We start from the raw sequence: 144179 nt of genomic DNA on the forward strand, positions 1-144179 counted from the left end.
TCAGCCTCCTTCAGTTCCACAACTTTTCCTTTTCTTCTCAACCTTTTTTGACAATCCTTTACAAGCTCTTAAATGTTTTCATTTAAAAAATGCCCAGAATTGCAGTTTACTCTTTGCACTGTGTTCATTTGGCAGCAGTCAAAAAAACCTCAACGTCGGTAGCAGTACAACAGCTTCATGTACTTCTAAAGAAACTGCAGTGATGTGTGAGGAAGTAATTAGGCCAGACCTCCCAGGAAAGTCATGGAAAAAAAAGAAGACTCTGTCCTGGAAGCAGAGCGGTGGTTCATGTTCATTCTTCCCATCTGCTCTCTGTTACAGTGGTTTTTTAACAATGCGCTGCCTGGCTCTATTTGTGGACACCATGGCTTGTTCTGAGAACCAAACACTGATGAAGATTTCATTATATACCCCAGTCTTGGGATTTTAGGGTTAAAGCTGAGGTGCCATGACACCATAGATCAACGGTTCTCAAACTGTGTAACAAAAAAGGGGGCGCGAATGTTGCCATATTTGGCGTAATTTCGCTATTCATAGGAAAATTTTAAACTTGTAGCGGTGTATCGGCAGCAAAAAATATAGTGTACCAGATACGCCCTTTGTCCACCTCTCGGACCCTCAGGTACCACTCCAGACACGTTGTAAAAGCACAAGACTTCTTTATTTTCTTGTACAGTGCACAAAGCACCCTCCACTCCACACTATTCATATAACAAATAAACTCTTTCACAAACCAATCCTCCTCGCCCAGACACTTCACCCTCCTACCTCCCAGCTCAGCTCAGTGTACTGGGCTTCCCAGTCCTTTTATACACCCTGACCCGGAGGTGTTCCTGCCCAATCAGTCCACAGTTCCTTATTCCTTCCGGGTCAGGGTAAACAGTCCTTTTCTTCAAACCGGGAGCACGTCGTATCTTCCTGTCACGTGACCATGACGTACTCCCGGGTTATAGGGCACATAAGAGCCTCCGAGTCCTCCTACAGCGACTCCTGGTGGTCCCCAAGGTATCCAGCAGGGCTGCGTATAAAAACTACATAGTCCATGAGTCCCTGCTGGAACTCGGGACACGTCCACGCTGTCCGGAGAGCTCCTCCTGGCGGCCTGGGGGTGATGACAGGTGTAAGAAGCCGGCAATCCACCACAATAGGAATAAATTTTATTAGGGTTTCAAAAACATGTTAGGGGGGGCGCGATTAAAACTGTTATGAAAACTCGGGTCGCAAATACTTAAAGGTTGAGAAACACTGCCACAGATGAACAGATCATTCCATCCACAGTCCTAGTAGCCCATTTCCAGCTCAGAGGTGTTAGACAAAACAAGATGAAGAAATGAGAATTATCAAAGTCAAACAATGTACTAATATCTAAACCAAAAATCTGAAATGAATTACCAAATACTAATATTAAAATTTAAAAAAACTTATAAAGTTCAGACTTCCTACTAAGTATTTTGAATGGCTATCTTCACAAAAGGATCTCCTAGAATTGAACCCAGTGTGCTGTGACACAGAGCAGAGACCCTGCAATTCTTTGGAAAGTTGGTACACAGTCATATAAACCGCGGGTGTCCAACTCCGGTCCTGGAGGGCCGCAGTGGCTGCAGGTTTTCATTCTAACCATCTTCTTAATTAATGACCAGTTTTGTCTGCTAATTAACTTCTTTTGCCTTAGTTTTAATTAAACTTGACTCAGGTCCCTTAGTTGTTTCCTTTTCCTTAATTAGCAGCCATACAATAATAAGACACAAAACGAGCCGCCACATTGATCAGCTCACCTGTGCCCATCACACAATATTTGGAAATAAAGAAGGGTAAGGTTGTAAAGAAGGGTAATCAGTAAGGCTGATCTCTGAGGTCACCAAAGCGTTTCGACGGTGTTCTTAGAAATAACAGAAAATCAACCCTTTTGGAGATGTCTACTGTAGCAGAATGAGGGCAGCAACAAGCTTGGAATTTTATAATGGGTTTAATTAACAGCAAGAATTGGCTTCTCATTAAGAACCTGGTTGGAGTTTGAAGCCCCAATTTACCTGGACATCTGTCAGCTCATTTCATGTCTCATTTCTGTTTCATTACCATATAATGATGAAAAGAATCAATTCAGAGGACTGAATTCTTAAAAACATGGTTATTAAACTGATGGAAAAAGAAGTTAATTAGCTGTGAAATCTGGTCACTGATTAGGAAAAGGGTTAGAATGAAAACCTGCAGCCACTGCGGCCCACCAGGCCTGGCGTTTGACACCTGTGATCTAAACCGTTACATGACTTCTAGTCAGAGGGGATGTCAAACTTGACGACTGAAATTACTGTTCTCATCAGCTGAACGTGTCATATTACACAACTAGCAAGTACAGATTATGTAAAATTAGGTGACTGCGTAATTACTTTCCAGCACAGTTTCATATTTCCAAAGTACTGTGAGCTCATCCATTTTTTTGAGAGCCTGTTATTCTGACTGTCGGTTATGGGAGCTCACAATGACTGCCCCCAACTCTTTACGATTATGTCTGAAACTGGGCAAGCAAGTGCAATGTGACAAGGCCTTAATTTGTTATTCCCGGCGATTCCTAGTCATATAATCTGACTACTCACATGCAAAGAGATCAGCAACTGCCATTGTCAAGTTTGACATCACCTTCAACTATTACCTGAAATGGCCATTGTAAGCTGCTAATCTAGGAAATACTTTACTTGTCATCACAAACTTCCAAGACAAACAAATGTATACCCTTAGAATTTACTTCAAAATTACTAAACCTTTTCTTTCTTAAGTAACATCTAAATTCCACACAATTTAAGCTAAACTAAATATAAGACCTACAGTGCATCTGGAAAGTATTCACAGCGCATCACTGTTTCCACATTTTGTTATGTTACAGCCTTATTCCAAAATGGATTAAATTCATTTTTTTCCTCAGAATTCTACACACAACACCCCATAATGACAATGTGAAAAAAGTTTACTTGAGGTTTTTGCAAATTTATTAAAAATAAAAAAATTGAGAAAGCACATGTACATAAGTATTCACAGCCTTTGCCGTGAAGCTCAAAATTGAGCTCCGGTGCATCCTGTTTCCCCTGATCATCCTTGAGATGTTTCTGCAGCTTCATTGGAGTCCACCTGTGGTAAATTCAGTTGACTGGACATGATTTGGAAAGGCACACACCTGTCTATATAAGGTCCCACAGTTGGCAGTTCATGTCAGAGCACAAACCAAGCATGAAGTCAAAGGAATTGTCTGTAGACCTGAGACAGGATTGTCTCGAGGCACATATCTGGGGAAGGTTACAGAAAAATTTCTGCTGCTTTGAAGGTCTCAATGAGCACAGCGGACTCCATCATCTGTAAGTGGAAGAAGTTCGAAACCACCAGGACTCTTCCTAGAGCTGGCCAGCCATCTAAACTGAGTGATTGGGGCAGAAGGGCCTTAGTCAGGGATGTGACCAAGAACCCGATGGTCACTCTGTCAGAGCTCCAGAGGTCCTCTGTGGAGAGGGGAGAACCTTCCAGAAGGACAACCATCTCTGCAGCAATCCACCAATCAGGCCTGTATGGTAGAGTGGCCAGACAGAAGCCACTCCATAGTAAAAAGGAACATGGCAGCCCGTCTGGAGTTTGCCAAAAGGCACCTGAAGGACTCTTAGACCATGAGAAAGAAAATTCTCTGGTCTGATGAGACAAAGATTGAACTCTTTGGTGTGAATGCCAGGCATCACGTTTGGAGGAAACCAGGCACCATCCCTACAGTGAAGCATGGTGGTGGCAGCATCATGCTGTGGGGATGTTTTTCAGCGGCAGGAACTGGGAGACTAGTCAGGATAAAGGGAAAGATGACTGCAGCAATGTACAGAGATATCCTGGATGAAAACCTGCTCCAGAGCGCTCTTGACCTCAGACTGGGGCGACGGTTCATCTTTCAGCAGGACAACGACCCTAAGCACACAGCCAAGATATCAAAGGAGTGGCTTCAGGACAACTTTGTGAATGTCCTTGAGTGGCCCAGCCAGAGCACAGACTTGAATCCGATTGAACATCTCTGGAGAGATCTTAAAATGGCTGTGCACCGACGCTTCCCATCCAACCTGATGGAGCTTGAGAGGTGCTGCAAAGAGGAATGGGCGAAACTGGCCAAGGATAGGTGTGCCAAGCTTGTGGCATCATATTCAAAAAGACTTGAGGCTGTAATTGCTGCCAAAGGTGCATCGACAAAGTATTGAGCAAAGGCTGTGAATACTTATGGACATGGGATTTCTCAGTTTTTTTATTTTTAATAAATTTGCAAAAACCTCAAGTAAACTTTTTTCATGTTGTCATTATGGGGTGTTGTGTGTAGAATTCTGAGGAAAAAAATGAATTTAATCCATTTTGGAATAAGGCTGCAACTTAACAAAATGTGGAAAAAGTGATGCGCTGTGAATACTTTCTGGATGCACTGTATGAGTGCAGCATTTAGAATTGTCTTGATTTTTGCAGAATGTCATGTTTTTTAGAATTTAAGCACAAAAAAGTCCATTCATCCATCCATTGTCTAAACCCACTTTATCCTGAAAATGGTTTCAGGAAGCACAAATAAAGTTAATTCATAAACTGTTTTATTATACAACTAGCTGTCCCCTGTGGCTGTCCCCATGTAGTAGTGAAATAGGACAAACTTTAAAAATCAATAAAAAAAAATCTAATAATTTATATTGAGAAGAATTTAAATTGATAGCTTTCGTATCCGAGGGTCTCTTGATATACAATATTTTTGGTTTTGCTATCAAGGGTGAGAATGTAAGCTGTGATCTCTTTGCCAAAAATGTAAAAATTTGGCAAAGTATCTCTATGGCCAAGGGAAGGTAGGTACGCTCCAATGTCAGACGTTACCACTGTATCTGATCGTGTTCAGCTGTGATGGGAGAGCGTCCCCCACACAGGGAGAAGAGCACGTGGACATGATATCTCTGCCAATAAGCAGCTACCCTCTAAAACACACGTAGGCCTGCAGCCTGTCTCTCGGATTCATGCGAATAAATCTGTGCTGCAACCTGACTATAATACTGCGGTGAGAGAAGTTGCAAAATCAAAAAGAATGTTCAAGCAAATTATAGAAAAAAACCTGATGTAAATCTGTTAAGTAGTTCTCTCATGAAAAGCAGACAGGCATACATACAGACAGACAGACATTGAATTTGATATATATATAGTATAGTGCCTTTCCATTATGTTCACCATCAAAAAGCCTTGTACAGAATTATAACAATGTTTTGGTCTTTGGATAGTGTAAAGCCCAATGCATTTTGCTCAGATTTGGTGACTGAGCCAGAGAAGTTGTATGTTATATAGTACCTGTTTATTATGAACACCATCACAGGACACTTTGCATGATCATTTTAGGAATTTCCATGTTAAATAAACAAACAGCACCAGCGTGTGAATTAACTTGTTCGAAACCAGCAGGCAGTGAGAAGAGAGAGACACTGGCAGCACAATGAAATGGTTGTGATTTTCATATTCACAGTTCCTATAAAAAGTATTCAGCCCCTTGGACGTTTTCAGATTTTATTGTTATTCTTATTAATCCTCTTTGTAAAAATCTTGAGTGTGTGTCCATACATGGGCACTGGTTGTCCGTTTTTGTTTCTTGGTATACAATGAAGTACATAGCCTTACAATTCTCCATTGACAAACATTGGCAGCACAATAGATCATACTGAGGAGCTCTGTGACTTTAAACATGGCACTGTCATAGAATACCATCCATCCATCCATTGTCCAACCCGCTGAATCCGAACACAGGGTTACGGGGGTCTGCTGGAGCCAATCCCAGCCAACACAGGGCACAAGGCAGGAACCAATCCCGGGCAGGGTGCCAACCCACCGCAGGACACACACAAACACACCCACACACCAAGCACACACTAGGGCCAATTTAGAATCGCCAATCCACCTAACCTGCATGTCTTTGGACTGTGGGAGGAAACCGGGGCACCCGGAGGAAACCCATGCAGACACGGAGAGAACATGCAAACTCCACGCAGGGAGGACCCGGGAAGAGAACCCAGGTCCCCTAACTGCGAGGCAGCAGCGCTACCACTGCGCCACCGTGCCGCCCTTTTGCTATATTCCTTAAGTGAAAAATCTGCTTAATTTATGATTTAAAATTCAGGTCAGAGTTCATAATTACCCCTAAATTCTTTACCTCCATCATCACTTATAATGGATCAAGTTTATTTCTAATACCCTCATTATATCCATTTTTTACCTGTAACTAAGATTCTGTTTTCTCCTTATTTAGTTTGAGAAAATTACTCCTCATCCATTCAGAAACGCAAGTAAGACATTGGGGTCAGTGAACCAAGAGAGTCGGGGTCATCAGGCGCTATTGATAAATACAGTTGTATGTCATGCATAGTACATAAATACTATTGGAGTGGTGGATCTGCATGGGCAGAGTGGTGGCCCAGATGCTTTAAGGATCTGCGCTGCTATCTGGAAGGTTGGTGGTTCAAATCCCATTATTGCCAGAAGGGATTTTACTCCACTGGGCCCTTGACCAAGGCATTTAACCTGCAAGTGCTCCAGGGGTGTTGTACAATAGCTGAACCTCTGCTCTCACCCCAACGTGTATTTGATGGCTGCATTTTGTTGGATCTGTACAATGACAATGAAGATGAATCCTTATTATCATTGTCCTTTTGTTGCTTCCTCACAAAATTTCGACATGTTAGTAAAACACGACCTCCTTTGTCTGAACCCATGCTGACTGCTCAGTAACATTCTAGTTCTTGCATTATGTTGCTCAATCTTTTCCTTAATAATTCCTTTTACTAATGCATTGTACCTGTGATACATGTTAAGTTCACTTTGTTCCTTTGTTCCTTGGATCTGCCCGATCACCCTTTTATACAATGGGATAGTAATATGCTAATTTCCATTCCTTAGGAATTGTCCCTAGTAGAGAGTGAATTTTGAAAGAATATGCGTCAACTGTTCATATCTACATTCACTAAACTCTTCAAGCACTCGATGATAAATGTTATCTGATCCTGATAATTTGTTAGATAAATTTCACTTTAGCAAATGTGTTATGTGTCCTGGTTAGTCAGTTTACTTATTTATTGTTTCAATGTCTAAATGCCTCCCCTTTACTAACAAAGAAACTTTCCCTTTCTGGTTTTACCCACAACTTTTGCAACCCAAAGAGACGAGTTCTACCAGACTGCTAGACTGATGGAGGGGCTGAGCAGGCGTCATGTATGTCTCCGTGTGGGCGTTGCGTTAAAATTTTTCTGTTGGCACATACTTGAGGATAATAAACTTACCCCAGCCGCTCAGTTTCTGCACTTTGGCAAGCAGGCAGCTGACATGTTTCAGCGTTTTAATTGGAACCACTCCATCGTGTAAAGACGCCTTTCAGTTGCACCATTTCTGCTGTTTTTATTTTCCTGCCACAAACCTGTTTTTCATTCTTTGTAGGCTTCCTGCCAAAAAAACAATAAAACCAGGCAAACAAAAGCCCCCCCCCCCCCCCCCCCCCATACTCCTTCACCCCCACTTGCTCCCAGGGGATGGTCACCTAAACAGGAACTGAGATTTATTCCATAGCTGCTAAAATGGAACAGGAGGAGACAGAATGCAGGAAATGAGGCTCAGTAACTTATTCAGAAAATGACTGAGTATGCCAGGTGGTCTGCACAGCACCCCCTCAGCAAGAAAGTAAAGCACAGGCTCTACACTGGGAGACGTCTCTGGGTCTGGCTGCCATCTTATTGATTACTTTAGGAGTGAAGTGCTTACTGCTTCATTCTAACAGCTCGCAAAACCTGCGTTCGAATCTATGCGGGTTAACTGGAGTCCTCCCAGTTCTGTCAGCTGGCCCATCGTGAATGAACATGGGAGTTTATGATGGACAGCTGACCCATCCAGAGCTAGTTACCCATGGCTGGTGTCCTACCTGATTCCCTAAGGTTCTGGAACAGATCCCAGCTCACCTTAACCTGGTGATGGTCAAGTGATTGGACTGATGGATTAATACGTATGTGCCCCACCTATAAGCTCAAGAAGCAACATAACCACACAACAAATAGTTACTACAAGAAAATGAACTGCCTGAGTCTAAGAAAGCTGGAACCTGAACTCTCTGGAGGGATTCATTCCATGATGTAAGTGAGGGGCTCACTTCCAAAATCTGCTAACTCCATCATTTTAATTTGGACAGAACCTGGCAGCAGCGGGTAGGGGGATCATTCCTGTTCATGCTGTATTGCTTTACTTTGTGTCCCACATCCAGACTCCACATTGAGAGTTCTGCACATAATTTATCAAACAAACACTGAAACTCTTTCCTCCAAATCCTGTATTTCAATGGAGTCAGCAGCTTTTGGAATGGAGCCCCTTGGTCTTCTGCTGCACTTGAAGTCACCCTTTCAGGCTGCATTGGGCAATCCTCTGCACATCCTGCTGCGGAAATGAATGATAACAATGCTTTTCCCTCTCATCCTGTAACCAGATTCCTGTTTTATTCTTGTTATCGTTTGTCAGCTCCCCGTGCGTTCACCAGAATGTTCAAAGTTAAAGATCATAATGGGGGATGAGCCAAACATGCCCTTGTGCTGCACCTGTGCACCTACGTTACTGTAAGTGACCAGTAATTACCAAATATTTAGCCAACTTGTTTTATTCAAGGCACTTTATAAGATAACCTGTTACAACTATTCATAAATATTTTTAGGACTACAACAGAGAGAGACTGATTGATCACACTGTTTACATTTCATTTCCTGGTTTGGCTGACACCTTTATCCAAGGAGACATACAACATTTAAGAGACACAATTGGTTACCTTTCTTTTGTTTTTCCAATTGGATAAGAGGCAGGTGAAGTGACTTACTCATGGTCACACAGTAGGATTTGAACCCACAACCTCAGGTTCTGAAGTCCAAAGCTTTCTCCTCTATGCCACACTGCCTGTCAGATGATCTCTACCTCCTACCAGCTGAACGTTTCCCAGACTCTCCTTCCAAATTTATACTCAGTACACCTTCTGATTGCTCCAGTTACACCAGATGTTGTTCTATAGGGTCAGGGCCAGATAATATTTATCCTCAAGTGCTTATGGAGGAGTACATATAAGAACCCTTGAAGCATATGTTAGGAAGTCACTGCGCACTGGGATAATTGCAAAGGATTGGAAAATGGCGAATATCATCCGATTATATAAAAAGAGTGATCAGGCCGATCCAAACAACTGTAGGCCAGTAAGCTTAGAGTGCATCATATGTAAATCTTTGGAAGGAATTATTAAGGAGAAGATTAAGCAACAAATGGCAAGAACAGGAGTTCTACTGAACAATCAGCATGGGTTCAGACAAGGGAGGTTGTGGTTTACTTACATACTGGACTTCTATGAGGAAGTAACAAAAGAATATGATCATAGTGGAGTACATGATATTATTTATCTTGACATTCATAAAGAATTTGATGAGGTGCCACATGAGAGGAAACTAAAAGGGATGGGAGTTCAGCACATAGTGTGTAGATGGATGCCGAACTGACTGAGACTCAGGAAGTAGAGGGTGATGGCGTTAGGAACCTTATCAGAATTGGCTGATGTTAAGAGTGGTGTACAGCAGGGGTCAGTGCTAGGGCTGCTCCTGTTTTTAATATGTATAAATGATTCAAATAGGAATATTAAAACAATCTGGTTAAGTTTACAGATGACACCAAGCTAGGTGGATTGGCAGATAACCTTGAATTCATTCAATCCGTGCAGAGGGACAGCATGCAGGTTTGAGCAGATGTGTGGCAGATGAAATTTAGTGTAAGTAAATTAAAAATATTACATGCAGGAAATAAAAATGTTAGGTTGAAATACACAATGGGAGGTGTGAAAATTGACAATATATCTTATGAGAAGGATTTAGGAGTCATAGTGGAGTCGGCACTATTGACTGCCTGACAGTGTTCAGAAGCCATTAAGAAGACTAACAGAAAGTGAGGTTAGATAGTGCCTGATGTGTGGAGTCAAAAGATGTTCTGCTCAAGCTTTATAACACTCTAGTGAGGCCACACCTGGAGTACTGTGTGCAGTTTTGGTCTTCAGGTTGCCAAAAGGACATAGTAGCACTGGAAAAAGTCCAGAGAAGAGTGACTAGGCTGATTCCAGGACTACAGGGGATGAGTTATGAGCAGAGATTACAAGAGCTGAGCATTTTCAGTTTAAGCAAAAGGAAACTGAAGTGTTTAAAATTATTTAGGGAACTAGTACAGTATATTGAGACTGTTACTTTAAAATAAATAAAGCAAGAATGCGGGGACACAATTTTTTATGGATAAGGAACGTTTTCCTCACATAGAGAACCATAGACACATGAAATACCAAGTTGCCAAGTAGTACGATAGACAGTATATAGTGCCTTTCATATCTATCTATCTATCTATCTATCTATCTATCTATCTATCTATCTATCTATCTATCTATCTATCTATCTATCTATCTATCTATCTATCTATCTATCTATCTATCTATCTATCTATCTATCTATCTATCTATCTATCTATCTATCTAAAAGAAACAAGTCCCAAAATGTAAATGTAATATTTTAGTCAGGGTTCTTCATCTGGGTATATATTTAAATTAGTTTCTCTGTCTTTTTTGTTTAATTGTAAGTATTGTTTTCTTTGGTTGTTTTTATTAAAATTGCTCTGTCCATTTATTACTTAGTAGATATGTTTAATGAATTAATATTTTGTTTTTTGTCAATTATTTCTCATTTTTTATTTTGTTTTTATGAGTGTGATTGTTTTCTATGGGAAAATCCCCAAGAGGCAAGAACATGATTACCTAATTGCTTAGTGACCACCCTTAATATTTAAAAAAGAAAGATTGGGAAAATTAGTTCCTTGTGGTTCATATTTCTTTGTTTTTTTTGCTGGGTTTCTGATTTTTTGTTTCTGTTTGTTGAATTATTCTTCTGGATTTCATTTTGGAATTTATTTGGTTCTTTCTTGATCCTTTTACTGTTTCTTTTTGTTGTCAATAACAATTTTCATTTACAAAGATTCCTCGTGGGACTTCTCTCTCCATGTTGGTTCTTCCTCTTGTGAGGCATATTTGTTGGTTTTACTGATACATTTTGGGACATTACTAATCTTTTCTTGCCAGTTCTCATTGATTGGGGCCTTGTAGGCCGAAGCCTCCCAGTTTCCTAGACTAAGACTCTCTTGGCGAGTTAACTATTTTTGCCAGGCCAGTTATGATCATGGTGTGTTTTTTTATGTACATAAACTTGATTGGCCTCACCAGTTTTGCAGTCTTGTAGTACTAGAATTACAGCAACTCCAGGTTAGAGCTTGATTTAATAAATCCTAATATCTCTCTACCACCGAGCCTTTATTTGTTCTTAATGGGTCAAGTCTCCAAAACAGCTATGCAGCTGCCTATTCAGTCAAAGGGACAGCTCCTACCCCTAAATGCTCTATTTAAATCGTGAGCCCTCCATTAGCCTGAAGATACTACCACTTCTGGTATTTCCTTCTTGGCTTTATTCATTTTCCAAGGAAATGTTCAGCTGCCCATAGCATATGCTGGGATATTTACATCTTGGCAGCCTTGGGGAGAATTTCATGTATCTCTCCAGACTTCAACTTTCTCTTACTGGTATCCATTTGTATTGCTCTTCCTGGACATAAGGTACACAGACAAGGATTACTACCAACTAGATGTCCCTAAATTATCATATAGGTATAAGCTTAATTTTTCAGGAGGTTATCTCCAAAGGTTTCTTCCACCTTGTGACATCCAGGTGATGCTCTCATTCCTGCGAGGCCTATTGCCAAGTATGCATACCCTCCTCATGATTACAAATGTAATGTGTTGCAGTGTTGTAAGCTGGTATTCAGTTGCCAAACTATACATCAACTGATGTTGAACTGAACAAAATGTGAACTATCATGTATTTAATATTTTGATTCATCTTGTGCTCATCACAATAGACTTTGGCATAACCTCTACTGTCCACATCCTACTCTTTTTCTGTATTAGTTAGTCTCCATGTCCCCTTAAAGCTGTCACTCCATGTGCTGCCCTTGAAGCTTGTCTGCTAGGTGGCAATTAGCAGCATTTACATCTTATCATGGGATGGCCTTTTGCACATTCTGACCCACCAACCTGCAAATCCTGATTTCGGGCATACTGCCCAGGCAGCTTGTCTGATTAGCTGGTAATGAAGATCTGAATGGCTAGTTGATAATAATATGGAGTGACAGCTTGTGTGTATGCTTTAACCCACAACAAAGTGTCACCTAAAATCAACTTCACCAGCAGGTGTGTGGCTCCCAATGGTGAAAACAAAAAAACCAGACTAACTGAGCGGCACTTTGATTAAATCTTTGGGTTTGTTCAGGCTTAGAGTATTAGGAATGGTGACATCTGTATGAAGGCGCCTATCACTGTCTGCAGTCTATTTTGATTTTTAAGTTCTACCCATTCATTTATTGTTTGAATTTTCTTTGTTTGTTACACCTTTGTAGTATTGCACACAGCTGCTTCACCCACAAGGCAGAAGTCAACCCTTCACACACACGCAAAGTGTACAGCCACCTTTTTTACGCAGCATGGTAAGAAGAAGGAAGTCAGACTTGGATATCTGGAAATGTGTAAACTTTACACAGACAGAGACAGGGCTGGGAACCAAGCTTAGATCTCTTCTGCTCTAACACCACTTAAATGTAGTAGTAGTAGTACACAACTTCTGTCCTAATGGATGATACATCTGTACCCCAGTGGACTGGTTTTAGCAGTGTCTGTTGTGACTGTGGAGTCCAATATGAGAGTGGCTGTGCTTGTTGCACCGTGTTCAGAAGAAGGCTGAAGGAGCTCTGACATCTTGGGTACTAAAATTTCTATGGACTCTCTTATGTTCAGTTCTTTGTATTGCTTTGGTCTCATACCTCCAGGGAGCGTTCATCACCTCCTACTTCCATGCACTCTTTTCTGAGGCGACTGACTGCCAAGTGGTGGTGTCTTGAAGTCATGCTTGTAGAAATTCTTGTAGCTCATCTAGGGTCTTCCTGTTGACCTCTTGCCAGATACCAGCTCTTCAAATAGGAGATCCTTGGGTATCCAACCATGAACCATACATGAAACATGACCCAGCCAAGTGCACAAGTCTCTGCTTGAATAAGTTGAAGATGGAGGTGATGCCAACGGAGGTGCTGCTCTCCAGGTGATGCCAAGTATACACTTGAGGCAGATTACGTGAAAGTAATTGCATTCCTATTCTTATTTTATGTTCACTGTCTAAGTCTTCCTGGTATACAGCAATGTGCTCAGCATGCCAGTGAAATATACCTGGACTTTAATGTCCTTCATGAGCTTGCTGTTGATCCATATATGCTTTATCTGTCTTGAAACTGTTGTAGCTGCCTTTCTGAAGCTCTTGTTGACCTTTGCACGCTATTGACAAGTTGTCTGAGATCGTTGAGTCTAGGTATGTGATCTCATGCACAACCTCCAGCAGGTAGTCAATGATACTGATGGAATGGTCATATTGGCCCATCAATTGCATCTCCTTCAGGATAATGGTGAGGCCAAACACCTTGTGGGATTCTACAAAGTGGGTCATGAGTGCTTGTAGCTCCCGTTGAGTGTGAGTGGCGACTATGTAGTCAGCAAATATTACATTTCTGACATGTTGCATCAACGCATTGGTCTTTGCTCAAAGCCCTTGACAGTGTGTAGAGGTTTCTGTCTGGTCTTATACAGAGATGTCCCCTATGATTTCTCCGAATAAGTACTTGGCAATACAGAAAATAAGGCTCCAAACAGTGCCAGAGTGAAAACACATCTCTGCTTCACGCCACTGAGTAGGTCTCTGATGTTGAGCCATCAAAGGTTTAAAGGAACAATTTAGAAAAATAAAACCTAATAGATGGTGTGGTAGATAGGACTGTTTGCTCTATCACAAGAACCAGCTGGTGCTGTATATGTTATTTGAGTCTTTGTGGCTGTGATGGTGGTAGACACACCTGTCTTCTCCTGGTCATGCACTGGGATTTGCCTCACCATTTTAACAATGCTGTGAACTGCATGTGAGGATGCTATCTAAAGGGTTAATGTTCTTGTTTGAACCCCCCATAAGCATCCTGGCAGCTTCTGCTATTTGAAGCTGTTCCCATCCCTTTGATGATATTATTGAGCCTGCTTGGGATTAATGCTTCAGAAATAGGTCATCTCCAATTTAGTGTGGAATGAAATGAAAATGAGATTGGGAGGAGAGAGGATATTTATATTCACATGATCTGATTTCACTTTTCAGCGTCAGGCTCTGCCAATACATGTCTACTTTGGGAAAAGGAAGTGGCTGGTAATTTGATATTTTGCAAATATTCAAAGAGGCACTTGGTTCGAAAAGCCACATTTTGTTTGCATGTGTCTACAGAGCAAAATCAGAGATATAAGGATAGAGAATGTACTGGACCACACAAGTGCTGTTACAGCTCTTATGAATGACGCTTCGTTTCACCTTTCACTTTATCCCCTTATATTGTGACACTGGTTTTAAGTTCAGAGCTTGACATACGGATGTAAATTTTGGAACTGACAAAATCTGGAACTAAATTATATTACATTTCTTGTTTGCTATTCTGTGATGGAGGTGCACCAATAGTAGGGATTGCATAGACTTTGTTGAATTGTCTGAAATACTGAACTGACATTACTGGAATTGCTTAACTTTGTTAACTTACTAGCATTGTTTAACTCTATAACATGCAAAATAATGGAAACCACAATAGGAAATAACTAGAAAAAGTACTTGTATGGAAACAACATCTGTCTACTCTACTATAGAACAAACCAAACTAAGGTCTGTGTGTTCAGTCCCTCAGAGCAATCTGATTGCTCAATTTGGCTTTGATATGATTGAACAATTTTTCACTTTATGGAAGCTTATTTTGTTATTTTGCAATGATAGTGACTTACAACATTTGATAGATGATTTGGTTTCATTTCTTTTGATTTTCCTGTTGGAGCACAGACAGGTTAAAAGGCTTGCTCATTGACACTTGGTGTCAGTAGTGGGATATGAAACCACAACTTCAGGGTTTTGAAGTCTAAATCCTTAACCGCTAGAGCACACTGCATGCCTGCTTTTTTATTAATGATTTACTGAGTGTTTCTAAGGTCTTATTTAAGAATAATAATAAGAAGGATACTTGCTCAGTGCTCACAGGATTGGGCATGGTTAATAGACAGGAGATATAAACCAGACAATAACCTAGAAAGGGGAGTCTTCTTTACCATCTGAGTATGACAAAGCTGCTGTGACTCTTTCTCTGGAGAGGCTTTGTAACTAAGAAATGTGCTGCCTGGACAGTGAATGAAGACCATCTTAAAACCACTGCAGGCACATGAGTCCAGTTTGTATATTTTATTTCTGCTTAAGCTTCTGCTTGTGGTATTACGCTGTTATGATTTTGAACAGAAGAACAGTTAGCCTTCATTAATATTTTGCCTGTGGTTTCTTGCTTGGGAATTAAGAAGTTGTCATTAATTACAGGTCCATAGAGGTGAGAAGAGATGTCCTCAGTAGAACACGGCGTGTGGTTCGTTTATTTGACAGCATGTAGACTGACGCTGACGTCCGAGGTTCGATTCCCGAGAGGGAGTGCAGTGGAGTGTGTACACCTGATGAGCCCAGAATGAGGGCGAAACACGTGTCGTGTACTCTTTGCATTTATTTGACAGTAAACTATTTCAACCATTCTATGATCTGCTCCTCACAAACTGAGGGCACCGTGGCGGATGTTAGCAGATTGCTGGCCAACCACAAGCGTTACCTGGTAGGTAACCACCCATACAATCAGATTGTGACACAGACTACGAATACCGTGAATGTATATATATATATATATATATATATATATATATATATATATATATATATATATATATATATATATATACACAGTATATATATATATATATATATATATATATATATATATATATATATATATATATATATATATATATATATATATATATATATATATATATATATATATATATATATATATATATATGCCTTGTGGACATGTTATGGTTGACAGTTCTTGAGTCTGGTAAGCAGAAATGCAAGCACACAGGTTTAATAGACAGTCTGTACATATGGATGATATAATAAATGCTCATGCCTTTATAGATTCATACAAATAAAATTTATTGCAAACAACAGATAAACAGATACAATATGACTTGTCAAGGCTTTCGTTAAAATGTGAATACAAATTAGCTATGCAATGAGCAATAAAACCCCACAAACATCCCAAGAACTAATGAAAAAATAATAAAACAAGAAAAAACAAAATCTATAAACACACTGCACAATAATAACACATGGCAAATCAATCTAGCAATATCGTGAAAAGAGTCAAGAAAAACATGACAAGCGCCATTGTCTCTACAAAACAAAACTTACAATTAGTTAAAATGCCTTGACCATTAAAAATGCATACATATGTACAAAATTAATTAAAATCCCCATAAAAAGAATAAAATCACTTAAATAATTTAAACCTACCATGTTGAAGTTCACATTTGATGCACACACATTTTACTTCCTCACTGCATCACCCTGTTGATTTCTGCACACACCTGGCTTCAGACCTTTACTAGGCCAATTTATATAGGTGGGTGAATTAGTCTCTTAAAGAGACAACTCCCACCTCGTTCACAAACCGTGTGTGGCCATCCATCCATCCATATTTATCAGTCTACACATGGATTAGTCTTGGGTGGCTCAGCACTATAGATAAGGATGCACCTTAGTGGTGAAGCCCCAACTACCTAGTGGGCACACTATGGGTGACTCTCCTCTCCAGGTGAAAGTACAACATATAGCTACAGTTTTTTTTAGTATATGCTCCCACATAGCAAAGAGCCTAAATTAGGGGCAGTGTGAAGAGCAAATTATTTTCCATAATATTACAGAGCTGAGGAGGCATGAGATAAACTTGAAATGTCTCTGACGATTCCTGTTCCAGCCTCTCACATCTAGATGTGACGCTCACCATTTGTGTTATACATTGCTGTTCAGACTGGGAAGGGAGCACAGCCTTCATGGCTGTTAAAAATGGGGATTGGGCTAGTGGTGGCCATTTTGTAATTACTCACCAATAAACTTGCTATTAAGGAGTTAGGTACATAGATAGATAGATAGATAGATAGATAGATAGATAGATAGATAGATAGATAGATAGATAGATAGATAGATAGATAGATAGATAGATAGATAGATACTTTATTAATCCCAATGGGAAATTCACATTCTCCAGCAGCAGCATACTGATACAATAAATAATATTAAATTAAAGAATGATAATAATGCAGGTGAAAAACAGACAATAACTTTGTATAATGTTAAATGTTAACGTTTACCCCCCCGGGTGGAATTGAAGAGTCGCATAGTTTGGGGGAGGAACGATCTCCTCAGTCTGTCAGTGGAGCAGGACGGTGACAGCAGTCTGTCGCTGAAGCTGCTCTTATGTCTGGAGATGATACTATTTAGTGGATGCAGTGGATTCTCCATAATTGATAGGAGTCTGCTCAGTGCCCGTCGCTCTGCCACAGATGTTAAACTGTCCCGCTCCATGCCAACAATAGAGCTTGCCTTCCTCACCAGTTTGTCCAGACGTGAGGCGTCTTTCCTCTTAATGCTGCCTCCCCAGCACACCACCGCGTAGAAGAGGGCGCTCGCCACAACTGTCTGATAGAACATCTGCAACATCTTATTGCAGTACATGTCTGTCTCATTTCTTTTGCTTAATAACTTCAATATTTAAGTGCCTCCACTTGGATCTACTTTGTAAAGAGGGTAACTGACTGATCATGGACCTGTATCTACAACATAAAAAGTGGTATACATAACAAACAGTGGCTGTTTAAGCATGGAACTGGATAAACGATGTGAAATTCACAGTAAACAATGAAGAATGACATTAGGCTGCCTACAGGTATTCTCACGTGACAAGCATATCCAGGCTCAGGTAAAGATGTGTTAGCACCCCTAAAGTGCTACTGATATCCTCTGCTGACATTTCAAAAGATCTCACCTACAAATGATCAGAAGGGACCGTCTTATTAAAAACTAAAGACCAGCACGTCAAAAGCTGAAACCAATGTTTTCATAAGTATAAATTGCCACAGTAACCCAAACAGTTTAAATTCAGAAGACTCACTAGCACACCAGCCTAGAAATATCTTCTGCTACAGACCTGTATTCCAGCACGAGGCCTGCTAGCATTCAATATCTCGAGAACACGGCCGGCTGTCTCTAGAGCTAAGTAGTCTGTTCTCCCAGAATTCCCCCTGATCAGTCTGGCAAACATTAATTTATTCTGACTTGTGAACTTGTGATAACGCAAGTCTGTCTCGTTCAGATGTGTAATCGCATGTCCTCTAAAGTGCGGGTGCTGGTCAGGCTTCCACAGTACAGCAGAACTGAAGAAGAAACGGAGCAGCGTGACACAGGAATGTGAAAGGCTAAGTGACAGTGCCAGTTACAGCCACATTCACATTTTTATTACATTTAAAGTGTATATACTGTATGTTTATTTTGGAGAAATTATTGGTATAGCCGCATTCAATTGACCTAAAATGCAATTTAGCTATCATCCATGTTCTTCTAATAGATACTTACAATCTGTTTAGATAATACATTAAAATGGCATTTTCATTCCTTTATTCGCTACATCACATCTAATAATCAAATTTTTTGTTGGAAAACATATGCGAGCTGCCTGACAATCTGTTTGTTAAATATTTTAAATGAGTAAGACATCCCCAATCAAAAAGATGATAAACAGGAACAAGCCCAGGGGCCTGTCGCTACAAAACAAAAAACACAGGCTTCCTTCCAGATATGCTTTCTGCCTTCCGCTACCCTTAAATAAAGAAACATGTTTGTAATATGGAGGAATGCGTGTATTTTTGTGCATATACAGTATATGGTTTATATATAAAGCACCTATAAAAAGTATTTTATTTTTATACAACATTGAATCAGAATGGATTTCATTTGGCTGAACTCTGTGCTGCTCTCCTAGTAGTTAATTTATGCACACTTACACCTATTACTATTGCTGTTGTTATTATTTATTTACTAGACAAAGAGCCCGTTTCGACAATGTAAGATGAAACGGGCACGAGTTTGTGTCAGCAGTGTATGAAGAACAAATGATAAGTAACGAAGAAGTTGTTTTGTAATGATTGTAGTCCGCTTTACTCATTACTGTACAGGCTTGTACTGTTAGTTGATGAATTTTCCAGGCCTATAGTATAATATTGAATGATGAATGTTCCAGTACAATATGGAATAGTAATAAGTATAGGCACCACAAACCTGATATAGGTGTATTGAATGAATGCATAATTGAATCAGAATGCGTAATTAGGCCTCAAGCTGTAGTCGAAATCGCCTTTCAGGCCTGTAGAGCTTTAATCGAAGTCACCTTTCTCTTTGAATTTTTGCGGCCGTAAATCCGCCGCCTGACGTGATGTTGGGGTTGGATGTCGGTCTCGTAAGGTTTTTCGGAGAAGGTGACTGTGCATTCGGCATCGCGAGGCAGGCGAATTATGTATTAAGATTACTGTCTATATAAAATGATTACTACCTATTCATTTATCTATTATTTATTATCGATCTATTTATAGTATAGTATGTTTCTTTACCTGTCTTATTCTTGTCTTGTGTTTATGTATACATTGCACCGCGGTCCTGTTATTTTGCGCCACTGTATGCTGCAATACGCTGTATGGATGATATAACAATAATGCCACTTGACTTGATTTGGCTTTTTGATACTGATAAACAGAAAAAGACTCTGTAATGTTAAAGTGAGCGTAAATCTCTGTAGTGTGTTCTAATGTGAAATATAAAACAAAAAATAATTGATTGCATAAGTGTTGACTTCCCTCCCGTCAAGTCAGTATTTAGTAGACGCACCTTTGGTGGCCATGACAGCCTGGAGTCTGTGTGCTCAGGTCTCCCCATTTCTTCTGTACTGTGCCATTTTTCTCATTCTTCTTTGCAAAATTTTTCCAGCTCACTTAGGGTGCATGTTGATCAGCCTTTGTCAAGTCCAGTTGGACCAAGATGTGCAGTTTGACTTTGCCACTCCAGAACATTGATGCTGTTGTTTTTAAGCTATTAACTGTGTAGTTTTGGCTTTATGCTTGGGGCTGTTGTCTTGCTGGAAAACAAATCTCTGGAGGCGTAGGTTTCTTGCAGGCTGCATTAGGTTTTCCTCCAGGATATCCGTGCATTTTGCTACATCCCCAGTGCATGATCGTGCCACCACCTTGTTTCATAGTGAAGATGGAATGATTCTGATACTGTGCAGAGAAACACTGTGTGTAGTCTGATAGCTACAATGGTCAAGTTTGTTCTCATAAGACCATGGAACCTTCTTCCAGCTGACGTCAGGATCTCCCATGTTTATTCTGGCAGACTCTAGCCGAGCTGTAACCTTTTTTTTTTTAAACAGTGGCTGTTTCGTTGCCACTCTTCTATAAAGTTGAAACTGGTGAAGCACCACAGCAAGATGTTGTCTGCCCATTGTCTCCAGTCAGAGCGACTGTAGCTTGTAACTCTTTTAGAGTTGTCATAGGTCTCTTGGTGGCCTCTCACACTCGTCTTCTTGTACGATCACTCAGTTTTTGTGGATGGCTTGCTCTAGGCAGATTTACAGCTGCGCTAAACTCTTTCATTCAGATCACAATCAGAGATGGTCAGAAAGAGACAGCAGTCACATTTAAGTCAAGTGCAAATGAAAATGGATTTGCTATTCACATACAACAACTACTGTATGTAATTGGTAGCTGATTTGAAGTGTGCACAAGGAGGGTGAAATCAGATCTCTATTTGGAGACAATGCTGAGACTGGAGATGCGTTGTAATGCCAGTTTGTAAAGAGGTCCCGTGATTATTATTTATGTAATATATTCATCCATTCATTCGCTTGACCCTTCCATCTACTTCATTCTTGAGGGGTGTGGAGCAATAAGCTGGTAAGGAGCCATCGATCCTCATAAAGGCAGATTAATATACAGTGGTGTGAAAAACTATTTGCCCCCTTCCTGATTTCTTATTCTTTTGCATGTTTGTCACACAAAATGTTTCTGATCATCAAACACATTTAACCATTAGTCAAATATAACACAAGTAAACACAAAATGCAGTTTGTAAATGGTGGTTTTTATTATTTAGGGAGAAAAAAAAATCCAAACCTACATGGCCCTGTGTGAAAAAGTAATTGCCCCCTGAACCTAATAACTGGTTGGGCCACCCTTAGCAGCAATAACTGCAATCAAGCGTTTGCGATAACTTGCAATGAGTCTTTTACAGCGCTCTGGAGGAATTTTGGCCCACTCATCTTTGCAAAATTGTTGTAATTCAGCTTTATTTGAGGGTTTTGTTGCATGAACCGCCTTTTTAAGGTCATGCCATAGCATCTCAATTGGATTCAGGTCAGGACTTTGACTAGGCCACTCCAAAGTCTTCATTTTGTTTTTCTTCAGCCATTCAGAGGTGGATTTGCTGGTGTGTTTTGGGTCATTGTCCTGTTGCAGCACCCAAGATTGCTTCAGCTTGAGTTGACGAACAGATGGCCGGACATTCTCCTTCAGGATTTTTTGGTAGACAGTAGAATTCATGGTTCCATCTATCACAGCAAGCCTTCCAGGTCCTGAAGCAGCAAAACAACCCCAGACCATCACACTACCACCACCATATTTTACTGTTGGTATGATGTTCTTTTTCTGAAATGCTGTGTTCCTTTTACGCCAGATGTAACGGGACATTTGCCTTCCAAAAAGTTCAACTTTTGTCTCATCAGTCCACAAGGTATTTTCCCAAAAGTCTTGGCAATCATTGAGATGTTTCTTAGCAAAATTGAGACGAGCCCTAATGTTCTTTTTGCTTAACAGTGGTTTGCGTCTTGGACATCTGCCATGCAGGCCGTTTTTGCCCAGTCTCTTTCTTATGGTGGAGTCATGAACACTGACCTTAATTGAGGCAAGTGAGGCCTGCAGTTCTTTAGACGTTGTCCTGGGGTCTTTTGTGACCTCTCGGATGAGTCGTCTCTGCGCTCTTGGGGTAATTTTGGTCGGCCGGCCACTCCTGGGAAGGTTCACCACTGTTCCGTGTTTTTGCCATTTGTGGATAATGGCTCTCACTGTGGTTCGCTGGAGTCCCAAAGCTTTAGAAATGGCTTTATAACCTTTACCAGACTGATAGATCTCAATTACTTCTGTTCTCATTTGTTCCTGAATTTCTTTGGATCTTGGCATGATGTCTAGCTTTTGAGGTGCTTTTGGTCTACTTCTCTGTGTCAGGCAGCTCCTATTTAAGTGATTTCTTGATTGAAACAGGTGTGGCAGTAATCAGGCCTGGGGGTGGCTACGGAAATTGAACTCAGGTGTGATACACCACAGTTAGGTTATTTTTTAACAGGGGGGCAATTACTTTTTCACACAGGGCCATGTAGGTTTGGATTTTTTTTCTCCCTAAATAATAAAAACCATCATTTAAAAACTGCATTTTGTGTTTACTTGTGTTATATTTGAGTAATGGTTAAATGTGTTTGATGATCAGAAACATTTTGTGTGACAAACATGCAAAAGAATAAGAAATCAGGAAGGGGGCAAATAGTTTTTCACACCACTGTACATATAACCACATGGAGCCAATTTAGAGTTGTCAATTAGCCCTTTCACAAAATTCAAATGTGACACTTCAATGGGTAAATCTACAGTACTTCCCATTAGTCAGCCAGCCATGAATCGCTTTTATTCCACTTTCCTACCTTCACTTCCAACAATTGATTTTTGCAATGAATGAAATGTTGTTCAAAAGTATTATATAATAAAGCATAAAAATTGCACAGACACCTTACAATTTTTATGGAGAAAATTCCTTATAATTACCAAGGTAAACTTTCTTATGCCAGTATGTTAATAGTTTCTGCCCCCCCCTTTTTTTTTTTTTTTTTTTTTAAATATATCTAATGCTAGCATGGTCCAGATTGACAGACGTCACTATATTGTAAAGTAGAATAAATAAACTAAATTTGCATAAATCTTGTAAAATAACCATTTTTGATCCACGTTTACCTAGAACCCTTTTTCTTTGCTTTTATTTTCAGGAGATATTTTTATGTTTGTGATATGTGAGTTTTTAATTTTCCCAGCATTAAACATGCAAATATAGAACATTTAAACTTATGATATTTTATTGTTAATCACAAAAAAATTGCTTTAGTCCCATTGCAGTTATGCTAAGTTGTATATAATGACCAGTAGCAGGTGCCCTCACATAGTCGTGTTCCATTGGCATGGCACCCGTTGTACTGCTTTCCATCATCACAGATCATCACACGTTTACTCTGAGAAAAGAATCTGACCTTTGAAAAGGTAATTTCCACATATCAGTGCCTCATCAAAGTTGTTCCACCTAAAACAGTTTCAGCACAGCATTAATCTTAAGGCAACGAGTAAACTTTATGTATTCATCTGATTTAAAGTGATGGCTAGAAACACGAGGGCTGCCATGGTGTATTTAGAAAGTTGGTCCTTTATCTCTTTTGCTTGCTTGGATCCATCTGTTTTCATTGGTGAGAAAGTTGTTGAGATTCAGGCAAGGATGCTTTTGTTTAGAATTTGAATTTTGGGGGACATTAGAGGAACTCTTCTTTTGTGATTCTGCCATGATTTAGTAAAACCAGAAGTGAGTTTACCCATCAATGATGCCTCCTGGAAGAAAAAATATGGAAGTGCAAAGGGCTAATTAACCTCAACTTCCTATCTTCGGGATTTGTTAGGAAAATCAAAGTAATCAGAGGACATCGTATGTGGTGACGAAGAGAATATTCAAACTTCTCACACATATTGACCAAGTTAAGATCTGTGTTAAGCAGCAGGGCTCACCGTAACACTATGCCATTCACACAATGCCACCCAAACTCACAGTTATACACTCGCTTAGCAAATTATTAGGAACACCTGCAAATCTGCTTATCCGTGCAATTGTCTAATCAGTTAATCATGTAGCAGCAGTGCAATGAATAAAATCCTGCAGATACACGTCAGGAGCTCCAGTTAATACTCGCATCAAACACCAGAATTGAGAAAAAGTGTGATTTCAGTCATTTCAACCATGGCATGATTGTTGGTGCCAGAGAAGCTGGTTTGAGTATTTCCGTAACTGCTGATCTCCTGAGATTTTTACATACAGCAGTCTATGGTGCAAAAAACCAGAAGCATCCACGGAGTGTCTGTTCTGCAGACAAAAACATCTTGTTGATGAGAGGTCAGAGGAAAATGGCCAGAACACATCAAACCTTGAGGTGAAAGAGATACAACAGAAAAAGACCATGTCAGGTTCCACCCCTGACAGCCAAGAAGTGAAAGCTGAGGCTGCACTGGGTATTGGCTCACCAAAACTGGACAATTTAACACTGGAAAAATGTTGCCTGGTCAAAGAATCTCAATTTTTGCTGGGGTGCACAGATGGCAGGGTCAGAATTTGGTGCCAACAGCATCAATCCTTGCACCTTGTGTCAACAGTGTAGGCAGATGGTGGTGGTGATGTAATGTTGTGGGAAATGTTTTCTAGGCACATTTTGGGCCCATTATTACCAATAAATGCCATGGCCTGTCTGAGTATTGTTGCTAACCAGGTGCATAGCCACAAATGGCCCATCTTCTAAAGGTTACTACTTCCAGCATGATAATGCACCATTGTCACAAAGGAAATTTGGATTCATGAATATGACAATGAGGTCAATGTTCTTCAGCGGCCTTCCAGGACACCAGATCTGAACCCAAAAGAACACCTCTGGGATGTGGTAGGACCAGGACAGGGTTAACCAATAAGAAAAATCAGCATTTGCTTAGGGCATCAAGGGAAGGGGGGCACCACAGAAATTTTCCATTACTGGATTTACCATGGACCATATGGTGCAAAACTGCAAATAGTGCAGCTGAACACAATTCAACAAAAAGGGCCTTCCATATTAAATGAAAAAATTACATACATATATTAACAATAAAAATAGTAACAATAGAGGTTAATGATAAATATTAATTTGGGGAATACAACAAAATTAGAATCTGGTAACTGTCCACTGAGGCTGAAGTGATTGTTCTTGTCTTGGTCACGTCAGCTGTCCTGTTCAGTCGTCCACAGAGAGTTAATGTAGCTCATACAGTATATATATATATATATATATATATATATATATATATATATATATATATATATATATGGGGGCACCAAAATCTTTTAAGTGCTTAGGACCTCTAAAGGTCTTAATCCAGCCCTGGGTAGGACGGGATATTCGCAGAATGAATGTGCAGCTGGCAAATCTGCAGAGATCATGTCAATACAGACCAGAGCCTCAAAGGAATGTTTCCAGCATCGTGTGGAATCCATGCCACAAATAACTGAGGGCAAAAGGAGGCACTACCCAGTTTGGGTATGGTGGTCCTAAGAATGTGCTCAGAAATACTGGTATTGCAGTGTGCTGTTAAAGGCAAGCAAAATGATTCAAAAAATGATGCAACTAGAACACAATTTCAGAAGAACCTTTTATTTGAAATGTCCGTGTTCAAAGAGAAAATAAAACAGCAATATAAATATTAGCATATAAAATATGGATGTGACACAAAGAAGCACTGACCTATGCATTTATAAGAAATATTTAGCCAAATACAGAATTCATCAGCAGACGCGTATATATATATTGTATTTATAGGAGAGCATTCCAGCAGCACAAAGAAGTATAAACCCCACAAACACATAAAAAGGTACAGACAGAAAAACACAAAAAAGCTGCTTTTTTTTTTGTTTTTGTTTGTTTTTCTTTTTTTTCCCTAATTTTTTTATTGTTTTTTTTTAAGCAGTGGCGGATTAAATTAGAAAAATAAACAAAAAACAAAAAAACGCTACTCTTTGCACGTCACTTTTCACAAATTAATTCCTAGTCTATGGAAAGGAGTGGTGATTTGTAAAAAATAGTTTTGATTAGTACTTTTAAATGCTACATGACTTACATTGGTTAGGATGAGATTTACATATAAAAAGAAACAAAAAAATTATATATTTATATATATATATATATATATTTATATGCAAAACATTCCAGTAGTAGCAGTAGCCGCATCAGGGGGGGCTTTTTTTTTTCTTTTTCTAGAGGTCTCTACAGACAGCTGGTCCTTGAACAGGTTTGGTCTTACATAAATAGTAAGGGACACAGATTGGGAATGTTTATCAGGAGCAGCAATAAGAATTGAAAATATAAATTACCAACAGGCTAAAAAAAGAAACAAAAGAGATAAAAAAGAACTTGTGAAGGTATTTTCCCTTAAAAACTTTAAACACAGGCTGCCTTTCTATTTCCCTGGCTTTTTTCCATAAGCCTGTGCATTCAGATTGAAAGAATTTGTGAATCACAATGATGGAATATTTGAAGAGCTCATTTTCAAGACTCACTCTGGACTCAGTTTGGAAATAATCTGAGTCATTTTGCGGAACCATTGTTAGTAATGGTCGTCACTACAGTGATAATATGATAATATACAAATTGACTTTGAGACCTTTAGTCTTGTTAATAGAATTGAAATCTACAGTAGATTTGCCCTTCGTTATTCTCCAACCACCCTCTCACTTTCAGCCCACTGTTGACCAGACACGTAGAGGCCTTAGCAGCCAAGTAATGAGCGTCTGTAGTGTGGGAGGTGAGCATTACTGCTAGGTGTGTGGGTGTTGTTATCATTACACAAAAACATGGCCTCAATTTGTACACATTAATATTTTTCTTTCTGTAAATCTCCTGTCCTTAGTGAGGGGTGTTTAAGCTGTGGCACCACTAAAATTCAGAGTTTTGCATTAACTTTAAGGACTCCTTCACCCAGGAGGAAACCTGTGAGAGGAGCTAAAGAAGACATTTTGTAGCCTCAGTGATACTTTCAGGCATTGTTTTCTTCCTGCAATTTTAGAAACAATGTATGTAAAGTATCTTCACATAAATAACTCCATTATAGTAGTGAGTCTTGTAAATCTGCACTTCATTGATCTCATGAGACGTATACTATCCACCAGTTGCTTGTGACTTCAGTGGTTTTGGAAACATGTGGTAAATCAGTGTGCTGTGTACTTCAACAGCATAGAAAATACAAAAAATAAATAAAATAGTAACCCCCCACACACACACATCTTCCCCACAATATTTAAGTTGAGCGTCTGGGCTCTGAAACCTGCACGCATTTAGACATCATTTCATTATGCATATACAGCTTGGCTGGCCCTGAGTCTGAGTGAATACAAAAATTCAGAGAGACCTGCAGCTAACGTGAGATTTGGAATTCAGGAACTGCCTCGACTGTAAGTGTGTGTGCTTCGTTTTAAGCGACATCATCATTACCAATACCCTCAAGCATTGCTGCAATCGAACGTCCCAAAATCCTGCTGTAACAACAGCCTCCAAGCGGACAATCACAGCAAAATTGCCAATATTAAATTCACACTTAGGGTGTATGTATGGAAACACTCTTTCCATATGTATATATACAATACACATTTCTATTTTTCGTTAACAATGGAAAAATGTATTTAACACTTGCAATTTTGCTGTACTGTAATGGTTTTAGGAATCATTGTCTACATGTTAGTAACTAGAAGAAGAAAATTATACCACTTAGGTCTTGCTCACGAGTGGAGGAAGAAGGGACAAAGAGACCGAAAGGTGGAATGGAGTGACGTCCGCAATTACACAGATGTTCTACTGGTCAGTTGTGGTGAAGAAAGAGCTGAGATGAACGGCAAAGCTCTCATTTATGTGCTTGGTCTTCATCCCTATCTTCACCTATGGCCTCAAGCTTTGGGTAGTGACTGAAAGAACTAACAGTGGAAATGAGCTTCCTTTCACATTGCGTCTTGGCTCAGCCTTAAACACAAGGTGAGGAGTGCAGACATTCGAGAGGAGCTCAATGTGCAGAGGTGTTTCGGCCCTCTGATTAAGATGCCTCCTTGAAACCTCCCTGTGGAGGTGTTTTGGGCATGGCCAACCAGTAGGAAACCTCAGGACATACCCAGGTCATGTTGGAGAGATTAAATCACACAGCTCGCCGGCAGGAAAAAAGGGGCCGCTTAGACTGCCCGTCCCCCCCACCCCACGACCTGGACCCTGGATAGATGGATGGATGGAAACCACCTTGCTATACATTCATTTTCAAAATCTGCTTAATCCAGTCCAATTCTGGCAGCATCTCAGCCCCACATCATCATGAGGACACACTCACACTTACTTGCATGGGGCCATTTTAGAGTTACTAATTAACCTAACATGCATGTCTTTGGGATGTTAGAAGAAACCCTCGTTCCTGATAAAAACCCACCTGTTTCTATGTTTTACAGATATCAAACATAATACACAGCTTTGAGTTTACCCCAAACAGGCTGCCATTGGTTGTGGTTAGGTCTGGGTGAGGGTTAACCAGTCAAATTATAACCCTTCATTTTGTATTACAGAAGCATGGTCTCATCACCCTTCACTAGTATACTGTATATTCTGTGAATGCAATCAAGGCACTGATTCCGAAAACAAACACCACATAGTTCAAGACTGCAAAATGATTGTATGAAATGCCACAGACACGTGTGAGATAAAAAAACGAAAAAACAAAAAAACAACAAAGCTCGTCTGCCTTGTAAACTTGGCATCATGCACCAAGCCTCTCCATTAAAGATAGACAGCACTTCCAAACACCCTCATAATCCTTCACATAATCTATCGGCAGTCCCAATTTCACATTTCAAACCTTCAATAAAATGAGCCGTTCAGTATTTAAAAATCTCAACGATGTCTACTTTCTCGATGTTACCAGGGCACAAGTTTTTACAGCAATTTGTTTTTTGTTTGTTTTTGGGTGTGCCGTTCCTACACTAAGAAGGTTTTAGTTTGAAATGTCAAGTAACTGATGTGTAATGACCAAAAAAAAAAATTGCCTGCCTCAATGGATTCGTTTGCTTTAAAAACCCTCCTGTCACCGAACACCACCTACCGAAAAACCAGCCTAAGGCTTTCAGAATAAATATGTAAGTTTCCGCCTCATGCTAGATAGTGCTAACATGCATCGTGTAGCTAAGTGAAGCGAAACAGTTTAACAGCGCATCTGAACAATATGTGCGAGACATGCATATGACGGAGGAATGGGGAAATGCAGCACTCTTCATTCCTTGATGACACTTTCTCTGCACCAAGTGAATGGGTCTTGGACTGCAATGGCAGACGTATGCGTGGTGTAGCAGTGGTGTGTAACACAATCAGGTATGAGAGCACCAAGGAATGCAAAAGCTCTGATTAGATGGCACACAGACGTTAAAATCAAAACAGAAGTGAACTCCGCTTTCCTTCTAGTCTGTTCCTATTTCTGAAATTAGATTTGGTTTGATTATACTTACTTCTGCTTAATACAATTTTTCTTTTTTTGCCTATCAGTATCATTGTCCATTACTTATCCATTTTAACACTGTACAGTTTAATTAATGCATAGTTTATTCATTAAGCATTTTTTTCTTTTTTTTTTTTTTTTTTCAAGGTAACAAAATTTCATGCAAATATAATTTTAAATATAACTAAGCTGGGAGCAAGATATCCCTATCCAAATATCTCCCAAGAAAGCATGTTAGAATTACAAAGTTTTCTTTCGTGGGAAAGAAAAGAAAAAGCGGCCACGTTAAAAAGCTAACGTATGTGTCTTATGCTCCAGTAACCCTCCAAAATAAAATCCACATATGGTGTTAATAAATGATTAATATTTAGGCTAATGCTATATATCAGGGCAAAGCCCTTAAATTCCCATTTGTATTTTACAATTAACCTTCAAAACCCAGTAGGATTTATCGAATGAAAGAATCATTAAAAAAAGACATTCTTAACTTGTTAATTCATGTTAAGGAATAATACCTCTACTAAGAACTTCATGTTATATTTCAATAACAATTTACTTACACGATGGAAAGTCCGACAAATAAAAACAGGGATGAACACATCTACGGTTTACTCAAAGTCACTATAAGTCATTACAATCAGGTTAAAAAAACAAACGAAAAAAAGGAATAAATGCTGAACTGGAAGAGATTTTCTCTAACTGAGGGATCCATTACTTCTTCTCTTTCTTCCCTGGTTTCTTCTTGTTGGCGGTGGGTGCCGCGGCGGCGGCGGCGGCGACCATGATCTTGGCTTCTGGCTGAGCGTTGTTGCCCGCCAGTGTAGTGGTGCTCCCGGGGATGTAGACGTTCTGCCGGTAATCCGGGACGTGCTGCAAGGTGAACTGCGGGCTGTATCTGGTGCTCAGACCCATAGTGCCAGCTCCGAGAGTTCCAGTCGCTTCACTCACCTCTGTGGGAAGAAGAAAGAGGAAGATGATGTATGCAGTCATAAAATGAGTGGACATGTGTGTATTCACGAGGATTTAAACTCTTTGAAAGTGGTACAAGGGCATCCTCTTGTCCGTTAAAATCTATAAAACACGTCCCAACAGCTGGGTTCTGAAATAGGACATGTCTGATAACAGCCAGTGCTCAATAATTTAATTTCACTGTGGCTTTAGCTGCTCATGTTATGATTCAAGTGGAGCAGAGTTCTGCCGTTCTTTGTGGAAACAGAAGGAAAACTGTGGTGATATAATTATAGTTGCTTTGGTTTACCAGCAGTAGAAAGCTGGCATGACAAGTGCAATGCTGCCACAGGAAGACATGGGAGCATGCGTGCTGTCATTTTCATTGAGCTGTACAAAACATGACATTTAACATTCAATTAAGATCATCAAAGTAACTAATGAGCAATCAAGCCAAACATAAAGTGAATTGAACCTTTTTTTAGTATGTAAGGACATGGCGACTGAAATGGGATGACAGTAAAACCCTTGAAAACAGTCCAGACATCCATCCATATTGGAACCAGCTCAGTCAATTCAGGACTATTTAGGCCTCCCCTGGTTACATTGGGGCACAAGGACAAAACCAGTGATGGAGTTACCCTTAAAATAAAGGTACCAAAGAAGGTATTCAGAGTAATGCCATGGGGGGGAACCATTTTTGGTTCCCAAAAAAGCCATCCACATGAACATTTCAGAAAAAAAATGTTTTAGTTAGATCCATAACTGGTTCCATAACAAGCCATACATAGAGTATAAAAGATCTGCGAAATATCAATGGGTACTTAACATCCTGCTAGGAAGCCTTCTATGCATTAAGGATTTCTGTTATGTCTATATATTAAGAACCTTTTCAAAGGCGAAATAATCAATCTCATATTGAAAGAAGCCTTCCCAGTATAAAATGGTTCTTTGTGAAGTAATGGATCAATGAGGAACCACAGGACCCAGTAAAGTGACATTAAGGAACCAGTATGTTAAAGGCTATGGGGCTAGCATTTGCCAAAAAAAAACTGTAAAACACAGCATGGGCGAGTGAGTATGAAAATCCTCCTTCAGCACTTCTTGTCTGAAAAATGTATATAAATATTGCTGATATATGATGAAAATGTGAAAGACTGATGGTAAGACAATTCCCATGACCATTCCTGGCCTTCTGACATACCTATGTGTGGTCCCCATCTTTTTTCATCGTTTTCTTTCCCTCTGTGTGGTGTGCTGTGGGGTCTACCACTAACTACAGGGATCAAAAGTAGCGTAATACCAGGAAAAGGCCCAAGTCATCCCTTTAACTTTTTCATTTTGAAAAGGGACAAGTCACTGAGCGTGGTCATATTAGTGTTACAGCACAATAATCAGATTTTCTACAAATTAATGTATATGTAGGAAAGCCTGGGATTTTTATTTACTTTAAACATATTATTAATTAACATATTATTCACCTTGCTAAGATTGTGTAAATGACATCTTCAACTGAAAATCACAGGAAAAGTGTAATGTGACGTAGTCTCCAAGTATTTTACAGCTGATAGACCACCAGCACTAAGAACGGACTACTTGATCCCAACCTGTCTGGATTCCCTTTACTGAGACAGCCTTACTGACTGTGGTCAACCAGATACAGTTAGCTAGAGCCACCAATATGTCATTAGTCCTGATCTTTCTAGATCTCTCCTCTGCCTTTTGACACAGTCAACAATGAGATCCTTCTTGCCACTCTTTCTGACCTTGACATCACCAGGACTGGCCTCAGGGGGTCTAAGTCCTATATCTTGGGCAGATCCTGGTGAGTAGAGATGTCAAGTGTGCATCAGACATGCACAGCGGTGCAGTGAGGATCAAGGCTGCACTCTATACTCTTCTTTCTCTACGCCATCATCTAATCCCTTGGTTTCTCAAATAAGTGCTAAGCTGATGATATACAGCTGTACATGTTGTCTCTCAGTGAGGACAACACAGTATCAGATAGATTCTATGCATGTCTTATTGATATTTCAATCTGGAAGAAGGACTACCATCTACAACTCAACCTGGCAAAGACAGAGCTTCTTGTTATCTGGGCCAGCCAGTCTGCTCAAATCCCCATCTCTGTACAGCTTGGCTGCCAAGTTAGTAGGTAACCTTGGGGTGGAGATTGATGAGCACCTATTTTTCTTTGACCACATTTCAATTGTCTTTCATTCATGTTGATTCTCTCTATATAAAATCTTAAATATCAGACATTATTAACTGACTATGCAGCACAACGTCTGGTCCAAGATTTGGTTTAGTCATGCCTGGATTAATGCAACTCAGTACTAGCAAGAGGTCTCACATGTACAATCGAAGCACTGCAGATAATGCAAAATGCATTGTATTCAACCAGCCAAGAGGGGTCCATGTCACTCCTCTTCTCAGGTAGCTGCACTAGCTTCCTTTGGCAAAACGCATTAAGTTCAAACCATTGGTGCTTGCCTACAGAGTAGTCAATGGGTCAGCACTTTGGACACACTGGTGAGGTGTTAGGCTTCATTATAGCAATTCAGGTCTGCCAACATATGTTTATGCCATCTCTGTAGGGTATCAAATCTGAATCCTGACTCCTTTCATACCGTATGTAGCTCCTAATTGGTGGAACAAGCTGCTCCCTTCTGTCCAAACTACCAATTCCCTCAATGTATATAAGTAGTGATTGAAAACCCTACTGTTCTGTAATTATCTATTAATTGATTTTTGCTCCGTGGCTATCTGTCATACATATTAATTGATCACTTTTTTTTTTTTGCTATGCTTGCTTTATAGCTCTTCCCATGTGATTATCAACTTTTGTAACCTATCCCACTCTACACAGTCCCTAGACTGATGTTACTCAATTATGTTGACCTCCTTTGTAAGTCAATTTGGATAAAAGTGTCTGCTAAGCAAATAAATGTAAATGTAAAAGGATGATACTAACATCCACATTGCTCATTCAAAGTAAACAAAAGTAAATGGAAACATCATTCTGTGTAATTTACATAAACACAGTGAATGATTATTTATTTGCTTATTCAATGATAAGGTCCACTGCTTCCCCCTGCCAGTGCTAGAGAATCCTCAAATAGGAAAGCAAATTAGGGAAAAGGCTCAGTGTTGGATTGGATCCTGAGTTGTGCGTGAAAGGTATGGGGATACACGTTCAGACCCCACCATGAGAGAGCCGTATACTTCAAAGGTACTCAGACTCTATGAATTACTGAGAGCGACTGTAATGTACGCTCATCTTTTCATGAAATAGCAGTAGTAAAAAGTCTGTCACCCAGACCTTTACTAACCAATTTTGAATATAAATAGGAGGTCTGAAAATCGAAAGGATACAACATGAGAAGGATTTAAGGAGTCATAGTGGACTTGACCCTATCAACTGCCAGACAGTGTTCAGAAGCCATCAAGGAGGCTAACAGAATGTCAGGTTATATAGCGCCCTGATGTGTGGAGTACAAGTCCAATGAGGTTATACTCAGGCTTTATAACACACTGGTGAGGCCTCATCTGGTGTACTGGGTGCAGTTTGTGTCTCCAGGCTACAAGAAGGACACTGCAACACTAGAGAAGGTCCAGAGAAGAGTGACTCGGCTGATTCCAGGGCTACAAGGATTAAGTTATGAGGAAAGATTAAAAGAGTTGAGCCTTTTAGGTTTAAGCAAAAACAGATTTAGAGGAGACATGACTGAAGTGTTTAAAATTGTGAAGGGAATTAGTCCAGTGGATCAAGACTGTTATTTTAAAATGAGTTCATCAGGAACACAGGGACACCGTTGGAAACTTGTTAAGGGTACATTTTGCACAAAAATTAGGAAGTTTTTCTTTACACAAAGAACCATAGACACTTGGAATAAGAGACCCAGTAACACGGTAAACAGGAAGTCTTTAGGGTCTTTTAAACCTAGATTGATGTTATTTTGGAGGAATTAAGCAGATAGGTCTAGTGAGCATTGATGGTCTGAATGGCTTGTTCTTGTCTAGATTGTTCTAAGGTTCTAATTAATTGTGTAGATACTGTAGGTACAGAGGGGTAGATGGCCTTGGTTTTCTTCCACACCTCCAATTTCTTAATTCAACCATTTTATCCATTACACAGTTTTAGGGCTCTGGAATATACTGAGACAGCACTGGGCACTTGGTAAGAACCAGCCTTATCTCAGGACACTCTTAAACACACTCGCATTGGGCCAGTTTGGTGCCACCGATCAGCCTTACACTAGGAATTCAAAGAGGACATGAAAACTAAATACAGACCAGGCAAGAAATGAATCCCATGTTCCCAAGGCTGTGAGGCAGATGTGGGAAATACTGTGTGCCATTGGGCTTTCTTTATGTTTCCAACTCTTTTATTTTGTTCCAGTTAAACTTTTTCTTTGGATGTCCTGGAGCTTCTTGGAAATTTTATTCTGGCCTTGATTAACCTTTGACAAAATTTAAAGCAGTTGAGGTTGGACATTGAACAACATGGGCATCTCTCCATCTATCCATTCATCTGTTTTCTGATTTAGCTTTTACTGGTTCAGGGCTGTGAGGAGACAGAAGCTATCCATGCTGCCATGGGCACACTCTGCCAGATTATTATTGCCAGGCATCCTGGCGACACATTTATGGGCTGTATGGGACTTTGGAGCCCCTGGAGGAACTGCAAATGGGCACAGGAAGGAAACTCCAAACTGCCAATTGAAACGGAGTCCAAGCGCTGTGAGACAGCAGTGCTAAATGTTATGCCAGCATGCCACCTTTATACAGGAATTTGAATGAACTTGTAAATGGAATTTTTAACTGTTGAGCAGATATAAGATTTTGTTTTCCGTGGTATGTGATATTTCGTGTGCTGTCTTCCATTACCACACATCTGTAACTTTCCAGAACTTCCTTTTTTACTGATGCACAAAAATAATTGATGCATTCAGAATCTGTTTCTGTAATCAAACTTATTTTGGTGCACTGTAAAGCACCTTTTGATAGAGTATGCTGCTAAGGAGACCTTAACAAAATGAACGTGATTTGTTTTTCCTTAAGCACTGTGGTGCTTCACAGGTCCAAGACCATGTATTGGAGTACCAGCCCTGTCATCATCTCTGTGGACCTCACACAATCTGCTGATGCCTGTGGTGTTCACCTCACACCTTCAGGAGAAGCTCCTTTTAATTTATTGGTACATAATAAATTGGCCAAATAGGGGTGAGTGTGTGACAGAGCCTTGCAATGAACTCTAATTTCCTGCTGAAATCGGATCAGGCTCTTTGCAGTCCCCCAATTGAATAAGCAAGTTCAGAAAATGAATGAGCGGAGGGTTTTATTTCCCGTTCTTCAGCACTGAGGAGCAGAAAAAATGTGAAAATGAAATGTGCTGCCTCTGCAGCTCCCACAAGATAAATTAACTTCAGGCAGGAGAAGCAGCAGTGGGAAATAAATGAAGCTGAGATGCTGACTAAACACTGAAGTCAACGGTGAACAGAAGAATTTCACCAAAGGCTTCATGGAATCAAAGCACTGCAGCAGAGCTCTCTGTGTTAAACTAATGTAGTCTCACAGACACGGCTCTCATTTCGTTCATTTCACACTGTGAAAAGCCGAGGGCTGCATGCAACACGCTGTCATGTCGGAGAGGTGTGATGTCTCTGGCTTACCATTAGCGGCGGCCATCAGGGCTTGGAGCTGCTCCGCTTCAGTGGGAGGATTGGGCCATGGACCGGCTTCTTCAGGGCGCTGAGTGCTACAAGGGAAGAAGGAGGGTTATACACAATGCAAGTAGTCAAATCACACTGCAATTTCAGACCATCATACAACAAAGAGTACTAAATGACTGTTACCTCTCTCCAAAAGATAAATAGCCAATAACAGTCCATCAAGCGCGTTTGTTTAGCTAATCGCTAAGCTGTCCAAATATCTCATCCAGATACTTCTAAAAGTGTGTCAAGGTTTCTGCTTCAACGACATGTCTCAGCAGTTTGTTTCAGATTCCCACAACTCTGAGTATAGAAGGAGCTCCTGGCTGCAGTCTTAAATCCACTTTCTCTTAAATTCCATTGATGACCTTGTGTATGTGATTTGCCAGAATTATTCAGGATCTACTTTATCAATGCCTCTGATAAATCCTGGGATGCATTTGGTTGCTCTCCTCTGCACAGCTTCAAGTGCTGTTATGTCTTTTTTGTAGTGTGATGACCAGAACTGCACACAATACTCCAGGTGTAGTTTCACTGGTACATTACTGTATATAGTCTAAGCATAATGATCCTCGATTTAAATGTAACAGTGGGCTGTAGCCTGTCCTAGCAACATTGTTTGCAAGGCAGAAACCAACACTGGACAGGGCACTAGTCCATCGTAGAGGCCCCTGACACACACATCCATGTTGGCACTCAAGCAAGACAAATTTGGAACCGCCAATTAGTCTACTCTGTACATACTGGCAAGTAAGATTGACCACCTGAAGCAAAACCCATGTAGTCATGGAAAGACCGTTCACATTTCACATGGAAAACAGAAGGATGGGGATTCAAGCCAAGAATGCTGGATCTGTGAAGAGGTAACAATAACCACTGTGCTAACATGCCATTCTATATTATATTATGTTATATTAACTGTCCATTTATTCTATTTCTTATGACGCCTATTCAGGGCAGGGATGTGGGGCAACTGAAGCCTATCCCAGCAATCATCAGGCACAAGGCAGGAATAAGACATGGGCAGGACACCGCATCACAGAGTAAACATACAAACATATACACACACACACACTGATCAATTTAACATTGCCAATCCAACTAACAGCCATGTCCTTCAACTGTCCGAAAAAAATTGAACAACCAGAGGAAACTGATGCAGACAAAGGGAGAACATACAAAAATTTGCAGCACTCACTGTCCATTATTTCAGATACTACTGATACCTGACCATAGGTGTCTGCTGCTGCAATGGTGCCAAGAACACTGCTAATGGCAGAATGACTGGCAAGCATTGTATGGACTTGAGGCACCCACAGCGAGAAGCTTCTGGAGACATGCATTTTGCAGCATCATATGGCCCCAACACCAGCTGTAATTAAGTGGGGTGCCATTGGGTTCCATGCCCGCCCCCATCTCACATGTATTTCTGGTATCTTGACCAGCCAGCAAAACAACAGAGATGTGTTGGAGGATAAGGTGGTAGCCTATCTGTAAAGGTTCCCTGGTGCCATATTCCAAAGCATAAAAATGTCCTACAATTCCTGGATGGCAACCTGAATTAAGAATATTGGAGACATGGCGCCATCATGGCGCCGCAGATGGCAGCCTCGGTGCCTCGTTCCTTGGTGCTTTCTCTGTTTTTGTTTGTTTGTTCCGTGATAAGCTGTCCACCTCTGATCACATACAGCAGAGAGGAACTCTTACACATCGGTCAATTCGCTGGTGAAATTTTTTCACCGTCTTTCACTCAGACGGAATACTTTACAGAACTTTTAGTCGGAGGAGCAGCTGCCCTTTACGGAATTAGAAGGAGACGCCGACGAGGGAAGCGAGCCGGAGCGCTTGTTAAACTGCGCCACCGGGGATTTCGAACTGCGCTCCCTTCAATTCACCTGGCGAACGTCCGCTCTTTGGCCAACAAGATGGACGAACTGCTTCTGTTAAACAGAATAAACACGGACTTTTCCAGATCTGCTGTCCTGTGCTTCACTGAAACCTGGCTTGGTGAGCACATCCCCGATAGCGCATTATACCTGCCGAGCTTCCAACTTCTCCGTGCGGACCGCGTCATGGAGCTCTCGGGGAAAACGAAAGGAGGCGGAATCTGTTTCTACATAAACGAAGGTTGGTGTACAGATGTCACAGTACTAATCAAAACATGCAGCCCTCACTTAGAGTCTTTTTTCATTGACTGTAAACCGTTCTATTCACCGCGGGAGTTTTCCTCGTTTATTCTGGTTGGTGTTTACATCCCACCTCAGGCCTGTGTTAGTGAAGCATTACAACACCTGGCTGACCAGATAACTAACATGGAGCACAAACACCCGGACTCCCTGCTCATTGTTCTTGGTGATTTTAACAGAGCAAACCTCAGGCAAGAACTGCCAAAATTCAGTCAGCATATTAAGTGTCCTACCAGGGACAAAAACACACTGGACCACTGCTACACTACATTAAAGGATGCTTATCGCTCTGTCCCTCGTGCTGCCCTGGGACTCTCTGACCACTGTTTGGTTCATCTTCTCCCGACTTACAGGCAGAACTTAAGATCTGCAAAGCCTGTGGTGAAAACGGTGAAGAGATGGACCAACGAGGCAAAGCTGGAACTACAAGCCTGCTTTGACTGTACTGATTGGAGTGTTTTTGAGTCTGCAGCGACAGACCTGGATGAGCTTACTGACACTGTGACATCCTACGTCAGTTTTTGTGAGGATATGTGTGTGCCCATGAAAACTTTTCGCACATACAACAACAACAAACCCTGGTTTACTACAAAACTCAGGCAGCTTCGTAAGGCTAAGGAGAAGGCCTACAGAAGTGGGGACAGAATCCTGTATAATCAAGCCAGAAACACATTGACAAAGGAGATCAGAGTAGCAAAGAGGTGCTACACTGAAAAGCTGGAAAATAGGTTTACAGCCAACGACCCTGCATCAGTGTGGAGAGGTTTGAAAGACATCACCAACTACAGGAAACCATCCCCCCATACTGAAGAGAACCATCAACTAGCCAACGAGCTGAATTTGTTCTACTGCAGGTTTGATAATCCCTCTTTCACACCTCTCACCCACGCCAATCTAAATACAGTCCCAGCACTCACTACCAAGCCCCTGCCCCTCCCCACTGACACCATACCTGCACTCAGGATCTGTGAAGGGGACGTGAGTCAGCTCTTCAGGAGACAGAAGATCAGGAAGGCACCAGGTCCAGATGGTGTGTCACCCTCCTGTCTTAAAGTCTGTGCTGATCAGCTGGCCCCCATATTTACACAGATCTTCAACAGATCCCTGGAGCTATGTGAAGTTCCCTCCTGCCTTAAACGTTCCACAATTATCCCGGTTCCAAAGAAAACCTCCATTGCAGGGTTAAATGACTACAGGCCAGTCGCCCTGACGTCTGTGGTCATGAAATCCTTTGAAAGACTGGTGTTGACCTACCTGAAGGACATTACAGACCCCCTGCTTGACCCCCTACAGTTTGCTTACCGAGCAAACAGGTCAGTGGATGATGCAATCAACATGGGACTGCACTACATCCTGCAACATCTCGACTCTCCAGGGACATATGCTAGGATCCTGTTTGTGGACTTCAGCTCGGCGTTCAACACTATCATTCCAGAAGTCCTCCACACCAAACTCACTTGGCTCACTGTACCAGCTCCCATCTCCCAGTGGATCAAAAACTTCCTGACAGATAGGAAGCAGCAAGTGAGACTGGGAAAAATCACATCCAGCACACGAACAGTCAGCACTGGCGCCCCCCAGGGATGTGTCCTCTCTCCTCTGCTCTTCTCCCTCTACACAAATGACTGCACCTCAAGAGACCCGTCTGTTAAAATCCTGAAGTTCGCAGATGATATGACAGTCATTGGCCTCATCAAGGACAGTGATGAGTCTGTATACAGACGAGAGGTCGAACAGCTGGCCCTCTGGTGCGGTCAAAACAACCTGGAGCTGAACAAGCTTAAAACTGTGGAGATGACAGTGGACTTCAGGAGGAGCCCCCCAGTGCTGCCCCCTCTCACACTACTCAACAGCATTGTGTCCGCTGTGGAAAACTTTAGGTTTCTGGGATCCACAATTTCCCAGGACCTAAAGTGGGAACTAAACATAAACACAATTGTTAAAAAGGCCCAGCAGAGGTTGTACTTCCTGCGCCAGCTCAGAAAGTTCAACCTGCCTCAGGAGCTGCTCATCCAATTTTACTCTGCAGTAATCCAGTCTGTTCTCTGTTCATCTATCACAGTCTGGTTTGGCTCAGCCACAAAACAGGACAGGAACAGACTTCAACGGACAGTCAGGATTGCAGAAAAAATCATTGGTGTTGATCTGCCCTCCATTCAAGACTTATACAGATCTCGAGTCAGGAAACGGGCAGAAAACATCATTGCAGACCCATCACACCCTGGTTACAACCTTTTTCAACTTCTTCCCTCTGGTAGGCGCTACAGAGCACTGTACGCCAAAACTACCAGACATGTGAACAGTTTCTTTCCTCAGGCCATCACTCTCATGAACACTTAAGTCAATCTCACAGCATCAGGGACAATACTAGGTAAAACCGGAGTCCAATTCCTTGTATGTGTACATATACTTGGCCAATAAAGCTGATTCTGATTCTGATTCTGATTCTGACATCATGAGACGATGACTGGCATGCCAGAGACCACCAGTGCCACAAATAACATCCCTTACTGTCTAAGTCAGACCACGTACAAGTGCTTATTTTCACCCGTAATGGATACACCAAATACAGAATATTGTGCATTCTGTAGTGTGACCCAAGTGACCCAGCTGAACTTTCAAAGTAGTTCTGCCATGTAGATATTACTTTGATATGTCCTGACTTACTTGGTGTTGCAATTGCCAGCTATTCAGTGATTGGCACTGCCTCACTGACCCAGCTACCAGGAGTTCAAGTCCTATACCCGGTTGTCATTTTTTTGAAGTCTACATGTTCTCACTGTGCCTCTTTTGGGTTTTTCTCCACATACTCAGGTTTCCCACCCTTTGTATTGTAGGTTAACTGCCATTTTTAAATTGTTCCACGGTGTGTTCTCACCTCATGTCTAATGCTGCCAGGCTAGATTAAGGCCCTCACAACCCTAAAGTGAATTTAGAAGGTTTGAAAACATTATGCTATATTAGAGCATAACATTCTCAAAGCAGTTTAATCCAATATTGAGCTCAATAACAACTAAACCTGGGTAAGACGCAGCATTGGAGGAAACACTTAAACAATTTAGTTAAGTAAAAGTACAAATAAACAAGCAAACATGCACTCTAGTGAAAACTGAAATACCCCAGTGACCTTTCTGCTTAAGTAAACCTAAATATGTACTGTACTTGCTTGTAAACATACTTAAAGACTTAATGTAGTTGTTGAATGTATTTCCTAATGCAACAGTATAATATGGTGTTAGGTATGCCTACTAAATGTAAATTGTGTTAAAAACAAAAATAGAAGAGGTTGTGCCATTTCAATTAAGAATGACGCAGGTTATGCTAATGTATTAGTTTAATATTATGTTTTTATATTGTTTAAAACAATTCCGATAATGAATTATACAAAACAAACAATGAATACATTCCAATATAAATGCATTGTTACTGAATTTTATTTGTATGATAAATGAGAGAACGATCAATGACACCATTCTCATTCAACGATGATGACTGAGCTTGAACTAAAGAGAATCATAAGTGAAGTGAACGAGAATCATGGATCAGACTGTGGTACTTACACATGAACTTTAAAGAAAAGTAAATGAAAGAGGCGCTTCACATACACTTTAGCACTCCTACTGAGCTCTACTGAATCGATCTGCTCACGTTCATGAAATAATTCCCAGTCATTCAAGACGAATTGCCTATCACTATCTATGTCGTCATCTGATTTAAAAAAGAAAATGCAATAATGCATTGTGAGTGCAAAATGTAACACAATGCCATGTTGAAATGAAGTGGAGCTGAAAGTCGAGATACTTGCTGTAAGATGCACTATGGTAAAAGTCAAAAGTACCCACAGGTAAATCTACTTCATTAAAGTACAGAAATTTGAAAATTTTTCTTAAGTACAGTAACAAAGTAATTGTATTTTGTTACCTCCACTACTGATAAGACATCAGCCAATCACACAACATACTCCAATATGTAACGATCAGGGTTCAATTTTGAGATCTTTTAGCTTTTTCTTATAATGGAAGCCATTTTGCGTACTGTTGTCAGGGTCGTGACCTGTGTTTCTAGAGGTATGGTCTCCGGGGTCATGACCTCGAATTAATCAGCAGACAGGATAAATAGGTAAGCGTTTGCACTGAGCTTTATCTGATCTGCGGATAAATCCTTCTAAACCTTTTTTTGAATTCCCTTTGTAATTATTTTGATATCTTGCCAGGTTTTCGACTTCTTGCTTGAATATTGACTGTGATTTTTGCCTCTCATCTGGGTTTCGATTGGTTCGTTTTATTTTGATTTGTTTTGCCATTTACATGCATCTGCTGATTTAACTCAAGAAATTAGTTATTTGTTTTCCTGCTGAGCCAGGACACACTACACACATGCACACTTACATTGTAAGGGTGTCTTAAGGCCATATTAACCCTTTGCGGTCATTAGGCCAGAAAACTGGCCTTAGTAAAAAGTGCGCTATAGGTCGTCAGGCCACCGCTGGTGGCCCTGCAAGTTTCTGACTGATTTGCACAGTTGCCTGGTCGAGAAAAGTGGCCTGTGTTATTCCTACGTGCTTGAAAAAAATAACTGCTGTAATTATTGGCGTTTTTTCAATAATTAATTACGACTAATGTAGCGTGACGTTGAAAATTAAATACGACTGCAAAGGGTTAAATCTGATCACTTTTGCAGTGATTTTCAGTTGTAGCTTTCGTTTGCATGTTGTTAGCGAGTTGGAGGAGGCAGTTGGCGACACCCTCCTTGTGACATGCCTAGTGACTCACTCCAACTAGTCCACGACTCGTCTTGACCTAAATCAAACAGGTTTGAGTTTGTCTTTAGTCAAACAGGTTGGCTCTGTGCACACAAGTGATGATAACTAATGAATGCTCATCCAGAAGTACAACGCATATAATTCAGTGACAAGGAATAAGAAATCTGGGTGTACTGGACCTCACATACAGAACAGAGGCTTGTTTGTCTGATGTTTTACATTTTATACACCACAACAGAATTGAAAAAAAGAAAGGACTGTGACTGCGACTAAATTCATCAAACTTGCACTGGTACAGCACTGGCTCTGTCAAGCACCATGTTATTTATTGGCTGTCACAAACACGGAAGAGCATGATGCTATTGGAAAGTTGTCACTCAGTCACTAAATTTGACATGCCCAGTCACTTCCAGTTATTTAAACTGATATGCTCCAACGACGAGATCAGCTACTGTAGTCAGAACGTCCGACATACTCGAGGACTTGAAATTGTGTAATGTAATATGTGATGATACCAAGGTTTCTAAAGAAAAGCAAAAGAAAGCAGAATTCCATGCAGGCAGTGCCTGGCCTGAAATATGATCTCTGGACTCTCAAGCTGTAAGGGTGTATTGCTAACCACTGCAACACTCTGCCTCCTCGCCACGTTTAGACAAAAAGCTGCTCTTTTATGTATTATTTGTCTAAAATGAACCGTCTTTATACCACATTACTGTCGCTATGGATTTCAAAAAGACCTTAAGCAGTTGTGGTGCTTCAGAAACTTAGCCAAAAAAAGTAAAGAGGTCTACTGTGTGTTTTTGTCAAGAGAGGCTCCCTGGGGTGTTACGTGATGCCTGCAACACATTTCTTTCCTTGCAGAAACAGCAGCTATTCCAGGCTTAACCATGTCCTGCCCAAATCACGGTCGCCTCTGCTAAAGAGACAAGAAACCAAGTCAGGGGCCTAAATGGAAGCAGCCTGGTGCAAATTCGGGCCTCTCAGGTCTGCTTCCTTCCTTCCTCACATGAACTGCTATAAACCTGCTTCCTTTAGATCTGCAGCTCATTAATGAGGACTTCAAACGCTAGTCGAAATTACAAGGGGAGCTTTAATGGGAAAAGAGTGAGCCTATTAAATACACCAACCCTGTCTGTCTGTTCACATGTTGACAGCCTGGCTTAGCTGTAATTAACTGAATTGGGGTGGCAGAGCTTGTCAATCCATTTCCCGCACAGACTCTGACCTCTGGTTCAACGTTATGGGGATGTGGTCCTCATGCTGTTGTACACCAGCATTTGGAGTTAGTTTACAGGCTTGAGATCATTTTGAGAGCTGACTCTAAATTACCTTGTGTGTGTGTGTGTGTGTGGGTGTGTGGGTTTTGTAATGCAGTGGTGCCCCCTACTGGACGATTCCTTGCCAGGTTAGGGTGTGGTTCACCCAAAACCTGAATTGGGAGAAAAGGTTTCAGGAAATATGAAGGCTGAAAATACACCAAGTCAGACTAAATACTGCATAGCATGAACCAGCAATCTAGGAATGTGAAGAGTTTGGTAATCATCCACAGTTGTTGCTTCTTACAAAAGGAATGTTTTAATGCATTCATTAAAATTCTGCCAGTTACTGTACCACAACAGCTGGAGTCCAAACCCTATGGCTATTTCTCATGGCTCAAAAGGAGAAAGAAAAGCACAATTTCTAGCCATTATTGTTATACATTTGCTCGTTGAACATTCTGGAAAATTAAGGCTTTTAGTCTTTTGAGGGAACATATAGTATCACTTCAGCTCACTTCTTTTTTTTATTTTGTAATGTATGTTCTGATTGTGCTTTCAATGGAAAGCAATATAGAGAATAAAAATGAACTGAGTCAATCCACTTCTCAAATACTGGGGCCGTTCAAGAGAGGCACACCTAGTGCTCGATGAAAGCAGACAGTAAAGATTTCATTGTTTGCCTAGTTTATTCCTTGTTTTGTGCCTGGAGGATCAACATATGCACTAAGAGTCACCTTTCAATTTAATTTGGAGAAACACCGCCCTAAATCGCTCTGTGGGAAAATGTGCAGATTGTGATGGATGCCAAGGCTAAGGCAGGATAAGATCACAGGCACTTCATCTCCACCAAAGAGGCTGCCTCTCCTCGTTTGAAGCTACAAACACAAATGTAATTTAATTGATGGTAGTGGAATCCAGACAATGATAATCATCTGAATTAAAAACAATTCCAAAATTCATCATATAAAAAACAAAAGTTCGGCCTAGGCAGTGTTACATAACATTCTAAAACATAGCAATCCTAATAAAACTCAGGATCTAAAATGGCAGAACTGGGTGCAAGGCAGGAATAAAACCTCAAATACACACCAATATGACTCAGCACATAGTCTCTGGTTAACCTAATATGAAGGAATTTGGGAATTTAAGAGGGAAAACTGGAGTACGAAAACAGAATCCCACAAAGACAAAGGCTATGTCCAACCTACACTGCTACCATTTTCATTTTAAAACACAAATATTAGTCTCTGTTTTTGCCTTGTATCCACTCTACTGCATTGTTTTCAACCCCTGAACATGAAGGCATTTGAAAGCGCTTTCCTTAGCTGTATATTTCTAAAAACACCAGCTCAGCACAGCAATGCAGATGAGTGAAAATGGAGAGCTTTGCAAACACAGCGTCTCTCTTACTCTGATTGGCTCATACTTATCACATGGCCCTTTCCTTATTGGATCCTGCTCATTACCTTCTCTCCACCCCTTTGCTTGCCTTATACTCACATCATCTTCATTTTTTCTTTGCTTTGTTTTGTTTGCCATTGCTGTCCTGTTTCTCTAAATGCAAGTTGCACATGAATGTATAGTGTGGAGGATGTTTCCTCTTCCACCTTTTTCCACCAATGTGAGTATGTAAAGTCTGGGGAAAACGCTACGTCATATGAGCTTTCGGTCAGAAATAGTTTTGTAAACAGTGTAAAAATGCCAGTGTGGACAGAAATCATTTTCAGTCAAAAATGCCAATATTAAATGAAAATATACAGAAATTTGGTTGTAGCCATAGGGAGAAGATACAGTCTCCATAAAAGATCTGGCTGGCCACAAGGATTGAATTCAGAATGCTGGATCTGTAAGTCAGTAGAGTTAAACACTATAACACTATGCACTCAACTATTTACCGTACAAATAAACAGAAAAGCCGAGCAAAATGACACCTTTTATTGGCTAACTAAAAAGATTACACTATGCAGGTTTTTGAGGCAACTCAGGCCCCTTCTTGAGGCAAGATGTACAAAAGCTTGCATATTGTAATCTTTTTAGTAAGCCAATAAAAGGTGTCATTTTGCTTGGCTTTTCTCTACATTCATAATGGCTAACACGGACCAACACCCTGATACTCCGTACAAATAAACAAATGTGTAAAGTTACAACTGGATTTTAGCTCATAAGAGCGTTTTGAGTAGTGAGAAAAGCGCTATATAAATGCAAAGAATTATTATTATTATTAAGTTAGGCTTTGGGTTAGTGCAGTGGTTAACACTGCTGTCTCAAAGCTCAAAGGATCAATATTCAAACCACGTCCCAGTCAACATTTCTCTGCCTGTGTAGTTTTACTGTGGGAACTTCTGTTTTCACTCCCATTACAAAATCAAACAAGTTTTACATTTGGTGATTTTAAAATGTGCCTGGCATGAGTAACAGTGAATGTTAGTGACTTTTTTATCTAATATTAGTTCTTTCTTTGTTTCGGTAACTGTTGAAATGGGGTCACTATTTAACCCATGACACACATTTCTGGCAAAAAGGAGAAGGAAAGGAGAGTCCTTGGAAAAAAGTGCCACAGAAAATGAAGGGCCTGAGTTGGAGTGACGGCCCACCCAGTAACCATTTATTTATAGCAGCTAATTATGATACTGGAATAGGGTCAAAAATTAAATTTACTAGGGGGCTCCGCCCCCTGCTCGCTTCGCTCACCCACCCACGGGTTTGGTTTACTGGATATACAATTTAAATAGATTGTTATTTTCATGGGAATTGTTACATATGCATTATTTTCACTTTTACTTTAAAACTTTTGTAAAAACAATACTTGTCCTTTGTTTCCGGCCCCGGGCATAGTTAAATCTCTTTCTCGCAGGACGTATAACGTTGCTCGCGTTGCGAAGGGGTGGCGGCTGAATGCACGCTAAGGAGAAGCAGTTGGATCAACTGCTGGCTTGTTGCTGCTGCTGCTGGCGCGCTGCGTGTTCTGCTTGTCGCACTGCGCATTGATCATTTCAAAGCCCGTACAGCAGCTGTCCTTTTGCCCCTTTGCGTGTCTGCTGCTCACTTTGTGAATTGGGCCGAACGCAAGCTAAAGAGAAGCGGTCAGATCATCTGCTGGCTTCTTGCTGCTGGAGAGCTGCATGTTCTTCTTGTCGCTTGTCGTTGTTTTAAGAGCTGGGAGCACATGAAGTGTGTCTGCCAAAAGCATTCCAACAGCTGCTAGGTTATACGTCTGTGTTTTAAATGTTGTCTCACGTGACGTTAAAGTGTCTCTCACGGGACGTCAAATTGTCTTCCGAGAAGATCACGTCTCATCTCCCTAGTCTCCCTCCCAATATTTTTTTATAATAGAGAGATTATGCAAATTTTTGAAAAAAAGGGGGGAAACAGAGTCCTTAGAGAAAATGAAGGGACTAGATATCAGTGAGTCTGGGAGTATTAGGCTAGTACCCCATCTAATGGTAATTCATTCTTTTTTCCTGATGATGATGCTTCAAGACTTAAGTCACCATTTCATATAACACAAGGAGTGTCAAACTCAGTTTTACTGGTGGCCAAAAACAACACCACGTAAAACCTAACACGGGCTGGAATATATCAACAAACAACTAACGGCACATCATCTTTCTAAACAAGACTCTCACCTATACGTCTCAGATCATCAGAATTGTACATTCTGCATTGCGTCTGTCTTGAAACCATTTTCCCTTTCTATGAGTTTTTTTATTTTCATGAACATGACAAACAGGTTAGGAAAAGTATCAGAGGCAATGAGACCAGAAAAAGCGTTGAGTGAAAAAGTGACGTTGGTGTATAAAGTGAAGTGGGCACATGCAAGAACATTCAGCTAAAGCAAAGTATATCTGTTAATGCCAGCAACATCCAATAGCACTTAACCGCATTGAAAATCAGGTGTAAACACACTAGGATGGATCATACAGACCATATACCTGTACAACAATCACGTCAATGGAAAAAAGATGAGAATTGTGTACAGTAATGGCAGCAGACAGAAAAGGGTTCTAATGGTTCCAAGGATAGTTCACCTTCTATGTTACAGCGTGCTACAGTGGACAGCAAAAAAGGCTCTCAACAGAAAACCAAATGACCACAGGCTTGTGTTTAACATATTCAGAATGTCTCTTTTTAAGAAAGGTTTGAGGAAGACTACCTCATTTAGACTGGTATGTATACCATCAGTCCTGGATTAAGGACTGGTAGAATTCAGCCAGCTGTCTCTATATGCACAATGTTAGTCTCGGAGGCCAGCTCCTCATAAGACCTTCTGGCCTTTTCATGCTAACCTCTGACTTTAGTGGTGACCCCCTGGAAGGGATATAAGTAATTGTCTCCAGATGGTGATCATGGAGCTTGATGAGGGAGAACAATAGCATAATAATGTGGAGGAATGGCGACAAATGGGGTAGGGGGATTACTGGCTATCAGTCTGAGTGCCAGGAATTGAAGCTCATGCTAAATGACCGTCTCAGTCTTATGGAATTTTACTGAGCTAAATGTGAACAGCTTTATGATTGCCACAGTGAAACCCTCATGACATCTGGTCCCACTACTCGATTGCACAAAAGATAGAGTATATTGTTTGATTTATCTGGAATCCAATATTGCTACTTGATTGACAAACTTTCCAAAGGTCATCAGTATGAAAGGTGCTATATAAAATAAAAAAAGGATGAATGATGGAAGATGGCACTGCAATGCAGAAATTAGCACTGCTGCTTTAGTGACCCAGAGTTCTGGTTTTAAAATTCTGCACCCAGTGCTTTTGGTGTAGAGTGTGAATGATGTCAGGAAGCACTTCTTCATGCAAAGAGTTGTGGGAATCTGGAGTGAATTGTTGTGATATGCAGCTGAAGGATAAACCTTGATAACCTTTAAAAAGTATCTGGAAGAGATATTGGGTCAGTTTAATTATTAGCTAAACAAATGACCTTGATAAACTGAATGGTCACCTTTCGTTTCTCAAATTTCTTATGTTCTAATATTCTCCAGTTGTCTCTGTCTTGAACATGGAATTCTTCAGCACAATAAATCCCAAAAATGACTCAAAATGCCAAGTAGAGGGAGAATGGTCAAACACTGGCAACAACAAAACAGCAAACCAAAGTTCTTTATAAATAAAATATTAATTTTCCACAAAAATGCTATGTAATAACCAAAGTTCCAAATGCATTCAAAAAGGGCCAGAAGTTGTTGCCTGAAAATACAATCCAATAGAAAGTAAGTTCCAAAAAAACACAAACTGAAAGAAAGGTCAAAAAACACAGCAAGAGGTCAAAGTCCAGTAAATCCACAATAAGTAATCAATAATCCTAATTTCACAAATTCACAAACACCACAAGCACATTCAATGAACCACAAAGGTCTGCTTTTTTCCTCAGCCTATTTAGGGTCCGGGGCAGTCCCTTGACACAGATGGACAGGTGGTCCCGGCCCTGGAGTAACCACCCACAAAATACAAGAACCATATGAGAATAAGCATATTCACACATGGACATTAAATAATACACAAAACTAACAAGAAACACAGAATAATGCAAAAGATTAGCACAAGTCACACTGTTAACATACACATAAGAATGAAAAATGGATAAAGAGACATGCAAAATAAAGTTAGATACCAGCCAGGGGACCAACCCTGGCTAATATACTGTATAAGAGTTTCTTTGTGTTTTCCTCCTACATTCCCAAAGATATAAACATAAGTTAATTGGTGGTTTCAAACTGACCTGTGGGTGAGTGTGTAAGTGAGCCCTGTGGTGGACTGGTGTCAGTTCAGGGGCAGGTCCCTGTCTAGTGGCTAGTGCTGTTGGGATGGACTTCAGCCACTCCAACCCTGAACTGGATTAATTAATGTTAAAAAAGTCAGCAATTAGCGTAAAGTAAGAAACAGTACAAAGGCGAGGAGGACAAGAATCAATTTAGTGGATATGCCACCTTATTACTGCTAGACTGGATCAGGTAGACTTCAGCTCTTGCCCTGGCATGTATGACTTTTTCTAAGTCATATGGCTGTAATCTTAAAATATGGAATCATGAAGAAAGATGCAATATCATCTCATAATCCCACTCCCTCCACAAACCAATGAGCACTAGATTTTCCAAGTAGCTGCAGTCATTTGCTATGAAACATGCCATGCGAGTATCTTACTGTGAAGAGGAAGTAAGCTTCGGAGGAGGAGGAGGAGGAATGGGAAGAGGAGATGTGATGGCGGGTGTTCCGTGTCCCTCCTTGACCTGGAAGGTCACACTTCCTGTGCACATGCCTGACACTGCCTTTGTAATCCCGCAGGGCCTATCATGCAGTAAAGCTTTGTGATATGCGTCTGGCACATGAAAGAAACTTTTTGTGAGCGGCGCTAGACGAACTTGAAAATGCAGCGCGAGCCATAATTCATCATGTCTCCTAAAGGCGTCACATCGCTTCACTGACTCACTATCTCGTGCTGCTTTGTGTCGAGTGAAAGAATCTTTATTTATAGAACAATTCCAAAGTTTGGCCTATGATAAGGCATTTTAAAGAACAAAGTAAAACGAAATGCATATATTCACACTGTAGCAACAAACCATCTGTCCATTCATCCGTTATCCAAACTCACTTATCCCCCGCAGTTTAGTTGTTGACCTTTCTGTATATTAAAAATATGTGTACAGATTCTTTAGAGGATTGTAAAGACATCTTATGGTAGTGCTTATTATGGAAAGGTGTGACATATAATGAAGAAAAATAAATTCATTTGGGTTAGTCTGAGTTGTCTCTTACTCTAAACCTTTCTAAATGTCACCATGATGGCTCTTTCTGTAGGTGATGAAACCTAACATGGTATTCCCCTAACAATGAAAGGTGCTATCTATCTATCTATCTATCTATCTATCTATCTATCTATCTATCTATCTATCTATCTATCTATCTATCTATCTATCTATCTATCTATCTATCTATCTATCTATCTATCTATCTATCTATCTATCTATCTATCTATCTATCTATCTATCTATCTATCTATCTATCTATCTATCTATCTATCTATCTATCATACAAAATTTTGTGAACAATTGAGCCTTGAACCTTGATTTTGATCTCAATCAACAGCTTATGGCATGATATGCGTAACACAACTCATCAGTTGGTCATGCGGGCTACCTTGGCCAGGAAATTGGACATTGGTCTCTTTTCATACCATGGAGCAATGTTGCCGCATGACATGGCTGACAAGAAAATATCGGGGAAAGAACCACAACAACATCTGCTGACAGTGTAGCACATTGTACATGCTGACTGAATGTTTTCAGAGTCGAACACTGCGATCCCAACTGAAAAATCAAACACAGCCAAAGAACAGGAGGTGTGGGCTTCCTGTGCTGTGTTACTGTCCTTCGGGTCTTTCACATGGCAAGCAGGGGTGTTACCACCCGACACGGTTGGATAGAAAAGCATGGCCATACATGTATGCATCATCTGTCATATAAAAGTTCATGAACCACTGGGCCTTGAACATTGATTTTGGTCTCATAACGCATAATGCAAACCATCAGTTAGTTGTGTGGACTACCTTGGCATGTTTGTCAGGACTGGAAAAGAGCTATGGCAATACTGGATGGCAGTGAAGGGCATTGCAGCAATCTCACTGGAGTGACCTGGGGTGCTATATTTCATGAAAAGTTCATAAACTTCCTTTGTTTGAGGACCAGAGGTCCAAATGCTACTAATATTAAATAAAGACTGATTAGTTTCATCAGGAGCTGCCCGAGTCTGCATTAAAGTTGATTTTTTGTAATGGTGCTCACTATAAAAGGCACTGTATTAAGTAAAAGTAATCGAGTTTATCATCTCCTACTGTAATAGCAGCTTTGTGAAACTATTTGACTTTTGTGGCACTAAAGAGCCTCTACGCTCGGTCATTATTCAGCGGGAGGATCTGGAGGTGGTGCATTGCCACAAGTACTTGGGGGGGGGTCTCTATATCAATGACAAGCTGGACTGGTCTCATAACTCATCACGAAATGGCAGAGCAGAATCTTTCTTCTTAGTCGACTGCTATCCATTAATGTGGGTAGCAACATCCTTCACATCTTCTACAATGACCAGTGTGATTTTTCTATACTGTGGTGTGCTGGGCTGGCAATATGACTTCGAGAGAGGCCCACCAAATCAACAAGCTAATTAAAAGGGCAAGCTCAGTTACGGGACACACATTAGAGGTCATAGCAAAGAAGAAAATTAAAACAAAACTGAGTGCCATTATGAACAGGGCTGCACATGCTCTCTCTCTCTCTCTCTGAGACACTAACACTGAGGTCAGCTAATGAATCAATCATTCAGCAGAAGTGTGTCAAGAAACGCTTAGGGGGCTCTTTTACACCAACAGCTGTATGCGTGTATAGTGCCTCACTGGGGCTGTGACTGCTCTTTTTATCTTTATCCAGGGCAGAGGTTTTCTTTCTTTTTAGTCATTCTGGTGTTTACTTGTTGTTTGTCATAATACTGTATATTATTATTCATTTATTTATTTGTTGAGCTTCTTTAAAAAGCCAAATTTCCCCCAGGGACAAATAAAGTGCTACCCATTGATCTATTGATCTATTTATCTATCTATGAGAGGTGCTAATTAAAATAACCCCTGATTATCTGATTCCCACAATCCTATTATGGAGCAAGCAGGCTTGGAAAATGAATGAATTATTGACTGACTCATTAGGGTCACCTATGACATCCACCACTGCGACAATAGTCGCTTCTTACAGATCATTGTGATAAGGCTGGCTCTGAATGATGCCATATGAATTAAAGATCAAGTGACTACATCACCTTTGCTGAGGTGGCACAGTAGTTAGTTTCTCACAATCTGGGCTCAAATCTCAGCTCTGTGTGAAGTGTGCGCATTCACTCCTTTGTCTGATTTGGCTTTTTCAGGTACTCTGCTTTCCTCCCGCATAACTAAAAATTCACGTTAGGTTGACTGGTCACAGTTTAAGCCGGCCAGATATGAATTTGTGTGCATTTTTGTGCGAATATGCCCTGCAATGAAATGGCACCCTTTATCCCTGTCTTCTGCTCAAAACTGCCAAGCAGGCACCAGCTCGGATACAGCAGCTCCAGAAAAATGAAAGACTCTTACCCAATTTTAGTCATCACTTACTGTAATGTTAAAATAAATACTTTATTGTCATAACAACAACAGCTGCATGGAAATTTGATGTGGTGACGCACATGGAAATGAAGCATCAATACAATCCTACTGCATTGGCAGAGCACTAACTCTTACTGCTAAGCAGCTCTTCGAAAAACAGTTTAATCACAAACATAACTAGATGTGGCCATGAAATTGATCAAATCATATTAATTATTAATTCAATCAACCGATGACTGATTAATTGATGAATGATGATTGATTGGTTATTAGCTGTGTGACCTGCCTTGTGTTTTTTCAGTAGACGCTGACAAGCATACATTAGAATTCATTCAGGGTTACTTTTCAGATTAAATTAAGTAACTAATAGTCATTCATAAATAAATAATTTTTCAGTAATGCTCATGCATTATAACTCATTTTAAAGCATGCAAAACTCAAATTTACACAAGGAAGCACAGTTTAGAAGAGAAAAATGAAGAAGCAGAATAGCAAGACAATCGAAACTGTGTGTGCTGTTGGAAGTATTAATGTCACAGTCAAGGTCAGCGAGCTGTGAGCTGCTGGCCAAATGACAAAGGTGTGACAAAATGTTGCATTCTCCAAGCCTCTTAATTCAATTTTGGTGCCCTGAAGACATCAGGCTATGCCAGTAGCACTGGGCACGAGGGAAGAACAGGGCATGGACAGGAGACCAGCTCATTGCAGGGTACATTCATAAAGGGCCATTTTGGAATCTGCCAGTTGACCCGACAAGAAAGCCTTTGAGATCTGAGGAAGGAAAATCCACCATATACACATGAAGACAAACACAGATACTGTAATGGCCAGGTGATACATTAAGTGCCAAGGCAAGAGATCTGTGAGGCGGCAGTCCTAACTACTGTGCCTGCTGATTGAAAAAGGTGCTATATTGGTACTGTAACGTTTAAAAGTTTGTAATCATCAAGACATTTTAAAGTGTTGGTAAGAAATTGACATTTTGTTTTATCAAGGTAACAGTAGTACTAGGGTGTTGTACCGTGTTAGCCATTATGAATGTAGAGAAAAGCCAAGCAAAATGACACCTTTTATTGGCTAACTAAAAAGATTACAATATGCAAGCCTTCGAGGCAACTCAGGCTCCTTCTTCAGGCAATACATCTTGCATATTGTAATCTTTTTAGTTAGCCAATAAAAGGTGTCATTTTGCTTGGCTTTTCTCTACATCAAGGTACCAGTACATTGATTTAGATAGATAGATAGATAGATAGATAGATAGATAGATAGATAGATAGATAGATAGATAGATAGATAGATAGATAGATAGATAGATAGATAGATAGATAGATAGATAGATAGATAGATAGATACTTTATTAATCCCAATGGGAAATTCACAAAAAAATATTTAAATATTTAAATTTAAAAATACAGCCAAGACATTACTAGAGCAGCTACTGGCTACTGAAATAGCTAGTTTTTAATCTATCATTCACATACAACTGCAAAGTCCCATTTTCAGCAGCCATTATTCCAGTAACCTAGTAGTCCACTCCGTTAGCTCGTCCTTAATCAATCATGTTTAAATGCCAATTGGATATTAGAGAAACCTTTGTAACCGCGTTAGCAAAACTGAAACCTATTACTCTGTTCAAAAAGGCAAGTAAGTCGCAAGGTGTTGGCATTCCTAAAATTCAATTCTGGGTTCCAAAATAGCCAAAACACGACAGCTTTCTCAAGAAACACGTCAGTCTGTTGTTTTTAACAGGAAGGTTATTCCATCTGACAGACTGTCAACTGAAGAATTCACTCAAAAGTTCCTTTATTGTCTTGAGAGAAAGGGGGCAAACTGGATCTAACAGAATAGAAGAAGAAGGGGGAAGACCCGACGGCACAGATGGCTGTATTTTTAAATCAATTTAATGGAATCTTGATTAAAAAAAATGCCAATTTCTATCTAAAACATGAACATTTCCAGGTAATTCCAAACTTTTGAACAACTGTGTAAATGCACTTGATTTGATTTTGAGGTTTTCCACTGTGCTTTCTCATGATCAAACATTTTTAATATATATAGAAAGGGTACAGTCGTGCTTACCCGCTCGTTCCCGGTCTCTGTCCCTGTGTAAAACGCCATTCAGCATTTGCAGGTTTTTGCTAAAAAGGAAACAAAAACAAAAAGAACACACATTTTGAAGTTTACAGAAGAAGAGCAGGCAGTAATAAAATTTCACAATAAATAAACTTTGAGGTCATTTTTACACTCTTCTGTGACTTGGCCTTGGCTGACAGCTCTTCACTTACCAAAATACAGGGAAATGAAAGCCAGCAGGGAGTTGAAGAATTCAGAGAGCTTGGGGAATTTGAAACATTTGTTACAGGATATTGTTTGGAAAATACAATTATTCAACTATTGCTTATATAATTCAGGAAGAAAAATAGATGTTAGTAGTGGAGCTGCAAAAAAATAACTAAAATTAGAAGAGTCTCAGAGCTTTGCTTTCCAATACAGACACACGTTGTGCGGAACAGCACTGCAGAGCTGAATATGGCATTACGTTTTCATATTCTTGTAAAAACAAATAATTTATTATTCACTCATAAGCACCCTGTAAGGATGCAGCAGATAAAACCTCACATTCTCAGTCTTTATCTGCATATGCTGCTTACATTTTTCCATCCATCCATTATCCAACCCGCTGAATCCGAACACAGGGTCACGGGGGTCTGCTGGAGCCAATCCCAGCCAACACGGGGCACAAGGCAGGAACCAATCCCGGGCAGGGTGCCAACCCACTGCAGGACGCTTACATTTTTATTTTTTTTAATTGCTATGTCCAGATTTTTGTGTTCATCTCAATGCTTAGGTTGGGTTATCTCAAGAATACTCCAGGGTAAATAAGGGATGCTGACAACCTCAAAATATCTCCCTAAACTCAGACCCTGGTCCTTCATCCAGGAAAGCAATCATGGAGGTCACTGTGAAGCAAATCTCTAAAGGCCCTTCTGAAGGTCCAACTACTCCCAGACTCCTGAGAAGGAAATGGCCAGCAGTGCGGGTGGGTCTAAATTGGGTGAGTCTAAGTGTGATTGTGTATGTGTTTGGGTATGGGATGGACTGGCATCCTGTCCAGAGCTGGTACTGTATTGTGTGTGTCCAGTGCTGCCACAGTAGACTGCCACCTTCTATCATCTGAAATGGATTAAAAGATCTTGAGAATGTAGTAAGAGATCATGTGCTTGCAGAAGCTTTGCAATTTTTAAACATGAGTGGCAGGAGTGTAGAAATAAGAGCATACATAACATGACATGACATTATCAAACCCACTTAATCCATACCAGAGTTATTGCAAGAAACAGCTCTGGATTTGGTGCCAGTTTGTTACTTAAATACATCCAATTAACCAAATAACTAAAGAATTCTGAGACTAGAATGCTGGTGACTTCAACCAGGGGAACTTTGGAAGAAACAAACTTCTAACGGCAAGTTCCATTTGTGGAGAAAGCAAGCTGTACCTGCTCTGTCCAAACGTTAATGCTTTGAAATGTAAACCTGTGGGCAAATCTGACTAAATCTTACTCACAAATACAACCCTGGAATCAGACGACAGAAACTCTCATATCAACCAAGCCAGAAGATCTTGAGTGTGTTTGTGGGGATGGAGGGCGTATGGGGGGTTGTGGCATTTTATATATTTTTCTTTTTTTTTTGGTTATATTTTTCTTGAGCTTCTGTAAAGTTTTAATTTACCCTTGGGAACAATCAAAGAAGTATATATGTATGTATTGTGGCAGACAACCAGGGATCTTACCCCACCAGGATGCCTGGAAGAAGGACGGACCGGGAGAGGGACACTATCTTTTCCTGGGCGCAAGAGAGCGGCCCCCCTGGGTGGTATTGGGGCCACAATTGTGGAACACCAGAGCTCATGCCTTTTGGGCTCCGTGGCCACTGACAGGGGGAGCCGAACGACTTAACGAGCCCGTATGGGCTGTGATACAGCCGCACCCGGAAGTGCAGCCTAAGTAGGCTAATTACCACCTGAAGCACTTCTGGGTGGGCTATAAGAGGAGCCTGCAGCCAACACTCGAGGAGCTGGAGTCGGGTGGAAGAGGACGGAGCTTATGAGAGAGGAGTGGAGGCGGCCTGAAGAAAGAGAAAGGACTGAGTAGAGTGTGGTATTCTTGTGCAGTGTGTTGGTGTAGTGTGGTCTGTAAATAAATGGTATGTGTTTTATACATGTGGAGTCCGTGGCTGTCTGTGCCGAGGCTGATCTTTCACAGTATCTATCTATCTATCTATCTATCTATCTATCTATCTATCTATCTATCTATCTATCTATCTATCTATCTATCTATCTATCTATCTATCTATCTATCTATCTATCTATCTATCTATCTATCTATCTATCATATAGTGCCTTTCATATCTATATCTATCTATCTCTCATATAGTGCCTAATCTATCTGTCTTCTATCTGTCTATCATATAGTGCCTTTCATATCTATCTATCTAGATAGATAGATAGATAGATAGATAGATAGATATGAAAGGCACTATAAGATAGATAGATAGATAGATATGAAAGGCACTATATGATAGACAGATAGATTAGGCACTATATGAGAGATAGATAGATAGATAGATAGATAGATAGATAGATAGATAGATAGATAGATAGATAGATAGATAGATAGATATGAAAGGCACTATATGATAGATAGATAGATAGATAGATAGATAGATAGATAGATAGATAGATAGATAGATAGATAGATAGATAGATAGATAGATAGATATGAAAGGCACTATAAGATAGACAGATAGATTAGGCACCATTTGAGAGATAGATAGATAGATAGATAGATAGATAGATAGATAGATAGATAGATAGATAGATAGATAGATATGAAAGGCACTATATGATAGATAGATAGATAGATAGATATGAAAGGCACTATAAGATAGATAGATAGATAGATAGATAGATAGATATAGATATGAAAGGCACTATATGATAGATACATAGATAGATAGATAGATAAAGGCACTCTATCTATCTATCTATCTATCTATCTATCTATCTATCTATCTATCTATCTATCTATCTAATAGTGCCTTTCATATCTATCTATCTTATAGTGCCTTTCATATCTATCTATCTATCTATCTATCTATCTATCTATCTATCTATCTATCTATCTATCTATCTATCTATCTATCTATCTATCTATCTATCTATCTATCTATCTATCTATCTATCACACATATCTGGGATGTGAAAAGAAAAATAAGTTAAGTGAGGAGGCAGGCCCTCTTTTAAATAAAACCCGGAAATTGCTTCCAGTGTCATGCTCAGAGTGTCCAGAGTATTCCTCCCCTGGCAGCACCCTCTGGGGTGCTACAGGGTTGCATTTCCGGACTCCAACTCCCATTCCACCCTGTGGGTATCTTTAATCGGGTTCAGCCCCGAGGAATACCGCCACCTGTTGTTTGGGAGAATGGACTGCTCCCGGTATGCCCGTTTACCCAGTTCGTCTATCATGTCCTCCTGGCTAGGCAAGAATACTTGCTTGCTTCCTTCATGGCGCCTAAACCAGGTAGCATTAGACAAAAGGCAGGAGCTAACCCTAGATGGGATGACACTTTATCACAGTTCACAGGCTCACTCTTACTAGGCTAATTTAAGGTCACCAGAACAGCCATAGTCAACAAATTGAACTGCATTATGTACTAGACATCATTCTAAAATGACATAACAAATATTCTAAAAAATTATTTTCTTTATTCTACAATTGTAGTAGGTGATGTGACATGCTGAAGTCAAATAGGCAATCAGGTGGCGAGAAATGAGCAAGCAACTCTACATTTTTCTGGTCTGCAGCGTAACCATTAGGCTACAAATGCCCAGCACTGCTTGCCCTGAAGGACACATTCCAAAAAGAAACCCACCACCCAGATTTGACATTACTACTGAGAGGCGCAGGGATCATTTTGCACATTTGTTCCATCTGTTACAACATTCGGACTTCCAGGGTGATTTAGGGCCAAATAAAATTGGAGCGATGAAAATAGACCCCTGTTTTATAATACCAAAAGAGAGCTAATCAATCGTAAATGCTAAAAGCCAGTACCACACATCTGCTTTGCATTTTAAACATATGTGAGTGACTATTTTAAAAACTGCTTTTCATCTTTTCCCTCAGTTAACCCACTGGGTTCTGCATTTAAACGATGAGCAGAAGTGATTGTGTTGTGCTCAGCCTTCTAAGCTTGATGGTAAGCAGCTCAGCGTTCCAGAGCTTCCCTCAAGGCTCTGTTGGGGGCTTAGTGAAAATCATTAATCTGCTTCCAAAGGAACAATCTGATAGGAGGCAGTTGCACATTTTATGCTTGTGCTCCAGATTTTCAGCACAAAGGACGAGATACAGATATGCAAATGATCCAAACGTTAACCATGGAGAAGGCAAGGTATGACACGCATTGGTCTGCAGGAGAATGATTCACCAAGCAAGCTGTGATGTTAAAACAGGATTTGCTATGTGAAGTTAACAGATCTGTACATTCTTATCAAGCAGGCCATCGATTTCCTAAGTTTGCCTGCTTCATTATGGGGTCATGAAAAGCAAAGCACTAACTACCAAGGGAGGTAAGTTTAGTTCAGGATGTTACTGGCATGCAGCTCCCTTCTACTCCGACCATATTTAACTAACAGAGCCTTAGAAAAGCCAACAGTTTTAACTAAAGATCTCAGCCATCCTACACACTTACTCTTCCTCCCTTCTCCATTCAGGACTATTGGCATTCATACCATTGGATTCTGAGTTCGTTTTTATCTACATGTTATCAGGTTACTGAGTATTTTTTATTTCTCTCTATATATATGTTCCATTAAACATTTGAAATTATATTTATTTTAGCAGAATTAAGCAAGCACTCTTAAAAATAAAGGTTCAAAATGGCACAATATGGAGTTGTACGGTTCCTTGTTAAACCCTTGGTTGACAAAGAACCATTTGATACCTTGAAGGGTTCTTTGCATACTCCCACTTTGTGTTTTGAAAAGGTTCCTAATACGTGGAAAAATAAGAAATCTTTAATGTATAATGGGCTACCTACCAGGGTACTGACAGATCAAGAACATTTGAACTTAGCATACATTATAATATACAGGAAGGGTCCTTCTAAACTCAGGAACCTACTAAACATAAGAACAAAAGAAATCTGACAAGCGAGAAGAGACCATTCAGTCCATCAGATCTATTAGTTCAGTTAACAGCTAAGATGTCCCAATATCTCATCCAGATATTCTTTTACAGGTGGTCAAGGTTTCTGCTTCAACTTTCCGCTTCACTGGCATTTCATAATTCTGTTACCACGTATTCCTAGTTATTTACGGAGCCTGTCAATCAGTCAGTCATTTTCCAACCCGCTATATCCTAACACAGGGTCATGGAGGTCTGCTGGAGTCAATCCCAGCCAACACAGGGCGCAAGGCAGGAACAAATCCCGGGCAGGGTGCCAACCCACCACAGGGCACACACACCAAGCACACACACTAGGGACAATTTAGAATCGCCAATGCACCTAACCTGCATGTCTTTGGACTGTGAGAGGAAACCCACGCAGATATGGGGAGAACATGCAAACTCCACGCAGGGAGGACCCGGGAAGCGAACCCACTGCGCCACTGTGCCGCCCTTTATGGAGCCTGTTACTGCTCTAAATAAATACAGGATCTTTCCACAACCTTCATATATATGTTTTTTTTACAGGAGCTCCCCTATAGGGCAGAGTGGTGTCTCTGAGGCTAGGGATTTGCACTGGCAATCAGAAGGTTGCCAGTTTGAATCCCGTAAATGCCAAAAGGGACTCTGCTCTGCCCTTAACCAGCCATTACTCCATCCTGGGTATGACGCTAATCTGCATCCATCCCTGCATGTAGGCTCTCCAACCTGCAGGGAAAAACTTGGGGGTTGGTGGCAGAATTGGCACTCCTGCCACCATAAAAAACCTCACACTGTTCAACTGCATCTGAACTAGTGTGGTGCTGAGGTGTCACCCGTTGTATGGCTGCACTCGGGTCCTAATCTGGATGCTGAGTTGGTTTGTCGTGTGGTGGGTGCGGCAATGCACTGTATCAGCGTGGGCTCCTAACCTCTCTCTCTCCTCCTATAGCATCACTCTGAAGAACCACTCTGGCACCTTAATTTTTAAGAGGGCGGATGGGGTGACAGTTTATTGGAGGATACGCACACGGACACAAATACATTCTTTCATTTATTAGCCGTTAACTTTAAAATTAGCATCGATAAATCAGTCAATCAAAGTCTATTTCATATTGTGCCAATCACAATGGGCACCACCACAAATGCTGCAGTGGTACATGACCCTACACAGACAGGGCCAGGCTGGCAATCAAACACACACACATCCCCAAAGCGGTGAGGCCATGGCTCTAAACAATGTGCCACAGAGGAGCTCTTGTTGGAAACAACTGGCCACTCCACAGAGATAACATCATGTTCTGTACTTGGTTTAGAAGAAACCATTTATCATTCTGTACTCTCCTCCAGGTTTCGTATCTTAATGATCGTTCAAAGAAGTCCCTATGATGGATTTGCCTTGTGAAACTTCTTTCTTTATATGGGCATATCAAGCAATTACTTCTAAAATTACAACATTAGTAAATCCTAAAAAAATCAAACTAAAAGCTGGGACAGGACAGCAGAGTAGTGCTATGGTGAGTGCCACTGCTTCAATGATTCAGTGATCTGCCTTCAAATCCCATATCTGGAAAATATTTTTGTAGCGTTTATATGTTCTCCCTGTGTCTGTGTGAGTTTCCCTCCCAAATCCACAAAGTTTGCAACAGCAACACACTTTTTAGTGATGTCAACTTTGCCCGTGTGTGTATGGACCCTGTAAAGGACCAGCACCCTATTTGAGGCTCTTTATAAATATATAAAATATCTGGGAGTTTATATTTATAGCCTATAAATACCTGGGAGTGCAGCTGGATGACAAATTAGACTGGACTGCCAATACTGATGCTCTGTGTAAGAAAGGACAGAGCCGGTTATACTTCCTTAGAAGGCTGGCGTCCTTCAACATCTGCAATAAGATGCTGCAGATGTTCTATCAGACAGTTGTGGCGAGCGCCCTCTTCTATGCGGTGGTGTGCTGGGGAGGCAGCATTAAGAAGAAAGACACCTCACGCCTGGACAAACTGGTGAGGAAGGCAGGCTCTATTGTTGGCATGGAGATGGACAGTTTAACATCTGTGGCAGAGCGAAGGGCGCTCAGCAGGCTCCTATCAATTATGGAGAATCCACTGCATCCACTAAATAGTATCATCTCCAGACAGAAGAGCAGCTTCAGCAACAGACTGCTGTCACTGTCCTGCTCCACTGACAGATTGAGGAGATCGTTCCTCCCCCAAACTATGCGACTCTTCAACGTGTAAACGTTAACATTTAACATTATACAAAGTTATTGTCTGTTTTTCACCTGCATTATTATCATTCTTTAATTTAATTTAATATTATTTATTGTATCATTATGCTGCTGCTGGAGAATGTGAATTTCCCCTTGGGATTAATAAAGTATCTATCTATCTATCTATCTATCTTCTACTGTCATGATAGGCTCCAACCCCTGGAATCGTGAAGTGGTGTCAGATACATGGGCATAGGGAGTGTCTGATGGGGTTGTGCAGGACAAATACTAGATAGGAATTGCATGTGACACCAACCCTCATTTCCTTCTGTTTGTTTTGATTTATAGCGGCTAACACCAAAAATATCCATACATCCAATATCTAACCAACTTAATATGGCCAGCTACTCAAATTATGCACTTTTTCAAAGTGGGTTGGTTAATGCATTCCATCCATTCATCCATTTTATATCATGCTTATTCAGGGCACATTCTTAAAAATAAAGATGCCAGAGTGGCTCTTCACAGCAATGCCATAGGGGGTGCCACTTGTGGTTTCAAAAAGAACCTTTCATATAAAAGTCCCAGAAAGATCCTTTATTTACTTAAAATCTTTTGACAGGTTCCATAAATAGTTAGGAATAGATGATCAGAGATGTGTGAAATACCAGGGGCTTCCTGATTTATAAAGGACTCTCACTACAAACAATAACAGGCTAACTTCAAACAAGGCCAGATTAAGACCCCCACAGGCCCCAGGGTGACCCAATAAAATGAGTACCACCATTTAATCCGTTCATTTCATTGAATGGGAGGGCAATTCCCCTTGGAGTTTTGAGCATGCAGTCACTCATACCTAATGGCATGCTTGCCCAGAAATTTGAATACACGCTCGAACCTTAAGATATAACGTATGGTATTAAAAAAATCCATTGCTAACCAGGAACCCATGATGGCAGAGTTTTCTTGATCTGTCAGCCTTCTATACATTACAGATTTATGCTTTGTCCTCAAATTGAGCCCATGTCACATTAGAAGACTTTTACAGCAAATTTCAGTCATAGCGTTCATTTACAAAATCTTTGCAAGTCAGAGGCAGGTGGTGGCACTCCACCATGAAGCCAACTAACTAATGTGGCATACCTAATGACTGAGGCCAACTAATTTACGACTGGCAACGATAAACTCAAATGGGGTTTAATGTTTTTCTTTAGTTGTAGAGGCGGGCTGTGTGTGCATGAGAGTTCACAATTGAATACTCATCCAGAAATAAAATACACAGAATACAGTGATGAAGAATTAGGAATATGTGTGTTTTGAACCTTGTAAACAGAAGAGCCGCTCGTCTTTCTGATGTCTCACATTTAATGTTTTTAAACAGAAAACAGGAAAAAAGGGCAGAGCGTGCAGCTCAACTAGCTGAGAACCCTTCACACAATGCTGGTACAGTCCTGGTTCTACCAGCCAGCATGCTGCTGACTATCATGAAAAGGGGAAAGCACAGCCAGTGATGGATCTACAATTTTGGGGCCCTGAAAGTTGAACTGTTATGGGGGACCCTTCACAACCAGCAACAAGGTCTGAGTAACCACTTTTATTTTCTTCATTGGGGTTGATCCATGATAGATCACCACCAATTTTTTAAAAATTTACACCTTCAGCACTATCCAACCTCTGATCCTTAGGGACAAACTGACAGAGATGAGAGTAGATTCATACCTGGTGGCATGGATCGTGGACTATCTTACAGACAGACCTCAGTATGTGTGTCTCGGGAACTGCAGGCCTGACATTGTGGTCAGCAACACAGGAGCGCCGCAGGGGACTGTACTTTCTCCGGTCCTGTTCAGCCTGTATACATCGGACTTCCAATATAACTTGGAGTCCTGCCACGTGCAAAGGTTCGCTGATGACACTGCTATCGTGGGCTGTATCAGGAGTGGGCAGGAGGAGGAGTATAGGGACCTCATCAAAGACTTTGTTAAATGGTGCGACTCAAACCACTTATACCTGAACACCAGCAAAACCAAGGAGCTGGTGGTGGATTTTAGGAGGACCAGGCCCCTCCTGGACCCCGTGATCATCAGAGGTGACTGTGTGCAGAGGGTACAGACCTATAAATACCTGGGAGTGCAGCTGGATAATAAATTGGACTGGACTGCCAATACTGATGCTCTGTGTAAGAAAGGACAGAGCCGACTATACTTCCTTAGAAGGCTGGTGTCCTTCCACATCTGCAATAAGATGCTGCAGATGTTCTATCAGACGGTTGTGGCGAGCGCCCTCTTCTACGCGGTGGTGTGCTGGGGAGGCAGCATTAAGAAGAAAGACGCCTCACACCTGGACAAACTGGTGAGGAAGGCAGGTTCTATTGTAGGCACGGAACTGAACAGTTTGACATCTGTGGCAGAGCGACATGCGCTGAGCAGACTCCTGTCAATAATGGAGAATCCAATGCATCCACTAAACAGGATCATCTCCAGACAGAGGAGCAGCTTCAGCGACAGACTGCTGTCAATGTCCTGCTCCACTGACAGACTGAGGAGATCGTTCCACCCTCACACTATGCGACTCTTCAATTCCACCCGGGGGGGTAAACATTAACATTATAAAAAGTTATTTTCTGTTATACCTGCATTGTTATCACTCTTTAATTTAATATTGTCTTTATCAGTATGCTGCTGCTGGAGTATGTGAATTTCCCCTTGGGGATTAATAAAGTATCTATCTATCTATTATATAGTGCCTTTCATATCTATCTATCTATCTATCTATTATATGGTGCCTTTCATATCTATCTATCTATCAATTAGATAGATAGATATGAAAGGCACTATATAATAGATAGATAGATAGATATGAAAGGCACTGTATAATAGATAGATAGATAGATAGATAGATAGATAGATATGAAAGGCACTATATATCTATCTATTAATTATATAGTGCCTTTCATATCTATCTATCTATCTATCTATCTATCTATCTATCTATCTATTATATGGTGCCTTTCATATCTATCTATCTATCTTATCACTCTTTAATTTAATAGTTTTTTTTATCAGTATGCTGCTGCTGGAGTATGTGAATTTCCCCTTGGGGATTAATAAAGTATCTATCTATCTATTATATAGTGCCTTTCATATCTATCTATCTATCTATCTATCTATTATATGGTGCCTTTCATATCTATCTATCTATCTATCTATCAATTAGATAGATAGATATGAAAGGCACTATATAATAGATAGATAGATATGAAAGGCACTGTATAATAGATAGATAGATAGATATGAAAGGCACTATATATCTATCTATTAATTATATAGTGCCTTTCATATCTATCTATCTATCTATCTATTATATGGTGCCTTTCATATCTATCTATCTATCTTATCACTCTTTAATTTAATAGTTTTTTTTATCAGTATGCTGCTGCTGGAGTATGTGAATTTCCCCTTGGGATTAATAAAGTATCTATCTATCTATCTATCTATCTATCTATCTATCTATCTATCTATCTATCTACATCTCAGATCTTGAATCAAATTCCATCCATCCATTTTCCAACCCGCTGAATCTGAACACAGGGTCACGGGGGTCTGCTGAGCCAATCCCAACCAACACAGGGCACAAGGCAGGAACCAATCCTGGGCAGGGTTCCAACCCACTGCAGCTTTACTGAATTACAATACATTATTAAAATTATTATAAAAAAAGCCTTGTACAGTAGATAGTCCAAATTTTAAAGCAATGTGGACTATGGTCGCTTCTGTGGCCCTGAGGTTTAAACTTCATTAATTTCATAGTAAATCTACCCTAGAGCGCAGCTGTGCACCCACATGGTAGACATGCCCAGCAATTTTCAATCATGTAATTTCACACGGGGCAGTGAATGCAGCCAACAAATCTGATATGTCCCACGAAAAAAAGAACCATCATTTTCAAGAGTGCAGGGTCGCAGGGGCAGCTGGAATCTGTCCGAGCAATCATCATGCTAAGGCAGGAACAATCCCTGGACGGGATGCCAGCACATCACAGTGCTTGCTTAATAGTTATTTACAAATGGCCTTTACCTTTATTTCTGATAACATTCAAACACACAGTCCAGGGCTGAACCTTGTCTCATGCCCAGTGCTTCAAGGATGTGCCAAACTCTTAAAAATTTTGTTTCTATAAAAGCATTTTATTGGGTTGTTTTGCTCTTTATACAGCCATTGCTTCCCAAAGAGTTATTTCATTATGGAAAGGGCTCTTTGCATGTGACATCGGTTCTTAGGGCTTTGAAAAGGTTACTAATATTTGGATAAAACAGAACTCTTTACAGTATAGCAGGTTACCTAGCTGAATCCCAACAGATTAAGAAAACCTAAACTAAGCCTGTGTGATTGTACGCAGCAAAAGTCTGTAAAATCATGAACCATTGGTATTTCACAAATCTAGGATCATCTGTCCTCTTATTTTGGAACCCGATACTGATCTAAACACATAAAGGCTCTTTCTGGAACCTTCAGATGGATGATCCTTTAGGAGACCAAAAACAGTTCCTCTATAGGATCGCTCTGAAGAACCACCTTTATTTTTAAGAGTACATGGTGCCCCACGGCTCTGAACTGAACAGGCAAGACTTGCTAAACATAACGGCTTAATGACACAATTCATAACAAAGTCTAGAGCCATGAAGAAAGAAAACAAAATCAAAAGCAGCACCTTTAAAAGTCCCTAAATGCCAAGCCTACGCAATTCTAACAACGCATGCACCAAATATTTCGACATCCCAAGTAATGAAAAGTTCAAAGCCCGGCTGTCAGCCTGTGACTCCTCCCCCTGGAGGCTCCCCTCCCCCGAGCACATTTCATGGACGATGCGGTTACAGACACACAAACACATCAGCATGCGAGCTCACACACATCCAGACATGTTTCTCACCTCGTTGGCAGTGTTAATTAAATTATTGCTAGACACGGATATGTCAATGGGGTTCGTATTGCCCATGGGTGTAGAAGGGCTACAAGTCTGAAAGAACATAAAGTCACTTCTGTCTGATACTGGTGAAAAGCAGGGCCTGTAATACTGGGAGTCCATTGTCCCGGACACTACTTCCACGTATTTGATGGGTCCATCTGGATTGAGCTGCAGATGCAGGTTTTTCTGGGATCTCTGAAAAGCCTCCCTTGATCGCAGTGTTTTCCTGCTGCTACAACACGAGTCAAAGCAGGATCCGTGCGATCCACTGTGCCTGAGGCATTTCACCAGCAGAATCACAAATGTCAAAAAGGATACAAGTGAAACAGAAGCTAAAGCGATAATCAAGTAAAGAGTAAGGTTAGAGATGTTCTTTTGCTTTGCAGTGTTATCCTTAAATTCATAGGACCTTTCTGGGCCGTTCTCCTCCACAGTTATACAAACTGTCACCGAAGTAGAAAGTGAAGGTTGACCATTGTCCCGAATGACAATCACAACATTGTGAACATTTGTATCCACCTCTTGTAGGGGGCGACTCGTCCTGATTTCCCCAGTGTAGGCCGCCACCTGAAACGGGCCACCATCTTTGCCCTTGGGGATGCTATAGGAGAGCCACGCATTATGACCGCTGTCTGCATCCACTGCCACGATTTTTGTGACTAGGTATCCGGAATCAGCAGAGCGGGGTACAGTCTGCTGTAGGGGTGTCTCGTCGGAGTGATGGGGATACACCACCTCTGGGGCGTTATCATTCTGGTCCAAAATGAAGACATTGACAGTGGCATTGGAGCTCAGTGCTGGGCTGCCAGCATCTTTGACCTGAACATGAATCTGAAAAAGACTAATCTGTTCATAGTCAAAAGAGCGCATCGCATAAATGTTTCCATTTTCTGAGTTTATGTACACAAAAGAGGAAACAGATGTTTCATGAGTGGTGCTGTCCAAGATTGAAAAAGAAAGCTGTGCGTTTTTGTCCAAATCAGCGTCACTGGCTGCAACTGTGCAAATCAGAGATCCTGGTAAATTGTTCTCTTTTAAATGGATGGTATAGGCAGGCTGAGAAAACACTGGGGCATTGTCGTTAACATCAGAGAGGTTGACGGGAAGTATAATTTTTGTGGAAAGAGGAGGGGACCCAGAGTCAGTCGCTGTCACAGTGATGTTATATTCATTTTGCTCTTCACGATCCAGAGGCCCATCTGTCACTAAGGAATAGTGGTTTTCAAAGGATGACCTTAATTTAAATGGCACACCTGGTGGTATCCTTAGATGCACCTCCCCGTTTGGGCCTGAATCCGGGTCTCTGACACTGATAAGAGCTATTACAGTGCCGGGTACCGCGTTTTCTGAGACTGGGCTGGACAGAGACGTTAAGATCACCTCTGGTTCGTTATCATTCACGTCTATGATTTCCACTTTGACGTTACAATGTCCCTCCAACGCTGGAGTGCCTTTGTCTCTAGCTTGGACGTTAATGTCATAGGCTACCCCGGCCTCAAAATCGATCACATCTTTCACTCTTATCTCCCCAGTCTTCGGGTCAACCTCAAAAAGCTGTCGCACTGATTCTGTAGTGTGCTTACTTAAGGCATAAGACACTTGACCGTTGTCGCCGGCGTCCATATCTGACGCGTTGAGCCTCAGCACCAGGGTGCCAGCGGGCGAGTTCTCGGCCAGCCGTACTCTTTTGAGCTTCTGCTCACACACGGGGGTATTGTCATTGACATCGAGAATACTAATGCTCACCGTGGCCGTGCCCGACTTCTCTGGTTTCCCCCCGTCCAGAGCGGTCAGCAGAAGGCTGAAAGCAGCGTGCTTCTCTCTGTCCAGAGCCTTCTGAATCACCAGCTCGGGAATTTTGCTCCCATCGTCACCGATTTCAACATTCAAAGCAAAATGCTCATTAGCACTCAGGCTGTAGCTTCGAAGACCATTCGAGCCCACGTCCAGATCCTGCGCGATTTCAAGTCGAAACTTGGATCCCGTCGGGGCAGCTTCCGAAATCTCCAAAGGGAGACTCTTAGAGAGGAACTGAGGCGCATTGTCGTTCACGTCCGTAATTTCCACCAACACGCGAAATAGCTCTAAGGGGTTTTGGAGGAGCAGCTGGAGATGCAGGGAGCACGTTAAGCTGAAACCACAGATGAGCTCTCTGTCTATTCGATCTTTGACGAGCAGAGCACCGTTCGTTGTGTCTACCTGGAAATACTGCTTACCCGAATCAGTCACCACGCGCAGTTGGCGATCCGAAATCTTCACCGCACCCAGTCCCAAATCCTTAACGATATTTCCAACAAAGGCGCCAGGGCTGAGCTCTTCGGGAATGGAATATTTCAGCTGCCCGTTAACAAAAATCCAAAGGCAAGAAAAGCAGCAGCACAATAGCTGCCACTGCAGCGCACACGTCCCCCTCTTGCAGTCCATTGTGAGAGGAGCTTCCCGTTATTTAATCCACGGGGCTTTGTGTCGGTCGAGTATCGGTACATCACACAGTGGACAATGGATGTAAAACAAAGCGAAACAAAAATCCCCGAATAAAATAAAAAAGGAAAAAATCCATTTCGCCTCACATGCGAAGAGCTGAAGGGTTACGCTGATTTTAGCGAGGGGCGGGGGAACTGATCGCCGCGCGCAATCCAGCACCTCATTGGTGGACAGCGCCGCACGCTCTGCTCCAATGACAGCTGCAGTGGAAATCTTAAAGGCATAAAGTGCTTTAAGGAAAGTGGCATTTTGAGACGCAGCTTCCCAAGCTTTGGAAAGCCACGGCGAATGTTGAGTGAGTTTATTAAATTATTTTAGGAAGTCGTGGCACAATGGACTTTGGAATACTTCTTACTAAATCACAAAGAAATGCATCTACTTAAGATAAAGTCCCTCGCATCATCAATGCGACAACAGCACATCTTAGATTAAAACACGGTCACTAAATGTGTATGCTCCTTTAAGGCTGTGACGGAATTTCCAGAAAATTTAAGAAGACAATACCTTCTATGTCTTAGAATCAAAACGTATTGTACGGTTGAAAGCGTTTTGTACATATTGCACGCAAACAAATACGGGGCAGCAGATCTCACACTTAAAGCAATAGGATGACAGTCTGCTAAAGTCATCAATGAAGCTATTGTGGCTACTGCACATTTTTTTAGCCGTTTTCCTGCTTGTACGTGGTAAATTTCTGCTTAGTTTGAAAGAAAGAAAGAAAGAAAGAAAGAAAGAAAGAAAGAAAGAAAGTCTGCAGTGTAATGTGATTAAGACAAATGTTTTAAAAATGTTTATCATAAAGTCAAGTCACATTTATTTGTTAATTGATTTTTTTAAACTTGAGATCAGACTTTACAACTCAAAAAATATTTAATTCTACATAATTCCTACTTGTAATCTGATTTCAAATTTCAATAAACAAACTTTCACTGCTTTACCTTTATTGACCTAATGCAAAAATTCTTAGTAAGTCGTTTTTTTCCACTTTAAATGAATTTAACAATATTTACTGAATTTCCTTGTTAAAAAATTGTATTTTCTTCTGAGAAATCTTTATCATTTTAGCCGTTACTTTTTAATGATCGATTAAATGGAATGACACCAAAGTTTCCACTATTGTTCACACCTGTGTTTGCTGTTTCGCAATTGTCAATATTTGAAGCCATATTTCAAAATAGTGGTACTTTTATGACACAGTGTGGTTTCTGTAGAATCATTGTTTGACAAAGAACCATGGCATTCTGCGAAAGGTATAATCAAACTGTACAGTGGGAAGCAACTACAATATTAATTGAAATAGAAGTCCAAATAAAAGCAGGAACCAACTGGAAAGAAAATCTGCAACCACAGTGGCCCTCTAGGATCAGGATCAAGGATAGCAATTTGAGAGTGTCAACCTGTTATGCCAGGCTTTAAATACCCGCCCCAAAGCCCCTCACACCCCTGTCTGTGTCAGTGTGTGTACCACTCACACACGGAGAGAACATGCAAACCAGCTGCAGATAGTGAACAAGTTGGAATTAAAACACAGCCCGTTAGAACATCATTAACAAACAGGCACGTGTACTGCCTCACTTTCTTATTCATTTTGAGTATTTCTTCTTGTAAATAATATCCCTTAAAATTAATGAGCAACAGCTGGTGGAGCAAATTATAAACTAGGTAAAATATACAATTTTTACTTGTATATACAATAGGTTTCCACAATAAAAAAACTTATTGTATGAAGTAGAATAGAATGTATTATTAATGAAACTACTCACAACTTGCTAGCACCACAGGGATTTCAGGGGTGTTCTGTCCATTTTTAGTCATAATTTGCTCTCCTAATTTGAAATATGCTAATCATCTCACTATAAATATACACACATATATATACTAAGATACAAATGGAGTTTTGAAAAATGAGTAACTGTCCTGTATCAGTGCCCTGTGGTGAGCTGGCGCCCTGCCCAGGGTTTGTTTCTGCCTTGCGCCCTGTTATCTGGGATTGGCTCCAGCAGACCCCTGTGACCCTGTAGTTAGGATATAGCGGGTTGGATAATGGATGGATGGATGGATGTGCTGTATCAACACATTCACACTTATTTTTTAAATTGCTTCATATTCACTGATCATACACGTTGGGCATAAAGTTCTAAATTGATTCTGGAAGTAAACTAAATGAAAAATTTAAAAACTTTAACAAATATCAGATAGCAGAAACTTTCTTTAATTAAGCAACGGGATACCAGCAGCCTTGTTGAGACTTTGGGATAAACCAGGTCTGGGATAAAAGCAGCCTTACCAGGTGTGCAACAAATTCTACCACCAGGGGTCGCAGTGATAACTGGCTCAATTAGGCAGACTACATATACTTAAAAATAATCCATCAGAATTATGAGATTTTTCCTGATTATTAATTACTAATCAAAAACATAAAATAATCAAACTTTATGTGTTAGACAATATCTATGTTATGGGATTATGTCATTATTTTAATTAATTTGTGCTCACATAACTTTTATCAGTCTCAAATATATTATTCCAATTACTTTTAATATGTTTAAGATAAATTAATGTTTAATAACCTAAGGATATTTTAATTACAGGTTGAGAGAACCTAGAAACAAGAACTCTTTATTTCTTGCCCTTTAAGTAAAATTAAACTTAATGAACAAAAATCTTTATTAGCCACATTTTGCTTGAGTTCTAATTATACCACTTGTGAAAAATGTAGGCGTTTAATGAATGAAGGATCTTTCTGTATATTCATTTTCTAAACCTGGTTACTTGGTTTCGGGGATAAATGAATCAATCAATTTCCATTTTACCTCTTACATGCCCTAGTATAGAAAGATTTTTAAAATGCAGTTGAGCACAGTAGCATAGATAAAGCAGACAATATAAGCAATTGTCAGACATGGAAAAGAGGAAATACAGCATAGCACAATAAATGAAGACATCTATCTATCTATCTATCTATCTATCTATCTATCTATCTATCTATCTATCTATCTATCTATCTATCTATCTATCTATCTATCTATCTATCTATCTATCTATCTATCTATCTATCTATCTATCTATCTATCTATCTATCAATATAGTTTTTATATGAGACATTTTGTTATAGTCTTATTTAATACATTTAGTCAGCATTTAGCATTATCTCCTGGTTTCACTTCTGGTCCAGTGTCTGTTTTTTTTTTGGGTTTTCAGTCTCTCCCTATGTCCACGAGTGTTTTTCTTCCAAATATCAGAAACAGACATTTTAGGGAAGCTACCAACATTACATTGGCCCAGGGTGAGGAAGTTTGAAGGTGCCTGTGAGAACTGCCTTTAATGGACTGTTGCCCTACGCAGGGTTGGCTTGTGCCTTACACCTCACACCATCTATTGCTGTGGTTCAGATTCTGCAACAAGGTTAAATGGGTTCAGCTAATAGCAAATAAATGTGAAAAAAGAAACAGCATTTTAAAAATGGAGGATAAGGAAATAGGCAAATAAATGTCTAATGTGTCGCTGAAACTGAAACTATGTGAAGTGTGAAGATGTCAATTTTATCAGTTTCCCACTGCACTCTCATTATCCCTGATTAGCTTGGATGAATATTTTCAGTTTGGTGACACTTCCAGCAATACATTTTCTGTAGTGTTTATTAAACACTTTAGGCTATATTTAATAAACTGTGTTTATATATGACAAAAATGATGAAAACTAAAACTAAACTTGTGAAAAAAAATCACTGTGAAGCTGTTAAGGGGCAAATCATTAATTTTATGCCATACTTCAAAGAAGCTGTGTCAACAGTATATTTTATATACATTTAATTTCCTAATTTATGCATATTACTACTATACATAATGGTGGTTGTATAATATTGTGTAATGATGAACAATGTCAAATTTTCATATTAGTGTAATGCCTCAGAAATCAGTACTATGTAAATTATAATGCTTCAGAAACATTCTGCTTTGATATATATGGTTAGTTCTACTGCCACACAACTCCAGGGACCAGGGTTCATTAACGTAGTTGGAATTTACAAGTTGCATCCCAAAGAATGCCTTTTGCATAACTGGCCACTGTGGATTGATGAGGTTTGAGTGAATGTGCCCTGCAAAGGACTGGCACTCTAATCAAAGTGCCAGATAGGACCACGATAGGTTCCAGCTTCCTGCATCCATGAACTAGTAAAAAGGAGGTTCAGAAAATGGATGGGTAATCATTTCTAACTTTAACTGAATTAAATCTATTTTTTAAATCACACTTTCTTTAAACCAAATTGCTAAAGAAAAAAAAACGAATCATACAAAATTGTCAGGAATTTTCCTAATAAGGTTTATAGTTCCCATTGGGGTTGTTTAACATTCAGCTCTGAAGCTTTCCAGTGCTCTCCAAAGACCACAGCGTGAGGAGGCCAAGAACGACAACATTCTCTGCAAATGGAAGAGATGACATAATCTTCTTTAAGTCCCATGCCCAGTTCAAATGAAGACAACATAATTCCAAATATGTGAGCAGAATCAGTTGCATACTAAAGGCAGGAAGTGAATAACATACATTAGGAGATATTGCACCTCCCATAACATGCTGTGGAGTACCTATCTGAGGTTTAAAACATGTGTATATCCACCTGGAAAAACTCACACGACCCCTGCAGTATCAGTGCACAGACAAAAACTTGAGTCCAGAATATACTTCAAATGTGTCTATAGAGGTTTAATTATTGACCAGAGTGTAGGTTGTGGCAAACCAAAGTGGAATTGCTTTGGGAGTCTGAGCTATGTGATCAGTTCATAACTTGAAAAATGATGCTGTTCTCCCTTTTGAACATAAACACCACCACCAGAGTCTACCAAATGACTTCTTCAGCCATTCGTACAACAATGAAGAGGCACATTAAATATTATGGGGATTTTAAACAGATCTACTGTAAGTATACTAAGAGGTCGTACACGTTGGTTTCAGAAGTTCCTAAAATTGTTTTTCTTGCCATTTAATAATGTGTTCAGTTAAGGTCAATTTTTAATTGCCCTTGTTGAGAACCTTTTGTGATGTCCTAACTCTTTCTTATAATTTATCAAGCTATCCAGAAATTACTCTCTGTAGCCTCGCTAAACTCTCACATGTGGCTCTTCACCTAGACTAACATCATATTTTCTCCCTTTTATGGCCTGTTAGTGCGATGATTATGGGATTTAAATGAAACATACCTCACTTTAAAGTCTGGAGGCCTTTACATTAATTGATAGATTTTTCCATACCACAGGGGTCAACCAAGAGCTTAGTGTAGCCTTATGAAATACCCCTCATGGCAACTGTCTGTTACTGTTGAGAGTCCATGCAGACTCCATGTTCCATCATATGGTAGATACTCTTCCATATATTAGATTTGTGTTTTGTGAAAAGATAGACATCAACATCTCAGCACCTCTTTTTCTGAAAGTGTAAAGAACATTTGACATTCAAAACAAATAACATGACTATACAGAATGTCATCTCAGAAAAAAAACACAATTCCACATTCTGGTCATGCTGTTTTCTCTAATAGTTCCCTCAAGGTGCCTCTGTCATTTACCATTTAAGTATTGGATTCAGACTGCTTAGTCAATAAGTGGCAAACTCATTTTAAAGTGATACCACCTTTGCTTGTAAAAGGCTGAATACTCTGGATAAGTGTTAGGTACATTCACATTATAATTTTTCTCTTGAAAAGATATGGCGACTTTGAGGTGATATTATCGGCCAAGGACCTAAAGTAGGAGAGTGAATTCTCCCCATAGAACCATCTGATTAGGGAGTGAAAGCTGAGTGTAGATGTGAACCTTTCAATATTTAATTAAAAATGTTCATTACCTAATTATGCTCTGTCAGTGAAGTGATGTCAGACATTCTGAAATCCAATTCTGTTGCCTGGGTGTAATCCTTCTGGATCACCTGTATATTACTGCACCTTCTGCACTTGCCCTGAGTCCTCAAAAGGGCTCCACTGCAGCTTCTTCCTGCTGGCAATAACTAGACAGTATAAGTCACTAGCATATTCCATCTTTAAGCCTAGACTGAGGAGTGCCATCCAATAATAATATTCTCCATGAGGCTGTCTTGGTTTTTATGTAAAGCATCTTGAGCTATTCTGAATTGCTGCCTGTAGCATTCTTGTTCTTAAGCTAACGTGCCATGGGCAGTTTTAGAAGGAGCAGGAACGTCCTGGCGATGTTACTTTCAGATTTCTACAGCACATGAACCTCTTTATTATACCACATCAGACATTTCACAGACCATCAGGAGAAGAACCTTCTTAATCCAAGCAGTCATGATGAGAGTGTGAATCCACAAAATAATAAACAAATGGTTGTTGTGATTCACAAACACATGCTGGTTGGTGAAATACAAATCTATTCTTCTCACATCTCGACAGCTATAATAATCTTTACTGGTAGGAGTACCTGCATGTGCTACCAGGCTGCTGTAGATCAGTGCTTCCCAAACTCGGTCCTGGGGACCCACTGTGGCAACAGGTTTTTGTTCCAACCAGATTCACAATCGGTGATAGTAATCGATAACAACTGATCTCATTTAATTAGCTGGACTTTTTTTTTTACTTGTCTCTTATTCTGCATTCAGAAAAACACAACAGTATGTTTTTTACATTTATAAGGCATTTAAAAATATTTTTATTTTTTCTAAAGCTATAAATGCTTAACGCACTTTTCTTGTTTTTCTATTATTTTCCCCCTTTTCCTGTGTAGTTTGCCCCCTTCATTTAACCTTAATAGTGACAATTAAAAACCAGCAGAGCAGACACCCGGGATGACGAAAGCAGCAACGACGTCAGTGTCAGACCCGCTAATTAGTAAATAATCAATTAAATAACCAGAACACCTGGAAAAGCAGAATGAAAATTAGGTTGAAAATACTGCTCTGCAATTAATGACTTAAAAAATCTACCCATTCTCCATATAACTGCTTATTACATTGCAATAAAAATCTACCAAACTTAGTTTGTAATTTCTACATTGACTCCAAGACACAGAAACTGGGAAATAATGACTCACTTAATTAGGCTAAGAGTCCAATGAAAAATGGAAGTTGGTTGCAACAAAAACCTGCAGCTACACTGGGTCCCCAGGACCGAGTTTGGGACTCCCTGCTGTAGATGATTCTACAGCGGTGGTACGTCTTTTGTGTGACCAGCCAAGATGTGTACATGTCACACCACTTTTCAGGTCATTCCACTATCTTCCTGTTGCTGCATGCATTAAGTTTAAATCCTATTGGTCAATGGGTCAGCACACTTGTGTATGAAGACACTACTGAGGTGCTGTGCTCTTTCTCACCCACTCATGTCTGCTAGTGAACAGGGTGGCATCAAATCTCAGTCCAGACACTTCTAATGTGTAGCTCTTATAGAAATAAGCTGCTCACCCCCAACCAAGCCACTGACTCACTCACTCTGTTTAAGAAGCATTTGAAGGTTCTCTTATTTGGTGACTATCTAACTAATTGATACCAGCTTTGATATGTTCCTGTAGCTGAAGAAAGATGAACTCATCTTGTGTTGTTCTGTTTGGTGTTAAGCTCTCCACTTGAGATGATCAATATTGTAACCTTGTTCTGTAACACTTGTCCCTTCACAGTTCCCAAGTTGATTATGTCTGACCTCTTTTGTAAGTTTTGGATAAAAGCATCTGCTGACTGAGTAAGGGGTGGCCATAAACAGTTTGATTTTTTGAACGTCAATTTATATTTATTCTATGAAACAAACACAACATCAACAAAGCCACCACACACAAAATAATTAGATTTCTACTTTCATTCACAGTTTCACCCACAAACAGAACTGAAGAGCACCAGTGTGTGACTTGGCTATTCTGTTAAACATCTCACTGGGTAAGTCTGGACTGTGTCACAGAAAGACAGTTTCCTTATTAAAATATTTCACAACTTCACTGTGGTTGACTTTCATGGAGGTTCTTCTTGATTGTACATTATAACTAACACACATTAAATAAAGTTATTTTCTGAATCGAGGTATAGGGCCTTTACATTTCTAATTCATTCAAGACTTTATAACCCTGGCAAAATGTTCTACATTCAACGGTTTTATACACCATCATAAATGATATCTGTTTCTTTTGATGATCCTTTTTTGTCTTCTTCTTTACATCTGTTTTCCTTTAATGCTCTACCTTTCATTTCTTGATTCTTTCTGCACTGCTACCTTGCACCATTCCTTGTAGACACATACTGTATAAGTGCCTGATTTATTAGGTTCCTTTTAATAGCTCTTTTTCTTTCCCCTCACACTGTTGTATAGCTTTATACTGTAATGGTGATTGATTTATATATTTCCTTATGATAAATGGCTCCTTTGATGATATTGGTCAGATTTACTGTAAAGCTATTCTGTTATCTTGCTGTGTTGGTTTCTTTAAACATTTGCTTTAATTTATTCACTCACATAAATTACACATGTCATACACTCTTTTGTAACATCTTTTTATGGGGTATGCACATAATAGTGCAATATAAAGTGAATAAATTTGAAAACATTTCTAGTAAGGCATGGCATAGATTATATATTTAATAATAATTCTTTGCATTTATATAGCGCTTTTCTCACTACTCAAAGTGCTCAGCAATTGCAGGTTAAGGGCCTTGATCAAGGGCCCAACAGAGCAGAGTCCCTATAGACATTTACGGGATTCGAACCAGCAACCTTCCGATTGCCAGTGCAGATCCCTAGCCCCAGAGCCACCACTCTGCCATTTACATCTCAAATATTGTTGATTGTTATTGTCAGGTTTCTAGAACAAGAACTGAATAAGGGAGAAGGTCTGACTGTCAGTCAGTTAGTCAGTCATTATCCAACCAGCTATATCCCAACACAAGGTAATGGGGGTCTGCTGGAGCCAATCCCAGCCAACACAGGGTGCAAGGCAGGGACAAACCCTGGGCAGGGCGCCAGCACACCGCAGAGGTCTGACTGTGCATCTCTCATTCCCTGGCACATTGGAAAACTGAAGCATTAAAAATAGTGGGCCTTTAATAGCACTTTATTGTGTTGTGTGGTTCCTTGTAAAACCATTGCTTGACAAAGACCAATTTTATTCTGTGAAGTGTCCTTTGTATAAGAAACATGTTCTTTGCACTTTGAAAAGGTTTCAGTAGTGTGGAAAAAGCTCAAACTTTTATTATATAGTAGGCTATGTAGACACTCTTAAATAAACTGGTTCTATAGTGGCATTTATGGTTTTTGCTGGATTGTGTGGTTCCTTGTAGAACTAAATTACTTGACAAATGGTTGGTTCTTTGTGCTTTAAAAAACTTCCAAATATGTAGGAAAAAAGAAAGAAATCATTCATGTATAGAAGGTTACCTAGAAAGAGACTAAGATTAAGAAAACCTGGACTTAGCTTGTGGTTTTGAATTCAGTAAGAGTCCTTTTGAAATCGGGGTCCATTATCTGTTACATTCTAATCATGGTTATTTACAGTATGGAGCCTGCTATGGATCTAAATGAATAAAGGTTATTTCTGCAACCTTCATGTGGATGGGTCTTTTGGGCCCTAACCTTAACTGCATTGCTCTGAAGAACTGCTATGTCACCTTTAAAATTAAGAGTATAAGTTAATGACAGACCAAGAAAACCTGAACTTAGCCTGTTATAGTATCTTAAGCAAGCAATGTCCTTTTAAAATCAGGACCCCAGTTTAATCTATCTATCTATCTATCTATTATATAGTGCCTTTCACATCTATCTATCTATCTATCTATCTATCTATCTATCTATTATATAGTGCCTTTCACATCTATCTATCTATCTATCTATTATATAGTGCCTTTCACATCTATCTATCTATCTATCTATTATATAGTGCCTTTCACATCTATCTATCTATCTATCTATTATATAGTGCCTTTCACATCTATCTATCTATCTATCTATTATATAGTGCCTTTCACATCTATCTATCTATCTATCTATTATATAGTGCCTTTCACATCTATCTATCTATCTATCTATCTATCTATCTATCTATCTATCTATCTATCTATTATATAGTGCCTTTCACATCTATCTATCTATCTATCTATTATATAGTGCCTTTCACATCTATCTATCTATCTATCTATTATATAGTGCCTTTCACATCTATCTATCTATCTATTATATAGTGCCTTTCACATCTATCTATCTATCTATCTATTATATAGTGCCTTTCACATCTATCTATCTATCTATCTATCTATCTATCTATCTATCTATCTATCTATTATATAGTGCCTTTCACATCTATCTATCTATTATATAGTGCCTTTCACATCTATCTATCTATCTATTATATAGTGCCTTTCACATCTATCTATCTATCTATCTATCTATCTATCTATCTATCTATCTATCTATCCATTATATAGTGCCTTTCACATCTATCTATCTATCTATCTATCTATCTATCTATCTATCTATCTATCTATCTATCTATCTATCTATCTATCTATCTATCTATCTATCTATCTTCCAAAACAAAAGACCTACTGAAATTTTCATGTAGATGATTTTTTTGACAACCAAAAACGTTTCCGCTGTGACATTACTCTGAAGAACCACTGACACCTTTATTTTTAAGAGTGTTCTTGGCCAATTCAGACTGACTGCACAAACACCCCTTATGGTCAAAAAATTGTCACAGACTGTACGGGTAACAGAGTTTTGCTCAGAGGGTTTGTCAGTTTAATAGATACAAGCGTGAAAATGAATTGACCATTTTAACACCCATGGGACAATGAAGGAGAGGATCACTGACAATGAAGAAAAAAAGAAAAACGCTTTTCTTACTTGTAAAAAATGGTGAATGTGCAGAAGTTTTCCCTGCTAGTATAAAAACATGCGTTTTCATCATTGTTATTGAACACATACAAAATCAGCCTTTAAATACTATTAACAGACTTCTGGACGCCTAATGCTTTCAGTCAAAAAGTAAGAAATTCCATGGCGCACTTTGTTTGCAGTAAGACCATTAGGGGGCGAAACTCAGCGGCAAGGAATTCACGCCTTTTTAAGAACGTGTCAGGTCTTAATTAAGTTACATTGGAATATAAGAAATAAGCCAAATGAAAAGGTGACAGTACAGTCCATCAAGCTCTTTTGATTAGCTAATAGCTAAAACACCCCATAATTTAATTCAGATGCTTCTTAGGCGTTGTCAAGGTTTCGGTTTGAAGTTGTATTTTCTTCCCGATTTAATCTCTCCCAAAAATACTTTATGTATGCATGCTGAGTAAAAAAAATGATAAAAACTATAGATTTCTAAAGTGTATATAAATATGATTAATAATACACAACAATGTATTTAAGAATTGAAATGCACTAATTACCAACTGAATAATCAGCCTGTCGTTGCTCACCTGGTACTCTCCGTTCACAAAGTCCTGTCCTGGTGTAGATGTGTTAACGGGACTCGCAATCTCCATCAAATCTGAAGCAGTCATAGACTTTGAGATGGTGAAATTGCTGGCGTCTGTCATTTGCGAAAAGCAGGACCTGTAAGACTGGCTCTGTGACAACATGTCACCCCTCCACCACTTCCACGTACTTTATTGGTCCGTCAGAATTCAGCTGAATATGAAGGTTTCTCTGTGAGTTTTTCTCCCAGTCTGATCTGCTCCTTCCGTTGGAAAATAAATTTGCTCTACTATTTCTGGCACACTTCACTACTAGAAATATAAATGTCAGGAAAGAAAGGACAGAGACTGCGGCGAGTGATATAATCAAGTAAAGGGTGATGTCCTTATTGGCGTAACCTACTTTGTGTGCCTTGTCTCGGACGTCTAGCATGGGTTCAATTGAGCCGTCTTCAAGCACGATCTCCACTGACACCGTGCTTGAGAGCGCAGGCTCTCCGTTGTCCTTAATCTCTATAGTCAGCCCCTGGACTGCCCCATCTTGATCAAGTACACCACGTCTCGTTCGAATCTCCCCCGTGTATTGTGATATGGTGTATAAAGGGTTATCTGGCATTTGGATTAAGCGATAAGAAATCCAAGCGTTGTGACCAGCATCAGCATCCACCGCGGTCACCTTAGTGACAAGATGTCCTGCTTTTACAGATCGTGGGATTCTTTGAAGTGGAGGAGTCCCCATCTCTGTCAGAGGATAAAGAACAGCTGGCGCATTGTCATTTTCATCTAAAATAAAAACACGCACAGTGGTATTGCTGCGAAGTGGAGGAGAGCCATTGTCCGTCACCTGCACTTGGATCTGAACATTTTTCACTTGCTCATAGTCGAACGAATTCAGAGTATAAAGAGTGCCGTTTTCTGAATTAATATACACGAATGACGACAGAGAGGTGCCCTGAGCGGTGGTGTCCACAATGGAGTAGGACAGCTGGGAGTTGGTCCCCAAGTCGGGATCAGATGCGGTGACGGCACACAGCACGCTTCCCGGCGCGTTGTTTTCTTTTGTGTAGACAGAATAGGACGGCTGTGAGAAACTGGGAGGATTATCATTGACATCTAACACGGTGACTGTCAATGTCTTCTTAGTGCTGAGTACTGGACTACCTGAATCCTTTGCTATGATGTCCACCTTGTACTCGGGGTAGGCTTCTCGGTCCAGTGAGCCGTCGGTTACTAATGCGTAATGATTTGCAAATGAAGGCTGCAGCTTAAAGGGCCGATCGGGACGCAGCTCTAAAATGACTTTACCGTTGTTCCCAGAGTCTAGATCTCTGGCTCGTATTAACGCAATTACTGTTCCAGTAGGGGCGTTTTCTAAAAGCGGAGACGGTTCGGACGTTAAAATAATTTCTGGAGCATTATCGTTGACGTCAACTATTTCTATCTGAATGCTGCAGAATCCTTCCATTTCGGGGTTTCCTTTATCTCTAGCCCGTATTTCAAATTTGTAAGAACTGGCCTCTTCGTAATCCAGCTTCTCTTGCGTTATGATCTCTCCTTCCATTTCAGTTACATTGAACAATTTGCGGACTGCTTCAGGTGTGTGGACACCAAAGGAGTACACCACCTCTCCGTTAAGACCTTCATCTAAATCAGTAGCTTTCACCTTCCCAGCTACAGTCCCTTTTGGTAAATTTTCTTTTAGAAATATTTTATAAAGAGACTTTTCAAACTGTGGAGGGTTGTCGTTGTTATCTACTACCACAACGGTTATTTTTATAGTACCTGATTTGGGTGGTGTTCCCCCGTCCACCGCTGTGAGTACGAGTGTATGAACTGGCACAGTTTCTCTGTCAAGCGCCTTTTCCAGAATTAATTCCGGGACTTTGATGCCATCATCACGCGTCTTAGTGTTTAAAACAAAAAAATCATTAGGATTAATAAAATAGGACTGCAGTGTGTTAGAGCCAACATCAGGATCACGAGCACTATCCAGGGGAAATCGTGCACCCTGCGCAATGGACTCTGAGATTTTCAGAATACGTTCAGCGGAAAGAAAATTCGGAGAATTATCATTAACATCTTGTATTTCCACATCAACTCGGTAGAGCCGTAAAGGATTTTCAATAATGATTTCCAACGGAATTGCACAATTTGAGCTCTGTGCGCATACAATTTCTCGGTCAATTCTTTCACCGATTACCAAATTGCCTTTCTTCATATCAACACTAAAATGCTGCTTACCAAATTCAGATGCAATCCGTAAATTACGACGAGAAATTTCTGCTAATTGAAGTCCCAGGTCCTTCGCTATATCCCCAACAAAAGAGCCTTTGCTTTGTTCTTCGGGAATTGTGTAGCGAATTTGCCCATATATGACATTCCACGAAAGAACAAAATGTATCCACAGCGTCTGCCATTGTTGTCGGCCACCACTTTTCATTTCACAACGCAATTAAAATTCATTTAATGGATTTATATTACAGAAATCATTCCAGGGTAGGATATCTGCAGGTTAAAGTTGTAAAATCCCGCCAGATCATAGCCGAATGAATAAGGAGATGACTCCTAGGTGTCGGTAATTTCGCAAACCGTTGTCCTTTCCATGGGTGTGCAAGAAGCGTTCTGTCTGCTGCCTCCTATGATGTGGAGCAGAGGCAGGGGGAGGGAGTCGATCTCACCGAGCAGCGCGGCTTCTTATTGGCGGAGAGCACAGCAGAGGGTTAGCCAATGGCGCCTGAAATCAACTCTAAGATTGCGCGTGCACAGTGTTTAAATACACCACAGACACACAGCAAGGCTATATTGATGATTTATTACTTGTCTTTTGAAAAATAAGGGATTTAAATTTGGCTCCCTATGTAAAGTAATTTTTGAAATGGCTTTATCCTAATAATAATGTGTATGAATGGTGCTATTAAATGTAAGCTTTACAATGCTTGTTTCAACCTAATCTCTCTCTCTCTCTCCAATTTACAATGACATCATTTAATAATAATAATAATAATAATAATAATAATAATAATAATAATAATAATAAATAATACATTTTATTCATATAGCGCCTTTCCCATGCTCAAGGCACTTCACACAAAGTTTAAGAGAGAACAGCAGGGTATACAGTATATAGTATTGTACTAAACCAGATAAATAAATAAAGAAGAGTAAGATAGTAAATTCAGAGAAAAGGCCTAACAGAAAAACAATTGATGGTCTAGCACACACACGCACAGGTTACATGAGCATCTTGACATATGGTAAACTGAAAGAAGGGTAATAAAGTCAGGCAGAGCTAAAAGCCTCCCTGAACAGATGAGTTTTGAGTTGTTTTTTTACTTCATTTTAAGCCATTAATGTTGTATAGGAGTAAGGCATTATTAAGGTATTCTGAAAGAATGATTTTTCTGGTTAAATCAAATAATCCTTTTTTTTTGCCATCATGTTGCTTGAAAAACGTGTTAGAATGTGACTTACAGAATATTAACAACACTCAGATCTGGGAGACTGCTGAGCTTGAGTTTGCAGTTTTAAGCGTAAGGTGTGACTTGTGGGCAAAAGGAACATCAGTTATAAATACCAGATGGGAGACACTGCCCTAAAGGAAGCAGTATCTGAAAAGAATTTAGAGTTTTATGTTGGCACAACATTTTTATAATCTAAGTAGTTATTAAGAAGTTATTAAAAAGGCAAATACAATCTTAGGTTATATGGTAAAGACTGCTGAATATCAGAATATAACAACATAAGAAATCTGACAAACAAGAGGAAACCATTCAGTCTATCAAGCTTGTTTGTTTAGCGAATAGCTGAGCTGTCCAAATATCTTATCCAGAGCCGTCTCAAAGGTTGTCAAGTTTTCTGCTTCAATTCCATGTCTTGGTAGCTTGTTTCTGATTTCCACAATTCTTTCCTTAAAGAAGTGCTTCCTGGCTTAGGTCCTAAATGCACTACATTGTGTCCTCAAATATGTGATTTACCCTAAAGCTGATATAATTCTGTTTTATCAATGCCTTTCAAAATCTGTCTGTTTAGCCCCATATAGATGTTTGTGAGTGAATGGGTGCTGTTAGGTACTGGTGCCATAGCCAGAGCCATTCTCTGCCTGGAGCCTAACACTGCAGGAACAGATACTAGCCTCCTGTGACCTCGAATTGGACTAAGTGGGTTTGTGAATGTTATGTTATATTATTTAGTTTTTAACCTTGGCATTCACAGAAGAGTACAATTTCAAATTACAGAATCGGAGTCACATTAAAGACACTGATGTGGCATGAGAAGACAGTGATACATTAAACATGCTGGTGGCGTGGTGATGCAGTAGAGAGCAAAGGTGCTTCACAGTCCCAGAGGGCTACCTTTAATCACTATCTAGGTGGAGATTTCATGCTCTCCACATGTGGAGTTTTCTGTAGGTATGCACATGTGTGTGCCCTGTGGCATGGTCTCTGCTCCAGGGCTGGTTTCTACGCTGCTCCCAATACTGGTGAGACAGGCCTTAAACACCAGTGACTCATAACTGATGTACACTCTTAAAAAGAATGGTTATTTAATGGAACTTCATGGTCCATTACTAGGTTGTGTGGTTTCTTTTTCAACCTTTGCTTGACAATGCATCATTTAATTTTGGGAAGAGTTCTTTTCATATGAAGTTGGTTCTTTGTGCTTTGAAAAATTTCCATATATGAGATTAAAAAAAAACAACAAAATCTTTACTGTATGGTAGGCTACCTAGCAGGATGCTAACAGATTAAGAAAACCTGAACTTAGCATGTGCTATTGTCTATAGCAGGTGTCTCCAACACATCACTCGCAAGCCTCTCCAAGTAGCTCTCCAAAGGGTTAATGAATCCTACATAAATTTGAAAGCTTGATTAGTGAAATTAGGGGTGGGTGATCTTTCCAAAAATTCATATCACGATCCTTATAACACAAAATCACAATCTGAATTACAATCTATCTTTTCAATGTGGCATACACTTACAAGAATATCCGGACTCAAACTCATCAAGACCTAAGTAACATCCATCCATCCATTTTCCAACCCGCTGAATCCTAACTCTGCGGTGGGTTGGCACCCTGCCCGGGATTGGTTCCTGCCTTGTGCCCTGTGTTGGCTGGGATTGGCTCCAGCAGACCCCCGTGACCCTGTGTTCGGATTCAACGGGTTGGAAAATGGATGGATGGATGGATGAATCTTAACTACAGGGTCATGGGGGTCTGCTGGAGCCAATCCCAGCCAACACAGGGCACAAGGCAGGAACCAATCCTGGGCAGGGTGCCAACCCACCGCAGGACCTAAGTAACACTTTATTTTAAATATCAAACAAAATTGAATTAAATTGTTCTCTCATTCACTAGCTAAGTGGAGTTAAGGACCGCGCCCTTAAGCTGGCGAGTGAGTGAGGGAGGCCCCTCTCCTCGGCCCACTGCGTGTTTTTTGGATTCGCGCAAATAAATCAGTACTGTAAGCGAACTTTGATACATAGCAAAATGAGAGAAGTCGCAAAATCAACCGGAATGTTCAAACAAATTATAGAAAAAAAAAAAATAGATCTAAATCCGTTAAGTAGTTCTCTCGTGAAAAGCAGACAGACGTATAGATAGACAGACATTGGATTTTATGTATTATATATTAGTAAACCTTCAAAATCAGAATCAGAATCAGCTTTATTGGCCAAGTGTATGTACGCATACAAGGAATTGGACTCCGGTTTTACCTAGTATTGTCCCTGATGCTGTGAGATTGACTTAAGTGTTCATGAGAGTGATGGCCTGAGGAAAGAAACTGTTCACATGTCTGGTAGTTTTGGCGTACAGTGCTCTCTAGCGCCTACCGGAGGGAAGAAGTTGAAAAAGTTTGTAACCAGGGTGTGATGGGTCTGCAACGATGTTTTCTGCCCGTTTCCTGACTCGAGATCTGTATAAGTCTTGAATGGAGGGCAGATCAACACCAGTGATTTTTTCTGCAATCCTGACTGTCCGTTGAAGTCTGTTCCTGTCCTGTTTTGTGGCTGAGCCAAACCAGACTGTGATAGATGAACAGAGAACAACAGACTGGATTACTGCAGAGTAAAATTGGATGAGCAGCTCCTGAGGCAGGTTGAACTTCCTGAGCTGGCGCAGGAAGTACAACCTCTGCTGGGCCTTTTTAACAATTGTGTTTATGTTTAGTTCCCACTTTAGATCCTGGGAAATTGTGGATCCCAGAAACCTAAAGTTTTCCACAGCAGACACAATGCTGTTGAGTAGTGTGAGAGGGGGCAGCACTGGGGGGCTCCTCCTGAAGTCCACTGTCATCTCCACAGTTTTAAGCTTGTTCAGCTCCAGGTTGTTTTGACCACACCAGAGGGCCAGCTGTTCGACCTCTCATCTGTATACAGACTCGTCACTGTCCTTGATGAGGCCAATGTTCTTGGTGATTTTAACAGAAAATAACATGCAGTTAAAGTCTCAACAGTATTCTCAGCATTTCTGGAGCTTAGTAGAGCCAGATAACTATGAGAATCTTCGCCAAGCAGCTATGAAAATGTCTGCTTTGTTTGGGTCTCCATACCTCTGTGAGTCTGACATGAATGTCATGAAGTCAAAGTTCAGAACAAAACTGACAGACGAACATTTAGATGACTCCATCAGAGTGAACCTCGGTGGCTCCACTCCACCGTCCACCTCAGTGCCAGTCATCTGACTCACTAGAAAACACATCACACATGCAACTGGACCTGTGAATACTCTTGTGAAGTGAAACAGTGACATGTAACAAAATAACAAATGAATAAGTAATATCTGTGGATTTGTAATTGCATTGTTTTGACAGCATTCAAAACATTTTGTTTTATTATGACAGCATTCATGTTTTAATTCAATAGTGTGAGATACACTAGAAAATGCATACAGATATACAAAATGCACTTGCAGGGGAACTAAATATTTTTTTGTGATGTTTTAATACAACATGTAAGTTGTGGACACCAACATTTTGTAAATGTTCAGGCAAAACAAGCATATTCAGTTTGTTTGGGTTGAAATAAGCTATGAGAATAAATGTTAGAACACAGGAGTAGCTCTCGGCCATTTTCATTTTGTAAAAGTAGCTCTCAGGGGAAAAAAGGTTGGAAACCCTGGTCTATAGTAACAGTCCTTTAAAAATCCTGATTCACTGGCAATCTGTCCCACCTGGCCATTGGACCTTACCCTTTTTCTAAGTTAACTAATGTTGTCTTGTTTTAATTTCTTATTTTGTCTTTTATTTTTCTTTTCTTCATTATGTAAAGCATTTTGAGCTACTTTTTTGTATGAAAATGTGCTATATAAATAAATGTTGTTGTTGTTGTATTACACAAATCTATTGCCATTTAATCATGGGTATTTACTGTTGGGAGTCTGTTATGGATCTAAATAAATGATTTTTAAAACATATTTCTATTGATTTAATTAGAAACAGATAAATCTGACTTGACTGTATGGAATGTTAACAAATCAAAGCAAAATTGGACCCCTACCCAAGACAGAGAGGAGCCAGCAACCAAAGCTACGCTATAAAAGGAGCAAGAAAAGAAGGGTATCCTTTCGCTGAAATGGAAGCTTATTCTAAAATGTTACTGATTAGATCCTGTCAAATTAAAAAAAAGTTTTGAACAGATCCTGTAAGTGAGAATATGATTTTTTCCAATTTCAAAAGAACATCGATTACCCAGTGACTTAAGAGTGGTGGGTGGGATTCTTCCAGTTGGGCAAGAGAAGTCAACGTGCCAGTAGTGTAGAACAGGCAATTACAGTTTGTTTGTCCTTCTCCACTTTAAAGCTGTCTGGGACTCCACCACACACAGATGTTAATAGGTTAGGGTGTTTTTTTTTCTAGAACATTCAGATGGGTATGTTGAGGACCAAAAATGGTTCCCCCTATGGCATCACTGTGAAGAACCACACTTGCACTTTAATTTTTAAGAATGCAACTAGGTCTGAAAATAGATGGATGGGTACTTTGAATTCTGTTCTGGAAAGAAAGACATTAATTTATATACAGCTATGAGCTTTGAGACAAGGGAAAAGAAAATTAATCAAATATGGTTTTAAGCAACTTGCATCATAAGTTACACATGCAGTGTGCTTGTTATGAGCCAGCGATTCCAAAAAGTAAGTAACTGTCAAAAGAGATGGGCTGTCACACAAATCAAATTACAATGTGACATACTGCAATTCATTTATAGATAACTGCCAGCAAGGTTTCCATTGGAATGAAAGATGTGAGGAGATCTTTAAGGACAAGTTTTTTAAGTCTACTGTAGCAAGTTAGAAATGACGGGTGAGCAGGTAGCACATACAACGGAAATGCACTCTTGAAAATAATGGTCCTTTAATGCACTTTACTGGGTTGTGTGGTTCCTCATAAAACTGTTTCTTGAGAAAGAACTATTTTCATTCTTTGCATGTGGTATTTGGGATTTGAAAAAGCTCTTAATGTGTGGAGACAACAGAAAAATTTAATGTATAGTTGGCTACCTAGCAGGATAGTAACAAACCAGGAAACATAAATGTTGGCCTGCCTGTGTTATTATATTATATATTTAAAATCAATAATCCATTGGTACAGTATTTCAGCAATCTGTTATCCTCTATTTATTTTTAGAATATTTTACTGATCTAAATAATCAATAGACGAAAAATAGTTCTCCTATGGCATCACTCGGAAGAATCATTTTCAGTCAGTCAGTCATTATTCAGCCCGCTATATCCTAACGCAGGGTCACGAGGGTCTGCTGGAGCCAATCCCAGCCAACACAGGGCATAAGGCAGGAAACAAATCCCAGGCAGGGCGCCTTATAACACAAAATCACAATCTGAATTACAATCTATCTTTTCAATGTGGCATACACTTAAGAGAATATCGGGACTCAGACTCATCAAGACCTAAGTAACACTTTATTTTAAATATCACACAAAAGTGAATTCAATTGTTCTCTCATTCGCTAGCTAAGTGGAGTTAAGGAATATGCCCCGAAGATGGCGAGTGAGTGAGGAAGGCCCCTCCCCTCGGCCCGCTGCGTTTTTTTTGGATTCGCGCAAACAAATCTGTACCATAAGCGAAGAATCATTTTCAGTCAGTCAGTCATTATCCAGACTGCTATATCCTAATGCAGGGTCACGAGGATCTGCTGGAGCCAATCCCAGCCAACACAGGGCATAAGGCAGGGAACAAATCCCAGGCAGGGCATCAGCCCACCGCAGGGCGCACACACATACACACAACATACCAAGCACACACAATTTAGGATCACCAATGCAGCTAACCTGCATGTCTTTGGACTGTGGGAGGAAACCCATGCAGACAACATGCAAACTCCATGCAGGGAGGACCCGGGAAGTAAACCCGGGTATCCTAACTGCGAGGCAGCAACGCTACCACTGTGCCACCGTGCCGCCCTAAGAATCATTTTGCTACCCTTTATTTTAAGAGTGTGCAGCCAATTTTTAAAAAATGAATTCAAAATATATAGTATACTTTATTTGATATCCTGTTTTATCAACAATGCCAATGACCCAAAAGCATATGCACATGGAAAGGTTGGAATAAACAAGCCTGTATTATCAAACCTCATACAGCAAATTATAAAACTCTTTATTAAACAATTTGGAGATAATTATACATCTTAAAGTTTTTGACAAATGAAACCATTCCTACCACTACTGGCTGGTAAAACTAATGGACAACTTTAATCTTCAGAGTGCATAGTACAGTGCCTTGCAATTCTTCAGAAAGAACATACAAAGAAACAACTAAGTAATGATGACATCTAAAGAAAATGAGTGCCTATACTTTTTAAAAGAGTATGTTTCTTCACCAAAATGAAATTACTACTTAATGAAATTAACAACTTCAAAACAAGAAATGTACCTTTTTAAGGACACATGAGGCCTAATATTTACTGTTTTGTTTTTAATAGTAATTTTAATATTTATAAATAGAATTCATGAACTTTTGAATGTAATTGAACAAAAACATTGAATTAGAAAGTGTACTGAATTGTCCAATTATTTATATAAACGTTACTGAACATTTACATTTTAGGTAAACTTTAAGCATGAACATGGCAGAAAGCTACAATCCTTATAAATTTATTGTAAATCCATATGCACCTTAAGTGCTCCAGTGTCTAGAACCCACTCATCCTGCTTGTAGATAGACAGACATTAGACATTTGTTTGCCTGCTTCCTTATCCTCCATTTTAAAAATGTTGTTTCTTTTTTCACGTTTATTTTCTACTATCTGAACCCATTTAACCTTATTGCAGAATCTGAACCACAACGAGGGTAAGGCACAAGCCAACCTGGCAGAAACAGTCCATTAAAGGCAATTCTCACAAGCACCTTCAAATTCCCTCACCCTGGGCCAATGTAACGTTGGTAGGTTCCGTAAATTGTCTGTTTCTGGTATTTGGGAGAAAAACACACATGGACATAGGGAGAGACTGAAAACCCAAAAAAACAGACACTGGACCAGAAGTGAAGTCAGGAGATAATGCTAAATGCTGACTAAACGTATTAAATAAGACTATAACAAAATGTCTCATATGAAAACTATATTGATAGATAGATAGATAGATAGATAGATAGATAGATAGATAGATAGATAGATAGATAGATAGATAGATAGATAGATAGATAGATAGATAGATAGATAGATAGATCGGTTTAAACTATAGAGTACTGTTAGTGGCACTAAAAAATAAATAAAGACTTATTTGCTCATGGTCAAAGGGAAATCAAACTTAAAACAAAGAACATCAAATTCACTGCCATACACTGCTTAGCAAAGTTAATTTAAAACTAAGTTCTTCATATTTTTTGTACATTATTTTATGACATCATTCTGAAAGCTATGATGCACATTGTGGGCAGGTTCTGGGACGGTCCATAACTTTTCAGGTTTTATGAGCCAGTGATTAATTCCATTACAATCACATTATTATAGTAATAAATAAGCTGGGTCATGTCAGACTTGTAATGCACAACGCTGTCAGGGCATATAATTTCTTTAAAACTATTTTTCATAGCATTTTCCAAGAATCAAAGAACCAAAGGGTTTATGATTATAAACTCAGTGGCCTGGAAAAGATAAGCATTCACTATAGGTGTCATATCAATTATGTGCCAGATGGCACAATATAGGCATAAATCAAAGATGTTTATGTGGATAAAGAAAACTGGAAAGCATGAATAGCATTGTTTAATACGTCTGGAAGTTATTAGTCAAATTAGAAGTAGTCCTAGCAGTACAGTAATACTAATACTAATACTAATATATTTCTTAACCCTCTTAGATAGTCCAGCATTGCAGTAAGCCAGTGTCTTTTCCTATCAGGACCATGTGCAAGGTAAGAACAAATAATAATAATAATCCATCCATCCATTTTTCAACCCACTGAATCCGAACACAGGGTCATGGGGGTCTGCTGGAGCCAATCCCAGGGCACAAGGCAGGAACCAATCCCAGGCAGGGTGCCAACCCACCGCAGGACACACACAAACACACCCACACACCAAGCACACACTAGGGCCAATTTAGAATCGCCAATCCACCTAACCTGCATGTCTTTGGACTGTGGGAGGAAACCTGTGCAGACACGGGGAGAACATGCAAACTCCATGCAGGGAGGACCCGGGATGCGAACCAGGGTCTCCTAACTGCAAGGCAGCAGCGCTACTACTGCGCCACCATGCTGCCCATAATAATAATAATAATAATAATAATAATAATAATAATAATAATAATAATAATACACCTCCCAAACTAACTTTACCCTGAGTGGGGTCACTGGGATGCAAGAACCTATCCTAGTAAGCACAGGGTTCAAGGAAGAACAATTCCTAGACAGGGCACCAGTCCATCACAAGGTAAACACACACACTAGGGCAAATTTAGCATCGTCAATACACCTGACCTGAATGTCTTTGGGCTGTGGGAGAAAACCAGACCACCTACTGGAAACCCATATGAACACAAAAAGTACCTGCAAACTCCACACAGGGTGAGACTGAATCCTACCAGCAGCTAGACATAAGTTATAAAGCCATTTTAAGCAGAAATGTGATACTTAAATCATGTTTAAAATTGAAATTGAAATATTACATCATATAAAATACTGAGGACTGAATACAATATTGGTGTGTGGGAGGAAACCAGAGGAACCAACGTAATCCCTTATAGACATGAGGAGAAAATGCAAAGTTCATGCAGGGAGGACCAGAAATGTGAACCCCGGCAAAAAAAAAAAATCATTTAGGGATATAAACATCAAAGCACTGAACAACAAAACTAACCACACATTGTTCTACTGGGACTAATAAGGTCATTTTTATTTCTAGAAAGGGTGATTGTATCAACTAAAATATAAAGTAATGCACTTCCACTAATCTCCTGTTCAATTTTACACTTTGCAGATTTCACTTGGCTAGAAAGTTGTTCACCCAACTCTACTGAATACAGAAGAAACATCTATCTATCTATCTATCTATCTATCTATCTATCTATCTATCTATCTATCTATCTATCTATCTATCTATCTATCTATCTATCTATCTATCTATCTATCTATCTATCTATCTATCTATCTATCTTACAGTACCTTATCATCATTTGATACAACACATTTCTCTCAGTAATGCACAGACTCTCCTCTTTTTGTTTGTGTACTGGCCGTATCTTTAGGTTTACACAAACAAACTGACAAATTACTACTTTAAATTGTTACCGTCCCTTTTGTTAAAGCTTAATATCCTTATTTAGGTTCGCCTTTCTCGGCTTGGAAGAAAATTACAGGTTTTCTGTAAAACTAAAAACTTGGTCTCTGTAACATCTGCAGCATGAAAGTCAGACGTTGTTTTAATCACAGCACAATGTGCTCTTGCAGAATATCGCCACCTAACCTTTACCAGGAGCAAAGGCAATTTCATTATTTTTACCAGAGTCATACTGAAATATTTAAAAATATTCTTGATAGTGGTTTCAAATAATAATATGACAAAACTTATAAATGTAATGTAACCACTGTGAAAACACCAAAGCAGTAAAACAACATATAAAATACAGAATGTAATATTAAAAACATATATTGTTGAGTATTGCACAATCAAAAACAGCTTAGCTTGTAAAGAACTTCCATCGTTTTCTCATTTGTTTTATGTGTCATATGTCACTCACAAATGGATTATCTAGTGGGAATTACCAGTTCATATGCACTTATAAAATGTTTGCTATGTTATGTTAAAAGGTATTGTATTCAATAGGTATAGATACACGGAGAGGACATTGTATTGTATGATAATATAATTCACATACATATCATTCTCCTAGTAAATTTATTTCTTTAAGAACCTGGAAAAGCTTTTAAACTATATATTTTACGTCCAAGTATTTGATGTACTTTTATCAGATTGGCGAAACAACCTTTGATGTCAGTGCTCACCTGGTACTCTCCTTTCTCAAAGTCCTGTCCTGGAATTGACGTGTTAACGGGACTCGCAATCTCCATAAAATCCGAAGCGGTCATAGACTTGGAGATGGTGAAATTGCTCGCATCTGTCATCTGCGAGAAGCAGGACCTGTACGACTGGCTCTGTGACAACATGTCACCCCCCACCACTTCCACGTACTTAATCGGTCCGTCAGAATTCAGCTGAATATGAAGGTTTCTCTGTGAGTTTTTCTTCCAGTCTGATCTGCTCCTTCCGTTGCAGAAGAAATTGTCTCTGCTATTTCGAGCGCACTTCACTACCAGAATAATAAAAGTCAGAAATGAAATGGCAGAAACTGCAGCGAGTGATATGATCAGGTAAAGAGTGATGTCCTTCTTGCCATAACCCACCTTATGAGATTTATCTCGTACATCTAACATGGGTTCAAGCGACCCTTCTTCCAGGGCAATTTCCACTGGTACTGTGGTGGAGAGTGGTGGCTGTCCATTGTCCTTAATTTCTACCGTCAAACCCTGGATGCCCCCATCTTGCTCACTCACCTCACGCCTCGTTCGGATCTCCCCCGTGTATTGTGATATGGTGTATAAAGGGTTATCCGGCATTTTGAGTAACCTATAAGAAATCCAAGCGTTGTGACCAGCATCTGCATCCACCGCTGTCAGCTTAGTAACGAGGTGCCCTGCTTTTACAGATCGCGACATTTTTTGAAGTGGAAGAGATCCTGATTCTGCCGGAGGATAAAGAACAGATGGTGCATTGTCGTTTTCATCTAAAATAAAAACATGCACAGTGGCGTTGCTCCGAAGTTGAGGAGAGCCATTGTCCGTTACCTGCACTTGGATCTGAACATTTTTTACTTGCTCATAGTCGAACGAATTCAAGGTGTAAAGAGTGCCATTTTCCGAATTGATGTACACAAATGATGATAGAGACGTGCCCTGAGCGGTGGTGTCCACAATCGAGTAAGACATCTGGGAGTTGGTCCCCAAATCGGGATCAGATGCGGTGACGGCACACAGCACGCTGCCCGGCGCGTTGTTTTCTTTTGTGTAGACAGAATAGGAGGGCTGTGAGAAACTGGGGGGATTATCATTGACATCTAACACGGTGACTGTCAAAGTCTTCTTGGTGCTAAGCGGAGGAGAGCCCGAGTCCTTAGCAATGATCTCCACCTTATACTCTGGGTAGACTTCGCGGTCTAAGGAGTCCTTTGTGACTAATGCGTAGTGATTTGCAAATGAAGGCTGCAGCTTGAAAGGGCGATCAGGATTCAGCTGCAAAATCACTTTGCCGTTGTCCCCTGAGTCTAAATCTTTAGCTCGTATTAACGCGATCACCGTACCTGTAGGGGCGTTTTCTAAAAGCGGGGAAGGCAGAGAAGTGAAAATTATCTCCGGGGCATTGTCGTTAATATCAACTAATTCAACATGCACGCTGCAGAATCCTTCCATTTCAGGATTCCCTTTGTCTCTGGCACGGATATCAAATTTGTAAAAACTGGCTTCTTCGTGATCCATTTGCCCCTGCGTTAGGATTTCACCCTGTAGTTCACCTATGCTGAACAATCTGCGGATTGCTTCAGGGGTGCGGACACCAAGAGAATATTCTATTTCTCCATTGAGCCCTTCGTCTAAGTCGGTAGCAAACACCTTCCCAACTAATGCCCCTTCTGGCGAATTTTCTTTTAGAAAAAATTTGTAAACAGGTTTATCAAATTGAGGCACATTGTCATTATTGTCCAGAACGACTACGTTTATTTTTATAGTGCCTGATTTTGGTGGTGTTCCTCCGTCCACCGCAGTAAGAACAAGACTGTGAACTGGCACAGTCTCCCTATCAAGAGGTTTCTCCAGAATTAATTCGGGGACTTTAGAGCCATCCTCATGGGTTTTCGTGCTCAATACGAAATATTCATTAGAATTAATAAAATAAGAACTTAAAGCATTAGAGCCAACATCGGGATCACTTGCACTATCCAAGAGAAATCTCGCACCACGCGTTATGGACTCTGCAATTTTCAATGTATGTTCAGTGGAAAGAAAATGTGGAGCATTATCATTAATATCTTGTATCTGTACATCTACACGGTAGAGTTGTAAAGGGTTTTCAATGATAATTTCTAGAGGTATTATACAATTTGAGCTTTGTGCGCATAAAATCTCTCTGTCGATTTTCTCGTCAATTACTAAACTGCCTTTCCTCTTATCTATAGTAAAATGCTGCTTACCAAATTCTGAAGCAATCCGCAGATTTCGATGGGCAATTTCTGCAAGATGCAGTCCTAAGTCTTTCGCTATATCCCCAACAAAAGAGCCTTTGCTTTGCTCTTCGGGAATTGTGTAATGAATTTGCCCGTTTATGACATTCCACGAAAGCACAATGTACATCCACAGCGTCTGCCATTGTTGTCGGTCACCACTTTTCATTTCCCAATGCGATTAAAATTCATTTACAGAGTCAATATATTAAAAATCATTCCACGATAACAGATACGTAAATTAAGATTGTAAAATTCCGCCAGATCATAGCTGAATAAATAAGGAAATGACTCCTAGGTGTCGGTAATTTCGCAAACCGTTGTCCTTTCCATGGGTGAGCATGAAGCGTTCTCTCTGCTGCCTCCTATGATGTGGAGCAGAGGCAGGGGGAGGGAGTCGATCTCACCGAGCAGCGCGGCTTCTTATTGGCGGAGAGCACAGCAGAGGGTTAGCCAATGACGATTCAAATCTACTGCAGGATTGCGTCTGCATATATAAAGTCCAGCTTTTGCAAGTTGAAGGTCTCCGTGTTTAAAAGACAAGGAACAGGACTGTGTCGGGAATCAATCATTCGCACTAATTGCATGATTCCATGAACAATTAAGTAAGTTACATTAACATGGCATTGTTTCTATAAAGAAAAAACATTTTTTTATTTATGTTTCAGAGTGGAAAAGGCTCGAGTGAAGGCAATTAAAACGTTTACTCAAGATCTCAAGCTTTATCTAAATTTAATATTTTTTCATAGTGTAATGGAAAAGAAGCATGCTTGGACAGCTATAGGTTTATTTGTTGGACGTTATTGATATACAATTTTATGTAAATGAGGCATTGCAGGAAATTACAGTATCTGGCACAAACCAGTAACCAGTCCTGAATGGCATGTCAAGTAGCTAGGGATATGACTTAATTAAGAATAACAAAAGACATTACTGTTACCGCTTGCTAATTCCTTTATTTTATTTTATTTTTTCTTTTCTTTAAATAGAGAGTGCTGAATTGAATAATTGCAATGCTGACTTCAATACTGAATTATGGTTTTCAGCATTGAGTACCTGCCGGTGTTTCTGTTTGTGTCAAGCATAGTAAACTGCATAAAGCGAGTCATTACTGTAAGGATCACAAAAAATAAATGGCTAAATAAATTGGATAAATTCCACACTTTTTTTAAAATAATAGTTCTTTAAAGGCATTATATAAGTTATTTACTGGGTTGTGCAGTTCTTTGTAGAATTTTAACTTAACAAAGCACCATTTAATTCTAAGAAAGGTTCTTTACATATGAAGTTGTGTTTTTTTGTGCTCTGCAAAACTTCTAATTTGAAGGATAAACAATCTTTAACATATTATAGAGCACCTGGTAGGACACCAACAGATTAGATAATCTGTGATTGTGTTATTGTATGCAGCAAGAGTCCTTTTAAAATCATGGCCTATGGTATTTAATGTTACCATCTATTCATGGTTATTTACTGTATGGAGCATATTTTGGATCTACTGTAGATAAATAAAACGTTCTTGGAACCTTCATGTGGATGGGCCTTTTAGGGATCAAAAATGTTTCCCCTGTGGTATCACCCTGAAGAACTCTAGAAGCTTTATTTTGATGTAGATGCAATTTTCTGGTTTCAGTTTGGATACCTGTAAGTCTTACTTTGGTCAGATTGCCTTTTTTTGACAGCTGACCAAATACACCTTAAACACTCAAAACTGCTGCACAGAATTATTCACTTTTTGACATATAGTTTTTAAGGATTAAAAAAAGCTACATTGGGACACTCAGTTTCCAAACAAAGTCCTGTCTATTACCCTAAACCTTTGCTTAAGACGCAGAACCTTCCCTTCACACAATGAACGGGTTGAATTGAGAGATCAAATATCCTGTCTTTGGCAGCAATGGGCCATGGGCAAGATGTCAAGAAGTAGGCTTTGAAGTGTACAAGTACTTTGTAAGATTATTAAAAGGTTTACAATTGATCTCCCAGTATAAAAATGACAGAGCAGCATTAGGAGGAGGAGCTGACACAGACTGCCATGTCCTTTATGCTGACCACACTCTGACTATTCACTACTCCATCAAAAACTCAGCAAGAAACTCAATCAGACGGATTGACCCTCTTTGTGGTGTACAATATACATGGATGTCCTGAATGGGCCTTTGTAAAAATTTTACCATGAGTCTCAAAGTGAACCAAATCCCTGAAATTTCAGGTTTTAGATAAAACACAACCAAGACCGAAGCCTTATATGACTGGAGAACTGATTTTCAATTTTTCTGTTTCTATATCTTTTAGTTGTGTATTTAGAACTGGTGACAGGTCTTGGCCTACATTAGTCTGTTGAGTTATTAGGTTAATTCTGTCACATATATAAAGTCCAGTGAAATTCTCACTTGCTGCTTACTTGCAGGGTTTTAATATATTTTTGTTTTTTTATTAAAGACATTTATAAGTTGTTGTGTTATTCTCTAGTTAGTCACTCTTCGTGTAAAGCAGGTTAAATGCTACTTCAAATTATTGCTGTCTAAATGGTTCAGTGTGTACTATGTGTACAGCAAGTACAATGAAGTTTAGATTGTGTTTGTTAATAACCAAATGCCAATGTCTGAATAATTCATTCAATGTGTCCATTGGTTGGCTCTGGGAAGGCATCAGGGGTTGGGGGGCCCAAAGTCTTTTCAGGCCCAGAGGCCCATGGACTTTTGATCCATCCCTGTGTACGATGTATGTGGACTTGATCTAGCTGTAGACCATTTAAACTAAAAGTTAAGAAAACATATTTTCACTCAACCCTAGGGACATACTTCTTATTGTATCCCTCTTCATTGCTTTTGAAGCCCCCTCATTTTATGGAAATTAGCCATTTATAAATTAAGGCAGCACAGCTGAGCAGAATATCCCAGGTCATCCCTGACCTGCCACTCACATTATCGTGTGCCAAAGCATATGATTTAATAATTGCAAGTACCTTCTCAATTTAACAAGTTTGTCTGTCACCAGATTTCACATTTCAGCAATGCTTAAGATTTTTCTGTTCTGCATATAAAGTCATTTTATTTGGAAATATCTACAATAGCACCAGGCTTGTCACATTTGGTTATAGCATTTAAGCTAAAATGCATTCCTACCTGCTCTTAGACATAAATTAAAAGAAAATTAAAGAATAAATGAGCTATTGAAATATGGACCACAATGTTGTTTTTCCTAGGAAACCTGGTTAAGCATCAGCCATTCATGTAAGGGAATTTCTTGGCAAATAATAAAATTTAAGAGTGAGGCTCCAACCAGCATGGCAATAATTTCTATAGCAGATGGTCCCTGGAGCACAATGGTGCAGACTGACATGAGCAGTGCCTAATACACCTTAAATGTGTGAATTGTGAATTTCCCCTTGGGATTAATAAAGTATCTATCTATCTATCTATCTATCTATCTATCTATCTATCTATCTATCTATCTATCTATCTATCTATCTATCTATCTATCTATCTATCTATCTATCTATCTATCTATCTATCTATCTATCTATCTATCTATCTAAATGCAAAATAGACTAAGTGGTATTCTTGTTTTAATTTTACTATTCAGAAGTTATATATACTTGGTCACAACAATAGACAGAAGTGCATAAAAGCCACAGTCATAAATGACATGTTTAACACAGCTTCTCAAGGAATGGAGAAAAAAAAATCTCTCTAAAAATATTTTCTTATAACAATATGTTCATGTTTGTTTAAAAGAAAGTCCTTCATTATGAATGCAAAATCAAAAACATACAATGCAAATTACAAACCAACATCCTATGATTAGAACGCAGAGGAGTGCAGACAGGCAGCAAAACGTCAGATAAGCATCCACCCAAACACTTTCCAAAGCTGCTAATGACCTGAGCAGAGTCGTAGGGAAGCTGGAGCCCATCACAGCAAAAATAGGGCACAAGGCAGGAATAATCCTGGTAGAGGGCTGTAATACATTGCAAGGTAAACACACACACACACACTTACCAAGGGATACTTAAGCAGTGGCGATTCATCTAACCTGTAAGACTTTAGACTGTAGGAGGAAACCCAGGTGGAAAATGGGGAGAACATGCAAACTCCAGACCCCGGTGCAAACCCAGACTCCATGTTACAAAGCAAGAGCACTACCACTGCTCCATCATGCCACATATGACAAACATTTAGTAAATAATTATAAGGCAGAATAAATACAGTACACACATATTGCAACAATTTCAGGACCTTGGCAGCATCTACTGTAGAAAGCATAAATAAACAGAGTTCCATCACAATGTTGTATGAGTTTAAGCTACTCAAGTACTCAAGTTTATTATTTATATATATATACATAAAGTTATATAAGGTGTTGTTATTGTGGTAAGGGAAAATATTGCTTCCTAAGACACCTGAGAAAAATTCTCATGACAATCCCATAAATAAAAAAGAACCTAAAATCACAAATGACCTGCCCAGTTTGGTGCCTTTCTTTGTAATGGGTCTGTTATAATAGGCCAGTATAGCTCCTAAAAACATTCATCCCTTAGAACACAAGGATGTGGTTGAAAATTTGTTAAGAGCAGATTTTGATCAAATGTTACATAGTTGTTCATCATGAAAAAAAAACATATACACATGGAAAAAATTAACAAGTAGTGTGGGAGAGAGTAGAACTTTAGGAAATTCTTAATTTGATGTTATTTTGGACAATCCAAGTGAACAGAATGGATGAGCTTGTGGAGATGAATGGTCTGTTCTCATCACAATTGTTCTAATGTTTGTATGTTAGTCCTAAAGTGCCTGACACAGATAGATAGATAGATAGATAGATAGATAGATAGATAGATAGAAAGGAAGTATAAGATAGATAGATAGATAGATAGATAGATAGATAGATAGATAGATAGATAGATAGATAGATAGATAGATAGATAGATAGATAGATAGATAGATAGATAGATAGATAGATAGATAGATAGATAGATAGATATTTCTTCTGTATTCAGTAGAGTTGGGTGAACAACTTTCTAGCAAAGTAAATGCTGCAAAGTGTAAAATTGAACAGGAGATTAGTGAAAGTGCATTACTTTATATTTATTTATTTCTAGAAATAAAAATGACCTTATTAGTCCCAGAACAATATGTGGTGTTAGTTTTGTTGTTTAGTGCTTTGATGATTATATCCCTGAATCATTTTTTTTTTTTGTTATAAAGTCTTACTTCTGGATGCACAGCATGATGCACTTTCCTGCCAAAAGAGATCCTACTCTGCTGGGCTCTTGAGCAAGACCCTTAACCTGTTATTGGTCCAGGGGTGCTGTACAATAGCTGACCCTGCACTCTGACTCCAAGGGGTATGCGAAAACTAACAAATTCCTAATACAAGAAATTGTATAAGGTGAAAAAAGAACTATATATATATATATATATATATATATATATATATATATATATATATATATATATATATATATATATAAAACCTGTGTGCGTCCAGGGTGTCTGTGTGTGTGTCTTCTGGTGAAGTGCGCATGTGCTGGGCCGCAATGTTTATGCACTATTGTTTTAGCGCCTGTTATTGTAAAGGGCTTAATGTCTAATAATATATTATATATATATATATATATATATATATATATATATAATATATATATATATATATATATATCTGTCTGTATACCTGCATTGTTACCACTCTTTAATTTAATACTGTCTTTATCAGTATGCTGCTGCTAGAGTATGTAAATTTCCCCTTGGGATTAATAAAGTATCTATCTATCTATCTTATATATAAGGTTCATTATTCCATGTGTCTGTTTATCCTTTACCCATTAACAAGTCATTACATGTAACTCCAACTTTGAAATATTTAAAGTTTTGGCATTCATCATATTGTGAATTTTAGTGAACCTTCCTGTATATCTTTTAATATAGACCACTCTGTAAAATCAAGCACCTGTGGGGAGGCCCAAAGCCATATCTCTGCTGCCACATCCTCCCTAGGAGTTAACTACGGTCCTGGCAGACCACAGTGTGTATGGAGTTTTGCATTTTTCCAGTTTCCTAGCCCATCCTGAAGACATGGGTGCTATGTTAATAGAAGGTTCTTAATTAACTCACTATGCCTAATTGTGGCCTGTAATGCATTGGTGACTTGCCCGCAATAATTTTTTTGCCTTGCTCATAATTAATCCTGAAAGTATTTCATCCTCCTCAGTCATAAACTAAGTGGATAAGTGGATTCAGAAAATAAACGGATAGCATTAAAAAAAAATATATTTAACAAATAGTTATCATATATGATGAATTACAACATGAAAGTTAAGCATAAAAGCTTTTTCTGTACGCACTGAAATATTTCGATTAAATAGAAAATCTACTAATTTAACTAGCATGACTTTTAATTATCGACATTTCCGTTCAGGCATCTATCTTTTCAGACAAGCTGCACGTTACTGATCAAACAAAGCTTTCCCATCAGTGCTCACCTGGTACTCTCCATTCTCAAAGTCCTGTCCTGGAAGAGACGTGTTAATGGGACTTGCAATCTCCGTAAAATCCGAAGCGGTCATAGACTTTGAGATGGTGAAATTGCTCGCGCCAGTCATCTGCGAGAAGCAGGACCTGTAAGACTGGCTCTGTGACAACATGTCACCCCCCCACCACTTCCACGTATTTAATCGGTCCATCTGAATTCAACTGGATGTGAAGGTTTCTCTGTGAGTTTTTCTCCCATTCAGATCTGGTCCTTCCATTCGAAAAGAAATTGGCTCTGCCATTTCTTGCGCATTTTACTAACAGAATAATAAAAGTCAGAAATGAAATTGCAGAAACAGCGGCGAGTGATATAATCAAGTAAAGGGTAATGTCCTTAGTGGCATACTTCGCACTGTGTGATTTATCCCTAACATCTAACATGGGTTCAAGCGATCCATCTTCCAAGATAATCTCCACGGATACCGTGGCTGAGAGTGCTGGCTGTCCATTGTCTTTAATCTCCACGGTCAGCCCCTGATTGCCCCATCTTGCTCAGTCACCTCACGTCTCGTTCGAATCTCCCCAGTGTATTGTGATATGGTGTATAAAGGGTTATCCGGCATATCCAATAATCGATAAGAAATCCAAGCGTTGTGACCAGCATCAGCATCCACGGCGGTCACTTTAGTGACGAGGTGACCTGCTTTTACAGATCGTGAAATTTTCTGAAGTGGAAGAGACCCCATGTCTGGTGGAGGATAAAGAACAACTGGTGCATTGTCGTTTTCGTCCAGTATAAAAAGACGCACAGTGGCATTGCTGTGGAGAGGAGGAGAACCATTGTCCGTCACCTGCACTTGGATCTCAACATTTTTCACTTGTTCATAGTCGAACGAATTCAGAGTGTGAATATTACCGTTTTCGGAATTGATGTAGACGAATGACGAGAGAGACGTACCCTGAGCTGTGGTGTCCACAATGGAGTAGGACAGCTGTGAGTTGGTCCCCAAATCGGGATCAGATGCGCTAACGGCACACAGCACACTCCCAGGGCGCGTTGTTTTCTTTTGTGTAAACGGAATAAGTCGGCTGCGCAAAAGTGGGGGGATTATCATTGACATCTAACACAGTGACGGTCAAGTTCTTCTTAGTGCTAAGTACTGGAATACCCGAGTCTTTTGCAATGATGTCCACTTTGTACTCTGGGAAGGGCTTCCCTATCCAAAGAGGTACTGGTAACTAACGCGTAATTATTAGCAAACGAGGGCTGCAACTTAAAAGGCTTATCAGGATGCAGCTGTAAAATCACCCTGCCATTGTCCCCCGAGTCCAAATCTCTGGTGCGTATTAAAGCAACCACTGTCCCGATAGGGGCGCTTTCTTGAATCGGAGAAGGTAGCGACGTGAACATGATTTCGGGAGCATTATCATTGACATCAACAATTTCAATATGCATGCTACAAAATCCTTCCATTTCGGGATTCCCTTTGTCTCTAGCACGGATGTCAAATTTAAATGAATTGACCTCTTCGAAATCAAGCTCCTCCTGCACAACTACTTCGCCCCCCCAGTTTGGTTATATTGAACAATCTACGAACAGCTTCGGGTGTGTTGACGTCAAGAGAATATACAACCTCTCCATTGAGCCCTTCATCCAAGTCAGTAGCCGACACCTTTCCTGCGACTGTGCCCTTTGGGGAATTTTCTTTCACAAATAATTTATATTCCGGTTTATCAAACTCAGGGACATTGTCGTTAATGTCAAGAACCACGACGTTTATTTTAATAGAGCCTGATTTGGGGGGTGATCCCCCGTCTATCGCTGTGAGGTCGAATGTATAAATTGGCACAGTTTCTCTGTCAAGAGCCTTTTCTAAAATCAACTCGGGGACTTTCGAGCCATCCGCTCGAGTCTTAGTATTTAATACAAAATATTCATTAGGATTAATAAAGTAAGACTTTACTGCGTTAGAGCCGACATCGGGATCACTTGCGCTATCCAAGGGAAACCGGACGCCACGCATTATGGATTCTGCAATTTTTAGTGTGCGTTCAACAGAAAGAAATTTCGGAGAATTATCATTGATGTCTTGTATTTCTACCTCTACTCGGTAGAGCTGTAACGGGTTTTCAATGATAATTTCCAAAGGCATTACACAATTTGAGCTTTGCGCGCAAAGAATTTCTCGGTCTATTCTTTCCCCAATGACCAAATTGCCTTTCCTCGTATCTAGACTAAAATGCTTCTTACCAAATTCTGAAGCAATCTGCAGGTTACGACGGGAAATGTCTGCAATTTGTAGTCCCAGATCCTTCGCTATGTCCCCAACAAAAGAGCCTTTGCTTTGCTCCTCGGGAATTGTGTATCGAATTTGTCCGTATATTAAATTCCAACAAAGAACAATGTATACCCACAGCATCTGCCATTGTTTTCTGCCACCTCTTTTCATTTCCCAGTGCGATTAAAATTCCTTTACCGCATTGACAGTGTGTAGATCATTCCGCGATCAAAATGATGATAGTTAATTTTGTTTAAATCCCTTCCGAACCATAGTAGAGAAAAAGAAAGATGAAGACCTTTAGGTGTCGATCATTTCGCAAACCGTTGTCCTTTCCATGGGTGTGCAAGAAGCGTTCTGTCTGCGGCTCCTACTAATGTGGAGCAGAGGCAGGGGGAGGGAGTCGATCTCACAGAGCAGAGCGGCTTCTTATTGGCGGAGAGCACAGCAGAGCGTTAGCCAATGGAGACCGAAATCTACTACAAGACCTGCGTCTGCAGAATGCCAGTCTTTAAGAGACAAGCGGCTGGATTTGTGCGTCGGAGGACTAAGTCTGTTCATAGGTAATGTGTATATTTTAGATGATATTAAATAAGAGAAAAAAAACAATACTTTTATTATTTGTGTTCTCAGTGAAAACATGCCTCGAGTACTGTATAAGGAATTGAAAGGCTTCAGGTTAACTACTCAAACACGCCAATTGTTATTATTATTATTATTATTTTGCATAATTTTCTCTTATTTTCTCAATGAAACATGTAAATTTATTCAAAAAGATCATTTGAGCAGTTATTGCTGTATTAGGTTTAATCACATTAAAGCAAGATACGGACGTGTTATGTGTCTCAGGTCCTCTATGAAGTGATTTTTATATTGTTATACAGCACCTTTTCCACAAAATGTTTCAATGAAGTTAAACAAAACTCAAAATTGTAAATATGTGCTGCTGAAAGAGCACCTCAATTTGTAAATACTGTCATACACTCTTACTGTTACACTCTTAGCTCCTAGTACTTCAGAATGATAGCATAGAGGAACAATTTTTAGTTCCTAAAAAACACACATGAAGGTTCAAGAAAGGTAAAAGTTTCCATAAGTAATCATGAGCTGATGAAAACAAATTTGTGAAATACCAGTGGGTTTGTGATTTTAGAGGGACTATTACTGTATATGATAACACAGTTTTCAGTTCAGGTTTTCTTGATCTTTTGTCCTATGCAGCTTAATATATATTAACGTTTTCTGTTTTGCCACATTTTAGGAATCTTTCCAAACCCCAAAGAACCAACGTCACATGCAAAGAACTCTACCTAGTTTGAAAAGGTTCTTTGCCAAGCAATTCTCCCTATCAGGAACCACACAACCCAGTAAAGTGCAATTAAAGACCCATTATTTTTAAGAGTCTACATGAAAAAGGAAAATTTAACCACCAGGTTGTAAATCTACACGAGAAGCCAACAATTCATCTTCCAAAATTGGCAAGTGGATAAGTAAAGTGGATTCAGCTCTCCACTCAGTGCTGGTAATGAGCTGTGGCTAAGATAATAAGAGTAAACACTTTACTAAAATAAAATAAAATATTTACCCCCATACCTGTGCAAACAGGGCCAGTTTAGTATATTTAATTAATATACGTGAATGATGTTAAATAAGTTTTCTGGACTAACAGCACAAAGAAACCTTTGATGTTTTTGTACACTCCCAAAAAAGCACTTTAAACAACATTCTCAGTCTGATTTTGGCCATACATACTGTATTACAGTGATGGGTGCATCACAAACTCAAATTAACTATGTAGGATTTCACAAAACACACATAAGTAAAAACAACACAGTGTTGGATAAGTGCAGTCAGAAAGCTACCACTTTTTAGATTCAACGTTATTACACACATACCATGATACACACCAACTCTTCCCAGATTTAGACACTAATGGAGACAGAAACTTTCAATCTTTAGTGTGACACAGCTTCTTTTTATTAATAGTAAATACCTGCCTTATTCTCCAGACTCCTCAATCAGTGAATGTCAAAAGTTGGCAATGTTAGGGTGTTTATATCTTGTTAGTAAATCCACCATATTCTTAAGTTGCCTACGGCATTTCAAGTTAGTCGTATTTTATAAGAGCATCCAAGGGAAAGTTAATTGACTAACATTCTACCTGCTGTTAGTTAAATATCAGGAAGACATTAAAAAACATATCAACTATTTCAATCAGATGAAGCTTACTGAAACACAGAAGAAAAACATTGCAGGGTGTGGAAAACCTAATTAAGACATTTGTGTTAATTATGTTAAAGGCTTAGCTTTTGTATATCATATAAGGCTGTCAAACGTGCATAACAGTTGATGACTATCTTGGCAGCTTCACATTTAAGCCGAAATACAGCTATGGAGAAGGCATCGGTTACCCCATTCTTGTGCAGAGAAGGCCAGTTTGGGATATTAAATTGACTGACATGAAGGATATTACAGGAAAACCACAAGATGTAGGGGTAGAAATGTATAAATAAGGAAATTTTACAAAATTTAAGTGCAGAATTTGAACCAGGGACTGTTTTATCTTTGTTTCCAGTTTCTTTACTTTAGATCAATTAGAAATCAGAGTTAACCATTGTGCTACCACCTTTGCTTTTTGACCATGCAATGTAGTACTAGGGTGTTGTACTTTCTCTACATTCATAATGACCATACAATTAAAGAGCTGCAATGCCTAATACAATATGAAGGTGCGTTTTAACCATTTTCACTTTCCATTTCATCATAAAACTTCATATGGGTTGTAACTGAAAATACAAGGGCAACTAAAAGTCAGTATTATGAATTATAAACTTTAAGCAGAAGTTCATGAAAAACTTTAACACTGAAAGGTAGAAATATGTGAGCTAATCAGGAAAACACAGTCAAACAATGAGAAAGTCAATTTAGCTACAGACAATGCTATCTTATAATCAAAAAGCAGAGGACTGGGGAGAAGCAGCATACAATACGCTAATCAATTTGAAAATAATTTGAAGACATATTGCAGAGATTATTTAACAATTCCTGGCCTCGACAATAATAAAGACCATGTTACTTTAAATGTGTAAAATTGATTGTATTTTAATTCAAGTAAGACTTGATTTACACAGAACCACTAAAAAATTAAAGATTTTTGCATATTATTAAATATTATTAGTTAAACTATGAAAAAGTTTTCTAAGAAACATAAGAAAAATTCTGATAAAAGATAATATAGATAAGTAAGAGCTTAAAATGTAGAAATGACTTCACACTTCACCTCTCAAACTTATATTAATCCAAGCAATTATGTATTTTCATTAACTGACATGCGTAAATCTCCACACACATCTAAATTTAATGCACCACTCAGGGAGAGAGATATGGAAGGTGCTATAAAAATATAAACTAAAAGAACTGAAGGATTATAAAGTGACACTATTACTAGATACTAACTTGCAAGTCTAACTTAAATAAGTATGGTTGAATTTTTGACAATACTTTTTACTTTGTCTGCTGTCACCAGCTGTTTATCAAGCAGTAGGATCAATATAACCACTTTACTACTTTGTAGCTTTAAATATAAAAGATTTAACAAACTAACAGCAAATCAAGTGGAATAATGATTAGTGATGCCTTACAGTTTTATGAAAATGGGTCAGGCCTATAGAGTTTGAATGTCCTCCCTGTTCCTTTCCTCCTCTAATGACATTTATCTGATCAATTGCTGAATCTAAACAAACCAACTATTTAAAGGAGTCCAGCCAGGATGGACTTTGGTGTTCCACAATTTTAAACGTTAGAGTTAAATTAAGTGTACTAGAAAATGTATGGACGGAAGAAAATATTTTTTAATACAAAAGCTAATGTATTTAAAATATGCCTTGCTTCACAAGTTCAACATTAAAGATGGATATTATTTCTATTTAGCCACTAGAATTCATTGGCTTATGACACAAGGAATAGAATTATCCATCCATCCATCCATCCATTATCCAACCCGCTATATCCTAACTACAGGGTCACGGGGGTCTGCTGTAGCCAATCACAGCCAACACAGGGCGCAAGGCAGGAAACAAACACCGGGCAGGGTGCCAGCCCACAGCAGGGAATAGAATTAATTAAGTACAAATATCGGTCCAAATATTTTGTTTGTGTAATAAGCATACAGTGGTGATCAAAACAAATCATTCCAATGCTCACCTGGTACTCTCCGTTCTCAAAGTCCTGTCCTGGTGTAGACGTGTTAACGGGACTCGCAATCTCCATAAAATCCGAAGCGGTCATAGACTTTGAGATGGTGAAATTGCTCGCGTCTGTCATCTGCGAGAAGCAGGACCTGTAAGACTGGCTCTGTGACAACATGTCACCCCCCACCACTTCCACGTATTTAATCGGCCCGTCAGAGTTCAACTGGATATGAAGGTTTCTCTGCGTGTTTTTCTCCCAGTCGGATCTGGTCCTTCCGTTAGAAAAAGAAATTGGCTTTGTTCCGCGCGCACTTTAGTACAAGAATGAAAAAAGTCAGAAACGAAATGGCAGAAACTGCAGCGAGTGATATAATCAGGTAAAGAGTGATGTCCTTTTTTGCCAAAGCTCGCGCTGTGCGACTTATCCCGAACATCTAACATGGGTTCAAGAGATCCTTCTTCCAAGGCGATCTCCAGTGATACCGTGGAAGATAGTGGTGGTTGTCCATTGTCCTTCATCTCTATCGTCAACCCCTGGATGGCCCCATCTTGCTCAGTCACCTCACGTCTCGTTCGGATCTCCCCCGTGTATTGTGATATGGTGTATAAAGGGTTAGCTGGCATTTCCAATAACCGATAAGAAATCCAAGCGTTGTGACCAGCATCAGCATCCACAGCTGTCACCTTAGTAACGAGGTGCCCCGCTTTTACAGATCGCTGATTTTCTGAAGAGGAAGAGATCCCATATCTACTGGGGGATAAAGAACAACTGGCGCATTGTCGTTTTCATCCAAAACAAAAATATGCACTGTGACGTTGCTGCGGAGTGAAGGAGAGCCACTGTCCATTGCCTGCACTTGAATTTGAACATTTTTAACTTGTTCATAATCAAATGCATTAAGGGTGTAGATAGTGCCATTTTTCTGAGTTGATGTACATGAAAGACGAGAGTGATATCCCCTGTGCACTGGTGTCCACAATCGAGTAGGATAGCTGGGAGTTGGAACCAACAATCTGGATCGGAGGCGCTCACAGCACACAGCACACTCCCCGGCGCGTTGTTTTCTTTTGTGTAGACTGCATATGAAGGCTGTGAGAAACTGGGGGGATTATCATTGACATCCAAGACGGTGATGGTTAACGTCTTCTTGGTGCTGAGTACTGGTGTACCCGAGTCCTTTGCTATGATGTCCACTTTATATTCTGGGAAGGTCTCCCGGTCCACTACTCCGTCTGTCACTAAAGCGTAATGATTCGCAAATGAAGGCTGCAGTTTAAAGGGGCGATCGGGATGCAACTGTAAAATCACTTTACCGTTGTCCCCCGAGTCTATATCTCTGGCTCGTATTAAAGCAACCACTGTCCCAACAGGGGCATTTTCTTGAAGCGGAGATGGTTAACGAGGTGAAAATTATTTCAGGAGCATTATCATTGATATCTACAATCTCAATATGGACTGTACAGTATCCTTCCATTTCTGGATTTCCCTTGTCCCCTGCACGGATGTCAAATTTATAGGAACTGGCCTTCTCGTAATCCAGTTGCTCCTGTATTGGTTATTTCTCCACCGATTTCACTTATATTAAACAATCTGCGGATAGCTTCAGGTGTGTGAACACCCAAGGAATAGATAACAGCGCCATTGAGTCCTTCATCCAAGTCAGTAGCAGTCACCTTCCCAACAACGGTTATCCTTTGGCGAATTCTCTTTCATAAAAAATTATAATCTGGTTTTTTCGAACTGGGGAATATTGTCATTAATGTCTAGAACGACGACCTGCATTTTCATAGTGCTTGATTTTGGCGGTGTTCCCCCGTCCACCGCTGTGATCTCCAGTGTATGGATTGGCAGGGTCTCTCTGTCAAGCGGCTTCTCTAGAATTAATTCGGGGACTCTGGAGCCATCGGTATTTGTTTTTAGTGTTCAAAAACAAAATATTCATTAGGACTGATAGAATAAGACCCGCAGTGCGTTAGAGCCAACGTCGGGATCGCTTGCACTCTCCAAGGGGAATCGCGCACCCGGCGTTATATACTCGGCAATTTTCAGCGTGCGCTCAGTAAAATGAAAACGAGGCGAATTATCATTTATATCTTGAATTTCTACATCAACTCGGTATAACTGTAAAAGGGTTTTCAATTATTATGTCCAGAGGCATTAGACAATTTGGTGTTTGCTCGCACATCACCTCTCGGTCAATCCTTTCCCCGATTACTAACTGCCTTTCTTCACATCTATAGAGAAATGCTGCTTACCAAATTCAGAAGCAATCCGCAGGTTACGATGGGGAAATTTGCGCAAGATGCAGTCCAAGGTCCTTCGCTATAACCCCAACAAAAGAGCCCTTGGTTAGCTCTTCGGGAACAGAGTAACGAATTTGTCCATTTATAAAATTCCAAGAAAGAACAATGTACATCCACAGCGTCTGCCATTGTTGTCGGCTACCACTTTTCATTTCCCAGTGATTAAAATTTATTTGCCGAATCAGTATTGCGGCAACCTTTCCACGATTAAATAAATAAAAACTCCTGCTGTACAATACCGCCAAACCATAGTTAAATTAGTAAGCAGAGAGAAACACAGTTGGTAAAATTAATTTTGAAATCCGCTGTTCTTTTCTTGGGTGTTCAAGAAGCGTTCTGTCTGCCGGCGTCTATAATGTGGAGCAGAGACAGAGGGAGGGAGTCGATCTCACAGAGCAGCGCGGCTTCTTATTGGCGGAGGGCACAGCTGCGTATTAGCCAATGGAGACCGAAATCTACTACAGGACTGCGTCAGCATAAAGCCCCGAGTTTATGGCACACATTTCAGCAGAACGCTCAGCTGCTTACGTCATTATCTTACTCTTTAGTTTCTTACTCTTTAGTTTCTTGGAACCTAAATTTCAATTAACCCTTTGCTTGAAATTAAGAAATATCATTGGGATATAAAATAAGACCTGTTTCTTCCTCAGTAAGAAATGATAATTTAGCCCATGTTATAGAATAGCAGTTTAATAACACTCTTAAAAGATGGATGTTTAAACTATATTTTAAAGAAACCCGATTCCCCTCTTTCGTGCCCTTCAAGCTGTTGGTGGTATTTGCAAAGGATGGATTTCAGGTCTAAAAGTGGCACTTTACATCTAAAAAATTAAATGAAATGTGTATAGTTCATCGAGTCACCGTAACACAGTCCTGACAATAATCACTTTGTTCAGCTATAAATCGTTCACATAAAAATATCTTTTATTATGCAAACAGTGTAACCCGTTTTCTTTCTTAAAAAAAAAAAACTCTTAAAGGGCAGTCACAGAGCAGACTGTCACTTATGATCTGCAGAATTAATACACATTTTCTATCTTTTAATAGAAAGTGTAGAAGGTTTCATATGCTGTAAAACTACGGTAACACGCGTATAGTAGTCCCTGGAGCACCACAGTGCTGCAGGGTTTTCATTCCGGGCCACCGTCTTAAATAGGAACATAACATAATATTTGCCTTAATCATGATTTATTTATTTAACTTGAACATCGGTCAGGCAATAAAGAGATACATAGGGGTCTTAAGCAGTCTCTGAGGACTACCATTTTCACTCCAACCAATTTCCTATTAACCTGTTAATGAAGAACATCACTTCATTATACAGCTTGTTAGTGTTCTCATTGTGCAATATCAGTCATGTTCAAAACTTTTTTTGTTTTTTTCTGGGTACCAACATCCAATTTTTTTTTTTTTTTGACAAAGCAGATTAGTATCTCAGACCTTCATTTTATTTTCTTTTCAGATATTTTATTAAGACAGACTTTGTCTGCAAGTGAGAGGTGCCAGGTCATGAATTGGGTTCACTGGCTGCATTCTCAGTGTTATTTTTGCTGCGCATTGCAGAAGAAATTAAACAATTAATATGGAAGTCAACTAAAATCAAGAAAACAAACTGTGTTACATTAGCATTAGTAACTGGTGGAATAATGGAGGAAAGTGTCTGAAATAAAAACCTGCTGTTACTACATCCCCCAGACCCCCCCCCCCCCCCCCCCCACAAATCCCCCCGCCCAGGAACTGCGTTTGATATTATGCCATAGGAGAACCAAATTTTGATTCCCAAAAAAACCATCCACATGAGGAAAACAGAAAGAATATTTATTTATTTAGATCCGAGGTTGCTTAAATATGTATGAATAGACAAAAGATTTGTGAAACACCAAAGGGTTCCTGACTTTCAAAGGGCTCCTGCAGCATACAATAACAAATACTATGTTCCGTTTTTTCCTGACCTGTCCGTTTATATGCATTAAACATTTCTGTTTTGTTCACACATTAGGATCTTTTTCGAAGCCCAAAGAACCAACTTCGTATGCAGAGAACCTTTCCCAAAATGAAATGGTTCTTTGTCAACCACGGATCCACACAACCCTGTAAAGTGTCACTCGAGGTATTCTTTTTAATATATTTAAGTCTGTAGGTATTAATTTCTGCTTATATAAATAAGTGACCATTTATGTCACCTCAGTGACTTCATTGTTTACTATAAGTAAAGCTAAGGCAGTTTTTTTAAGATGTTAAAATTACATTTGGAAAATCAAGAGGTTTGAATTAACATCCCAGTTGACAAAAAATCTCGGGCAAAGAACTTTTGAACAAAAATGTTCGACGGAAATTAAAACACGGCGCTGAAGCAGCTGTGTGAAATGAAAAGACGATAACATCTCCTATTACTTCTGGGATGTCATTCAATTTTTATTTTAAAAGAACCATAGAACATGGGGGATGCTTGCTTCTATATTGTATTATCAAGGCAAGCGCAACGCGTATCTAACACATCTGTCATCCTGTCAGCCAACATTTGGATTAAAATGCCTTTTTTTCGTTTTAATTTTGAGAACATATTTTACAGTGTGATAAATATTAGATAATATCACTCAGTCTCCCCTCCAACACAGCTGAAAAAAAGAGAGAAAAATAAATTATTTCCTTTAAAGGCTGTAGTGCATACAGCAAAAGTTTCTGTCTGCTTGTGTGTTATCGATCTGGTGGGATAAACGTGACCCTTACTGGAGGACAGCGCCACGTAGTGATATCCAATAAAAAGAAAAGAAAAAACACTTTTATTTCTCCACCTTAAATGACGTTGTGTACTAATATTGAATTTTTATAAAAAAATATTTAGCATAGGCACTGGAGCTAAAAATAAAGCATCACACATACCTGTGTTTGTGTAACTTTAAACAAATCATTTTATGTTCACTTTTCTTCAAATTTTACAGAGCATTACTCATGAAATCATTGCAAAGTTAACGTATAGTCAGGGCCGGATTTATATGAAAAGAGGCCCTAGGCTATTCCACTTATGAGGCCCTTTCACCTTCCATTTTTAAGTTTGTAAATTACATGAGAGATAATAAATTTTGCTAACAATTTGAATGTAGGCCCCTCTTGATCTTGAGGGCCCTAGGCTGAAGCCTAGTTAGCCTATAGGACAATCTGGCCCTGCGTATAGTAATGGAAGAAACCCGGGAAGACTTGGGTGGACACGAGCAGAACGTGTAAACACCACCACCTGTTGATTAGCAGGTCAGCAGCTCTACATTTCTTGCAGTGACTGCAGTCACTTATAAACCTGACGCGAGCAGGACACATCTCGACTAGCATCAGGAAAGCTTATTAACGGCTTTACTTCCTCAGGTATGTGAGAAAAGCCAGGATGGTCTCTTTCTACACTCACCAGCTTCTATAGGTGTAACGTGGAATCCATCCTCACTGTCAGGATTACATCCAGTTATGTTGCCTGTTTAGCCCAGAACTCCAAAGAACTACAGGAGGTCATTCAGAATATGACTACTACACAATTGCCTTCTATTTCACACATACAGTATAAAACACACACAACTTAGATAGATAGACAGACAGACAGACAGACAGACAGACAGACAGACAGACAGACAGACAGACAGACAGACAGATAGATAGATAGATAGATAGATAGTTAGATAGATAGATAGATAGATAGATAGATAGATAGATAGATAGATAGATAGATAGATAGATAGATACTTTATTAATCCCAAGGGGAAATTCACATACTTAGATATAAGATCTAAGATCTATAGATTATAACTTAGAAGGGCAAGCAGAATTATGATTACCTCCAAGCAAACATGCATATAGTGTCCCCATGTTGATAAACTTTGGGTTGAATGGGCTTGGAAAAACTAAATTTAATACCATACTGGCCCAATGTGGGGGCTGCTACTGGAAGCCCCTTAGCAAAGTTCTCTACTCTTAAAAATCAAGCTGCCAGAGCGATTCTTCAGAGTGATGCCAGGGGAGCCATTTTTGGTTCCCAAAAGACCCATGCACAAGGAGGTTCAAGAAAGAACTTTTTACTTAGATCCATAACAGGCTACATACAGTAAATATGCAAGAATAAATTGTTACAGATTTGTGAAATACCAGTGGGTCCTGAATCTGAAAAGGATTCTTGTTGCCTGTAATCACACAGGCTAAGTGCAGGTTTTCTTAATCTGTTAGTGTCATGCTGGGTAGTCTACTGTGAATAAAAGATTTCAGTTTTGCTGTACATATTTGGAACATTCTCAAAGCACAAAGAACCCTTCCTAGAATAAAATAGGACCAGCATTTTTTAGGAGTGAGAGGGCCAAGATCGATTAGTGGCTGGCAGCACAACTTTTGTAAATCCCTCATTGGCCCTGTGATGGTTTGGTAATGCTGGATCAATAAAACCACTAACCCTATAGCTTCCCCTTTTTTTAAATTGTTTTTGCACTGCAAATTAGTATTTAAACCCAAGTTTTAGATTTCGATTGTGGAAGTTTAAATTACAAAAAAAAATATTTTTAAATTGGCTAAAATTGATACACTTTCTTTATATATTATTGGTCATGTTTTCATGTTTGGAGTTGTAATATTACAAAAAACAAACAAACAAAGAAACAAACAAAAAACAAAACAACCTGCACTAGTATCAGCAAATGCAAAGGCATTTTGTGTTTTATAAGAATAAATAGTTAGTTTAAAGTTACTTTTAGCACTGTGCTTTTCATTCCTTTTGTACTTAATTAATAAATCATAATTCTTAATAATTACACCGAAATTAATTATTATTATTATTATTATTATTATTATCATCCCATCCCATCCATCCATTATGCAACCTGCTATATCCTACACTACAGGGTCACGGGAGTCTGCTGGAGCCAATCCCAGCCCAACTCAGGGTGCAAGGCAGGAAACAAACCCGGGCAGGGTGCCAGCCCACTGCAGATTATTATTATTATTATTATCATATAATAATAAATAATAAAAATAATAATAAATACAACTTAACACTAAAAACAAAACTTTTAAGGAAAGAACCAGAAATTTGGAGTACAACAAGGAGACTGGGATTCCATGTCCCTGCTGCTCCCTGTATGGAAGTTATATGTTCTCCTTGTGATTTTTCACTTGATGCTCCAGTTTTTCTCCCACAGACAATTGACAAGCAGTTTAAATTGTCCCTGTCTATCTGTGTGTCTGTGTGTGTGTTTGTGTTCATTCTATGATTATACAACATCCTGTCCAGAAGTGGTTCCTGCCCTGTGCTCATTGCTTGCTTGCGATTGGTTCCAGCTGCCCACAGTACTAACCCTAGAAAACTGAGCATACACACTGAATGGACGGACCAGTAAGGCATGGACTTTTTTTAGGTCCATGACCAAAAATTTGTGCTCCCTGTCTGTTTGCCCACACTGGAACCAGCTATTTTGGAGCCAATGTTACATGATGTGCAAATTCCCAATTTTGCTGTTGTTGACTGCTCAGGTAGAGCTGATATATTTGCCCATACTGGGAATACAATGGTCCAAAGACAGTTTGCTTGGCTAGGTCCAGTCAGTCTTGCATTTTCACCATTCTCTCATCTTCCTTCAAAACCCTTAGAAGAAACTGCATAACAAATTTAGTGTCAGTTTTATCCAGAGGTTATAAGGTCTATAGAACAGCCACTATGTGAGTTTCCCCTTGGGATTAATAAAGTATCTATCTATCTTATAATGCCTTTTTCTATCTATCTGTCTATCTATCTATTATATAGTGCCTTTCCTATCTATCTATCTATTATATAATGCCTTTTCTATCTATCTGTCTATCTATTATATAGTGCCTTTCCTATCTATCTATCTATCTATCTATCTATCTATCTATCTATCTATCTATCTATCTATCTATCTATCTATCTATCTATCTATCTATCTATCTATCTATCTATCTATTATATAATGCCTTTTCTATCTATCTGTCTATCTATCTATTATATAGTGCCTTTCCTATCTATCTATCTGTCTATCTATCTATTATATAGTGCCTTTCCTATCTATCTATCTATCTATCTATCTATCTATCTATCTATCTATCTATCTATCTATCTATCTATCTATCTATCTATCTATCTATCTATCTAATGCCTTTTCTATCTATCTGTCTATCTATCTATTATATAGTGCCTTTCCTATCTATCTATCTATCTATCTATCTATCTATCTATCTATCTATCTATCTATCTATCTATCTATCTATCTATCTATCTATCTATCTATCTATCTATCTATCTATCTATCTATCATATATTGCCTTTTCTATCTATCTATCTATCTATTATATAATGCCTTTTCTATCTATCTGTCTATCTATCTATTGTATAGTGCCTTTCCTATCTATCTATCTATCTACAGTAGTTTCTTTGATTTTCATGCTGTATGGTTCTGTAGTCTTTGCAAGTCTCCTAGATATTAGTGACATTGTAGAGTACAACAGGACAAAGTAAGAATCTCATTGTGTGGTGTATAAAGATTAAAATAAGTTTGGAATTGAGCATGAACTTGAGCCTATTCACACCTATGTTCCTACTAAACCTCATGAAGGACCCCAGCACTCCTCTACCTGTGAACATCATCACTACAACATGAACACCATCGTTTACATGTAAAATAAAATTTCTCTTATCTCTTAGCCATGTACATTCTTTAATTGCTCTGGCTGAAAGACACCCTGGTGGTAAATGTGTTTTGAATGGCTAATATTTTCAGTGTCAACAGGTAACTGCTTATTGGGGGCTGTGCACCCCAACACAGTGAATGGACCTCAGATGATTTACTTTTAAACTCTCATTACTAAACGTAATAGTAAGTGACAGCACAGTGATTCAATGCAATCATTTGTACATCACAGCTCCTTCTCTCTCTCTAGGTAGGTGACCTGCAGTAGTATTGTCACATTAAACAAAAGGTGGGGTTTAGGATTGAAGGAATAGCTGGGTACTCTAGTGGAAGGTGCCAGAAGGAAGATATTAGTATCATTTATAACTTCACAAGTGTTCACAAAAACTTTCCATGCAGTATTTTTTTTTTCTTGGGGTTAAAGCCCCTACTGGTCCCACAAGACATAAATAACTTGGAGCCAGGAGGGTTAAAGTTGATAAGAGTACAAATGACAGGAAGAAGAGAGGCAACAGAGCCAAGAAGAAGGGCAGAAGGAGTGAGTGGGAAGAGATACAATGAGGGTGCAACCTTGTGGCTAAGTGTCATGCCTCCTAATAAAGAGATCATGGGTTCATGTCCCGGATCCTCCCTGAGTGGAATTTGCAAAGGTCTTTGAGCAATGAGAAAAGTTCTACATAAATGTTAAAAATGTGTTATTATATCCACCCCAAATATTAGAAAAGGTGAAATCTTGTCTAGTTATGCCTCGAGAGGCTAGAGGTGTGTTATTTTCAGTTCTAATTATTGTACTGAGGTCTCTGGGAAACATGGCTGTTTTGTGTAATCTTGCATTAATAATACGTCTTTTTTTTTTATTCTTTGACCCCTCCTTTGTTCATTTCTAGAATTGGGTCAGCTCAAGACCGCCCTCTAAAGGCCTCAAGTAAAATCAAACTAGGTCCAGAGATTTAAGGCTATGACTTGCAAAGCAGAAAGCATCCGTAAATGTGTCAAATGGGGTATTGCAAGCAGTTTTCAGAGCAGAATAAACAGAAATACAGTCAAACTATGAGGAAAGAAGAGCATACAAATAATGTAAAGGAGACAAGAGAAGAAGAGTTGAGAGCTAAATAGATGTAGATGTACCAGTCCCTTCACTCACTGACATCAGATTGGTTTCAAAAGTGATGTGTAGCCCGTCCTCGGCAACAGGAATAAAATAATTAAAAAGATGGAAACGACCACACAGTTGTATCTGTATGAAAGGCTTATTTTTCCCTTGAATGGCTGAAGCCAACCTATTTACACATCAATTTAACACTTTATACAAAACATTTATTCTGTTTTCAGAGTTGTCAGCTTGTCTGCTGGTGTGTCAGCACAAGGTTCTTTAAATTGTGAGATGAGTGCATTTTTGACTATGACACTGCTAAACTAAAAGACTAATTACAGGTAGTTTGGTGAGCTGGGAAGAAATTGACTTTTAGCTGCCTGAGTGAGCCTTCACTTTAATCGAAGCTGCAGTGTGAATTTGAGCTGAGACATAGGTGACATTGCCACCTTCCATTCTGCCCCTTCCAGACTGACATATGGCGTTTCAGCACAGAAGGTTGTTCATTGTGTTTGGGACAGAAGCATATAGCCATCGATTCTGCTTTACTTTGGGATTTACACAGTGCTAAAATCTTCATGATCTTGACTTTTACTCCAGAGTGGCACTAGGGCAGCAGTGGACTGATAACGCTGTTGCTGTCCATGTCAAGCAATCAGGAACAAAATGGAAATGTAGGCAGTGGATGAATCCATCCATTTCAACAAGGGTCCCAGATTCATCTAGTGTGCTGCTGACTGGGAGAAGACAAAAGCTGTGAGGGGTGACCAAAGTTCAAGACTAAGGTGCCATGATTCAGGGGTGGCCCTGTAAAAGTTGCAAAATGGAATTATGCTTTCCTTGATCATGGACTTCCTGGACCGGTTAATAATGACATGTACCCCCTTATGTTTGTATTTACAAAATGAATGTAAAAATACATTTAATTGGTGGTGAATTTCTGAATAAATGAAACACAGATTAGGCAGTGAGTGTAATGTGTCTTGTTAAAATGCACTGCATTTGTTTTTTCTTTTTTCCGTTTTCTTCTTTTTCTTAATCAGTTTAAAGATTTTAACAAACAGAAGGTGAAGTTCAAAAAGTCAATTTTCATCCAGTTGACCACAGAACTAAGAAATCCAATGAATGAGGATCTCTGAATAGCCGCAGTATTACAGTACTTTTAGCTGCTGGACTCTGTTCTTTTTGTCGTTACTCACAAGCACAAAGTGATGATAAGAGCCCCCTTGTGGCCATATGTGAGAACATGCCTGAATAAAGGTCTGCATTCATGAGCTCGCTCTCTTAAATTCTTTCATACACTCTCATTATTGTGGTCATCGTAATCTAATGATGTCTCCTGATCTAAAGTACTGTACATAAATAATGTCGCGGCTAATTTTATAAAAGAGACCTGACTTTAATTATTTCCTTGTTGCTAAACAGCTCAGTGCAACTCTCTAAACCTAATAACTGTGAAATGTATAATTCAAAATTCATCGAACTGAATTATAATCTTTTTAAATAGAAAAGAAAATGTACAGTATATTTACATAATTTTTGAGAAACACGATATTACATTTTATTTCAAATGTTTACTGTGTGTAAATCATTTTATGCACAGATGTTTATTAATAAAAAGTGATATGCATAATTAGGATATGTTTCTTAATTAATTTCATGTTGATTACAATATTCTCAATTTAAAAATGTGTGAACTATTGAGAGAAATATCAGCACTCAAGCTTAAAAAATAAAAAAAAAATAAAAATCATGCTAAATACAGTACTCAACCCAGTGAGATATTAAATCTATGTTTAATTTTCTTACCATATTAGTGTTACCTTATGAGCTGGCCTTAAATTAAAAGCATAAAAACATGTCCACTAATGTCTATCATTAGTATTAACTCTATAATAATTGTACATATATTACAATCTAAATTATAGGGTGGATCAATATATGGATGTTATAATAAGGACATCAAAATTTATGTTCTGTTAAGAATCATTTTAATGTGTTTAACTTGGAAACCATTCCTCTATCTATTTAATGAAGCTACTTAATCTCATTTTAGAGTTATGGAAAACCAGACACCATCCTGGCAGTGTAAGCAACAAGGTAGAACCCAACCTTAGAATTGGTACCAGTGCATAACAGGACAGAATGACGCACACACCTGCACCAGCTTATACTAGGACATATGCAATGGAAACCAAAATATCAAGGAAAACTAAAAAAAAAATAAAATAAAATGCATACGCCACATAAGAAGTGACCCTGGGATTCAAACCCAGTTTTTGGAGGTGTTAGATAGCAGCACAGACCTTACACCAATTAATTTATAAACGTTGACTTTAATATGGGTGATATGGTGGTAGCACTGTTGCCTCGCAAAAAAAGGAGGCATGGTCCGCGTCCTGGATACTCTTTGTGTGAAGTTTTCTTGGTCTCTCCACATGCAAGTGAAATATCTCTGGGTGTTCTAGTTTCTTCTACAGTCCAAAGATATGCAGGTTAGGTGACATGGCATTGCTAAAATGTCCCTGTATATGTGTGAGTTAACCTTGCAATAGTGCCCAGTCTTGGTGTCGTTCCTGCCTTGTCTCCCATGATTGCTGGGATAGGCTCCAGCTACCCCATGACACTGCCCTCGATACGTGGGTTAAGATGATAGATGAATGGATGATTGTAACATGTAATATTAAATGAATAGACATGCCCTACATGATCATGTTTAAAAGATGATTTCTAATAAGTGAAACATTATCTTTGATCCATTTCTTTTATTTAAAACAGCTTCATAAGCTGTAGGACAAGTTTGTTCTAAAATGAAGATTTATACATTTTTCAAGCCAAATATCCTCCACTTTTGCAATCTATAATTAAAAAAAAAACTGAGTACCTACATTATAATAATTATCATTTTCTCTGGAGTTTTTTGATGAGAAGATTATTTCTTTTGGCCTATTCCTGTCAGTTAAAATCCCCCTGGAATGGAAAATGAGGTTAAGGAACAGAAAGAATTATTATTATTATTTTCTGGAATTGCCCTGTCACCACTGCTTATATATTGGGCTTAGGCAGGGTAGTTATATGTTGTGTGTGTATGCTTGTATATTTTTATGGGATTGTGTTTGAATTCCCTCACTATGTGATGTGTATTTAAAATGGCTGCTTTCTGTAGTTTTGTGTATCTGTATCTGCTTACATGTAATCTCTGTACTTTTGTGTAGTCTATGTGGGGTGACATCAGTGGTGGATACAGCACTGGGCACAATGATCACCTTGTCCTTTCTCCACATTCGGGATATCTCCTCTGTCAGATCTAAGCACTTCTGCATTTTAATTGTGTGTGTGTATTTGTTACAACAATGTCAACAATATCTGTACTTTTATTTTGTTTGTCTAACAGTGTCATGTCTGATTTTCCAAAGTGTAGTGCTCTGTTTTGACTGTCAGTATAGTTCTGTCCCAGTATACTGTATGAGTGGCATTTTCTAATACTGTGCTGGGGCTGTTTGTACTTCTAATGTTGTCTGTATGTGTCAGTTAGGTTGTGTGGTAGTTGCAGTTCTTGATGTCTAATGTTTGCTGTCTGATTGTTTCTGTGCATGTTGGCCATCAGTGGCAGTAGTTTACAGCCTGATGCGACGTGTTGGATCGTTTCTTGTTACTTGTGGCAATATGTGCATGTACTGTCTGCAATGTTAGTGTCCTTAAGAATATATTTTTCATAGCTTCTTGTGTTTTGTTATTATTATTATTATTATTTTAGTAGTAGTACTAGCAGCAGCATTGGAAATGGCAAAAGTAGTATTACCATTAATGATTTTCAGTTAATCAAATTAATGATTGCTTCCATAATATAAAGACAGTTTTTAGCCCTAATCATTTTTAATAAGTAACTAACAAGCTATTCGCAGAAAGTAAAACTGTATCCCTATAGGGAACATCTGCTTTTTGGACACATGTATGCACAACCACAAGCCCACATCCTGCAATTCAGATTGATCAAATGCATATGACAAAGGAATTAACTAAGCAACAGTCGGCATACCCCTTTAAATTGAATCAATGTGTGAGTCACTCATAAACGGCCACCCTTTCTCGTCCCCCTCCCCTTCCTTTTCTGTGCCTTTTTTTTCTGTTATACATTTCTCTCTCTCTGTATCTCACTCATGCTCTCTTTCTCCCACTTATCTTCCCTCTGTCCCTCCATCTTTAGCTCTCTTTCTCTGTATTTCCTTCCATTTCCCTCCCTGCCCTCCCTTCTTTGTGTTCTCTTTACTCTCAGATCTGATTGGTTTAAGTTGCTGTTGGGGGAAGGGAACTCACACTGTTTTTGCCAGAAGCAATTCAGCAGCTACTGCTGGACAGCGCCAACCAAACCCACTCAGTTTCAGATTGTTCATGGTTAACCTGTAAAAAAGCTCATATCCTTTATCTTAGTTTTAAAAACACTTAACTGTCATTAAATGTGATGTTTATCTGAGATCATTTGGAGAATGCAAAATACTTAGTATTTTTAAACTGTTAAATTAAAAATGCTTATCAAGTGCTACTTAACTGATTTGCAAGCCTATGCTGAGGGGAGATTTATAAAAAGTAAAAAAGGACAGTTTTATCCTGAATTTGTTTAAAAGAAATTGAAGGATATCAATATTAGCATCATAAAATTTTATTCTGAAGTATTGTCAATTGAAGCACAAATTCTATCTATCTATCTATCTATCTATCTATCTATCTATCTATCTATCTATCTATCTATCTATCTATCTATCTATCTATCTATCTATCTATCTATCTATCTATCTATCTATCTATCTATCTATCATAGAAATTAAGAGACTGCATGATCAAGATAAGCTGTGATGATTTTAAAGTTTATTTTACCAATATTTTACAATTTCTGATTTCCTCTGTGTAATGTTTAGTTAAACATTAGTTAACAAGTGGAATGTACTGTAAGAACTGTGGCAGAGCACCTCCTGGAGGACATTCTCATCAAGTGCAATGAGTGAAAGTTCCTCATACTATACATACAGCAGTAAGAGTTTATTACAAACAGTTACTGAGGGATATACACATACAGTGATTACAAGACCAATCAAAGCACTGAACAACTACATTTATCAGACACTGTTCTTTTGGGCCCACTAAGGTCATTTTTATGTCTATAAATGGTGATTCTATCAAATAAAATATATTGTAAAGCACTTCCACTAAACTCCTGTTCAAACTTTTCAAATGCTTTGTAGCTTTTATTATCTATCTATCTCAAAAATGAACACATTTCAGAATAGACTGAAGGAAGGTTTTAATGATTTTGCATGTTATTATAACAATATTTTATAAGTTGTTATTTCTCCGTGTTTAGAAAAGAATTAGCAAACAACTGCAAAGCACTGCGAGAATTGTGGATGACCATCTCGCCAAGTACTGAAACTGGCTCATAGTCTATGAACAGAAGTAAGGGTTTACTAGAAAAAAAAAGTCATGGAGGCAAATACACATGAAATAATTACAAAACCAATCAAAACGTAAAACAACACAATTAACCACTGATTTCTCTTCTGGGCCTAGTAAGATCATGTTTATGTCTACTAACTGCCATTCTATAAACTAAAATATATTGCAATGCTCACAGTAACCCCCCTTTCTTTCTTTCTTTCTTTCTATCTATCTATCTATCTATCTATCTATCTATCTATCTATCTATCTATCTATCTATCTATCTATCTATCTATCTATCTATCTATCTATCTATCTATCTATCTATCTATCTATCTATCTATCTATCTATCTATCTATCTATCACAAAAGTGAACAGATTGCACAATAATGTTAAGGGGTGCTCTAATAATTTTACAATTTACTTTTAAAATATTGTATAATTTCTGATTTCTCTGTTTTCCCTCAACCCTGCTCAAGATATAACAGGTTCGGAAAATGGGTGGATGGATGGATTTCCTCAAGTTTACTAAAGAATTAGTGAAGAAGCAGATTGTACATGAAGAATTGTGTCAAAGGACCTCCTAGAGTGCCATCATAACTGAATGGAACGATTAAAAATTGCTCATACTGCATACACATAATTAAGGTTTATTAGAGAAATCATGGAGAGGTATACATGTGGTGTAATTACAAGAACAATCAAAATACTACACTACAAAATTAAGCACACATTGCTCTCCTGTGCCTCTTTAAGTTACATTTATGTCTAGTAATGTTCATTCTATTGATTAAAATATATTGTAAAGCACTCTTACTGACCTCCTGTTCAGACTTTAAGAAGAGTTGGCAGCATTCACTTTGCTAGATAGTCTTTTCTCCAGCTATTCTCCTGACAAAAGATTCAAGGGTAACTGACAGGGTTCAACCTTTTAAATGCTGGCACTGAACTATTCTTATTTGTGAAGCAATCTATAATTCATTTTAAAGGGCTCAAGAGGTGGATATCACAGTCATTGAGCCCATTGGATGCTTCAAATTCTTGTGCAACGTTTCAGAATTATAAACTGAAATGGGTAAGTAACATGCTATTATCTATTGTGAAATATGTAAGTAACATATTTATGGACTGCCTATCCAACATAACTTATTCAAAATTCCTGTAACTGTTAGAATCTGGGACAAATTTAGAGATGGAAAAGTTACTCAATATAACATTTTGTTTTGTCCCTAATGTATTACTGGAGACATCATAATTTTGTTATCCACGGGAGAGTTTATTTTATTTCTTTAGGGCTTTCAAGGCTTTTACTATCCACAACTTTGCAAGTTTTCCAGAAGGGTGTCTCATTACAATATACAGTATTATACATGAGCATAAGCTGCAATATATTTTATAGTTCGACTACACATAAATTCAACTGCTGCCAGTAAAATGCACTAAAAATAAGATTAATGTTTAATATCACCATCATCTACATTTGACTTGCCCTACTTTAAGCACGTCTTTAACTTTGTTCCTTCCATGGTGCATTAATGAATTCAAGCAGTAGATCATGCCTGATTGGTTGAGTGACTTTAAGACATTAGCCAGATGTTGCAGGTTCTGTGACTTCTGTCTGCTTTTCAAATTGCAAACCTATGCTTCTTCAGCATCATATGTTAAAGGTATCATATTGTATTTTCTCCGCTATTTTTTTAAATTTTCACTCTGAACATACAGTCAATGTTCAGTGCCTCTAACCCAATAGTTATGCTCAGATTGTATTCCCAGGATAAGACTTATAGTTTGGCTTTTATTTTATTTAATGTCATTGATCCATTTATATTTATTTTTAAACCCATGTAGACAGTTCGAGGTCACAGAAAACATTCATTTTTTAATTTTCTTAACTTCTTTTTTCAATGATCTCTACACAGTGGGGCAACTTCTAAAGACTGGACACTAGCAAATGTTACCCTGTTGTAAATAAAGAGTGATCAGGCTAATCTAAGTAACTACAGGCAGTAAGCTTAACATTTGTCACTGGTAAATTAATAGCAGCAATTATTAAGAAAAAGATTGAGTAGCACATGTCTTGAACAGGAATATTAAAAAATAGCTGGTAAGGGTTCAAATGAGGAAGGTTGTGTTTCACTAATGCGCTGGAATTTTATGAGGAAGCAGCAAAAAGCATATGATAAGAGAGGTGCATATTTGATTATCTGTGGTGGGTTGGCACCCTGCCCAGGATTGGTTCCTGCCTTGTGCCCTGTGTTGGCTGGGATTGGCTCCAGCAGACCCCCGTGACCCTGTGTTCAGATTCAGAGGGTTGGAAAATGGATGGATGGATGGATGGATATTTGATTATTTATCTTGATTTTCAGGCAGATCAAAAAAGCTTCAGAAGACAATGGGAATTTAAGGTGTGGCGTGTAGGTGGGTAAAATTTTAACTCAAACATAGAAAGCAAAAGGTTAAAGTGAGAAGAATTTTTTCCAGAATTGGGTGATGTTAGAAGTGTTGTTCTTTGGGTATCAGTGCTGGGGCCACCACTGTGGTTTATTCTGTATATACATATAAACAATCTGATTAAAAATAAATGAATAATCTAGTCAAATCTGAAAATGATAAAAAAAAAACTAGGTGGAAAGGCAGATAATGTGTAATTATCTAAATTGTTACAGAAGGCCTTAGACAGCATACAGGCTTGAGAAGATCTGAGGCAGATGAAACTGAATGTAACTAAATGTAAGGTTTTATGTATAGTAAGTAGAAATGTTACATTTGAATATACAATGGAAGGTCTGAAACTTAAAGTAAACCTTATGAGAAGGGCCCAGAAGTTTTAGTAGTGCCATCAATATCTACATCAAATCCATGTACATAAGCAATCAAGAAGTCTATTAATATGTGAGTTTTGGTAGCACAATGTGGGAAAGTGCAGGAAAATTGTTATGCTTCAGTTATATGACAAACTAGCGAGGCCTCACCTGGTGTACTATGTGCAATTTGGGTCTCCATAGTACAAAAAAGACTCAGCAGAGGTAGAAAAAGTCCAGGGAAGAGTGACTAGGCTGGTTTTAGAACTGAGAGGTAAGATTGAAGGAGTTGAACTTTATCAGGTTAACTAAATGAAGATTAAGCAATAACATGATCAATGTGGTGTTAAAGTTATAAAAGAATTAGCACAGAACACCTCTGCTGTTTTTTAATAATAAATTCTTTAACAAGAACACATGGACATAGTGGGAACTTTAAAAGAGCAGATACTGCACAAATGTGAGAATTATTTTCTTCATGCAGAGAGCCATAGACACATGAAATAAATGAGCAATTTGTGTGGTTGAAAATAGTAATTTAGAGACTTCTGGATCTCAGCTTGATGTTATTTTGGAAAATCTAGGAGTATAGGATGAAGAGGTTTGCAGGGCTGAATGGCGTGTTGTCACAACTTCTCTAATATTTTATTCCAATATAGGTTTGCAAAAGAGACAGAGCCTATGCCAACACGGCCGGGTGCAGGACAGAAAACAATCCACTAAATGGGATGCCTGTCCTTAACAGGGCACACTCCTCCATTCTGTGTCACAGGGCCAGAAGTACAGGATGTTAGAAGGTTATGAGGTACAGCAACCACCTCTACTGGCAGTAAGAGTGGATCCAGGTTGTGTTGAGAAGTTAGCTTTCTGCTAAAATTTCAAAGTTTGTACTATCATGGAGTTTATAGTCAGGAGATGAGCGGGAAGAAATGTGCACTGGGAAAAAGGGGATTCTGCCATTTCCATGTGAGTGGAAGTTCTTTGCAGTGTTATGATACACAAAGTAACCAGCCAGACTGCTAATTTACTAGAGTCAAAACTTATATTTTGGTAGGCCCTAAATGACAATACTTGGTTTATTTTAGCGTAAAGTTTTAAATCTTGCTCTAATAAAAACATTATATTTGTAAATTTAAGATAATTTTAGCCTGTCCTCTTGATGAGAATGTCCTCCAAGAAGGTGCCAATTTGGTACCTCTCACTCACACACTTATTCTCAGCAATTGAAACTATTTAACAACTGACCAGTTCATCAGTCCTGCAAATTTTTTTTTTGTTGGTAGACCATCAGCAGAACTCAATAGTAAGAACTTTGAACCCAAACTAAGCACCATGTCACTGGGCACGTTTAATCAAGTGTTCTTTAAAATAAATTGCACATGCCAGGTTTCTTTGTGACTAACATTTTTCACAAGCTCTGTATGGGAAAATTTGTAAGTTTTGGGGTCTGGGTGCAAGGCAGCCAAAGTGGTGGCCAGAAATGTGGCAACCTTGTACTGTAAAGCTTATTAACACCACAACTAGTACACTACAACATTATTTTCAAAATATGACTAATCCATCCATTTTCCAACCCGCTGAATTCGAACACAGGGTCACGGGGGTCTGCTGGAGCCAATCCCAGCCAACACAGGGCACAAGGCAGGAAACAATCCTGGGCAGGGTGCCAACCCACCGCAGGACACACACAAACACACCCACACACCAACCACACACTAGGTCCAATTTAGAATCGCCAATCCACCTAACCTGCATGTCTTTGGACTGTGGGAGGAAACCGGAGCGCCCAGAGGAAACCCACACAGACACGGGGGAGAACATACAAACTCCACGCAGGGAGGACCCGGGAATTGAACCCAGGTCTCCCAACTGCGAGGCAAGCAGCGCTACCCACTGCGCCACCGTGCCGCCCCATGACTAATCCCAAGTTGGCTAATTCTACATGTCACATACTGAGCTACCAGACTGTAATGTGATGATGAAGTCAATTATAAATTGTTAACAAAGTTATTCTTACATTGGATAAATAACGCAAAAGCAGAATCATTTAAAATAGACTGATTAAAAATGTAAGGGTTTATACTACTCCTATTATAATATTATACTGCTTTTACACTTTAAACTGTGCAAAGCAAAAAGGCAAATGATGACAAAGAACCTTGAATATTCTTACTTTAGCAATAAACAGAATCTTCGTAATTTAACCAAACCACAAACAGAAGGACACCAAAACCTCATCTGCTATTGTGTGTGCAGTTTGGTGCCCACATATTTTCATGCACTGATTTAAACAACAGTGGCATGTTTACCAGAAGTGACACACAAATTACAAGTTCAAGTTCACAGTTGCCAACTCCTTATTAGATTAAGTGACTCACTTAGAAGCACCCTGTGTGTCATGGAGAGGGTTAGAATATGGAACATTCAGCTTTAAGCCACACTGCTTATATGCGTTCAGTTTTCATGCTGACATTTTCACTGATGGGCTGTACTATAACCTGTTATCAAAGACTGCATGTCCCATCCTGAATTCAATGCCACTCTGTCAGTGTAAAATATAAACACACCAACGACATGTAAAACCTCGCTCTCTGAATAATCTAACCTTAGATTTTAGAAGGGCCAGAACGGCTCATAAAAGAATTTCAGTCACATCTAACTAGAAAAGAGTAACTAGTCACAGAAGACTTGCTCAACCATCTTCAAAATGTGGGTAATACATACTATGAGGAAGAAATACTGTGCATTGGATGAAAATACAATAAGAGGAAAAAATTGCACTACATCCACCTTAATAAAAGGACAAGAGTTTGTGGGTGTCTGTGACATTGCTAGATTTAAAAAGAAAATGTACAAAAATAGGCAAAAAATGTAGAAGAAGGGTAAAAAATGGTAATAAAAATACCAACTAAAGGTCTAAAAATAAGAAAACTTGCCATATCGGCTTATTCTGATGTCTAATGTTATACTGTATGCCAGCAGCAGCAGCATGGTGGTGACTTTCTTGCACCTGCTTGGGCAACTTCCAAATATATAGCATATATAACATATATATGGACAATAGAGCAGTGCTAGCCACCAAAATAAATTGATTGTAATGATAAGACTTTATTTCACAAACCTCCTGCATTACTCTGTTATATCTTTTATTTCTGTTTTTGAAATTAATTTCTATCACTGGCAAGTATTATGCCTAGTGTGTTTTAAGAAGGGGTTTGTTTACAAAAACTTAATGTTTTAATGTACATGTAACAGGCTGTTTATTGTCAACGGACACTTTAAAAATATGCCAGTAAAACTTGAATTGTTTCTAATTTTGTGACATCCTACCTTGTCCCTTACCCTTTGGGTTTAAAAGTGAAAGAATGATGGATTGATTAATGGATGGATTATTCAAATAAACTATAAATAAAGAGGTAGTGTGGCACAGTGGTTAAGTTATTGGACTTCAAACCCATGAGGATGTGGGTTCAAATTTCACTACCAACGCTGTGTGAAAAAGTCACTTCACCTGTTTGTGGTCTAAGAGGAAAACCAAAATAAATGAAAATAAATGTAACCAACTGTAACTTAAATGTGGTAAGTCACCATGTATGAAGATGTCAGCTGAATAAGAAATAAAAATAAATAAACCAAGAAGTAAACAGGGCCGTGCAGAGGCACAGTGGTTTTCTTAGCAGCCTCAATTCTTCAGAAGTCCAGGTTCAAGCGCTGGCCCAGTCACTGCCTATATCACGGGTGTTGAGCTCTGGTCCTGGAGGGCCGCAGTGGCTGCAGGTTTTCATTCTAACCATCGCCTTCATTAGTCACCAGTTTTTGCTGCTAATTCACTTCTTTTGCCTTAGTTTTAATTAACGTGACTCAGACCCCTTCGTTGTTATTCCTTAATTAGCAGCCAAACAATAATGAGACACAAAATGAGTCGCCACATGACCAGCACACCTGTGCCCATCACACAATATCTGAAAATAAAGAAAATTGATGGTCTCAGTAAGGCTGATCTGCTCAGGTCACCAAAACAGCTTGACGATGTTCTTAGAAAAAAACAGAAAAATCAACAGTTTTGGAAATGTCTGCTATGGCAGAATGAGAGCAGAAGCAAGCCATGGAATTAAATAACGGGTTTAATTAACAGCAAGAATTGGCTTCTCATTAAGAGATTGGTTGGAGTGAAATTGGTTGGAGTTTGAAATCACAGTTTAGCTGCTCATGTGTTGACTTGGTTCACATATCATTTCTGTTTGGCTGTCATTTAATGAAGAAAGGAATCAATTCAGAGGACTGAATCCTTAAAAACAGGGCTAGTAAAATGAAGGGAAAATGAGTTAATTAGCAGTGAAAACTGGTCACTGATTAGGAAAAGGGGTTAGAATGAAAACCTGCAGTCACTGCGGCCCTCCAGGCCCGGAGTCTGACACCCCTGGCCTATATAGAGGTTCATATTCTAGTCAAGTGGATGTGGGATTCTCTGTGTGCACTTTGGATTTCCTCCCATTTCATGAAAACATACATCTCAGGTTGATGAATGATTCAAATTGGCCCAATTAGAGAGTGAATAAGTGTACCTTACTATGAGCTGGTGACTCATCCAAGGCACTGGCATCCACACAGTCCTACAAATGAATTAAGATGTTGCTGAATATGGATGAATGAATGCCTGAATGAATATCTTTGTACAACAATAGAGGTATGTATGATTTAACTTGAAAGTTAAGAATTTCACAGAACTCTAAACATATAATGATTTGATAACTACTACTCATATGGAGATAACTATGGTAACTTACTGTAAGTATACATCGCCTAACCTTTTCATCTCTCCCTTCATCTTCTCAAATGCCAGCATTTTCCAGCCTATCATTACTTTCTCCTTTCATCTGTCTTGGCTTTGTCCCCTTATATATATATATATATATATATATATATATATATATTCACAGCATTCGTAGTCTGAATCACAGTCTGATTGTATGGGTGGTTACCTACCAGGTAACGCTTGTGGTTGGTCAGCAAGTCAGCTAACATCCGCCACGGTGCGCTCAGTTGTGAGAAGCAGATGATCTGGTTACCTGGTAGGTAACCACCCATACAATCAGATTGTGATTCAGACTACGAATGCCGTGAATGTAATTACCCTGATCTACATGCTGTCAAATAAACGAACCACACGCCGTGGCGCAACGCTAGGGGCTTCGCCTCTAGCGCTGACTTCCGACGTTCGATTCCCATAAGGGAGTGCAGTGAGTGTGTACGCCTGATGAGCCAAGAATTAGGGCGAAACACGTGTCACGTACTCTTTGCATTATTTGACAGTAAACTATTTCAACCATATATATATATATATATATATATATATATATATACTGCTGCAGTGGATTGGCACCCTGCCCAGGATTGGTTCCTGCCTTGTGCCCTGTGTTGGCTGGGATTGGCTCCAGCAGACCCCCGTGACCCTGTGTTCGGATTCAGCGGGTTGGATAATGGATGGATGGATGGATATATATACTGTATATATATATATATATATATATATATATATATATATATATATATATATATATATATATATATATATATGTTGCATGCCCTTTCCTTTTTAGTTACACACCTGTAACTAAATGTGTTTAACCCTCTTTCCTTTACATCATGGAAATAAACACTAACCTTAACTGTAATGTGTACTTTCTATATACACAAATACAGATAATCTGAGTGAGCCATTTGGATTGTAGGCAGAATGTCAACATTGTGTATTAATAAGAAATCCTTAGTGTAGTAATGCTTCATTTTTAAAAACAGGTAAAAATTATATAATGTGTGAGATATTTAAAGTTACTTTGGATAAAAATGGCAGAAAAATAAAGCAGATATGTATGGGTGTAAATTCTCAACAAGACTACCAGGCCCAACTCCAGCGGGTCAGCAAATACCCCCCTAACACATAATACTAAGCCTCACCGCTCATGTTGTCCAGTATATTGTTACTTATTAGTTTTATAGCACTTTTAAACACCATAAAACATGAACCCCCCAGCCCTTATTACTGTTAAGCACTATTAAGAAGAAGCACACTATTTAAATAACATAAGAACATGTAGTAATTTAAATTACACAAGCAAAACCTCTTTATTTGATCTAGAACCTACTTTTGTTGTAAACTAGGTATTACTATAATTATATTAAGTGGCTCAGCACACTCGATTGTAAGACATAAAGTTTTAGTTTCCATATCCATGGAAGATTGAGCAAGTCACTTTATCATTCTTCAATGATATTATGAAAATGAATTTAAGAGTAACTTTATATTTATACCCCACTTTCTGGAAAAGCAAGAAAGAGTTGGTAACCAAGACTTGTTGGCTGTTATTGTGATACGTCAAAGTGCTTTCTCTGTCAGCTAAATAAAGCTAATGTGTGGCACAGTGGTTAAGGCTTAGGACCTCAGACCTTGAGGTTGTGGACTGACATTGCAGTAAGGAGACTGTGGAAGATTGTGGGTTCGCTTCCCGGTTCCTCCCTGTGTGGATAGCGCTTTGAGTACTGAGAAAAGCGCTTTATAAATGTAATGAATTATTATTATTGTGTGACCATGAGCAAGTCACTTCACCTGCCTGTACTCCAACTGGAAAACCAAAAAAAAAGTAATATCTCTCGGATGTTTTAAGTCACAACATATAAATATACATATGGGCATACTGGGCAGTTGCCCAGGGGCCCCACAAGCATAGGGACCCCATGCTAATCTATGTATGTTGTGACTTGCTGAGTGGTTGTGTAGGCAGGACCCCAGTGCACTGCTTCACCCTGTGGCCTATAATACTTTTAAGACAGCCAAATAATAAGTAGTAATTGAATAATGTGATTACAAACCTTCTCCTCCAAAATAACATTCCTCAGCCACCTCCAGTTGAAACATTATGACTCACCTCACTGCTTGTGCCCATGCTTTCGTTCTGAAGGATTTCTTTTTCGCCGTGCCGTAATGTTTCTGTTGCAGCAGAGTGAAGACGTAAAGTGTTTTGACTGCAGGGTCTGACATATTTAAAGTCACTTGCTCTTGAATCCGTGGTTAGACACACCTCGTAGTTATAGACGTGCTGCAGAGTTCCAGTTGCCCCCACATCTGCATAGCGCGGAGGATAGAAAGACCGGGGAGTGCAATGAACGTTTGGTTTCGATGATTCCAAAAAAGAAGGGAAATATCCATGTCTGCAAAATTTAAACACTACGAATCCTATGATTGTAATCAGAAAAATACTGCAAACTGCGACCAATGCTATTATGAGATAAAATGTTATGTTCTCGTTGTCCTTGTCCTGCAAAGTATCGTTAAAGGCAGAATTCAGCTCATTGAAACTATCTGCAACTGCTACATTTATATTAACGATGGCCGAACGCGATGGCTCTCCATTGTCCTGCACTACAACTGAAAGTTTATGTTTCATGTGATCACTTTCCAATATTTGTCTCGCAGTTCTTATTTCACCATTATTCAAATCCACCGCAAAAATGGTTCTGTCTGTGGCTTTTAACAGTTTATATGAGAGCCACGCATTTGATCCAGAATCAGCATCGACTGCTACTATTTTAGTGACAAGATAGCCCACATCTGCCTGTCGTGAAATCATTTCAGCCATAGTACGTCCTTCGTTTTCTTTTGGATAAAGAATCTGGGGACTGTTGTCATTTTCATCTTGTACAATAAGCTTTACCGTCACTTGGCTACTACGGGGCGACAAGCCGGCGTCTTGCGCCACCACACTGAACTCAAAGTCTTTCATCTGCTCATAATCAAAGGACTGGACTGCATACACCACTCCTGTGTCCGAGTTAATGGAGACGTACGAGCTTGCTGAACTTTCGCCAAGTCTATAGGTAATGCGTGCATTCCTCTCCCAGTCAGCGTCTTTGGCAAGGATTGAGATGATGGACATTCCTGGGGTATTGTTTTCCATCAAGCTGGCGCTATAGGATTGTTTCTCGAAAATAGGCGAGTTATCGTTGACATCAGAAATCTCCAAAGTGATGGCTATGCTAGCTGACAGAGATGGTAAACCAGCATCCTTAGCTGTTATAGTTATATTATACTTTGAAACGCTTTCTCTGTCCAAATTGTCGCCGGTTAACAAGGTGAAATAATTTGTTAACGAAGACTGTATTTTAAAAGGAAGCCCTGGATTGATGAAACATTGTACTTCGCCGTTTTTCCCCGAATCAAAGTCTTTAACGTTAATAATACCAATTGAGGTCCCCGGTACGGCATCTTCGGAGACAGAGTTTGACAGCGACATTACCGTAATTACCGGCACATTGTCATTAACGTCGGTCACTTCCACGATAACTTTGCACGAGTCAGTTAGACCACCATAATCTTTAGCTTCTATATCTATCTCAAGTAAGCGAGTGTTTTCATAATCTATCTCTCCCCAAACTATAATTTTTCCCGTTTGGGAATCTAGATGAAAGAGATCGCCCGAAGAGCCTGTGACGTGCGTAATGGAGTAAGTAACCTCTCCATTCACACCCACGTCAGTATCTGACGCGTGTACAGTCGTGACTTGGGTACCTTTTAGAGCATTTTCCTGTACCGAGGCTCGGTACACTCTTTCACTAAATATAGGGGGGTTGTCGTTAGCATCGAGAACAATGACAATAATTTTAACCGTACCCGATTTTTGAGGTTTGCCCCCATCAAATGCAGTCAATTCCAAATTAATCTCATCTTGCTTTTCTCGATCTACTGGTGTCTGTAACACCATCTCTACATATTTACTGCCGTCTGCGCGTGAGTGTTGCTTTAAAACGAAATTGTCATTAGGACTCAGTGTGTAGCTTTGTAGTGAATTAATTCCGACATCGGGGTCCGCTGCGTTTTCCAGAAGAAAACGCGCACCCGATAATGCCAATTCACTAACCTGTAAATGAATTTCTTTTTTCGGAAAAGACGGCGAGTTGTCGTTAATATCAACAATTTCAACATTTACACGATGCAGCTCCAATGGATTCTCCAGAATAATCTCAAAACTAATGGTGCAGGGTGACGTTAACCTGCATAATCCTTCTCTATCAATCCTTTCATTAACGACTAGGATTCCCTTTTCTGTATCCAGCTCTGTATAATGAACAGGGTCTGTCGTCACAATACGAGCGTTTCCTGATTTCAGCCTTTTAACGTCTAACCCCAAATCTCGTGATAAATTCCCCACAAACGCACCTTTTCGCATTTCCTCTGGTATGGAATATCGAACAGTTCCATATATGAGCTCCATACAACATAAGTAACAAATGAATGCATGTACTTGCCATTTAGCATACCCTTGTACTGAAGCATGTCTAGTTTGAGTAAATCCGAAATGAAACATAATCCACAAAGAATAAGACCTTCGAAAGCAGTGATGAACGCCCACAGTGGGGAAAAACGATGCCCGTTTACGTAGAATGCAAAAAGAAAGAAAACGCCGATGTCCTTAGCGGCTGTTCAGTCCCCTCAGCAATAGCAGCTCACTCTCCGCTATGGGGAGGGCCCGAGAATTTACACGGTATCACCTCATTGTCCAACAGCGGCACTTACAGTTCAAAGAAAGGATTTTTTTTAAATCAAAAATTTATTTAGCTAGCATCGTATCACAAATCCATCTGTTTATTTATCTATGACATTGTCTAGTCATTTTCATTGTTTGTGTGCGAGGAGTCTTCCTGGCAGGACTAATTTTGCATAGTCAGTCATTAATGATTATCTCTTAAAGGTATGAAATTTTAAAAATCAGTTTGAAACAAATTATTCCTAAATAAATAAGTACATAATTTTAATTATAATGCAATTATAAATTGAATTACTCCTAAATAAATTTTAGTACAATTATAGATGGATAGTTAGACGTGAAAGACACTATATAATAGATAGATAGATAGATAGATAGATAGATAGATAGATAGATAGATAGATAGATAGAAGACACTATACAGTATAATAGATAGATTAGTTAAAGATGTCATGAATTTAAAGTAATATCCAAATAGTATGTCACATTTGTCGTGAATAATTTGTAGATAATAGACTACAAGCAAAATTTAATAGCAGAGCCTTTGAGATGGATTTCACTTGGCCCTGACTAATTTTTGTGAAATATAAAATGCACTTACACATAGATGATTCAAAGATGTGCTCTGGGTTCCCTTTATCTTAACTGGGCTCACTTCTTCGTTCTGCAAGCAATCACAGAATAACTATTCACAGCAAAATTAAGGATTAAGTTGCATTTTATATATTTTGCTTAGAAGACACTTTTATCCAAAGTCAGCTTAATTGAGTAAACATCAGCTTATGTTCTGTTTGGGGACAAGTGTTACTGTAGAAAGGCACATAATTTATCATTACATGTGAAGCGTTCAGAACAAGATGCAAGCAAGATACAATTTTTAGATTATGAGAACCTAACAAAGCCTTTTTCAACTAGATAGAATTTCAACAAACAAAATGGTCTTCAGAGAGTTTCTTGTACATTTTGAGGATCTTAGGGTTTGAATGGAGGTGGGCTGCCTGTTCCACCAGGTAGGAGGTACACATCAAAAGAGTCTGGATTGAGATTTGAAGCCACACAGAGTTGTTAATCAGTTGAATTCCCTCCACATCCCTCTAACTTTGAAAAGTAACAGCTGTATTTAAAATTATAGAAAACAAAGCCTTGCTGCTACATATTTTTAGGGATGTGACTCCTTTTGTGTGTGCTTGTACATTTTTGTTGGGTGTTCACACAGGTGTCTTCCAGGAACTCCCAATTTTAGTTTCTGGGTCATCTTTTGGCTCCGGTTGCCCAGACTCTGCATTGTACAAAGTAGATTCACAATATGGATGGATTGAGTTTAAAATGAAGATATGTGTAATCAAGAAGTTTTTAGAAATGTCTTGTTTTACTTTCAATATAAGTGAATTCTCCTCAGGGAAAAAATGCTTTGTTTAACAAAAACCAGATTGGGTCCATTATAGTTCAATTGTGTTCCTCAATGGTCTTTTTAGAAGTGGAGGATGATTATTATTATTATTATTTAAAAACTAACTTGGCAAGATTTTTTAACATTTGAATTGGTCAAAGGAACTATTTTCAAATTAACAATTGAATAGAGTCTGCTTATGATTATGCATTTGGTTGATGTCTTTAGGTGAAGAACAACTTCTTTGGCTTCCATTTTTTTACATGTAGAGGATAGAAAGATAGCGAAACGTACTTAGGATCACATGAAGAGTTAGATGTGGGAACTGAACCTCAAACCGTCTGCTTTAATATTCAATGCTTTAAGAACCACATAACACTCTCTGCTTAGATGTGATTGTGCAAATCAAAATATTTTAACTTACATAATTCCTTTCATTAAAAAGTACTTTCTAACATGAAATATCAAATACCAAAGGAGAAGACTATCATTATTATTTGAAAGTGTGTACTAAATTCCAAATATCTCTCTTCCTGAATGTATTCCTATTTAGCTGAACCCACTCGTTCATCATTCAGAAATTATGCAGTTAACTAAGAAAGTAAAGTAAATCACAAGCAGAAAGGCTAGAGTTTTAAAATTTAAATCTGGGAAACTCTGACAAATGAACACATGACAGAGATGACACTTGGAGTAAGGTGATCAAATCTGTTCATTGGGTTTCAGAAGAAGAACAGGAAGAGATAAGGAAATAAATGGTATTATTTCACTTAAAATGACTATATCCTAATTGGACAGAAAAAAATGGTAAAAAAAGTTGGAAAAATGCAAGAGTGTTGGACACTTCATGTACATGCTGTATACAAATCCTTTTGACCTAGTTCCATCCATCCATCCATTTTCTAAACCCACTTAACCAGAGCAAGGTAAATTAATTCAGCAACTTAATATCAAATAAAAAAGGAAAACACTGAGGACACAAATAACATTTAAAAGCAAAACCTATTTAGTCCTTTAAAAGAACTTGTCTGAGACAGTCTGTTCAATCATAATGTTCAAACCAAAATTCTGCTTTCTTTAAAAATGAAGTGGGAAAAGGTGATGTAATTACTTACATCAATGAAGAACAATCTCATTTTTTTAAATATGCAGTATTTCCATTAATACAATATTTACCATATTACAGTACTGTAAAACATCCATCCGTCCTTCTATCTGTCCATTTTCTGAATCTGACTAATCCAGTTCAGGGTCAGAGTGAGGAGAAGCCAATCACATTTACAGCCTCTTTCTTGTAGACTTTTAAATTAAGTGTAAGTTATACTAATCAATATAATTTCCTCCTCACAGTCTGTTTGCAGTTCTGGGCTGTGATGAATTCTGCTTGGATTGACATTTTCTCTTTCTGTCGTGTGGCAGTTTAATGACAAAGCTACAGGATGATTGGTGACTCATGCATCTAACAATTGAGAGATGGTTTGAAAGTCTACATGACTGCCCTGATAGTCAAAGCAGACTCCAGCACCCTTTAGTGGATCAATCAATCAATCAATCAATCAATCAATCAATTAATCAATCAATCAATCAATCAATCAGACTGTGCTTTACAGAGCATCATTAACAAAGCATGCAAAAATCTTTGCCAGACCTGCAAAAACACAGGTAAAAAATGTGTATTATAAAATATGTATCCATCCATGGAACTTCTTGAGGTCTCCAGTTAGGGGGCATGGGGTCTGGGGCCTATACCAGAAACATCAGGTGGAAGGCAGATGCCACGTCTGGATAGAACATCAGTTAAACTCACCATTTACTTGAGCAGATAATAGTAATTTTTCACAATTAACTGACAGTCTTTAAACTAATCTACATATGTCAGGAATGTGAGAGAGAAAATAAAACAAAAAAAAAACCTAGAGTACTCAGGAAAATAAAAGAACAGAAAGTAGATATCTGGAGAATGTGAAAATTCCACATATACAATGCTTGGATGTATATTCAATCTAGAATTGTAGAACATTACATTAATTGTGAGGAGAAAGAGTCAGTCAAAGACTGACTGTGAAGAAAGAGCTGTGAATGATCGGCACTAACCTTTGAACCATAATGTTATATCCATCCATCCATTTTCCAACCCGCTGAATCCGAACACAGCGTCACGGGGGTCTGCTGGAGCCAATCCCAGCCAACACAGGGCACAAGGCAGGAACCAATCCCGGGCAGGGTGCCAACCCACCGCAGGACACACACAAACACACCCACACACCAAGCACACACTACGGCCAATTTAGAATCACCAATCCACCTAACCTGCATGTCTTTGGACTGTGGGAGGAAACCGGAGCGCCCGGAGGAAACCCACGCAGACACGGGGAGAACATGCAAACTCCACACAGGGAGGACCCGGGAAGTAAACCCAGGTCCCCAGGTCTCCCAACTGCGAGGCAGCACCGCTACCCACTGCGCCACCGTGCCGCCCCCCCATAATGTTATATATAATATAATATAATATAATATAATATAATATAATATAATATAATATAATATAATATAATATAATATGGGCAGCACGGTGGCGCAGTGGGTAGCACTGCTGCCTCACAGTTGGGTGATCTGGGGACCTGGGTTCGCTTCCCGGGTCCTCCCTGCGTGGAGTTTGCATGTTCTCTCTGTGTCTGCGCAGGTTTCCTCCAGGCGCTCCGGTTTCCTCCCACAGTCCAAAGACATGCAGGTTAGGTGGATTGGCGATTCTAAATTGGCCCTAGTGTGTGCTTGGTGTGTGGGTGTGTTTGTGTGTGTCCTGCGGTGGGTTGGCATCCTGCCCAGGATTGTTTCCTGCCTTGTGCCCTGTGTTGGCTGGGATTGGCTCCAGCAGACCCCCGTGACCCTGTGTTCGGATTCAGCGGGATGGATGGATGGATAATATAATATAATATAATATAATATAATATAATATAATATAATATAATATAATATAATATAATATAATATAATATAATGCAGACCATCTTCACATCAGAATAGGTAATCCACCTGAAACTTAAAATGTTTGGCCAGTACTTGGATGCTAGACCATCTAGGAAAAACTTCTTTTGCTTTTGGAAAAGGTCTTAGCAAGGCCAGCAGGGGGTGTTTCACTAGTGGTCTGTATATGGATGACAATGCCCCAGTTGAGTGAGGGGGACACTGAACTGTAAATATGGTGCTATTCTTTGAATGAGACATAAAACTGAGGTCTTGACTCTCTGTGATGATAAAAGATTCCTGGACATCTTTCAAAAAAAGTAGGGTGCACTGCGATGTCCTGGCTAAATTGCCCTTCATGGTCTGGTCTTTCTGGTTCCCAATCATTCCCTGTCTTGAATTGGCTATCTCCATCACCACTTCACCACCTAACAGCTAATGTGTAGTGAGCATACTAGTTCAAAAATGGTTGCTGCATCACCAGGTGGATGGTGCACTTTGGTGGTGGTTGAAGTGATTCCCCACTGTCCATGTAAAATTCCAGAGTGGTTACAACCAATAACTATTGTTTAATTCATAGCTGGTCCACAGGTTGTGTCTAATGCTACCCTAAATTGACTTTGCTTTTCTTTGACCAACAGATGGGCCAGACGTTTATGTTTTCAAAAGCAATATTTAGCACAGGGTGCTCATCATGTAGAACTACTAGAAGCTTTAGAAGACAACACAGGGACAACTGCGAAATGGGCATTGTATACTATTTCTGTGTGTCAAACTCAGCATGAACCTGTATCCTCTTTGCCTTGTTTGGAATGGCATGATTCACCTAAGTGGGGGTCTGCACATGAAGAAAGAGTATAAAGCCTTGGAATATTGCCGGGCACACCTTTGAAGCCGACGGATGGATGAGAGATGACATCATTCTATCCTGAAAATCCTTCCAATGCAGCAACAAAAATGGCAGACTCTACACATCGGGCCCCAACTCCAGAACAAGGTCTTGTCATGGCTTCCTTCATCTGTTATGCAGCGTAAACAGTCATTAAAGAAGGCTGTTATTTCTCCAGTGTGATTTCTTACCACTGTATCACTAAGGGAGGGGTATCGCCTTTTTATATTATATCTATATAGTTTTGGGTTATGTAACAGGCCGCAATTACAAAAGAACTCATTCCAACAAGGGAGCTAACACCCCCTACTGGATACATCCAGTACCATTAATACATTTTTGAAATTTGCAGATGACACTACAATTGGATGAATGGTAGACACTGAAAAGAAAACATAAATAGAAAAGAGCTTGACAAGCTTCAGATGTTATCTAACACTTCTTTTTTTTTTGGCTGCTCCCGTTAGGGGTTGCCATAATGGATCATCTTTTTCCATCTGTTCCTGTACTCGGCATCTTGCTCTATGACACCCACCACCTTCATGTCCTCTCTCACCACATCCATAGACCTTCTTTTAGAACTTCCTCTTGCCTGGCAGCTGTATTCTTAGCATCCTTTTCCCAATATACCCAGCATCTCTCCAGTGCAAATCTTAACATC

General features: G+C 39.3%; 2 protein-coding genes and 1 pseudogene across 2 annotated transcripts; all 3 read right to left on the reverse strand.

Moving 5' to 3' along the window:
- Positions 1-25619: 25619 nt before the first annotated feature.
- Positions 25620-84403, reverse strand: LOC114660355 (protocadherin gamma-C5-like). The gene is given in 5 exon segments (XM_028813007.2): positions 25620-30447; positions 36121-36206; positions 55577-55635; positions 81764-81934; positions 81936-84403. Coding segments are annotated over 5 exon segments (2820 nt in total). The 5' UTR covers positions 84201-84403; the 3' UTR covers positions 25620-30208.
- A 26667-nt stretch (positions 84404-111070) lies between these two features.
- Positions 111071-113062, reverse strand: LOC127529639 (protocadherin gamma-C5-like; annotated as a pseudogene).
- Positions 113063-135626: 22564 nt separating this feature from the next.
- Positions 135627-138002, reverse strand: LOC127529704 (protocadherin gamma-A11-like). Its single transcript, XM_051934281.1, has one exon. It carries the CDS (start codon positions 138000-138002, stop codon positions 135627-135629), a length of 2376 nt encoding a protein of 791 aa, XP_051790241.1.
- Positions 138003-144179: the final 6177 nt, after the last annotated feature.

The sequence above is a fragment of the Erpetoichthys calabaricus genome, chromosome 11 (assembly GCF_900747795.2).
Source record: "Erpetoichthys calabaricus chromosome 11, fErpCal1.3, whole genome shotgun sequence".
Taxonomy (NCBI): domain Eukaryota; kingdom Metazoa; phylum Chordata; class Cladistia; order Polypteriformes; family Polypteridae; genus Erpetoichthys; species Erpetoichthys calabaricus.

What these genes read in the sequence shown, in the direction of transcription:
- LOC127529704 (XM_051934281.1), bottom strand. Translation starts at nt 138,002, where the DNA reads ATGGAGCTCATATATGGAACTGTTCGATATTCCATACCAGAGGAAATG.